The sequence below is a fragment of the Thalia democratica genome, chromosome 9, assembly GCF_965202585.1.
Source record: "Thalia democratica chromosome 9, ktThaDemo2.hap1.1, whole genome shotgun sequence".
NCBI classification, from domain to species: domain Eukaryota; kingdom Metazoa; phylum Chordata; class Thaliacea; order Salpida; family Salpidae; genus Thalia; species Thalia democratica.
In genome coordinates this window covers 1848867-1993045 of record NC_139173.1, presented here as the reverse complement: position 1 = coordinate 1993045, position 144179 = coordinate 1848867, and the positions used below count along the sequence as shown (strand labels likewise).

At 24.2% G+C, this 144179-nt stretch overlaps 3 protein-coding genes and 7 non-coding genes across 10 annotated transcripts in view; 8 read left to right on the top strand and 2 right to left on the bottom strand.

Moving 5' to 3' along the window:
* LOC145844296 (neurocalcin-delta B-like) overlaps positions 1 to 8339 on the bottom strand; it is an 8749-nt gene extending 410 nt beyond the window's left edge. The window contains exons 1-4 of the mRNA XM_082951686.1: positions 8220 to 8339; positions 3715 to 3838; positions 2321 to 2473; positions 1 to 58 (exon numbers count right to left, since the gene is read on the bottom strand). The exon at positions 1 to 58 is cut by the window's left edge and continues 29 nt beyond it. Of these exons, the coding sequence (XP_082807812.1) occupies positions 1 to 58; positions 2321 to 2473; positions 3715 to 3838; positions 8220 to 8339 (455 nt within the window). The remainder of the gene's footprint in view (positions 59 to 2320; positions 2474 to 3714; positions 3839 to 8219) is intronic.
* A 9774-nt stretch (positions 8340 to 18113) lies between these two features.
* On the top strand, positions 18114 to 18185 carry Trnap-agg (transfer RNA proline (anticodon AGG)). The gene has a single exon. It is a non-coding gene; the product is annotated as a tRNA-Pro (tRNA).
* Positions 18186 to 40957: 22772 nt separating this feature from the next.
* LOC145844133 (neurocalcin-like) lies at positions 40958 to 54892 on the top strand. The gene is made up of 5 exons (XM_082951494.1): positions 40958 to 41110; positions 44954 to 45077; positions 46286 to 46431; positions 53826 to 53913; positions 54318 to 54892. The coding sequence occupies exons 1-5, from the start codon at positions 40991 to 40993 to the stop codon at positions 54416 to 54418; spliced, it is 579 nt and encodes a 192-aa protein (XP_082807620.1). The 5' UTR covers positions 40958 to 40990; the 3' UTR covers positions 54419 to 54892.
* Positions 54893 to 60273: 5381 nt separating this feature from the next.
* Positions 60274 to 60346, top strand: Trnam-cau (transfer RNA methionine (anticodon CAU)). Its single transcript has one exon. It is a non-coding gene; the product is annotated as a tRNA-Met (tRNA).
* Positions 60347 to 71555: 11209 nt separating this feature from the next.
* On the top strand, positions 71556 to 71674 carry LOC145845291 (5S ribosomal RNA). Its single transcript, XR_014370335.1, has one exon. It is a non-coding gene; the product is annotated as a 5S ribosomal RNA (ribosomal RNA).
* Positions 71675 to 79002: 7328 nt separating this feature from the next.
* On the top strand, positions 79003 to 79075 carry Trnam-cau (transfer RNA methionine (anticodon CAU)). The gene has a single exon. It is a non-coding gene; the product is annotated as a tRNA-Met (tRNA).
* An 8477-nt stretch (positions 79076 to 87552) lies between these two features.
* On the top strand, positions 87553 to 87625 carry Trnam-cau (transfer RNA methionine (anticodon CAU)). Its single transcript has one exon. It is a non-coding gene; the product is annotated as a tRNA-Met (tRNA).
* A 14154-nt stretch (positions 87626 to 101779) lies between these two features.
* Trnam-cau (transfer RNA methionine (anticodon CAU)) lies at positions 101780 to 101852 on the top strand. The gene has a single exon. It is a non-coding gene; the product is annotated as a tRNA-Met (tRNA).
* Positions 101853 to 112587: 10735 nt separating this feature from the next.
* Positions 112588 to 112660, bottom strand: Trnam-cau (transfer RNA methionine (anticodon CAU)). The gene has a single exon. It is a non-coding gene; the product is annotated as a tRNA-Met (tRNA).
* Positions 112661 to 118777: 6117 nt separating this feature from the next.
* On the top strand, positions 118778 to 137779 carry LOC145844294 (uncharacterized). The gene is made up of 20 exons (XM_082951685.1): positions 118778 to 118844; positions 119418 to 119452; positions 119702 to 119747; positions 120461 to 120588; positions 122448 to 122503; positions 122943 to 123005; positions 123807 to 123977; positions 124382 to 124571; positions 126491 to 126640; positions 127329 to 127809; positions 129234 to 129277; positions 132613 to 132786; positions 133498 to 133570; positions 134046 to 134099; positions 134267 to 134324; positions 134556 to 134628; positions 135729 to 135796; positions 136236 to 136281; positions 136823 to 136907; positions 137654 to 137779. The coding sequence occupies exons 1-20, from the start codon at positions 118808 to 118810 to the stop codon at positions 137737 to 137739; spliced, it is 2118 nt and encodes a 705-aa protein (XP_082807811.1). The 5' UTR covers positions 118778 to 118807; the 3' UTR covers positions 137740 to 137779.
* The last annotated feature ends 6400 nt before the right edge of the window (positions 137780 to 144179 follow it).

Sequence of the window (144179 nt, the reverse complement as noted above, 5' to 3'; positions counted from 1 at the left end):
GCTTCAACTCCGCATTTCAATTGTTCCGGTTCACTGACTCCATTCATACTGTATACCGCTTGATTCAGAATAAATAAGTTAATTGTTATTATTTGTAATAATTAATAAAAGTGGTAGTAGTTATACAAGTGTTATAACTTTAATCTTAATATTAGCTGTCGTGGTTCACTGACTCCATTCATACTGTGTACCGCTTGATTCAGAATAAATAGGTTAATTGCTATTGTTTGTAATAATTAATAAAAGTGGTATTTTGAAAAAGTGGTATAGTATTTGGATTATATAATTATAAATAAATGTTACAAATTTTTAAACGTATAATCAAACTTTACAGGTTATTGAAAACTTTGTCAGCTATAAAGTGATCGTAGTAACAATACTCACGTAAAATTCTGAACAATTTTTCAGTTTATAAATTTAACTATTTTGAAAAATAAATTTACATATATCCAAATAGCTTTTAATCAGTTTATTAATACTTGAATTAACCTTAAAGTCTTAGACAATTTTTTGAACAAAAAGAGCATACAAAACTAAAATCAACATTTCAATATATTTTCCCATGTTTTTTATCTACAAGAAAGTTAGATTTAAAAATAACCATTAAACTTAGGTTAACCAATGGTAGTTTGTTTGTTTTTATATTTTGTTGTTTACTGTCTGTAAAAAATATTAAAATTAATTAGTCTTTTAAAGGTTTGTCGGAATGTAATTAAAAAAAAAAACAAATATTTATAGTAACATTAAACATCGCTTAGCGTGTAAAGATAGACATGTTTTCAAATAACGCAAATCTAACTTTTTTTCTTTTGTTATTCTTTTATAAGCAAGGTTGTATAAGTTTTCGAAGTTTAAATATAATAAAAATGCGGTTTTTTTTTTACAAATTATCTTTCAGAACTTTTAAATTTTGATGTGCCTAAGAGAGTTTAATTTTAATTGTTTTAGGTTTTTAGAAATTCTGGACAGTTAAAGTTCAGACAGTTTACCCGTATAAATGGGAAAAAACCGAATTTTCGATTTACTAGTAGAATTTAAAAGTGAAGTTTAAAAAAACGTAAATTACAAATAATCTGAAATGTAATCCATTATTTTTTTTTATCTGATGCAAAAGGTTTTAAATGGTGAATCGTGAACTGTTTAACGCAAACAAATAAATTTTTTTTTGTTTTTAGTCTTAAAAAATCAGATAAGTTGAAAACTCAAGGTTCTTGTTGTTAGTTTTTAAACACTTAACTAACTTGTCAAATAAGGAAGTTTAAATTTAATCATAATATATAACATTAAAAAAATAAAACTAAAGATTTTTGTCAACTATTCATATTTCTTTGTTTTGTTAAACTAAAAATAAAAACTTTAGTTTTGTTTAGTAATTGTTATTAGTATAAATAAAAAAGCTTCGATCCCGTCTGCACTTTTATTAAGATTATTTTATTATTACTAAGGTTTTTTTTTCAACTAATTTTTTTTTCATGGTTTTTTAGACTTTAAGTTTGATACTTAAAACAGCTGCCAAAAATTGTATTAAAAACTTGTTTAAAATACATAACAAAGTATATCATAAAGACAAGATTATTTTTTTTTTGATTACTATTTCAATTGCTAACGTTTTTATCAAAAACATACGCTTATTGTTGTAATTTTTAATAAGTTAGTGCTCCTTGTAAGAAAATAATTAAGTTAGTAATGTAAAAACAAATACTAGTCTAAATAACAGCTTGTACAAGCTTAAATAATCTTTATAGTTTCTTACTTCATGTTAAATAAGACATAAAATATTAAATTAAATTGAAAATGAAATGTTCATGATTTAATTTAAACATGTTTATTAAGATTTTAGTATTTTTGAAACAAGTAGTTTAAAACTCATAATAAGTTGTTTTAAGTACAAGATGTTGATAGCCTTCATAGCTAATACTATCTTATCAAGAGAATACAATCCGTCTTTTTTTTGATCATATATAATAAAACAGCCAAATAGTTGTGTACATTTTACTCCAGAGATTGCAATAAAAGTTATCGACTTAATAATAAGGAGAATAATATTTTTAGATTTCCAAATATCATTTTGTTTGAAAATGTAATTCATAAATTTAAAATAAAAAAACAGTTAATGAACTATCAATATTAATTACCTTCATAGACTCCTTCATTTCATCCAGTGTAATTAACCCATCTTTATTTTGATCATACATGTTAAATAATAAAATAATTAAATAAATACTAATTACCTTCATAGACTCCTTCATTTCATCCAGTGTAATTAACCCATCTTTATTTTGATCATACATGTTAAATAATAAAATAATTAAATAAATACTAATAACCTTCATAGACTCCTTCATTTCATCCAGTGTAATTAATCCATCTTTATTCTGATCATACATGTTAAACGCCCAGGTCAATTTCTCGTCTAAGCTTCCTCGCATCGACATGGACAATCCACAAATGAACTCTCTGAAGTTGACGTATCCTGAAATTTAATAAGTTTACATGTTTATATTTTTATTATTTTATTTTGTATTTACATTGTCTGAAGTTGACGTATCCTGAAGTTTTATATGTTTATATATTTATTCTTTTTTTACACTGACTGAAGTTGACGTATCTAGATAGAAAAATAACTAAGTTTAATTTTATGTTATAATAAATACATATTTTTTTTAGTTTTCACATTTGTAAACGAATCCTATTGTAAAAATTTATTTAAGTTTTTTAGATATTGGCTAATTTTATACAATATTCATTAAAATTAACCAATCTTTAAACGCAAAAATAATTTAAATATATTATTAAAATAAATAAACAATAAAAAGTTTTCATCAAGCTAAATTAAAAAAATTGACTTCACTATAAATTAGATTGAATCCTTGTAAGGTAGTTACCGAAATTCAAAATTTGACAAAAACTATAAAAATAAAATATCAATATTAATTGGCTAACAAAAACAATCAGTTAAATATAAACTATATAACAGTAAAAAACTTAACCATTACAACTAAAAAAAAGTATTACTCTTTGTTACCAATTATTACTTAAAACTTATAAAATTATTTGAGATTTTACTATATTTTTTTGTACACTACTAGCTTTTAGTATTCTTAACATGGTTTATAAATTTAAATCGTTGACTTTTTTTCTTCGAAGAATTTTATAACTAATTTACCAATATTTTATAGCTTATTAATCGTATCTATTACTAACAATTTTAGCAGTTAGGTTATTTAACAAACTAGTAAAGTTTGCAACAGTTCCGAATTTAGATTAATGTTAAAAATTCACCATACGTTATATTTGAATTTAAATATATCCTCGTTTAAAAGTGACTCTATGCAACATAGGTACTATATTAACTGAATATTTTGAACATATGCTGCAGGTAGCCTATCTTTAAATCCCATCTATTGAACGAAAAATGCAAAATTTTGTTTAGCTTAAGCCTCAAAGTATTTTCAACGTTGTTTATTTTAAAATAAAGGTTTTAATACATGTATTGTTTTTTTTCTATGATAAGTTCATACGATTATCTGAAATACTTGTTTGAAGCCAATAATAAAAACATTTGTATACTTTTAAAGTTTGTTTAAATAAGTTATGTTTTACGTTTCAATTAGAGTTTTTAAAATTCATTCAAATCATCATTTTATAAATCTAAAGTAAACTTGTTGGTTATAAACTTGTTAATTTGATTAAGTACTTTAAATTGACCCTAACCATCATTATTGAAGTCAAAACTTCTGAATACGTGTCGAGTATATTCTTTTTCACACTTTTTGTTCATATATTTCCCCAAAAAATCTTCAAAAACATCCTGACCCATCAAGCCGTCTACAGATTGCTGTAAAAGTAAATAAAAGTGTTATTTTTTTTAGTGTTTGTTTATTGTAAAAATGATACTAATTGTTATTAAAAAAAGATTAATGTTAAATCTTGTAGTTAAGATTAAATTTGATAGTCAAAACTTAAAATTTATACTAGTTTGTAAATTGTGTTAAAAAACTATTAAAATTTTTAGTTTTTAAATTAATTGTAGAAAAAATAAACAGAAAAGTAAATTAATACTGTTTTCTATTGAATAAAAAAGGCTGTATTTAAAATAGTGTTTGTATGATAAAAGTTGATTACTAGTAAAAACATATACTCTCACTAAGTGTTTCTGTTTTTTAATAGTTTCATTTCTACTTGCAATATTGAAAGTAACAGGGTTAAGAATAAATGAGACAAAAACTTTCAATTTGACTTTTAAACTGCAGTTTTGTAAATTTTACGGTTTTTTGGTTAACGCTTACGGTAAACTTAAACAAAAGCTAACTAATGAACATACGTTACTTGTTAGTTTAAATAAAATAGTTAATTTTGGTATAAAAATAGTTTTTACTTAAGAAAAAAAATTCTAAAGAGTTTTATTTGTTTCAAGATTGCAAAAATTAAAGTTATATTTAAGTTTTAATCTACTTCTGCTTTTGATTTTATTTTTAAAGTTAACTTTTATAAAAAAGCAACCATCTGGTTTAGATAATAAAAGAAGTACTAAACACTAGCTAGAAGCTAAAACTATTAAAAAACACTAAAACTGTCATAATATTGATATTGTAAATTGTTTAACTATATAAAACAATTTAATTACCTGCTATAAAAACACTAGAGTTATAACTTAAGTAATAAATCAGGACATTAGATTTTCTTCTTTAGTTTTTAGTTTTAAAAATTTTGCAATTTAGAATAAAATTTTATTAAAATGCAAGCTAAAACTAGGTACACAAACATAAAATTAACACTTCAGATAGCTTAAAGTGTATTTTGTCGGCATAAAATCTTCTAAATACTAGTAGTGCGTAAAATTGCGGACATAATACAAAGCGTAAAAAATAATTTTTTATTTAATTTAATGTGTATTAAAACTTTAAAATCACTTTTCAGCCAATAATACTTTGTCAAAGTTTTCTATCACTTTTGAAGTAATTTAAAGTAAATTACAATGTTTAAAACTTTAATTGAAAAAAGTTTGTGTTTTTTGTAAAGTGAGTTACTTAATTAAAAAAACATCCTTTGAAGCTTTTAAATTTTATGAACCTATATTCTATAAAGTACACTAAGTAAAACTTATATATACTATTTAATGTGTCATTAATTAGGCTAAGTCTCTAAAAACAAGCCATGTTATTTTATTAGCTGCATTTTGAACTTAGTCAACTCTGTGTAAAACGATCTTTAAAGTCTGTTTAAATAAAAAATCACTTTATCCTTAATAAATATTGATAGACGTTTTAATTTAAGATTTATTTGTAACAACCAGTATAAAATGTATAGTTATTTTTCAAGTTAAATTAAATTAATTGTGTTTGTGAAAAACTTGAACAGTCAAGTAAAAAAAATATAATTAATCCATTTTAGCTACTTAGTTATTAAATAAATAAAATAAAACTAGTGTGAGTATTTATGATTTAAAAGTTAAGTGTGTTTTTGTGTCTATGTATGCTTTTATTTAGCTGTGGTTTTTTTGTTAAATATTTTGATAATAAAAACATTAATTTTTTTTTCATTTAATTTTTAAAATGTTATAGAAGTATATTTAAAGTATTTAAAATGTAGTTTTTGTAGAGACGGATAACTTTTTCAACTTTAATGTATTTTTAAGCTTTTTAAACACTTACTACAGTGAGTTTTTACATTTCAACTCGTTATTTTGGTTCATTTTCGATTTAAGCAAACTAAACTTTATTAAAGTAATAAAAATTATACTCAAACTAAAAATAACAGTTTAGCTCGTACAAATTTGTTAAAAGTGTAATTCAATGCAATGAATAATAATTTTTTTTTGGAAACAAACAATACTTTAGCGAAAAATCTATTTAGAAACAAAGAAATTTACAATTAAAACAGTTTATAGAAAACATATGTTTCTCTAAACATGATCTAAACATCTTAAAGCTGTACTTTTTAAAATATTACCACATGGTTTAATTATAGAAAAGCACGAGTGTATAAATCTAGATTAATCTATTTTGGTTTTAAACAATAATTTAACCTCTTATGTTTTCTGATTTAATTAAAGTCAGCTGAAACGCTATTAACTTAATGATTAATTTTTTAAATTAAGAGTGCTCATAAATGAAACCAACTGAAAACATTTTTACTTTCATCTTTTATAACATTAATCAAACTAAACGTATATTACAGTAAAATATTTTTTAGAAAACTATTTAACATATATATTTAATATACGTTAAAACATAATTGAATATTTAATTTAAAGTTGATCTTTTAGTTTTTGAAATCATAGAGTGCAATTTATTTTATTTGAATACATAAAACATTTAACATTTAAATTTTCACCGCAACAAGCCTTGTGTATAAGTTAATTGGAAGTTGCTACATATTAAGTGCGGTTGTAAATGAACTTTAAATAAATAATTCTGGTATTTTGGTATTTAATTAAAAACTCGCAACTTTTATAAAAAACATAAAGCTCAAATTTCCAAGATTGTTCAAACTACTCAGTCTTAAATACGAGAAGCTTTAAAAATAATTAATTTAAATGATAATCTTAAAAGTAAAACTAATTTTAAACTAAACAAGTCAGTTATTTTTACTAAAAGATTTATCACAAAAAGGTGAGTGTAACTTAGAAAGTGCATTCAGTTTTTAGCAAGTCTTGTAGTTGGTTTAATTATAGTTCGCTTTTATTACTGTTTAGTATGAACCTAACAGACAGCCATCTTTCAATTTGCATAAAATAAACTTGCTTTGCTTTTCAAATGTGTTTGTATTATTATCTTAAGTTTTGTAGTTAAGTGAGCTTTCAATTTCAAAACTTTACTAATCAGTTGTAGATGGCTTATTAAGTTAAGAAACAACCAAGTTTTATGGTTTGCATTGGTTTTATTGTTAATTTTTTTTTAAACAGGTAAATTTATAACTAAAATTCCGAACAGATGTATAACTATCTATAAAATTTAACTTTGTAATATGATCATAAAGTGTGATTTTAAAAAAATTCAAAATTTAAGTATAGAAAAAAATAGTTTGCAGGTTTAAACTATAGACCTTTCTAATAATAAATTTTATTTCTAGTCAGTTACCTTAGACCAGTGGTCGTCAAGCTGATTAATGCACCCTAAATTGCAAATAATATATACGGTGCACCCCTAGACTTAAGTAAGTGCGCCAGAGTAGTGTTTAAAAACATGTAAACATTTTAAACTGTTTTTACTAGGCCTTAACATAAATCTCTGTGCCTTTAGTTGATTAAAAATATTTTATTTTACATTAAAATACTCTATAAACTAAACTGAGAATATATACTTAAACTAAACAGTCGAACTTATCTCCATTATATACATTTTTTGTTAAATTAAGCATATTTTAACAACAGCATTTTACCGCTCAGATCTTATAAACTTGTTTTTATTTCCGCAACCCCCATTAAAAATTAGCACTCCTAATATACAATGTTAATAATAAATGTTTAGTTAAGTTAACTTTATCAACTTTTATTCAGTGATTACTTTTTAAAATGAGCTATTAGGGCTGTTATTAGCTTTACTAATAAACTTTATCGCTTAAAAATAATAAATCATACAATTTTTTTATTTACGTGACCTGAAAATTTCATGCACCCTAAAATACGTTTCGTGTTTCCCATATTTTCGTGCACCCAAAATAAATTTCGTGTACAACAGTGTGCACCAGTGTACATCTTGACGACCACTGCCTTAGATTAAAAACACCAGTTGAAACCTAAACAAAAACTGTTTTAACATTTCAACATCTAAAAGTTATCGTAGTTTTTGGAGGTAACTCTAACTAAATCATATTTGAATCTAATATTTAGTATTAAACCATGAATAGCTAGAATAATATCTTGAAAAAAAATAATTGCACGAACCTTAAGTTAAAGTGAGGTTTGACTTGTTTTTAAGTAAAACAAATATTAACTTAACCTTAAAACAATAATTAAAAAAAAATAAAAGTTCAGGACTACATCAAACCTTGAATATTTTCAAATACTGAATTTGCTATTACACAGCAGAGAAATAAAAAAAGAATTTTTGAGAAAAATAACAGTTTTAAAAACTAATAAATTAGTAGTTTTTTATATAATGTTTTTCAAGAACAGTTTTTTACAACTAATATGTTTTTTAACATGCGAAACATGATAATATTTCTTCAACTGAAAAATTTGTCAGTATATTCATTAAGAAAAATAATAATCTAACCTTAGCAAAATCTTCATAACAAGATAGTATTTCTTCAATTGAGAAATTTGTCAGTATTTTAATTTGGTGGGCTTCTTTATCAGTAAGAGGTCCTACATGGTTAGATACATTTCCTCCCATTGTTTATTATTATTAAATTAATTATTGTGTTTATTCTGTATATTTAGGTAATTTTTACTGTCTGTTACATTTGTTTTGTTCATATTAAATTAACAAAATTAAACTGATGCTAAACTGAAAACTTTATAATTTATCAAAAATTAAGTATTAACTATTGCATTGTTTTTTAATTGTTTGTTCGTTATAAATATGTCTACTCTAACTGTTCAAAATATAGTTTTAATTGTTTGCTAACAAAAGATCCTAGTGAAGTAACTTCACTGAAATATAAATAAAAACAAATTATAAAGGAAGAATAAAGGAAAATTACTGTAAAATATGTTTTTATTTATGTGTACTCTATAAATTTACAAAAATTAAATATAGCTAAATTTAACATATAATCTGGTAGAGTGTTTTACATAGTTATCAAACGTTAAACTGTTGGGTTTTTCGTAAGCTGTAAAAAATAGTTTATTATATTAATATAACTATGTATATTCTGTAAGTTAAAATTAAAATAAAACTAAATTTAGGATAATATCTGGTACAGTATTTATCAAGTTGAACACTAAATTTTTAATCTTTTTATGATCTGTAAAAATTAGTTAATTTCTTGTTTACTAAAACTTACGTTTAACTGAATATTATGTAATTTATCAACAATGAAGTTCTAGATGTATAATTTTTTTCGCAGAAATGTTAAATAGAAATTTTTTTTAGCTAGTTTTCAAGTATTTTACAAGCTGTTAAACTTATTAAATAAATAATATAATACTTGAATCCAATTTTATTAATCCAGCAATAACCTTATAATTTAATCTCGTATAACTGAAAACATAATATAAAAATTATTCTTTAGCTAAGAAATTGTACAAAAGATATACTTTTTAAAAGGTTTAAAACATACATTCATTTTTTTATTTTGACTAAACACTACCTATTAGTTTAAAAAACTTTTAAATTTCAATAGGAGGAAACAACTCATGTAATTATTTATAATAAAAACTTCACTTATTTCACATCAGACAACATACTAAATAAAAGTTTTTTGTCAACTTAAACAAAACAAAACTAAATTTTGAAACTGTTTCTTATATACTACTACACAGAAGTCATACTGAGAGCATTCCAAAACTTCATATAACTTCCGTATAGCATATAGTCCTCATAACACTTTTGTCTGAACTTTTTATGCTGTTTTCAATAACCGCAGACAGCAAAAAGTTTAGTTGTTTTTATGTAAGTGTGAAACTGTTTAAAAATACTTTACTGTAGTGTTCACCTAGTATTAGTTTTATTTAAACTTCAACCCTTCTGTAAATATATCTTGCTACTCAAAGATGTCTAAAAATACTCAAACAGTACAGTAGCTTATAGATGATTTTCATTCCAAACTTTTGTAAAACTTAAACATTGACCTAAATATTTAAGTCAGTAATTTGTTTTAGCTTCACCTTTTCAAAACTAAACACTTATACTTTGTTATTTATCAGCAGATGCGCTATAGAATTAATTTTAAGCCGTCTCGCCGCAATCTACTTCGATTGAAACTTGAGTGAACTTTGCACTTGAAGTTGAAAGCTGTTGAAAGCCGTGGCAGAGTTCAATTGATTTACCAGGTTAAACAAATTAAACTTGAGAAATACATCAAACCTGTAAATAGTAGCAGAAAGTGTAAACAAAGGTCAGATAATTTATACACATTTACATAATCTACGTATTAAACAAAAACTGTGTACAAAGTGCATCAGGTGTTTTCGCTAAGCTTAATTATTTGTAGCAAGTCTATCTGCAATTAATGAAACAATTATTTTACAATGTTAAGTATGTGGTTACTTTCTATTGGGAAGCTAAGTTAATCTAAGTATAGATTATTTAACTTTTTAAGTATTGCCTATGCATTTCTGTTTAGACTTTTAGGAAGTCAAAAATTTCAGATATACTTACAATGTTTTTACATTATAATATGTTTTTAAAATATTTATCAACTTTAATTGTAATTATATTTGTTAAAGCATCTAAACAAACAAAAGTTATGATTGTTTATTTTTAATCTTTAAGTAAATCTTAAAAACGCATTAAAAAATATAAAGAATAAAGACTTGTTTTAAATAAACGACATCTATTTTAGTAATATTATTTTATTAAATAAAAAATTATGCATTTTAATTAATTAGATAAAAACAAATTACCTTTGAAACTTAAAAATCTTCTCAAAGTTAGAACAACTAAAACACAAAGAAAGAGTTGTTACAAAATATTTTCTTACAGCATTTAATTTAATGAACTTTTTTTTCAAAGAATACACTAGCGTGTCTGATCAAATCAACAGTCTTTTAGAAATGTTAAAACTTTATTAATACGCTGTAAATAATGTAGAATTAAACTTAATGTACTGAAAACAACCTGTAAAAATATTAACACATATATAAAAGACCTTAATTTAAATATTAAAAGTTTCTGTATTATGCATTAATCAAAACTTAAAACAATAACGCTTTTAATGATGGTTTCATTATTTATTCGAAATCAATTACAAGAACATAAAATCTGCTTTTTCAATTAATCTTTTGTTATATGCTTACGTAAAGTTCAACGTATTTTTTATTAAAAGTTAAAAACAGACTGATATTTGTTTATACGACGGTTTTTGATTGTTTTGAAGAAAACAAACTTACATCAACATACGGTTATTGTGACGTAGTAAGTTAATTTTGTACTTCATCAAACGTAAATGACTTTTTGAAGATTTATTTATATATTTTTATCTTCTAAGGTAAATACAATACCAAAAGTTAAAAAGAAATTTGTATTTAACTATGTTTTAAAATCCTAAGTCATTATTAACATTGTGAAATATGTTTAATTAGAAACTCTTGCAGTATAAGATTTTTTATAAATATAATTTACTTATTTCAACAAAAAGAAAAATCTTTGACAACTTTGATACTTTATAACAAAAGTTCAACTCTAGAGATTTGCTTATACAAGACTGTTTTTATATAAATATTTTATTAATAAAAGTTTTATTTTACTACACACAAATAAAATATTCAGTTATACTTTTCTATCAAAACAAAGTTGTTCAAAAACAAAACATTTGTTTACTTGTTTGAATTTTTAGTGGTCTAAATGTTTTTCAATATTTTAACTAATTCTTGAAGCTTAAACTGAAACAGATAACAAAACATAAAGTTTACAAATACTTTTCAAATTTTTTATTGCAAGGTTTTATGGCTAGTAGTAATTGTTATAACTTTTTAAATTTTTTTTATGTGTTATATGTTTGAGTAATAAATAAAATGATTAATTTAAATACAAAAAAACTACATTTATTAAAAATATCATTAATACGATGCTAACAAGCACTACTTTTTACAACTGAAATAATGATTTTTTTTTAAACAAAATAAAACATTTCCTTTTATAGAGTATTTTACATTCAAAAAAATATCTATATATTTTCTTTATTTAAAAAAAAATAATTCTGTTATTAAATATTTATATGTTACAAAACTGTTTTAACTAAAATATTACATTAAAAACTCGAAATAAAACTTCAGAATTTACCAAAGCTAAAGCTAAATCTTAATACATTAATATTAAATTTTAATGTATTTAACCTAGAGCATGTTTATGTGCAATGCATTATAAGTGATTGCTCAGAATAGATTTAGAATAAATGAAAGCATTGTTTAAAAGCATACCACTAAGTGAAAACTACGATTTCAACTTAATGCAGAAAATCTTAATATTTTAAAAGGTTGCTTGGAGCAAGGTAATGACAGATTTTCAATATTTTTTGACATAACTTATATATATTCTTAAATACATAAAGTTTTTTCTAGCTATAAATTACTTTTTATTTATCAATAGCTTTGCTTATCTAAGTTCTTTCTTTTTGCATAAAAATTAATACTTTTAATACAATTAACTAACCGAAGACTTTAAAGTTCTAAGAATAAAACTTATTCAGCGACTACAATCTTTTTTGTGGCTAAAGTTTTAATAATTTTTATTGCATGTTTAATAAAACAATGTTAAAACAACAAAACTATTAAAACAAACTACAACAGAACTCAAACTAAATACATACATTAGCTTCTAACAAACAAACTAAAAGTTTTAGAAATTTCTTTATAGTTTTAACGCATACAAATTATACTTTTCTAACGCAAAATTTTTATATCGTGCTAAAAACAACAACTCAAAAGATCTACTTCATAATATTGCAAGTAAATAGTTTATATGCACTTTAAAAATGTAAGTATTAATTATGGACTTAAAATGAGACAAAAAAAAGTCTTAAAAAAAGTAATAAAAATTGAATATGTCAAAAATTTTCAAGATGTCATTGAATTTGATATTTAAAAATAAAAATTGTTTGTAATTATAAAACTATACTTTAGAAACAAAGCATGTAAACTTTTAAAATTATAAAATATTTGTGTTTAAATATTAACAAAACTTATGAACATTTTTACAGTAAAATTAATAATATTTTAAAGTTGATTACAAGTTTTAGGACTTGTTTTAAGTAAACTTATCACAGTTAAAAGCTACACGTTTTGCAATACACGTGTTTTTTTTCAGCTTTGAAATTTTACATCTTTAACGATCAAAAATTACTAAGTCATTGATACCATACTTAGAATAAAAAATTAAATTGAGAAAATTTCAAACCAGTTAAAGTTGTTATGTACAATCAAGCAAATATTGACTGTTTCTAAAATTTTATAAATATCCTTTAGTTTTAAGTATCTAATAAACATTAGATATGTAATGTAATCTAAAAGGTTAACATAAACTTGAAACTAGAAGAAACAAAGTAAATTCAAAGTAATCGAAACTACTCAAACTTCTACTATTACGCTACTGGTAACGTTTCTGCTAAACAGTGAAACTTTACAACAACTTTTACGCATTTTATATTGAGAAAATAGGTTCTCTTTACTGCTACACAGCGATTGTATGAAAATAGTTTCAAGAAATTACCAAAATATCTTACAACACTATTGATAAGTAAGATATTTAAGCGCTAAAATATTACATAAAAACCAAAGTTTCGATTACAAAATTCAACTTGTTTTTTAAGTTATTGTAAACGCATACAAATCTATGAAAATATTGTTTGAAGTTTCTTACAAACTATTTTTAGTTTTACAGACTGTATATTTTCAGTATAGACCAGACTTATTTATCCTTAAAATATTAAAGACCTTCTTTCTATTATCTACAACTGTGATTAAATCATGTGCTCTAAAATTAGTTTCAACTTGTCTGTAAATAGTTTAAAAGTTAATTTTTCACGCACTAACAATTTTCAAAAATTCTTCTATTTAAAACATACGTTTTTAACGCAAATACTATAGCCTCGAAAGTTTGACATTTTAAGCTGTGGTGCATTGAACTTTTGTATAGCTTACAAACTTATTAACCGTGAAATCTATGGAAAACATTTCAATTATTGTATTGTGTTTTTTACCGCGTTTTTGAATAATAAGTAGAACATTAGTTTACTTAAAATAGTTTTTGAACGACAACTTTTTAGTTTAAAAGTTTTCTGAAGCATTTAATAGACTGTATTGTGTATTGTATACTTATACTTGTCTAAAATAAATTTAAGTTAATCATGTTTTATATATTTTTGTAACGTCCATTTATTGTGTTTTATACAAATTAATATAGTGTAAAAAACTATATAAGAAGTAACTTTTAAATTTTTGTATTTTTCTTTAAAATGTTTGTTTAACTAAAATAAAATATTAACATCAAATTTTTAAAAATGTATTTTAGAAATGCTGGATCTTTCTAAAAAAATTTAGCGTTATCTTGAAATCTATTTTCAAAACCTTTTATATTAAGTTATTATTTGTACATTTTGGCACTACTGTATAACATGTAAAATTAACAAGCGTGAAAATTTAAAACATTTCTAGTGTAAACCTTTTTTAAACGTATTTTTTTTTCACCATATAATAAATTTATTTGTAGACTTTTATAATTTTGTATATTAAGATAAATAGATATTTTTAATTAATGTTTGTTTGTACTAACTAAATAACACCTAATTATTGACTGTATTTATTTTCACGTTTAACTAAACTGTGTTTTTTAGTTTTTGCTATTTTATGCGAACCGCTTACCTTGTATTTTTTTGTTTTTACTAGAGTATTTATAATAGTTTAAAGAATTTTTTATTAAAATTTTAACGTAACATATTTGAAAAGTAAAAACTAGTTTAGACAAAAAGTTCTAAATTACTATATATTTTTTAAGCCTAAATCACAATTGAGTCTGACTGCTTTAAAATTAAATTATTACTAAACAAATAAAAAAAATACTTACGTTACAAAATTATAGACTGCCTACTTTTGAAAAATATTAATCTTATAACTGTTTTAACTATTTAGAATTGATAACCATTTTTTAGAAATAATTAGTATTTTTTAAAAAAGTAAATTAAGTCCGCTTTGTTAGATTTAACATTTTGAAATTTTTAGTGACTTTTTATAAAAAACAGTCTAAACTATTTTACAGTTTTTCAATCAAGCTTTAATGGAAATAAAAACTACGATACTTAAGTATTTACTGAAGTTTATATAAAAAACTGAACAAAATGTTAAAAAAATGTTGTTGAATTTCTAAACTAAAATGCCAGTATTCACATATTTTTTGTACATCAAAAAAGTATACTACAAGCGGCATACTATTACATACTGTACACTTCTAATAGTGCTTTAAAATACTTTCTACAGCCTGACATACAATAAATTCTATCTTACATTAATTCTGTACTAAAATTAAAGTACCAGGTTAGTGAAGTTTTTATATAAACAAAAAAAAAACTGTGAACAAAGCTTATATAAACTTATAAAATAAAACGTGTTTTGTTTACCTTCGATAATAATATTATTACGATAATAAAACGTTTTTTGCGTCAAAAACTGTTAATTTATTAATTAAAATTTCTCTATAATTGATAACTATTTTTCTGGCTTTGAAGTTATAAAATCAAGCTTTAAACTAGTTGATCTACAACAGATAAAAATAGTTTTGAAATAACAATTATATTTTATTTCAGATGCTAGAACCTTTCAGCTTAATTAGTTCATATTGAAAACATTAAAAAATCAATTAAAATTATAGTTAAATGTCTTTTAAGGTAAATTAAATGTCAAGTTAAGCATGCGTAAGTTTAAATTACATTTTCAACAATTCAAAACACTAATTTAATTCACAATTTTTTTTTAAACTTATATAATGTTCTTTAAAAATTCATCAAAATATAAAGTTAGTCTTTGAAGCATCTTATACTTGTCACAATGTTAATTTAGAAATGTTTACAACATCAAATTAAAACATTTGTTTGAATATTTTGATGTTGTTCACAAATCTATCAACTGATTTTCATTGTTTTTCTATATTCTGACAATTTAAACTTTTACTTTTTTTTTTAATTAAAATAAGTATTGTATATTTACAAACTTTTTTAAATAAATCTGAAGAACACTATAGACAATTTAAACAAATACTTTAAGTTGTTTAAAAAGCCACTTGTTTATTAAACAAGTTAAGTCAACTTAAAGTTTAAAAAAACTATTTAACCATATGAAATACAAATTAATATTCAAAACCTACTACTTTTTACGTTTTAAAATAACGTGCGTATAACATCTATAAAAAACACGTGTTTCAACAAATATTTGAGTTTTAACCTTTACAGAAATCTAATTTAAATACCTACTGAATGTCAGTTAACCATAGAAGTTAATTAGTGTTACTTAATATTGTGTTCGAAACACTATAACTTACAGATTCCTACATATTACAGTTTTTAATATTTAAAAACTTTATGATAGATCTTGTACTTATAAGAAGTTCTAAAAAAGATTAGAAAAATAAAACTTGTACAAACTTTTAAGAATTTGATGTAAACATTTTTTTGATTTTATTATGAGTTTTATAACACTAGTAAAGAAATTTTAGTTTAAAAAATATTTTTTTATTAATTTAAATTTTGTCCAAATAAACTAGCTTAGTAAATCTAAATAAAAAACTTAAAATATCCACGACAACTTTTGATTATAAATTTTTGTCATTAACTTAAAACTTTTACATTTTATTTAAATTAGCATAAATTACAAAATGCTTGTTTAGTCAAATAACTGTCTTTTGATTTTTTATCATTTGTCAATTACTTGCTACTTGTTTATTTAATTTTATTTAGTTTAATTTATTTAAATTTTTTGACTCATTGGTTTATATTTGACAATTTTATTTAAATAACTAAGTTTATGGTCGTAAGTTGAAAAACTTTATTGGTAGAGGTTTGAACTGTAGAAAAAAATTATTTCAATTAAAACTAAGTTCTAATTGCAATTTTTTTTAAAGAAATTAATGAAATTTTTGAGGGCTGTATCAAACTACCAAAAAAGCTGAATTACTAATGTTTTTATTAACATTTTAGTTTATAATCATTTAAATAAAGCTCTAATTAGATTATGTTAAATAATTATATTTTATTAAAACTTAAACTTTAGTTTAACGTTAAGCTTTTAATCAAACTTTATACTTTAAAAAAGTCGAAGTTTTTTTCATTTTTATTTAAAAAACTGTTTAATGCACAAGTGTTTTTGTGTGTTGAATAGTATGTATTTTTCAAGTCTAATTTTCTTGTATTTTAAATTAAATAATGGTTAAAATAATAAACTTTTAAAACTGTTTGAGGTTTTTAATAACTAAATAAATTATTGAATAATATACTTTTTATAAAATAATGAACTATAGTAAAACTATAAGCAAAAGTTACGAAGTTTACTTCAATATTTTTTTTACTTTTTACAAACTTTTTATAAAAGTTTTGAAACGAAAATTTTCAAGATTTTAACAAAATTCTATAGTGGTTAAATGTTAACAACACAAGTGTTTACTTTTTTTTATCTAGAACTCAGAAATTTCACTGATTAATTTAGGTCTTCAAGAAAGAGTTAACGTAAAATGTTGTAAAAATTTGTATACATATTCAAAAGTTAAAAGCATAAATAACAAAAAGTCTTGAAAACAATTTCTAAGTATTAAGACACATTTTTTTATAATTAACCATTTACAACTAAACATAAATATAGAAAATTCATAAATCTGTAAAAATATACAAAATACAAACACAAGGTAACTAACAAAACTAAGTTAAAAAACAGGATAATTAAAATGAGGGCATAAGGCAGTTAATAGTATAATGAAGACAAACGTAGGTGAACACCGTTTGTGTTTGAGATTTAGAAATTTTTATCTAGAGACTTTATTGTCTAATCAAAGTTTGCTTATTAAGTATATATTTAATTTAAGTTAACACAATTTTCTACAACATTATAATACCACTAAAATTTCTTTACTTTAAAAGAGCAATACTTAATATCAAAACTAGAGTACTAAAGTAATTTTAATAGTTTTTAGCTACCTACTAGAACATATTTTAAAACAAACTAAGCACACCTTTGTTATAAATACTAATTCAAACAAATTTTAATTTATCTTTAATATTTTATTGTATTTAAATAAAAATAAATGCATAAAAACGCAGTTTAACAATGTTTCTAATAAAAATTATTATATTCGACAGAATTATTCTAAATATGGGTATTTTTTTTATTTAAGATTTTAATTAAGTTTTAAGAATATTTTATGACTTTTATATAAACTAACGCTAAGAAACAACGTTTTATAAATGCTTAATGAATTAATCACTACATATTAAGATATATATAGCGTTTTATTTCGCTGTTAACAAGTGGCCCGTTGGTCTAGGGGTATGATTTCCGCTTAGGGTGCGGGAGGTCCCGGGTTCAAATCCCGGACGAGCCCTCAATTTTTAGCTTTTTACTAAAGTTATATATTAATTATCAATAATAATTAAACAATTTGGTTTTAGTACTGGTTTAAACTAAAAAGTTTAAACATAAGTCACTAATTTAAAAAAGGTTTATTAATTAATTTCGTTTAGCTCTTTTTCAGAATAAACTTGCTAAAAACTGATACTAATATAGTGCAAATTTAGTTATTATATAAGAAAAATTCCCAAAAACTGAATCTTTAATCATAAAAACAAAAAATGCTTATTTAAAGTACATATATTGGAAGTATGAAGTACTTATTTGACATTATGTATTTGTATGAAATACTTATTTATGTATGTATGTAAATTTATGTTTATATTCAACCCAAAAAGTTTTTTATACATCAGGTTTTTCGTTGTACCTTTAAAATTTACATAGTACATATATAATAAAACGAATGTTTATGCACTGCCTTGGTTTATTACCTGGTTTCGGTGAGCGTTAGCCGACCTTGTCAAATAAATTCAAAACAGTAAATAACATTTAGACATTGGCAGTAATGTGAATCTGGACTCATTGATGCGTAAAAACATAAACATTAGGTATTCAAATTTTAAAGAAAAATGCATAATTAGGTGAGCTTAATATTGGTATTAATCAATGAAAAAGTTAAAAAAAAAAAACTAAATGCAATATGAACGGAGACACATAGTACATATAAAAAATTACTAATTTTAAATAAGTAAACATTTATAAAAACATTAATTATGGTTTTATTAAATTGTGTTTATCAAAAAAGCTAGTTTAGGATTATAAACGTTAACTCCTGCTTACTTATTATTTAGAAATTTTTCGTTTTTAGTTCATTGTCTTGGAAAAAAATACAACAGTTTCGAACAAATTTGTGTATTACTCTTAGGTGGAAATGATGTGGTGCTCATACTAGTCTGTAGTTGTTATAGTGAAAATTGGCAGTAGTCGATTTAAGAAAGAGTGCTTAGCTTACCATTCTTATTAACTTTTTAATTTTAATTTCTACTTAACTTGTTTATACGTAAAGTGATAGTTACCACAATCTCTGGTCACTTAGGCTAACCAGGATAATTCTGGCTAGATCGAATTTTTTGAAAAACACAGGTCACTTAATTTTATTTTTATATATTTTTAGATATTATACTTTTATATTGCTACTTTTAGGTTTTTAGATATAAAACAATACTTAAAAACAGTGTTTTTTTGCTAAAAGTGCGTACTATACTGGCAGTTCGTACCTAATTGGCAAGTTACTTCAATAAAGATATTGAAAACATACTGTAAAGCTACTTTAAATGGGTAGTCGTCAAAATTGCATGAGCGTACAAAACTGCATGAGGGGACGAAATTGCACGAGGGCACAAAACTGCACGAATACACTTTTGCACGAGGAGATTAAATTGCGCGAAGATAAAACTGCACGAAGACACTTTTACACGAAGGGTAAATTTTGCACGAGCAGACAATTTTGCACGGATTGAATTAATTTTTTTAATTTTTTTTACTATCACCGTTACCCCCAGGCCCCAACCCTTTCCCTTTGTCGGTAACTTTTTCTTTTGTTTATTTATTTATTTATTTTTTCATTTTCTTTATATATTTTTCTTTTTTTTTTACATTTGTGCAAAATTAACCCTCAGTGCAAGTTTGTCTTCGTGCAAAAGTATCTTTGTGCATTTTTGTACCCTCGTGCAATTTTGACCCGTTCCCACTTTAAATATGTATAACAGCAAAAAAATTATAAAGGTTTACAAAAAATAATACGTGAATATTAGATTTTTTTACCTAATCCAAATTTTATAAGTTAATATGTAAAAATTGTTTAAAATTTTAGGTGTTTTAATGATTTATGCTCAAAATTTCAGGATTTTAAATATTTTTCCAAACTTCCTCAAATTCTAGGTATTTTAAGGTTTTTCAAGAACTCAAAGTTTTTTGGCAACCCTGTTTGAAAGAGCACTATACTTTCATCAAGTCTAAAAAACATTAGTATAATCATTTAACAAGAGCTAATTATAAAAAAAAATAATCAAATATGTTTTTAGGTTCCCGTTTTTAAGATAAGTTATTTTTATCTTTAATCTTTTTAACAATTTACTTTGATTGTGTGTTGTTAGGCTAGTATTGTTTTTTTCTACTAATTTTATAGCAAATCATATTAAAGCTAAATATATAAATGGTAAAAAACATTAGGCATAGTGAAAAATGTAATTACTAATTTCTTTTAATGAAAGAAACTGTAATTTATTTTAGTTTTAACTGTGCCAAAAAAAAACTCAAGTTGAGTTTTGCTTATTAAACAGTCTAAATACGTCTCTCTTATATTTAAAATAACCAACTTGAGCTATGTTGAGAAACAATAACTCTTAAAATTATCTTTATTTTCAAACTATGGTTAGAAAATCAAGTGTTAGTTTTAAAATGGTGTGCTGTCTAGTATGAATTTGTAGTAGGAAAAAAAAATTGCCACAAAAAAGTCTTACAGATTTTATGTACTTACTATTCATTAACTCAGACCACATTTGTATAAATTTTTTTTTAATTGTAAACTTTAAACGATAAGATTTTTCGTCTAAATATAAAAGCAACAAAAAGTGTTTGATTAAAAAGCTACCATAAGGTTGAATTTGTAAATGGTTGTGATAATAGTAGTTTAAAAGTATAGGACCTTTTAAAATTAATTATTTCAATAGTGACTAAAGTAAAAAGTATTAAAACATACTTTTCATTCAAATTTGTAAGTCTAATAAATCTGTATATGTAATGAAAAATTAAATAGTTAAGTATTTTTTTTTATTCTTTGTTTAATTATTTTTCCTTAAGTATATTTTATTAAACTTTTAGTTTTCTCAGGCAAGTATGGTTTAGCTTTAGAGTTAGCCTAAAACAGTTTTATATTTTTAGATATGATTGGGAAATATTTACAACAAAAAATAAAATAATAAAAGTTTAATGAATATCTCTTAGTTTTAAAAAATTTCTACATTATAAACTTCTTTTATTAATAATCAAGATTTCCTTAAGTTTTATTGTTATTTAACTTAAATGAAGCATTTAATAAAAGTTTAGCTTTAAGAAATATAAAAAACCATTTACATTATAAACTTATTCCATTATGTGAAAAATTCAAGTTTAGTCAATTTGTTGTTTTGTTTGAGTTATTGTATAAAGCTAATGTATAACAGTTATTTTTGTATGTTTTTAAATTTAATTTACTTCACGATACAAATAATTTAACTTTCTAAAGATTTATACAAACCTAAACAAATTAAAATTTTTCAAATAATGAAAAAAAAACTCTATCTACTTCTTTTTATGCAATTTGTTCCACTAATATATACTTAAATTAATAGAATTACTACACAATGACAGAATCCAAATAGTATTTCTACAAAATAGTATTTCTATATCAAAGTCTAATAACCTTAAAATAATTATTTAGTAAGCTATAAAATTTACAAACATATGACCAATCCAGTAAAAAATCATTCAAGTATAATTTAATTTTTTAATAGCTAAAATAAAAAGTATAATCACAACTTTTACTTAAAACTACAAGAATTGTTTAAATATAAATTTACTATGTCAATTTTAATCATGTGGTTTGGTCATTATATTGTGAAAAAATATTATAAACATTAAATTCTAAACTTTAGTTTACTTTATTGTCTTGCAAGTATATTTTTTTGGAATGTTTTATGCATTGTTTTTATATTAGTATAAAAATCTTATTATTTTTCTATAAATAATTTCCATACTTGAAAATTTTTGTTTTACTTTTTTGATGTGAGAATTTTATTAAACATCTTTGTTTTCAGTTTTATTTCATACATAAACTAAAAGTGGTAAGATTAGAACAAGACTAATTTATAGTATATTATACTTGTTCATGACATTTAAATTAGAATAGTTTACAAAATTTAAGTAATAAAGTTTGTTGAATATTTTGAATATTTGAACCTAATTTTGGTTGGCTTTAGTAGTGTTTATAGTTTTTAGTGAAATGTTATTTAGTTTATTTTTTAATTATTTGTTTTATATGAAGATAAAACTAAATTAGCATTGAAAAAATAGTTTAAAAGTAGTATAAGCTCGTTATCTTATTAAAGTTTTTGAATTATATATGACTAATAAGTCTAAAAAATTATAATTATAGTTTATACTAATAAAAGTATGGTTAGTTTGTAAGTTTTAAAACAAGTCTGCTCTGTTCAATTTTTTATTTGTTTAAATATTTTTTATCTATTTACAAGTTTAGTTTTGGTAATTTTTAATTAAATTGATTATTAAGTAAACAATAAATTTTTTAAGTTAAGATGTAAAAAAAGTAAGTACTTGTCAAAGCTTGATGTAATTCAAAATAAATAAAACAGCTTAATAGTCATATATAACATTTTTTCCATGTTTTTTTAAAACACTTATAAAACAGAGTAAAATCAAAAATCTAAAAAGTTGTTAAAAAAAGTTGAAACATCAAAAGTAGTATAAACTTTTAGCTAGTATTAAAAAAAAGTTTTCCTTAACTAGAACTTTAGACTAAGAATAATCTATAAAATTTTGACTGTAGTTTTATGTGTTTTGATAGTTTTTAAAAATCATAGTTTGGACCGTTTTTGCATTAAAACTGTTTTCAAAATTTTTTACTTCACTTCCTAAATGATCCAATACTTCTAAAAACCATTGTTTTGTTTAAATAATTTTAATGCTATCAAAAGTATCTAGTTACAATGCGAAAGTGAAACGTTACACTTCTGTTTAGCTTATAGACAGTTCTTAATTAATATAAGCTTAAACAGTTGAAAGAAGAAGATATATTGAAAAAATCTTGTTTAATTATTAAAATTACTTTTACTACTACTAAATTGCTTCATATATATTTTCCTAATAACTAATTTACACATATTAAAAGAAGTGAAAACTATTTTAGTCTTTAAGAAATTCTCAATTAGTTTAAAGTGAACGTTTGTTTAATTTTTTCTAATGCAATGTAAAGTATTTAAATATTTTAAATCAATAACTAAAATTTGATAGTAAGCTAAAATAAATTTTATTTAGAAGCTGAACGAGTCTGATTAATTTGTTAATTAAGAAATGAAAACTTTCTTTTTGCTATATTTACTGAAATAGTGATGTTTTATATACTTAACAATTAACATTAATTAAATTTTTTTGATTAGATCAAGGTTTGACACACAGTATCAAATACTTTTATTTTGTTTTTTTTTTCAGTTTGTCTAAAAAATTATGTCCATAATATTATTTTTTGCTCAAATTGTATATATTAAAAAATTAAAAAATCACTAGTTAAAAAAGCTAAAAACAAACTTAAAGCTAGTACAAAATGTAACATTAATCTGTTTATTTAAAGCTTTTAATAACGTACAACAATTTAAGCTTATAAAATTTAATTACCAAGAAAGTTGTTCTAGCTAACAGATATAAATTATATTTGACTGATAAATACTGGTTTGAACTTAATGAAATAAAATAAAAGTTTTAACAAAAAAAAAAGTTGTTAGTTTTTATCTTTAGTTCAGCTTTAATTAAAAAAAAACTAAATTACTTAAGTTACACTAATATCTAACAAATTATAAGCAACCAAAACAGTACAACAAAAATAATTTGTTTGACTAAAGTTGTAAAACATTAATTTATTGTTTATTAAATGTTTATCTTATTTTTACAAGAAAATATTTTTTTGCAAATAAAAATGCTTTGAATTTTTAATTTCTGTTTTACACTTATTTCTTTGGTAGACTTATTATTTTTTTTGTGTATTAAATGTTTTTTAGATGACTGCAACTTAAATAATTTTGTTTTGGAGTTACTTATAAAAGACAAATTGAAGCTACTTAGTAAAATTGTTTGTAATTGATCTTGAATCAAAGCTTTTTAAAACATTATATGAACACAATGGCTAATTATTGTTGTTAACTATTTGTAGTTTTATATACTACTTAAAAGATTATGAATAATGAATTCTTTAAGCAAAAAGGAAACTTAAGTAATTATTAAGCTAAAAGGAATAGTTATGTTCATTTTTTCCAGGGTTGGCAACATACCTGGAATTCTGGAAAAAATCTGGAGTTTGACAATTTAGGCCAAAATAACATGGAAAAGTTTGGAACTTTGAAAAAAAATTACTAAAAACCTGGAATTTTAAGCAATTTTTAGGTGTAAAATAATGAAGTTTTACCTAGACATAAAAAATCTATCATACTAAATACTTTTTATTAAAAAAACTTCAAAGTAGCATAATATAATCTTTTTAGTCTTTTTATACTATTTACGACAGTTTTTAACCTTAAATTTAATTTTGTGATACAAGTAGACAAAAAAAGGATTACATTCAAGAACCTGATAAAAATCAAAAAAACCTGTTTTTTTATAAAAATTCTTTGGCGACTCTGTTTTTTTATTTATTATAATTTAGATAGCTTTTTTATATTGTAAAGTATTTATCAAACTACATAATTGTGTTAAACAAAATAGTTTAGAATAATTTTTTTTAGTTACACCTTAGTTGAAAAAGTGTTTCGTAAACAACTGCTTTTAGTTTTTTACTTTATAAATTTATTAATAAAACAACAATATACTTAAAAGCATACATTTTTACTATTAGTGACGATATTTTTTTTTAAGCTTTGCCCATCAGTTTTTTCAACATGCAACTATCGAAAAATTCTATACTGTACAGACTGTTAATAAATATGTCTTCCGACTATAACCATGGGTCGTCAGGATTTTATGGTTCTTCTACTTACACTAGTCCAGGAGTAACAGCTAGTGACATTGACACAAATTCTTCCAGGACCCTCAGACCTGAAGATTTTAATGACACCGGATCCATTAGTTCAGGAGTTTCCAGTAGCTATCCAGATTTTAACCAAACTTATATGGGCTCTGATCCTTTACTCAAATCTCTCGATAAACAGCTCTCAAAAATTACAGAAAATATGAAAAGACAGAAAAGATTTGAGGAATTGTGGTTGGAAGAGGAACAATTTCAGAAAGAGAAAATAATTTCTGAGGAGAAACAACTGGAAGCAGAGAAGATGATGAATGAAAGGATGGTTTATAACGATCCGTACCTCGATAGATTGAGTAATCATCTGTATGAGGAGAGACAAGAGAAAGTGAGGAAATTCAAGCTAGATTTCAAGCAGTTTAAAAACTTCTACGACCACGATATTTCAGGTAGACTAGAAATTCTTGGCGAGAATAATGATATGCGCAATAAAGTTAGAGTCCCTCCAGTTTTTGCTCTCAAAAATGATAACAACATTGAAACGACTGCATCTCACGAAAATCTCTTGCAGGAATTTAGCGATAGGCTGTGGAAGGAAAGACAAGAAAAGATGAGGCAATCAAAACAAGATTCTGAGCATTTCAGAGACTATTATGATCAAGATATTTCGGATAGACTAAAAATCCTTGCCGAAAATAAAAAAATGAATAGTAAAACAAGAGTTCCTCAACTTGAGTCTTTTAAAGAAGACATGATCAGCAAAATAAGCATCTATCAAGATAGATGTTTTGTGAAAGATACCGACAGTAAAGTCAGAGTCTCCCAGGATAGTTCTCTACAGCACTATAACAACGAGCTCATGAAGGAGAGGCAAGAACAAATTAGGGAGAAAAGTATAAAAAAATTAATACATGAAGAAAATATTTTTGAGCAACAAAAGAAACATGCCGATAAGTTGAGATTTTCCGCAGAAAAAATGATGAACGGCAGACCAAATATTGTTAAAAATGATCAAAATGAACAACTATATCACCAAACTCACCAACAGTTAAGTAGCCATGTTTATCAGCAAGTGCAACAACATACAAGACTTTCAAATCAGTTGATAGACAACTCAGTGTATAAAGTTAATCCTCAGCAAATGATAGGGAGACAGAACATGCAGCAAGCTAACTCAACAACACAACAAGTATTTGTGCCAAATATGAGGTCAAACAAGCAAGTATTGCAAAAACCAGCAAACAGCTCCAAACCAGCAATTAGCTCTAAACAAGCAAATATTGACTTCAAATCAGCAAATATTGACTACAAATCAGCAAATACCTCCAAACAAACAAATATTGACTTTAAATCAGCAAATATTGACTCCAAGCCAGCAAATAGTTTTAAACCAGCAAGTATTTCAAAACCAGCAAACAGCTCCAAACCAACGAATGTTAGTTCCAAGCCAGAAAATGTTGCAAGTCCGTGCCCAAAAAAGTAATATGGGATTGAACAACACAAATTACCACCAAAAAATGCCAATTCATCACGAGATGCATCCTGGAAAAGCAACGGGATTAAACAATCCTATGCACCACATCCGTCAAACGCAGATGGAAGTTCCGACTGAGTGTATGAGTTACAACAACACAGGCAGAAGAGTTGATCATCCAAGTTGCTCAGTTGACAGGTATTTGGATTTATTAGGCAGTCAAGTAAAACAGACAGTGAAGCAAGAGATGGGGTCTTACCAAGAATTTCAAGCAAATCAAAGGAGAATTGAAACACAAACTGAGCACAATCGAGAATTTTATCCGAATTACTCAAATACAGTTGACAAGTCATTAGAGCTTTTAGGAGGTACATTAAAACAGATAGTACGAAATGAAGGGATGCAAGTGGGATCTAACCAGGACTTTCGAGTATATCAAAATAGAACAGAGTGGAGCAATATTAACAGGTTCTTTTATAAATATTTAGGTAGTTAATAGATCTTAGTTTAATTTATATGTCTTTTACTGTAATGGCTAATTAGAATCTAATTACTTTTTAACATTGTGGGTTTAAAGAAAATTTGAAGTTTCTTTAAAAAAACCTATTGGTTTTTTATGAAATTTGGGCAACAAACTTTTTATTATGAGTGAAAATATCTAGCCCTTATGATGTTAAAACTCTTATTTTTAAAGAAACCGAAAATAAGTTTTTTATAAGTATTATTAGTTTTATAAGTATAAAGTATTCAAACAAAATCAAACTAGTTGATTTTTTTAAAAAATAAACTTCAAATATTTTTATCCAATCAAACTGAAATATATTGTAAGAAAATATGAGATGAAAAAAATACTTTTTTTTCCTAGGGAAGTTCCTCCTGTTTCGATGGAGCAGCTGGGTCAACAGTTGAAACAGATCCTTTTTGGTTGATGAGAAGAAGAAGAAGACTTGGAGATTAAAATGTATCATCAAAAATAAATGTTATATTTTATATTAGCCTAGTAATTGTCAAGTTGTGTCCAGATTATTCTTAAAACATTTAGATTGTAATAATTGTAGAACCTTGATTACTTTCAATCTTTGAGTACTTAATGTTGGTTATTTAGATTTTTAGCTGTATTCTATGTTTAAATGTTTCAAAAGGTTGTTTTCACAAAAGTTTGTTGTACAACTTTTCTTCTATATTGTTTGAGTTAACTCTTTTTTTGCCTTCCAAGATCTTAGAATCCGTACATGTTCTTTTTAAGATTATTTTTGAAAACTCTTCTAGTCAATATACCATAAAGCACCTATTCGATTTAAATTTTTATACTTTTTTGAGTTGAGGGTAATTTATATTGGTTGTAGAATTCAGTGTTCGAGCTCATTTTTGGAAATAAAAAATTTGTACAGAAATCATAACAAAATAGTTAACGTTTTAAATTTTTGATAGTCTTAAAAAATTTTGGTTATACGATTATATAGGGTTATAATTTCTTTAAAGTACATATGCTATTAAAATTGTATCATATTAAGAAAAACAATGAAAACATAATTTGAAAAGTATATTATAAGTTTTTTAGAATTTATTTGATAATAAAGAAGAGATACCAGAAACAGAAAAAACTAAGAAATATAAAAATTACGTTTAGTTAGTTACTCTGATATATAAAATACGTATTTAAATGTTGATATGTTTGTATCTATATGTTTAGTTTTTATTATTTCCAACTTTTGCACTGGGTTTTGCATTCTTGATATAAAATAATTTTTAAGGTTAAAATAAAATCGCACGACCATCAACAACAATACATGTGACGTTCTGCGACCTGGTTACGTTTTATTAGTAATTATCAGGCAGGCTTACTGTGTTTTAAAATGAATAGAAACGATAAAATCGGTTTTGCAACTTTTTAGTACAGCGTTTTAGAATATTATAATTAAACTATTAGCAAGTTATAAAGCTGTTTACATTAAATCATCGTCAAGAAATTTCCGTACATAATTAGGATTAAACTTTTAAGAATATTTGTTTTTGTAAAGCATATACTTGTGTATTAGTTTTCTTCATTTATTTCTCTAGTGTAAAGTTTTACTTAGGAAAACTTTTATATTTAAACTCTAAAAAATATAAGACATATTATCATCACATTAACTTTATGTTGATCAATTATGAATAGCTTAATAAAGTAGTTTCTTTCTAAAGGTACACATACTTATAACGTATCTAAAATTTTAATGTTTTTCAACTTTAAGTTTATGGATATTAATACTTAATTTTTATTATTTCTTTCATACTGTGTAAATTTTAAAACTTTACGCTAACCTATAAGCGGGCAACTATATAAGTGTTAAATGTCGGTGGGCCTGAATTATCGGAAAACTTTAGTGTTAAAATATCTATAAGAAAGTTGTACAAAGGATTTAGAAAAACTTTTGAAAATCCAAATTACTACGATATAAGTAATGAACTTCAGTGTACTAAAAATATTATCAAGATGGCAACTCAATATTTTTTAACTTTGTTTGGAGAGAATGTTTTCAAACATAACATCGCAGGTTGTACGATGCTTTTTTATATAACCTTCTTATTTTTAACATAACTCAGGCTATGTATGTATGAAACTACTTATGTTCATAAAGTGATTTTCTAACTATGTAAAAGCTTTAAGTCTAGGGCTTCTGAGATTTATTAAACTTACTCTTGAAAAATTAATATAAAATTTGTAAGTTTTAGAGCGTGAGTTTTAATACTTCTGAATTTATAACAGCTCTTCCTTTTAAATATAACAATTGGCTTCAAAATTGTAAATTTGCAATAAATATACAAACACATATTGTTCTAAAGTTTTCGTACTAATAAGTTACAGATAATTTAGACTTATTTTGATTAATATATTCTAAATTTACCTTTTTTTTTCTTAAGTAATATTTTTGTTTACTATTGTTAAACTTAAATTAAAAAAGACTACTTAACACGAACTTTTATACTGAATTAAAGTACATAAGTTTATGGTTGATTTTAGTTTAAAAATTTGCATTAGTGTTACAAAAAATTATTTTAGAGTAAATTAATTTTTCATAGTCTTTTCCATTAAGAAAACAAACCTAAATGCTTTAATAATTATTGTAGAATATTTTTTATATTTAAAGATTAAAAATAAGATGACAAAGCACTTTTTAAACTTCGTAAATTTCAAGACTTTTAAGTTAGCTACTTTTTCATGTCAACAAATTAATAAAATTACTTTGAAAATTTGAGTTTGTTATGTTTAAAAAATTTAAGCATGTTTTGTACTAGTTTTTATAACTTTAAAACTACTTACTACTTAATCGTTTCTAATCCAACCTGCTAAGTGACTCTAAGCTAATTTAAATTAATTATTGCCAAAGAACTGTTGTTAAATGTTGGAGAAACTTAACTGTATAAGATAATTATTTTAAACTTAAAAAATGGGGTATATAAGAGAAAAACTAAAAGCAAATATAATGTTTTTTGTAGCAACAATTGAAACAAAAGAAATGAAAATGACAAGAGTAACATTTTTTTCAAATCTATTACATATTTTGTTTGTTCAAAAAATTCTATTAAAAATAATTTATAGCGACATCACACATACATAAACAAATATAAAAGTCACATTAGTAAAACTAATGCAGTTTGTTATAAGACTTAAATGCTTTACCTCGTGAGTACTAAGAAAACAGTGTAAATTTACGAGTACAAAATTATAAAAAAAACATTGAAAAAAAAAAATTGCATGCAAATATTGACAATTTCAAAAATGAAAAAATCCCAAAAAATTAAAAAAAAAGTAAATGTTTAGTAAAAAAGACAATTATTTGAAATAAGAACATTTACGAATTAGTTTAGTCAAATCAGATTCATACCAATTATTGAAAGCAATTTTAAGTATGTACTTCACTATACATAAAAAGGTGCAACAGTAAAAATTTTTCACTTTTTTTTTTCAACTATTCTGCTAAGACTTTCTTTATTAGAAATCTCTAATTTGATAGGTAATTTAAAAGAAATAAAAAGCTTAATTTAAACAGAGTTCAACTTCTACTATTAAAACTAGACACTGCTTACTTCTAAAATCTTTTCGAAAACTGTCGTCGTATAAATTTTTTAATATCTAATTTAAAAATATTTCAAGGAACGCTTAAATTTAAATATTTAATTCAATATTTCTTTAGTATATAGAACATATTTATTCTAAAAAGTTAAATTGTAGTGTATATCACCAAATTTCTTATATTTTTTTTCACAAAATTAAAATATGTATATTTATAAAATACTAAGTACATGTTTTAAATTTTCATAATAATAAACTTAAGGTACTCCAAAACGAGATTATATCTTTTCCAGCTAGTATATTTTTTTTCAAGACACCAAGTTAACCCCTTTTTTACTAAAACTTACAAAGGATAGAAGACTAACTACTAAATCAGGCCATTCTAATTCAAAAGAAAAATTCTTTTACTAGAAGCTATTTAAAAAAATATACTTTTATACTTTGTTCTAACCTAACTTTTGATAGTAAAAATTGTAAGAATTTAAGTAATCTGAAATAACTAATTTTTTACTACCAAAAAAATATTTATCAACAAGGGTGTGGCTGAGACCATAGTTGCCAGAATTTGTGTGAGGAAATTTCCACAAAACACTAAATATATTTTACTTACCCAAGAAAGTAAATGCTTGTTATGATTGCAAGAAAAGTTTTGGCAACTCTGGCTGAGACAATACTGCAACGATACAAATATATTCTAAAGTAAATTTTACACATTTTACAAAAATTTTACACAGCATTTTACCAAGCTATTTACCCTTTTAATAATGTATACATATATAATAATAACAGAAATAAGTTGATTAACTTAATAAATTAAATCTTTCACACGGAGCCCACCTCAGGAGTTTTTTTTTTAATAAAAAGGATTATTTCAAGATGTAAAAATTAAAGAACTCGAGTTTCGTGTTTATGCACTCATCAACTTCAAAACAAGTTCAAAATAAAGCACAAAACAAAACACACAAATGAAAGTTAAATAGATTAATCGGTTTTAGTCACATTTAGCAGCTTATATGACCTGGCCTATTTAAAGTGTTTTTTAGTTTAGATTCTAAAACTATTGTTTAATAAAATCCTTATGCCCTATTATTATTTCTATCGTTATTTATAAATTAATTTAAATAGAGTAACAATTTTGTTTTTTCATAACCACCTAACTCTTTAAAATGAAATAAGCAATCTACCAGACGTTTTGTGTTTGAAAAATATCTACACGTTACACAACAATAAAAGATCAACTAAATCACAGTGATGCAATAAAACAATTAATAAAATTGATATCCATTTCCGCTTGTAGTTTAGTTTCATAAAGTGTTGTTTTTTTTCTCTTCTCCCAGTATTTTGCATTTGTAGATAGCCATTTCACGTAGTCATTTGTAAGCAACTTTCACTAACATCTGTAAAAAACTAAGCTCAAAAAACAGATGTGCATTACTTCGTACACATTTTTAGTAATCAACTTCTATTTATTTAGTTATTATTTTATTTTAAGTTGTTTGAAATAATATTTTTATATTCAATACAACTCTTTAAGTATGCACAGCACATACTTAAAGTTTCAGTTATTTTGTTAACCTAACTAAAATTTTAACAATACATATAGTTCAATTTTCATTTTAAACAGCGCAAGCTTTTCTATTAAAACCTTGAATACTTTAATGTTCTGTTTAGAGTTTTCTTGGATTTAACTTTTTGAAACAAAAAAGTTACAATCAGTAACATCAAACCAGTCAGTGTTTTTAAAAGTTAAAAAGATGTAAAAACGCCAAGATTGAAAAACTTTGCCATTTAAACAAACTGATTTACAAATTGAAAAAGATATTTTAGTTTTAGTTAATAAATTTTGATTTCGTTAAAATGTTTCTTTGCAAATTTCAGTATAGTGATAAAACAATTATAAAAGGAACATTCTTATAACAAAATGTCAAACCAAAGACCTGAATTATAAAAAATTGACATGTTAGTGAAACACCGTAATGTTTGCACAGTGTTTATACTAAATAAAACTACTTATTGCATTGTCAACTTACTGAATCTAGGAAACTTTCCAATCCAAGTACGTAAGCTTTTGTAACACTCCAAGATGTTGTTAACACTCAAAGAAAAGCAAAATCTAAACTTAAAGAAAAACTGCTATAACTACTATCTGTCTTTTGTCACATATTTAAGCTTGAGCAGTGAAGATAACAAATGTTTTTTTTTTAATGATATCCAGAAATTAAAAACAAAACTAATAAAAACACGGTTTTTTTTTCGAAAAAGTCAATTTAAAGTATAGTTTTGCTTAGCGGACCACATTTACATGCTCGCGGGCCGCAGCTATTTCTTTCGCGGGCCGCATTCAATTTTAATAAAATAAATGCTCACAGGCCGCAGATTTACACTTCGAGGGCCGCAGTTTGCCGACCCCTAATCTCGAGGTATGATTGCCAATTTTTTAGGAATTTTTTGTAAGTAAAAGATTAACTAACAAGTTTTTAAACATTAAAAGTTATGATATTAGGAAAGCTGTGTGTTGTTTTGAATAAAGCTGTTTAAAGTAACACTAATTAACACCTATGGTTAAATGACAATAAGCAATTATTTAAATTAAATTTATGTAAAGGTTGAAATCAAATATTTGTGATGAATTTATTTGCGGAATCATTTGTTTTTTAGACTTTATACCCACGCATGTTTTTTTAAATTAAAGAGTAATAGATTTTTAATATAAATTTATACTTAATTTGGTTAAATAGATTTTTTAAAACTTAAAGTCGATAAAACGAAACTTGCTTAATTAATAACTAGCTTTTTAAATAAGTCATAATATTTATTTCAATATTTTATAATTTTTTTGAAATTCAAATAAAAAAAGGTTGTAGTTTTGCAATACTTAACTTTATTAAAGACAAAGTAAAAGTTTAAATTGTACGAAAATAAAAAAGTAAAGAAAATCAGTTGGTAGCAAAATATTCAAACGAATGTTTTAATTTGATGCTGTAAAATTTCCAAATCAACATTGTGAAAAGTATAAGATGTTTCAATACATTAATGATTTAATTTTAAGTATAAGATGTTTTAGATGTAATTTTATATTTTGATGAAAGTTTAAAGAGCATTATATAAGTATTAAAAAGATTTGATGAGTTCAATCAGTGTTTTGAATTATTGAAAATATAAACTTGAACTTATGCATATGCTTAACTTGACATTTAATTTACATTAAAATACAATTAACTTTAATTGTAATTGATTTTTTAGTGTTTTCAATCTAAACTAATTACGCTGTAATGTTCTAGCATCTGAAATAAAATACAACTGTTTTTTCGAAACGTTTATTTTTTGTTTATTGTAGATCAACTATTGTAAAGTTTAATTTTATAAAAAATACTTATCAATAATAGATAAACTTTAAGTAATAATTTAACTGTTTTTGAAACAAGAAACTTTTTATCATTGTAATAATATCATTATTGAAGGTAATTTTCAAATCTTATAAACTTTTTCACAGCTTTTTTTTGTTTATTTAAAAACTTCACTAACCTGGAATTTCAATTTTAGTAGAGAATTAATGCAAGATAGCAGTATATGAATCAATTAAATGAACAAGGTTTTGAAAGTATTTTAAAGCACTATTAGAAGTGTATAGTATGTAATAGTATGTCGCTTGTAGTAAATATATGTCATGTACAAAGAATATGTGAAAACTAAGCCTTTTGATTAAAAGTTCTAAAATGTATTTAAAATAATTTTGTTCAATATTTTATCAAAAATTAAGTTAAACACGTTTGCTTTGTTTATTTGCTTAAAACTTGCTGGAAAAGCATTTTAGTAAAAAAGTTTAGAATGTGTTTTATAAAAACCTACTATAAGTTTCAAAATGTTAAAGTTAACAAAGCAGAACTAATCTACTTTTAGTTTAAGATACCCACCATTTTTAAGCCTGGGTAATAAATCATAAGCTTTCAAAAAAGTTATAGAAATAATATTTTTCAAGAGTAAGCAGTTTATAATTTTGTTGAGTATAGATGTTTTGATAAATTTAATTTTAATTTACTTTAAAACAATCATACTCAACTGTTTTTTATTTGGTAAATTAGTAACTCACAAATTTTTGTTCAAACTACTTTTTTTTATATAAGTTAAAGAAAATTTTAAATAAAAAGTTCTTTAAACTAGAAGATATACTTTAATAAAAACAAATACTGTAAACGGTTCGTATGAAATAGCAAAAAACTGAAAACATTAAATTTATTACAATTGATATTTAGGTGTTATATAGTACGAACTAAAATATTAATTTAACTAAATTCTATATATAATCGAAGTTTACTAAATAACAAAAATCTGCAAATAGTTTTTTTTATATTGGGGAAATAATTTGCGTTAAAAAGAAATGCTTAATATTTTTACGGTTGTTAAATTCGTATGATATACAAAAGACTTAGATTGCCAAAATGTTTAAACTATAGCTTAATCTACTAAGATTTTTAGAAGACATTTCAAGATAAAACTAATCTTGTTTTTGGAAAATCCAACATTTCAAAGCTAATTGTCCAAACAGAACATTTTGGGTTATTGTTGATTTAATATTTTAATTAAAAAAAATTATAAATTAAAAGATCAAAACAAAAACTTAAAAAGTATTTTTTAATATAGATTTTACGCTAAATAAATTTGTATGTAACACGATAGATCGGCATTGCCAAATTATACAAAACTAAATTAACTTATATTTTAGACAAGTATAATTATACAATACACAATATAGTCTGTTTAATGATTGTGAAAAAGTTTAAACTAAAAAGCTGCCGTTCAAAAACTGTTTTAAGTAAATTTATGTTCTATTTATTACCTAAAAACGCGGTAAAAATACATTCAATTGATAATTGAAATATTTTCCAAGGATTTCACGGTGTATGAACTTATACAAAAGTTCAATGCACCACAGTTTAAAATGTCAAACTTTTGTGGCAATAGTATTTGCGTTAAAAACGTATGTTTTAAATAGAACCACGTTTGAAAAATTGCTAGTGCGTAAAAAATTAACTTTTAAACTGTTTGTAGACAAGTTGAAGATATTTTTAGAGAGCTTAATTTAATTATAGTGGCAGATAAAGCAAATAGAAAGAAATTAAAAAAACCTTGTTTTTACTGAAAGACGGCATAAAAAAAAAGTTACAGATTTACACTATATAAAACTAGAAAGTATTTGATTTTTATAAAAAAAAAATCCAAACAATCATGTTATAGATTTGTATGCGTTTACAATTACTTAAAAACAAGTTGAATTTTGTAATCGAAACTTTGGTTTTTATGCAACATTTCAGCGCTTAAATATCTTACTTATCAATAGTGTTGTAAGATATTTTGGTAATTCTTGAAACTATTTTCAAACAATCGCTGTGTAGCAGTAAAGAGAACCTACTTTCTCAATATAAAATGCGTTCACGCTGTTGTAAAGTTTCACTGTTTAGCAGAAACGTTACCAGTAGCGTAGTAGTAGAAGTTTGAGTAGTTTCGATTACTTTGAATTTACTTTGTTTTTGTTTTGTTTTAGATGATTTAAAGTTTATATAGAACTTTTTAATTCAATTACAAACTTAATGTTTATTAGAAACTGAAAACTAAAGGATATTTGAAAATTTTAGATACATTTAGTATTTGCTTGATTGTACATAACAACTTTAACTGGTTTGAAGTTTTTATAAATCAAATTTTTAATCTAAGTATAGTACCAATGACCTGTTAAGATTTAATAGTTCAAGACGTAAAGTATAAAGTTGAAATAAAAAACACGTATATTTCAAAATTTTAAATGATGTTAAATTTACTTAAAGCAAATATTAAAATTTGTAATCAACTTTAGATTATTAGTGTTTTTTAACTGTAAAAATTTTTACGAGTTTCTTTAATATTTAAACACAAATACTTTATAATTTTAAAATTTTACAGGCGTAATTTCTAAAGTTTAGTTTTATATATACAAACAAGTTTTTGATGTATTAGTTTTTCATTTTAAATAGCTACTTTGATGCGATCTTGGAAAATTTTGATGTATTTTTTTTATTACTTTTTTCAAAAGATTAAGTTGTTCCATTTAAAGTCCATTATTAATGCTTATACTTTAAAGTGCATATAATTTAGGTACTTCGAATATTATGAGGTAGATACTTTGAGTTGCTATTTTCGGCACTATATAAAATTTTGCTTTAAAAAAAATACAGTTTTTAAGTGTTAATACTATAAACTAATTTGAAAAAGTTTACGTTATCTTTTAGAAGCTTATATTATTTTTGTACTAGTTAGAATTTTTTGTTTATTTAGTTTTTTAATTTAAAAAACAAAAACTAGTTTAAAAGTTCAATTCTTCAATTACAAAGTTCAATTTAAGCTGAAGCATTTTTTTAGAAAGAAACTAGACCAATTTTTTTTTGTAAGAAATTGAATCTGAATGCGTTAAAACTTTTTGTTTTATTTTTGTTAAAATTATTCACGATTTTACGTAGTGTTATAATTAGTCATCAAGCAACTTTCAATTCATTGAAAAAAATAACTTTGAATAATTTCAATCATGAATACTACAATGTAATTAAGTATGGTGAAACTTAAACAAGTTTGTATTTTTTTTGTAAAAAAAAAATTATAGCAGTTAAAAGATAAAAAAAAATCATTAGAAAATTGTTTTAATATTCTTTTTTTAAACATGCAATAAAAATAGTTAAACTTTTATTCTCAAAGATAGTGTATGAGTAAGTTTTTATTCTTTGCACACTAAACTATTCGGTAATTATTTAGAATTAACAAACTATGTTTGATGCAAAAAAAAAAAAAAATTTTGATAAACAGAGCTATAGATAAAACATACAATTTTAAATTTGTGACTAGAAAATATTTTATCTAGTTAAAAAAATATAAGTTATGTCGCAAATATATTAAAACTCTGTGTTAGTCATTACATTACGTTACTTCAAGCAACCTTTTTCAATATAAATGTTTTCTACTAAAAGTTGAAATCGCAGTTTTACCTAATATAAAATTAATATTAATTAATTAGTAAATAAAAATAATATAAAATATTTCCAAACAATAATTTCATTTATTCTGAGCAATCACAAGGAATGTATTGCACATAATCTGGCTCCAGGCTATACACATTAAAATTTAATATTAATGTATTAAGACTTACCTACGTGTTTTTTGTAAGTATTCAACTTTCACTTTCCAATTTTTAATAAAATGTTTTACTTTTGTAATAAATTACATGTTTTATTATAGAGTTGTTTATTTTAAAGTAGGAGAATTTCTAGGTAGCATTTTGAATCTATTAGACTTTATAAAAGGCAGTTTTCAATTTTGCTTAAACAAATTAAAAATTTCAACTGAAAAAACCATTCTTGTAAGTATCGTAGTAAAAATATTGTTAGAAAACGTAGAAATTATTTTCTTTTATTCAAATTAATCTTCCTGCTTATTACTCAAACATTTGATGCATGAAAAAACTAAATTAAATAAAATTTTAATAGAAATAGTTTGCTATAAAAAGTTATAAAAGTGTTTGTAAACTGTACGTTGTTTTAAGCTTTTTCAGTTTAAGCTTCAAGGATTAGTTAAAATATTAAAAAAATTTAGTTTAAAAAACAGACAAACAAATAAACTATTGTTTTGTCTTTGCATAACTTTGTTTTGATAGAAAATTATAACTGAATAATTTATTTGTGTGCAGTGAAATAAAATCTTTAATAATAAAATATTTATACAAGAATACTCTTGTATAAGCAAATCTCCAGAGTTGAAACTTTGTTACAAAATATAAGAATTTTTAAAGATGTTTTTTTACGTGAAAGAAACATTAATAGTTATATTTAAAAACTAATATACTACAAGAATTTCTATTTTAAATTTTTTCAACAAACTAAAATAAAACTTTGTTTTTATTGATTGCTTTTAAACTGTGTTTGAAAAGAGAGTTAACTACAAGTATTGTTTTAATCTTTTGGTATTGTGTTTATATTTGAAAAAAAATATTAAAATCAATCTGCAAAAAGTCATTTACGTTTGATGAAGTGCAAAATTAATTTATTACGTCACAATAACCGTATGTTGATGTATGTTTGTTATCTGCAAAACAATCAAAAAACGTCGTAATAACAAATATCAGTCTATTTTTGACTTTTATTAGAAAAATACGTTGTTATTTTCATAAACATAAAACAAAAGATCAATTGACAACGCAGGTTTTATGTTCTTGTAATTTATTTCGAATAAATTAACGAACCATCAATAAAAGAACTTTTGTTTTAAGTTTTGATTAATGCATGATACAGAAACTTTTAATATTTCAATTAAGGTTGTTTACATATGTTTTAATATTTTTACAGGTTGTTTTCAGTACATTAAGTTTAATTCTACATTATTTACAGCATATTAATAAAGTTTTAACATTCTTAAAAAACTGTTGATTTGATCAGACAGGCTAGTGTATTTTTTGAAAAAAAGTTAATTAAATTAAATGCTGTAAGAAAATGTTTTGTAACAACTCTTTCTTTGTGTTTTAATTGTTCTAACTTTGAGAAGATTTTTAAGTTTCAAAGGTTATTTAATTTTATCTAATTAATTAAAAAGTATACTGTGTTAGTAAAATAAAACATACTAAAATAAACATTGTTTACTGAAAATAATTCTTTTATTTTAATTTATTCTTTATGTTTTTTAATTTATTTTTCAAATTTTTTAAATATTAAAAATAGACTGTCATAATTTTCATTTGTTTCGTTGTTTTATTTAATAAATTACAATAAATTTGATAAATTTTAAAAAATGTATTATAATGTTGAAACATTGTAAATTTATTTAAACTTTTTGACTTCTTTGAAATCAAAACAGAAATACATAGACAATACTTAAAAAAACTTAAATAATTAAAACTTAGATGAAGTTAGTTTCTAAATAGTGAGTAAGAAAATACTAAACAGAGTAATATAATTGTTTCATTAATTGCAGATAGATTTACTACAATTAACTAAACTTAGCAAAAACACCTGATGCACTTTGTACACAGTTTTTGGATACTACGTAGATTATGTAAATAGCTATAAACTATAATGACCTTTGTTTACACTTTCTTTTACTTCACATGTGTTTCTCAAGTTTAATTTATTTAACCTGGTTACAAATCAATTGAACTCTACCACGGCTTTCAACAGCTTTCAACTTCGAGTGCAAAGTTCACTCAAGTATCAATCGAAGTAGATTGCGGCGAGACGGCTTAAAATTAATTCTATAGCGCGTCTGCTGGCAAGTAAGAAAGTATAAGTTTTTTGTTTTGTGAAGTTAAAAAATTTTTTGACTGAAATATTTAGGTCAATGTTTGAGTTTTACAAAAGTTTGAAATGAAAGTCATCTATAAGCTACTGCGCTGTTTGAGTATTTTTAAATTTATGTATTTAGACATCTTTGAGTAGCAAGTTACGTTTTACAAAAGGGTTGAAGTTTAAATAAAACTAATACTAGGTGAACGTTACAGTAAATTATTTTGAGACAGTTATACACTTACATAAAAACAGGTAAACTTTTTACTGTCTGCGGTCACTGAAAACTGCATAAAAAGTTCAGACAAAGTTTCAAAAGAATTATGTGCTAGCTATATTGTAGTTTTGAAGTTTTAGAAAACTGCCACTATGACTTCTGTTTATTAGTATAAAAGAAGTAGCTTCAAAATGTTATAAGTTTAGTTATGTTTGAATTTTTGAGTTGACAGAAATTTTTCTGATGTTAAATTTTCCTTGAATAATTACAAAATTTAATTCCTCGTTTAGAAAAGTTTTTATTAAAACTAGTAGGTAGTGTTTAGTCAAAATGAAAAATAGATATATGTCTATATCTTAAAAAAGTATATATTTTGTATAGTTGATGAAAATTTTTTTTAGATGTTTTTAATTGTATGAGCTTAAATTTTAAGGTTATTGCTGGATTTAAACTAAAAAGTTTTGAAATAAAGTCTATTTAATAACTACATCTCACAGCTTATAAAAGACTTGAAATCTATCTAAAAACATTTTTTGTTTAATATTTCTGCGAAAAAAGTTTTAATCTGAATATATTTCATTCTTAATAAATTATATAATTTTCAGTTCAACACAAGTTTTAGTGAACAAATAACGAACTATTTTTAATAGATTAAAAAAAGGTTAAAAACTTAGTGGTTAACTTGAGAAACACTGTACCAGATAATATGTTAAACTTAGTTATATTTTATTTTTTTAAACTTATAGAATAAACATATTTATATAAACAAACAGTTAATAAACAATGTATTAGCTAATTCTTCATTATTGATAAATTATAAAGTCTAAAAATATTATTAACTAAATATAAATAAATACTGACATGTCTTATAAATGTCTATTAATGTCTAAATGTCTAAATGTACATTAATGTCCAAATGACAGTCTATAAATGCAATAATCTATAAACTATATTGTCATGTTATTAACTTATAGAATATAAATATTTATAACAATTAACACATAATAAGAAATGGGTGGTAATGTATCTAATCAAGTAGGACCTCTATCCGATGAAGAAGCTCACCAAATTAAAATCCTGACAAACTTCTCAATTGATGAAATATTATCTTGTTATGAAGATTTTGTTAAGGTTAGGAAATTCGAATATTTTATGTGTTATGTACTTAATTATTTTGAATTCACAATTTTCAAAGTTGATAAGATACCTTCTTGTTATGTGGATTTTATAGAAGTTAAGTTGTTAAAGTACTGACAAATTTCTAATTAAATAAAAACGTTCTGAAAAGTTTTTAAAGTTTTGTTTTGAATGTTGAAAAACATACTATTTTTAAAACTACTATTATTAAAAAAGGTTAAATTAAAATAAAACTAATTGCTTACTATTTAAAACCATTAGCTTTCTCAAAAGTCCTTTTTTTTATTCTTTATAATGTGATAACATATTTGATATTTTTAAATTATTAAGGTTGAATGCAGTCCTGAGTTTTAAATCTTTTTAAATTATTATTTCAAGGTTAAATTATTATTCGTTTTGTAAAACGAAAAAAATAAATCGAACCTCACACTAAATCAAGGTTAATGCAATTATGTTACGTTTTTTTTTACTTTAAAACTTTTGTATAAGCTTCTCACATGAAAATTGAACAAATCTCAATTGCTAAGATATTATTCTGGCTTTTCAAAGTTATATAATAAATATTAAAATATGATTTATTTAGAGTAACCTCCAGAAATCACGATGATTTTAAATATTCAATAACTAAAATTTTTTTGTTTTGGTTTTAACTGGTGTTTTTAGTCTGAAGTAACCGACTAGAAACAAAATCTATTATTAGCTTTAAAAGGTCAGTTAGTTCAAAACTATGAATTATTTTTGTATAAAACTTATTAGTTTTTAAAGCATACATTTTATGTTTATATTACAAAGTTAAAACTTTATATAAGTTTTTACACTTTTACACTTTTTAAAACTTTTTCGCTAAAGTATTGTTTGTTTCCTGAATATGTACACTTATAGTTAATTTCATGACATATGTTTAAAAAATATTTGTACAGAAATTAAATAAAAAATTTACGTGTTTAAAAAAATAACAAAACAAAAACAATACACAGCGTTAAGCCAACTATATCTGCTTAGTAAAAATGTGAAAGTTTTGTAAATGTAAAACAAACATTTTTGAAAAGCATCATAAGATTAAATGCAAATTGAAAGATGGCTGTCTGTAAAGTTCATACTAAACAGAAGTAGTGAACTTGAATTATATCAATTACAAGACTTGCTAAAAATTAAATGCATTTTCTAAGTTACACTAAACTTTTTGTGATAAAACTTTTATTGAAAGTAACTTACTTGTTTAGTTTACAGTTAGTTTTAATTCCAAACTTATTAGTTAAATTAATTATTTACAGAGCTTCTCGTATTCAAAACTGAGTGGTTTAAGTAAACTAGGAAAATTGAACTTTATGTTTTTTATAAAAGCTATAAGCTTTAGTTAAATACCAAAAGATCAAATTAGTCTTTTAAAGTTTATCTATAACCGAGCTTAATGTGTAGCAACTTTTAATTAAGTCATACACAAGGCTTGCCGCGGTAAAAAAATAAATGTTAGATGGTTTATGTATTCAAATATAACAAATTGCACTCTTCCGTTTCAAAAGCTAAAAGATCAGCTTTAAATTAAAAAATTCAATTATATTTTAGTGTATATTAAATTTCTACATTAAGAAACTTTTTCTAAAAAATATTTTACTGTAATAAACATTTAGTTTGATAAATGTTATAGAAAATAAAAGTAAAAACATTTTTCTTTGGTTTAATTTTATGAGCATTCTTAATTAAAAAACTAATCACTAGATCAAAAGCTTTTCAGCTAGCTTTATCTGAATCAAAAATCATAGAAAAGTAATTAGTTTTTTGAAAATAAAATAACTCAACACTACTACACTCGAATTTTTATATAGTTAAAATATGTGGTTTCAAGTTTGGTTTTTTATAAAAGCAATGTAAGTACAGTAACTGTTTTGTGTAAACTATTGTAATTCAAAACTTTTTTACTTTTTGAATTTTTAAATTTTGAATTTCATTTGTTAAAGTATTGTTTGTTTCCTAAAGATATAATATACTTAGCTTTTATGACAAATGTTTTAAAAAAACTTATATTACCTAGACTATTTTTTTAAGTTTGTGTATAGTTATCATTTCTTTGATAGTAGTTTAGTGTAGCTAAACCAAAATAACGAGACTATGGTAATAGTTGAAAAAACTTGAAAATATTTAAAAATTAAGAAAGTTATTTGTCTCCACAAAAATTGTATTTCTAAATGTTTTAGAACACTTTTATTAATTGTTTTGAGTCAAACGAAAACTTTTTATTGGTTGCATTTATTTACAAAAATATTTTTAATAAACCAATGTTAAAATTAAGCGCATTTAGACACAAAAAATATTTACTTTTTCATCATTTAAAGTTACACTATAATTTTTACATTTTTAAAACAATAAAGTAAATAAAACGTGTTACTAATACTTTTCTACTCAACTGTTTAAGTTGGAAAACAATTAATTTAATTAAAATTAAATTCAAAGATATATTTACTTTTTGAAAATTGAACTAATATAGTGGCTAATTTGTTTTTAAAGACTTAGCCTAATTAATGACACATAAAAAACAATATACATTAACTCAGAGTACTTAATAGAGTCAAAGTTCATTAAATTTAAAAGTTTTGAAGGGTATCGTTTAAATTAAATAGCTCAACTACAAAGTAACACAAACTTTCAATTTAACTTTTAAACACAGTAGTTTACTTTAAAACGTTTTAAAAGTGGTAGAAAATTTTAACAGAGTATTACATGCTGAGAAACTGTTTTTAAACCTTAATCTGTTACAAATTAAATAAAAAAATATTAAATTTAAAACTTTGTGTTTTAACTTCAATGCGTAATTTCACGCACTAATAAATTAAAAAGTACTATTTACCGTCAAAACACATTATATTTTTTCTAAAAAGGATAATTTAACAATGTCCGTATACCAAGTATTAGCTTGAATTCTAGTAAAAATTTAAATTTAAGATTACAAGTTTTACAAAAACTTAAAACTTATTAACGTAAATAAACATCAAAAACATTTTTGTAAGCTATAATTCTAATAATTTTAATGTTTTTAATTTTAGTAACTTTTACCGATAATAAAATTTACAACATTAATATTATGACCGTTTAAATTTTTTTATAGTTTTAGCTTTAAGTGTTTAGTAGCTTTTTTATCTGTTAAACCAAATCGTTGATTTTGCATCAAAATTTACATTAAAAATAAACCCAAAAAAGTTAATTAGAAATAAAGTACACCTTTTGCAATATTGAAACAAATGAAACTCTTTAGAATTTTTTTTTATAAGTAAAAACTATTTTTATACCAAAACTAACTGTTTTATTTAAACTAACAAGTAACATATGTTCATTAGTTAGCTTTTGTTTAAGTTTAGTTACCGTAAACGTTAACCAAAAAACCGTAAAATTTACAAAAATGCAGTGTTAAAGTCAAATTGTAGTTGTTTTTGTGACACAGACTTATTTAATTCTAATCCTGTTATTTTCTATATTTCAAGTAGAAGAAAAAAAGAGCGCATTTTTTGGTGTTAGTAGTAATTAACTTTTATTATACTGAAAATATTTCCAAATCAACTTTTTGTTCTAGTAGAAAACAGTATAAATTTATTTAATAAATAAAAGTTTGAAAATTTCAGCTTTTTAATTCTTTACACCGTTTAAAATTAATGTATTCATGATATTATGAATGGTTTTGTTAAAACAAATTTCTGAAATAGTACATAATTAATATTTACTGTTTTAATCAAAATATTTATTTATAGCCGCAAATCTTATCAATAACTTACTTTTTTCCTAATAATAACTAGTATTAATTTTGTAGTAAACACAAATTTAAACAATTAATATTACTTTTTATAGCAATCCGTAGACGGCTTGATGGATCAGGATAAGTTTGAAGTATTTTGGGGCCAGTACATGAATAAAAATTGTGAAAAAGAATATACTCATCACGTTTTTAGAAGTTTCGACTTCAATAATGACGGTTAGAATTAATTCTAAATACTTAATTAACTCCATAAGTCTATATCCAACACATTTTTAGAATTTTACACATGTAATATAATGGTAAGGTCGAACTTAAAAACCAATATTAAAATGTTTAACTTAATAATTAACAACTTGTTTAGTTTTACTGTTTAAACTTTTTTGCTGTTCGAAAATGAATTTTACACAAACATACTAATTAATCTTATTAAAACAAACAATACATTTAAACATTTTATCTTAAAATAAACAACGTTGAAAATACTTCGAAGCTTAAACTAAATAAAATTTTGCATTTTGCGTTCAATAGATGGGATTTAAAGATAGGCTACCTGCAACATATGTTCAAAATATTCAGTTAATATAATAGCTATGTTGCATATGAGTCACTTTTAAACGAGTTTATATTTAAATTCAAATGTAACGTATTGTGAGTTTTTAACACTAATCTAAATTCGGAACTGTTGCAAACTTTACTAGTTTGTTAAATAACCTAACTGCTAAATTTGTTAGTAATAGATACGATTAATAAGCTATAAAATATTGGTAAGTTAGTTATAAAATTCTTCAAAGAAAAAACAAATTAAAGCTTTAAATCTTTAAACCATATAAAAAATGTTAAAAGCTAACAGTATATAAAAAAAGCATATTAAACTCTCAAATTTTGATAAGTTCAAAGTAATAATTTGTAACAATAAGTAATGCTTTTTTTTTATTGTAATGATTAAATTTTTTAATATTTTATAGTTTTTATTTAATCGAAATTTTTATGTTCAGCTCATTAATATTAATCGTTTTTATAGTTTGTAGTTTTCTTCAAGTTTTGAATTTCAATAACTTACTTACAGGGATACAATATAACTTATAGTTTTGTTAATTTTATTGATGCGTGATTAGAGAGCGAGATGAAAACTTTACATTCTTTATTTATATTAAAACTACAACTATTTTTTTTTGCTTTTTGGCAGATTTTATACAATATTCATTAAAATTAACGTATCTTTGAAATAAAATTAACGAATCTGAAAACGTATATTAATTTTTATATTAGGATTCGTTAAAAACCATGAAAAATAAAATATATTATGTAATTATTGTGACAAAAACAATTAAACTTAGTTATTTATTTTGATACGTAAACTCCAGTCAATGTAAATACAAAATAAAATAATATAAATATAAATATGTAAACATATTAACTTTTAGGATACGTCAACTTCAGAGAGTTCATTTGTGGATTGTCCATGTCAATGCGAGGAAGCTTAGACGAGAAACTGACGTGGGCGTTCAACATGTATGATCAGAATAAAGATGGGTTAATTACACTGGATGAAATGAAGGAATCTATGAAGGTAATTAGTATTTATTTAATTATTTTATTATTTAACATGTATGATCAAAATAAAGATGGGTTAATTACACTGGATGAAATGAAGGAATCTATGAAGGTTATTAGTATTTATTTAATTATTTCATTATTTAACATGTATTATCAAAATAAAAATGGGTTAATTACACTGGATGAAATGAAGGAGTCTATCAAGGTAATTAGTATTTATGTAATTATTTTATTATTTAACATGTATGATCAAAATAAAGATGGGTTAATTACACTGGATGAAATGAAGGAGTCTATGAAGGTAATTAGTATTGATAATTCATTAACTGCTGTATTATTTTTAAATTAAAAATTTAATTGTCAAACAAAATTGTATTTAAAAGTATAAGTAATTATTCGCCTTATATTGTTTATTGGACGACAAAAAATACGCTCAAAAGGTTTGGTCCAAGGACCTGGTGTACAAAAAACCTTTCGGTTATCGAGTCATACACCAGAACAGTTTAACGTCATGCCCAGGACAAATAAGTTAGCTCTAAAGACCTGGTGTAAAAAGGAGCCTTTTGGTTATTGAGTCTTACACCACATGCTTATAAAAATTTTTACGGGCTATTACGCATAATTTTTTTATCACCTAAATATTTAAATATTTAGTAATAAACAATCAATTAAACGAAATGAAAGAAAAAAAAATAATATAATTTTAAAACTATTATTGAGTAGATAACTTTTATTGTAATCTTTAAAGTAAAATGTACACAATCGTTCAGCTATTTTAATATGTGTGATCTAAAAAAAGACGGATTGTATTTACTTGATAGCAGTGGCGTCGCGTGGTATTTTTTTTAGGTGGTGCAGAATTTAAAAAAATATCAATTATTTTGATAAAAATATGTTTTACTGTCAAGTTTGAAAACAACTGAACTTTTGCTACACCTGAAGATAAGCTTTGCTTTTAAGGGCATAGGGGGGATGAAACAATTTGATCTTATTTTATGTAGTTTTTACTAAGCTACAAGATGCTTTTTACAGATTTTAAAAAATCAGTATATGTTTTAAGATACAGCCGGTCAAAGTCAAAGGCAACAAAAGGTTCATAATGGGAGGCACAAACTAAAACAGTGTTTTAAAAAAATGTTTTACCCCCCCCCCCTTTATGCCCTTAACATCTACTTTAGAATTATTTTACTGAAATTACTTCATACAGTTTTAATTTAACTACAAGTCATCTTTTATCAATATAAATTTTTTTTTAAATTTTTGAGATATTGTAATTCATAGTCAGAGGTACAAATGAATCCTTCTTTTTATAATATAAACTCAAACAACAAATAAATCAAATCACTAAAATCATATCTTTTTTTTATAAGTTGGCCTCAAAATCTTTAGATGTTTCTTTTATAAAACAAAAAAAAATTGCTAAATTAGATATTTAAAACACCAAGAAAAAAAAAAGTTATAACAAAAGTTTTTTTTTTGTATATATAAAAATATATATTGATACTTAAAAATTGAAAACTTCTCTTCAACAAAAGTATAAAGTTTTGAAAAAATTAGGATGAAAAAGTTTAATTAAAAATTGTTTTAAAAATGATGGAGAATATAGGTTTCAGTAAAATTGTATTTTTTGCTGTTTTGGTTTGCTCCTTGTATAATAACCCATTGTACTCTCTGGCTTTGACTGGTTGTAACTAAAAGTTTAATTGGAAATTTCAAGTTTATTAAAGAGTAACTATTAGCTTTCTGAAAAAGTTAAAATAAGAACAACATGTAAAAAAGTGCCTATACACCCTCCCCCCTTACTCCTCACTTATTTGCACATTTTTTTTTTACAAACATTAACATTTTTATTAACTTTTTTCTAATTTTAATGTTTTTTGTTGGAGGTTTAAAATTCAATAGTTTTTTAAGGGTATTTTTTCTTTATTTAATATTTATTTGTTTTTCATTTTGATGGCAGAATTTTTCTCAGGAGCTCAACTTTTTAAAGTTTAGTTGTGAGGCTGTTGAACTTTTCAAGAATTTTAAAGATAATTTATAAATATGTAACCATTATAGAAGTAAAAGTTTGGTTAGTTAGTTTTCATGTGGCCATAGGGGTAAAACACTTATTTTTTTATTTTAAATACCTTCTTATTTTCAGAGTAAAAATTAAAACTGCTTTAGTCAGCCTGAATATTTTTCTAATTTGGTCTGTTTTAATTTATCTTGGGTCATCTTGAGTTTTTAACATTTCTAAGTTATCCTGATTATGAGGCAAGGCAACCATGTTTCAACAATTTTATCTAAAATTTTTGCTTTGTTTATGAAAAAATTAAACCAAAAGTTATATAAAGTAGAGGTAGACTAAATTTTCCTAAAATGTTAAACTACTCTAAGTAATCAAAGTTTCTAAATTAAGGCTATTTACTTTATTTAAATATGTGATTGTTTCAATAATACTAATTTTTATTTAATATAAATCTAAAATATTTTTCTGTAAGAGTGAACTAGAAGTTTATAATAAACTTCTTAATTCTTTTTTTCAGAACTTGAATTTTATTATTTATTTTATTAACTTTATGATAACAATAATCAGTTATAGTTAAGTTTATGTATGCAGATTAATATAAAAAATCAAATTTTTAAGACTTTGGTGATTTAGGGTTTTTATCTTTTTTTTCAAAATATTCAATTTATGACAAATCTTTTAATAGAAGAGATCTGTTAAATTTAAAAAATCATGTGGGTACATAAACTCAAGTTTAATCCTTTGCAGTAGCTTGCTTTGTTTTTATTTTTAATTACAATAGCTTGTAGATGATACTTAAGCAAGTCCTGTTTTAGGGAATTTTCAACTTAGCTTACTTACCGCAAGATATTGATTTTGCGGTAGTTCTTGAAGAAATTTTGCTTTTTTGAGTTCATTTGCGGCAGTCAGCTAAGAGTTTGCGGCCGTGAAGTGGGCAAAATGGTCGTTTTCAAAATTGAAGTTTTAAAAGAGATTTCGTTCAAAAAAATAACGAAAACGTTATAGATACTTATTTTTTTTCTTAGAAAATTTCAAGGTGGTGCAGTTGCGGCAGTGCAACACCCCACGCGACGCCCCTGCTTGATAGGATGGTATAAACTATAAAAGTTATCAACATTTATTAAGTTTAAATTACTTATTATGAGTTATAAACTAGTTTTTTCAAAAATACTAAAAACTTCATAAGCATATTAAAACCAAGTCATGAATAATTTATACTCAATTTAATTAATTATTTTAAGTATTATTTTATATGAAGTAAGAAACTATGAAGTTATTTATGCTTGTTCAAATTAGTATTTAGAATACTATTTGTTCTTATTGTTTATATATTACAAACTTAATTATTTTAGTACGAGGAATACTAAATTAGGTATTTAAAAAGTACAAAAGTAAGCGTATGTTTTTGGTAAAAACGTTAGCAATTGAAATAGTAATCAAAATAAAATATTCTTGGATATAAGATATACCTTGATAGGTATTTAAATAAGTTTTTAATACAAACTTAGGCAGCTAGTTAAAATATCAAATTTAAAGTTCAAAAATCCATGAAAAGAAAAAAATAAAAATAAAAAACCTTAGTAATAATAAAATAATTGTAATAAAAGTGCAGACGGGATCGAAGCTATCTTATTTATATTAATAACAATTACTAAACAAAACTAGAGTTCTTATTTTTAGTTTAACAAAACGAAGAAATGTGAAAAGTTGACAAAAAATCTTTAGTTGTGTTTTTGTAACGTTATATATTATAATGAAATTTAAACTTCCTTACTTGAATTTATTTCTATAAACAACACGTTAGGTATTTAAAAGCTAACAACAAGAAACTTCAGTTTTTAACTTATCTGATCTTGTAAGACTAAAAAAGATGAGTTTTTTTTTTGTGTACGCTAAATAATTCACGATTCACCATTTAAAACCTTTTGCACCAAATAAAAAGAAATAATGGATTACATTTCAGATTACTTTGTAATTTACGCTTTTTTAAGCTTCACTTTTAAGTTCTAAATATTTGTAAATCGAAACTTTGGTTTTTCCCATTTATACGGGTAAACTGTCTGAACTTTGAATTTGTAGAGTTTTGAGATGCTTTTGTTGTGACGTCATAATATAACTATTTTTGTTAAGTTTAAAACTAAGATTGATTTTTTAGTTAGTTTATCAGAAAGACTGTACTTTTTCATATGGTTTTGTTTAAGATCAAAATATTAAACTATATTTTTGAATGATTTGTCTTGTATAGAAAGTAATCTAGAATAAACCTTAAACTTCAGTTAGTTCAGTTATTTTTAGAAGATATTTACGTTTTAACCAAAACTGTATTTATAAAAACTCTTAATTATATTTTACAGGATTTTTTTATGTAGTTAATAGTTTATAATTTTCAAAAAATCTAAAAAGAGTAAAATTAGATTTTTGAAAATACACAAAAATGTAGAATTTTTTTAACTAATTTGTAGAAAAACTGCAAACTGAATTTATAAAGTTTAAATTAAAAAACTTATCTCACTATGCTTATAATAAAAAAAACAAAAAACAAATTAGATTTCAATGTTTCAAAAACACGTCTATTTTTACACGCGAACCGATGTTAAGTGTTACTATAAATATTTGTTTTTTGACTACATGCCGATAAAGCCGTCAAAAAACAAATTTTAATATTTTTATTAGAAAGTAACTAACAAAATATAACTATATATAGCATAAAAACAAACAAACTGCCATCGGTCAACCTCAGTTTAATGGTTATTTTTAAAAATTATCTAGCTTGGTAATAAGAAAACACGGGACAGTATTTTAAAATATTGATTTTAGTTCTGTATGCACATTTTGTTCAAAATTTTTGTCTATGACTTGAAGGTTCATTTAAATACTAATAAACTGATTAATATTTATGTGGATATACCTAAATTGGTTTTTCAAAAATAGATAAGTACAATTACTTTACACGTGAAAATTTAAGTATGTTTTATATAACATAATTGTATACACTTTCCTTTAGTTCAGAACGTCATAAACTAAAAAGCTGATAAAAATTTTATGTTAGAATTGTTACTAAGAACATTTTATATCTGACGAAGTTTCCAATAACCTTGAAAGTTTGATTATAGATATAAAAAATATGTAAAAATCAAACAATATTGACTTTTGAATTCTAAACTTTTATTTTATCAACTCGGTCAGACGGCTATTTCTAAGTGACGAAATTTATTTATTGATTTTTAACATTGCAGTTTGTTGTTTCAGATATATAAAAGTGCCGATATAAACTTTTCAAAAGTTGAAATCAATACTTGATAAATCAATACTTGAGTCTGCTTAGAAGTAAAACAAGATATTTGCTTTTATCGTTTGCAACTTAATGCTAGGCGCCTTTTTGACTGAAACTTTATTAAGTTGTTTAGTCAATATTGAAAACATGGAACCACAAATCGGTCTTTTATGTTTTTTTTTGTTGGTAGTATAGTTTTGTTTTTAATATAATTAGTCTATGGATTAACAATTCTCAGTTTTAAGATTAGTTTTTATTAGAGTATAATATATTTGTTAACAATCATGGAACTTATTTACATAATGTTTTTGTTAATAGTCAAAAATTTTTTTTGTTACTGGTGATAAACTTTGTAAACCAACTCAGGTTTAAAATATGTAATTAAAAAATATACTTTAACACAAAACATTGTTGTTTTTGTAAAGTTTTGTAATATTTTGCATGTTAATACATTTGTACGGCGAAAACAAACATTGTTTGCAGAGTTAAACAATAATTTATTGTACAGAATTTTTCTTTTTTTAATACTTAAAATTAAAAAACCTTGTTAACATTAACAATGTAACAATAGCTTAAGCAAATAGATTTTAGCTATATACTTTGATAACTTTTTTAATATTCAATTATTTGTTTAAAACAAAATGAATAAAAAAAAACACAACTAAACATTAAAAAAATAAAGAGATGTTTTCATAAAAATATAATCTAAAAAATGTTTAGCCTTGAAGTGTTGTTAGTAAAAAGAACAAATTATGTTTAAAAAAATGTTTATCAAAATACTAAGATAGTTACTGAATTAGCTGTGTTGCACTCATGAACTGTATAAAAATTTAAATAAAAATAATTTTTATGAATCTTCATCTTAACTAATTCCTGTTTTGCCCACATGTATAATCCAATTATGTTTTCTCTGATTTATGTCATTAGTTTATTATATAAAAAATATTTAATGTTTTAAACAAATTTAACTTAAAAAAGTTTAGACTTCAAATGCCCTTGACCGCGAAATAAAAAAGTTGGAAACACTTATGCTCTTCCAATATTCAAAACTTAATCGGCTTTTTTCAAAAATACTATTTTGCGTAGAAAGTATTTTGCTTAAATCTCTACAAACTCAATGCCAAGTTCAAGTCTATACAAAGTAAAAAGAAAAAAAGGATTTTATAAGTTTTAAGGGAAAAAATTGTTTACGTTTTAAATAAAAACTATTGTTAATAAACACTAACGAACTCTACTCTCTACTATTTTTGTTTGAAATTTTTTATTTTAAGTTTACTATTTGAATATATTCAAAGTATTAACGTAAAGTTTTTAACTGCTAACTATTACGTGGCTTAACTTATTTTAAAGTCGCACAGTTAATTGTTTCATCAACTGCTGTTCTAAACTAAGGGGTTTTCTAAATTCATTTTAATAATCGCCCCGTCCGCTGAGAGTTGAAAAATAATCGCTTCCCCCCCCCCCTTTACTATTACAAACCCCAGAACACCTAGTGTAAGTTAGTTTTATTTAAAATTCTACAACTGACTAAAATTTTAAAATATCCCCATTTTTGTCCCTCACTAGTTATTTCCTCCGACTTAATAAATTGCCAAGAAAAGGACGATATTGGTCCTTTGGAAAACAATGTTCTAAGCTTTTTATGACGCCTCACGTTATGACACCACAATAATTACGTCACATAGACTGTGTAAATAATAAAAGGAGAAAACGAACCAGTTCAACTAAATTTAACATTAAAATTATGACAACTTTTACAATTATTTCGCTAAACAATTTAACCATAACTTATGACCCTACAGTAATACTTTTATAATCTATAATAATATATACTACAATAATTTTTATTTTAAACCAGGCTGTATACTCCATGAAACAAAACAACATTAAAGTTGTACAATTTTCAAAAAAATCATAACATTTGTTTATTTATTGCTACTTTTATAGTATATATTAATAATAAATCAACTTATTTGTTCTCAATAAAATTATGACAACTTTTACTGTTATTTCGCTAAATAATTCATTCAATTACTTATAACCTTACAGTACATCATTTTTTATATATTAATATTAACATTGATAATATTAATATATATTTAATGTATTTATTCTGAATTAGGCGGTATACAGTATGAATGGAGTCAGTGAACCGGAACAATTGAAATGCGGAGTTGAAGCTTTTCATGGAATCGACAAGGACATGGATGGTCGTTATTTCTTATATTATATTACTATACATAAAATATTATTAAATAATGTTATGCATTAATAATATTAATTAGAATAATATATATTACTAGTTTTATACTTTTAAATAGTTGAAAAAGGGGCTTCTGTATTATATATATAAATTTCATCTTTATTCACCTTTTAGAATGCCCCTCATATATTTACTTGTTTGATGATACGGAAATGAGTTAATTAAAACATACACAAAAACTTTGTTTGTTTTAATATGTGCGCACAGTTGTTATAAAGTTACAACGTAATAGTTTTCAGTAACTTGCAAAAAAACTTCCAATAGATTAAACCAGTTTACACCTAACAACATGAGGATTATTAATTGTATGTTTACTCTAACTAGTTGTGACGTCATAATAACTACATACAGGTAGAATCACGGTGGCGGAGTTCATCAAAGGGGTGAAAAAAGATCAAAGGCTGATAAAGTTAATCGAGCAACCGCTAGCTATGATGTCATCAGACCATTAAGTGTGACGTAATTTCGCTTTCATTACGTCACTAACTGATGTCATTTTATGATTCAATACACGACTTGTGCGATCTGGGTCAACTATAACCTATTTTATGTTTTAAGTTTATTTAAACTTGACTTTTGTTTATACTTAATACAAACATTGTGCATTTTTATATTTACATGTTTTTTATTGTAAATTGAATTGTAATTTCAAGTTTGTAAACATTTAAATGCAAAAAAGAATTAGTATTTCATTGCAGCTTTTCTTTTTAATTTAACTTAAAATACTTTTAAACGGGTACAACTATTTCTTTGTTTGTTCAATCATTTGTTTAGATATTGAAAAAAAAAGTATAATACTTAAAAAAAGTTTTACTCAATTTTAAACTATTTTTCAAAAGTCTTTTAACTTATAAAATTAAACTAAAAAAAGCATTAGTCAATGAAAAATAAATTGTCAAAAAAATAATGTTACTGTCTAAGGTTGTTTTACTGGTGTTTTAATATTAAGTTTATTTCAATACAGAAAATAAAATTTGTCTGTTCTATATGTCTAAGTTATAAAAGTTATTGTTTTACGCCCAAAGTTTATTTTTAAGTATGATTCAAATTTAAAGACACGTCATAATACATTTTCTATGCATTTATTAACTGTTTTTATCAATATAAAGTACTATAAAGATTTTTTAATTTTAAATTCTTTAATATATTCTAATATTAGTGTATACATTTTAAGAAAAAAAAAAACCGTAACTATCGAATGTTCATTATTATTATTTTTTGACTCTAAAACTAACTTTTTTTCTTTAAACGTGTTTGTTTGCTAGCATGCTTTAAATAATTTTCATATGACTTAATATACTCGTAATAAACTTATAAAAAGGCGTTATTTTACAATGTAAGAAAAAAGTAAAAATTATTTCGTTCAAAAACAAAATTATTAAAATAAGTTTAAAGAGAAACAAGCTTAAGTTTGTATTTTAATAAACACTTTACTTATATTTTAATGAATAAACTTTACTGAATGTTATTTCAAGTTTATTATAAAAATTTTTTGAAAAAAAAGCGACAAAAAGTTTGTGCTGTTGATACAAAATAAATTGCTACATGTTTGTAAGTAAAATAAGAATGATGTCGTAATGAAATGTTTTAAACCAACTAACTCTGGTCGTTGGGGTGTATGCATTGTAAAAACTATTTGATAAATAACAAGAAATAAACTATGTGTTCAAATGTTTTTAGACCAAGTAATATTGTATTTAAATACTTAAATTAATTTAAACAACTTAATTCTTAATGACAAAGTTTAAGTAAAGCATGAAAAAAAGCTTGAACACAGAAAAAGTTTTGTACTAATTAGTAAAAATTTAAACAGTTTTACATATAAGTTTTACTATTAGCAATTTTTTTTACTTGAGGAAAGCAAGTAATTAAACAAATTATCTTTTTATTATATTATATGTTTTGGTTTTAAGAAAACAAATAGGGAGATCTCAACTGCTGGAGGAGAAATAATAGATTTATTCTTTCAAAAATATATTTTACAAACTAATTTTCGGTCAAAGACCTCGTCAGTGCTTAAATAAATCTTATTCAAATAGAATTTATTGTATTTAAAACTATTTCTACTTTAAGCTATTTAAGACAAACATATTCTGTTACCTGTAAGAAATGGTTTCAACTTTCTTTCTACATATTTATTTATTGTTAGTAACATAGAACTTGAAATTATAATACAGAAGTAGCTGGTGGAAAAGTTTAAAGCTGAGACAGCTTTTCTAGCTTTATACAGAAAAATTGTAACTCTTAAAGTTTAAGTTTGTTCTAGTTATTTTGAAAATTTTTTGTAACTACAGTTATAGTTTATAAAAGTATTAGGTATGTATGTAAAATGCATACATATCAAAAGCTTTAAGCAAGTTTAAATAAATAATTAAACTTTTGTTGTACTAAAAAAGACAATGTGATTAAAATTGAATAACCTTTTATTCACAATGACAAACTTTTTTACAAAGATTCTAAAAGTCAAAAAGAGATAATAAAATTGATTTTATGCGACTAAAACTGTAGATTAAACTTTCAAAAATTTAAAACCATTAAAATGTTTCTTTAAGTTTAGTATATCTTTTAAAAACTTTAGAAATTCTAATATAAGTAATTGAATGACCTTAGTTTTATATTAATGTCTAGTTTAGAAATTTAATTTTTATTGATATCTAATTTCAAAGAACTCAATTTGCTTTAAGTTAAGTAATTCTACTTGGTTTTAAAAGTTCAATTTATACTGGTAGTAAATATATCTCCTACCGGTAGCTTTAATTGACAGTAAAAGTTTTTTAATTCATTAATTATGTATATGTTTATTTTGTACACTATAATAAAAACTGTTTCAAAAACAACGTTTAAAAAAAAACAATACTAATTTAATATTTTTATTAGTAAAACTTTTGGTTCTTCAACCCAACGTTGATAAAAACTTTTAGTTGACAAAAAACTTTCAATCCTTACCGGTAGTTCTAATTGACATGAGATTTTACATAAAAGCTTTTTAATCATTAATTATGTATTTGCTTGGCGTGAAGCCTAACAAATTCTAGTCGAAAATCTCTAATTTTGTTTTTGTTTTCAAAGACTTGTTTACCTTCAAAAGATTTTGAGGTTAAATTTCTTTCGTTTAAGTCAAAAAATACATTAAAATTTTAAAAATCAAAGATGTTTTTTGATACACCTTGAAAAAAACTTCCTAAAATTGTTTTCTAATTTTTTATTGTTGCTCGATGCTTATTTCTGAATAGACTCAGAAGTTAAGAAAAAACCTAATATTTTTTTCTTGGTTAATTAAATATATTGAAATTTTGTGAAGTAATAAAAAAAGTTTAAATTTCAATAGAAAATATGTATAGAGATTAACCTTTGATTCTATTGTTAAAAGAAACTTTGCCTACTACTTGATATGATCCATTATATAAAATATTTTTAAATTTAACATTATATTCTTACTTAAACTACAAAACAATAAGCATAATAGTACTTGAAGTTTAAAATTTATTTCTAATTTTAGACGCTTACAAGATTTAACACAAACCTACTATAAAATAAAAGTATCTATTTGCCGAAATTAACTTATTAAAGAATAAATTTTATCCTTTAATAAATAACAGACGGTTTAACTTTAGTCTAAATGAGTCTGTATCTATTGACAAAAAAAAAACAATATAAATTACAAAAAAACAAAAAACAATTAAAGTGATTAATGTGCTGTTTAAGCTAGAACAAAATTAATATCCAAGAAAATTATTTAAAATACAGTTGTGATTAGAATTTAATATTCATACTAACAATTTATTATTTCAAGCTAGACTAAGACGAATAGAAAAATAAATTTACATTTATTTATAAAAGATTTTTTTTAATATCATGCGCTGCTTTAATAGTTATACAACTTTACGTTTAATAAGTAGAAAACAAACCAAAAATATCTGTATTGTAAATAAATAAAAATGCAAAGAAAAGTATGGTACTGTAAGTTATTAGAATTAATTAAATTTTTGAACTAAAATAACAAATATATTATAATTTTTGAATTTTTTATTAAATTTTCAGCACTAATAAATCTTTGTATTTTACTTGTACTTAACAACATAATATTGTTTTTAAAGTTTTTAAGAAAAAGTATATCGTGAATTATAAAACTGATTGTTTTTGAAACAACTGCGGTAGCAAAAGTAGAAAATTAAAAACAACATTTATGTTGTACAGCTTATTATATTCGAAATAATATTACTTTAAACTATCTAGAGTTTTCATAGAGTTTTTAAAACTGTGCACCATTTAAACTCTATAACTTTAATCAAAAATACTACTTTATATATTAATTTATGTATTAAACTTTATAAAATAGTTTTTTTTTTTCTGGTCGATAGCGCTCAACAAGTTAAATTGGAGCTAAATATTTTATAGATTATATAATAAACAAATATATTTAGACGACCGTTTCTTATATGAGATATAACATCCCATATACTCCTCAGTTAAGATAAAGTTTATTAAAAAAGATTAATAGAAATTAAGAATTTGAAAATTTTATAATTATTGTGATGCAGTAATAATGAAGGGTTTTGTACAGCAAGTTAAGTTTGTTTTTAGTTATGTTGTTGGTATAAGAATTTTTGTATTTTGAAAAGTTTGTAAAGCTTGTATTAGAAAAACGTTTTAAACTGTTCGTGTTTGCGGCTTAATTTTAATTTAATTTAATACTTAGTTGGCTTTAATTTTGCTAAAAAAGTATTTTTGGTAGTTAATGCCTATATTTTGTATTTCGCTTTTCTTGTTCACTGTTATGTGCTTGGCTGATTTATCAAATTCAATTTTTCTAAGTTGCAAAGTCTGCAACCGAGTTTAGTATTAAATTGTGATATTTTTCTGTTTAGTATTTCCCATTTTATTTTATAGTCTGTGTTATTATCTTTTAAATTCCGAAAGTTCTGTCCTAATGTATTTTGTTAGTGTTGCTTAATGAAGATTTGTAAACTATACCTTTGTTTGAAACTATTTCTTGTAAATCCAAAGTTTTGTTTGGTTACTTATTGAATGTTACTGTTGCTCTACAGACCTTGTTAGAAACAAGGCATTGATTGTAAGTAAGGGTAAAGTTCTTTGCGGCAATTGCAAAGTTTATCTTTTGAGTTACTTTTATCGTTTATATTGTATTTGTTTAAGATTTTATTGTTGTATGCTATTATTTTTCTTCTAAAATTGCTTGCACAACTATATGATATTTTAATCGTGTTGCGGTTGAATATTTTTCATGGTTTATTTAATATTTTATACAAAAAAGAAAAGAAAAGGAAATATAATATTTTTGAACCCACCGTTTAGTCTAAATGTAAGTTCTAAAATAGGCAAATAGTTTATTTTAATTACCACATCCTTTGATGAAAACCACTCATATAAAGTTTAATTTTCAAATATTTTTTTTATTCATATAAGAAATATTTATTTTAGTCAACTAATAACCAAATTATAAATTGCTTTAGTGTGAATAATATTTTGAAGTTTACAATGTTTTCCATATGTAGATATATATAATTAATTGAAATGACGATTTTAAAAATACTGGAACATATACAATACTTTTCCAGTATTTTTAAAATCGTCATTTCAATAAATTTTTTAAAAGCCCTTCAAGTGGGCTCAGTAGAAGGTGTTCAAGTTTGAATATTAACCTTATTATATATATATATCTATTTCAGAGCTTCAGAATAAATCTGTTTTTAATAGCTTTGTAGTTCAAAATCTGCAAAACAAATCTTAGAAATGTTAATGTAGTTTTTAAAAGAAACAAAAAATTAACAAAAAAATCTTTTTGAAATTTCTTTACTGGCTTTTTAATATAAAAATAAAAACATAAACCGACATTAATTGAATTAAAAAAATTGTTTAGTAAATTTGTAAAAACGTAATAATTTTAATTTATTTTATAGAATGGATTTAAATTAAACGTTATTTATGTTATGTATATGTATTTTACGTTTTTATTTAAACTGTAACTTCAGTATTAAACTAGCAAATAAATTTAAAAAAAAATTAAATTACAAATTTTTTTTGTAAGCGTTTGAAAAAAGTAATAGCCTAACCTTATAAAACAAAGAATTTCAGAAAATATTGATTTGTATAATGTTTTGGTCGTTTATTATAAAATCCACATTTATTAAGTATACCAAATCATAGAAAAAAAATTGCGGTGTTTTTTTTAGTTTTAAACTTCAAGTACTTTTTCACATAAAATATATTTTTAAAATCATTTTAAATAACATTTAAATTTTCTGTAAACAGATTTATATACTTTTTTTAAGAATTATTTGCCGCAGCCTCCTTGGCGCAGTAGGCAGCGCGTCAGTCTCATAATCTGAAGGTCGTGAGTTCGATCCTCACAGGGGGCATTTTTTCTTAATCTATGTGTAAAAATAAGTTTCTAAAGGTGTAAAAATGGCTAATAAGTTGGGTAAATTGAATAATCTGCATCTAATTTGCAAAAAGTTGTCCCTGCTCGTGTTGCCCTTGTTCAAACTGTCCCCGCTTGAGCTCTCCATGAACTTTTTTAAGTTGGTCCCTGCTCCTATACACTTGTCTTATTGCGCTGTAGAGAGTTTTTACCAACAAAAGATCATGACTTTTAATTCACAATCCACAAATTTAAAATCTTTAGCTGTAAAAAGATTTTCTTACATTGCTTTTTGATAAAGAGAATCTGAGCTGAGTTTAATGTATATAATTTAAATTTATTTAATTGGTTCATTTTTTAGACACTAAAAGTGCTACAAATAATTTATATTTTCAAATTATGTATCAGGAGGCATTAAATTAAGTATTAAAAGAAAGTAGGGTCTTTTTAGGCTAAGAAATTGAAACAAAAGGCGAGTTTTTTTTTTTGGCAACACTATACTATATATTCGAAGATGATGATTTCTGTGGACATCTGTATGACGTATGTGATTACAGTTCCGGGGTCTCTGATTCGATACTTTAATTGTTTAAGACAACCTGAGGCCATTTCTTTTTCGTAAAAATTCCCGAAATTTTTGTATTTAAGAGGCGGGGCGCCCACTATCGACAAAATTGTGCCGAAACCCACAAACGTTGTGTTACGCGCGCTGACATAAACACAAGCCTGATCGCTGAAAATAAACATAAGTTTAAAAAAACTAAAGTAGATAGACTGCGATTGAAATATATTTATTTTAATAACAACACTATAAATAACATGCTTGTCTAACATAATGGCTATACAAATGCTAATCTAACATAATAAACATAAAACAAAAACATGATTTCATAAAGGTTAGTCCTTATAAACTTAAATACAATAAACATAAATATATATGATCAATAATGCTCTTATTTGTGTGTGGTAGGATAGGTCGAGGCATTACTATGCTGACTGCCACTCTCGCAGAACAAGCAATCGAGGGTTCGAATCCCAAGATCGTCAAGATCCACAAAGCGAAACCAGATCTGAAATATTTAGATAATATAAGGCGATGCTTGTTCATTTTTTTGATAAATTGAAAATGTTGTGGTGTTTAACAAAACAGAACGTGAAGTATTTCATTACTCTGAGGTAATTTAAAATTTCAGGAATTATTCAAATAAATATAAATCTATTTGAAAGTTATAATAATAAAAAAAAAATATTTAATTGGTAAAATTTGTATGTTTTAATATGCATTGAAATATCAATATTAGAGTTATTAAATGCTTGTATAGAAACTTTTATTTTAATATATTAAATATAAATATTTAGTTGCTAATAATAAACTAAAACACCAATTTTGTAGTTATTACAAAAAAAAAACTTATTTTACTTGAAGTTCACTGTAATTGAAATGTTATACAAAAGCTTAACAATTATAAGCTTTGAATAACTTTCTTTCATAACTATGTTCATGTTTGCATATTTAATTTATAAAAAGTTAGTGTGTATTGGCTTTATTACTATTTTATTTATGTAACTGTTAGTTTTATTCTTTTGAAACCAGAGGAGGTTGGCATGCCAACTTCCAAGGGTTTGTTTAGGAGGGTAGGAGGGTCAATGGTGGACTAATGGCTAAGAGGTCTTTGGCTCTGAATGCGAGCACTCTTAGCCCGAGTTTGAATTCTAGTGTCTGGAAGACACTCTGGGTTTGGACTGACCCGTGACATAGTTTAATTTTACTTTAATAAAAATTATTTAATAATATAAAATACAAAATAGTTGGGATAAATTTATATACTAAAAACTTAATAGTAAACCAATTTGTAACAAAATATAAAAAACTTAAAATGAACAAAGTAGTTAAAATTAGACAAAAATTACAATAAAAACTCAGGTATGAAAAAAATCAATAAAATTTTATAAACTGTTATAAAATTTTATACAATGTTAACAAAATTCAAGAAAATACTTAAATTTGTCTAAAAACAATTTAAGTATCTTGCTTATAAAAAAGTCAATAAAATTAGTCACTAGCACTCAGGAAAAGGTGATTCTGCTGGAAGACAATAAACTTCACTCCAATTCTTTCCTCAGAACTCAGACTCCTCACTCTAACAATGTCCAAGCTTACAATACTCCTTTACTTGACTGAAGACTATTGTTATAGCAACAATTTCAAATTTAGCTTTCCGAACAACAAAGTGTTTCCAATTAAAAAATAGAAAATTGGAATAAAATAACGTATCGTTACATTACTTTTCCTCTCTTTTTTTTTTTTTTTTTTTTAACATGCACCTATCTAATGAAGTATTGTTCTCAAAACAGTAAAACATATAAAAACACGCTAGTAAAGATGTGCAGTAACATCCCGCTTTCCTTCCTCACTCTCTTTAAGGAAAGAAAAGAATACATAGGTAACAAAAAACAAAATATGTATAAATAACGTCATACTAAGATTATCGACAAAATAAATAAACCAAAATAACTATCATGGCGACAAAACCCATAAAATCAAATACAGTTACACATAACATTACGGTCATGTAAAATGTCAAACTTCTGAACATAAATCAATAAATTCCATAGAACAGCAATTAATAAAGTTTTCATTTTTTTTGTTGTGTTTTAGGGAATTTTTTCAATGTTTACAGTTGTTGTTAAATTTGCTTGGTTACTGTAAGTTACACAAGCAAGATTTCATTATTTATTTAAACTTCCCAACACAATAAAAGCAAACAAAAAATTAGTTTTTTTATAAAATAAAATGTTAGAATAAATCTCTATTTTTGATATGTTTTTTTTTTTTGTGTGTTAATAAAATAATCTTAAAGCCAAAATTTAAGATTTTGTTTCAAAAATTGTCATAAATTTAACAAGCAATAATTGTATTTAATAGATCAACTTAGATACAAAAAAGTAAGAATAAATAAAATAAAAGTAAAAAAATCTTATTATCTTGTTATAAGTTAGTTTATATTTAGATAAACAAATCAACTCAAAAACAAAGCACATTTAAAACACAGAAATTTTTTATCCCAAATTACGTATAACTTGTTTAAAATTTTTTTAAATAATTATACGGATAAAATAGCTCAACAAGAAATATTAATAATTTTGGACAAAAAAAAAAAAAAAATTGTTACAGTCCAAACCCAAAATAATCCACCATACCATTGACCATGTCCTACTCCTCTGAACTATGGGTCTCTGCATAATTAACTGGCCCATGTGGTCTTAAATTATAACTATTAATACCTTCCAATTCATCAGTAAGATTTAACGGACCAACATAAGCTTTAGTATTTCCAATTGATACTTTCACAACTTGAGAATTTTTTATTATGTACAAAGAATGTTCTGTTGATTTATTTCTTACCACTTTGTATGGTCCTTCATACAACTTATCTAATTTCTTTCTGCTATTCTTTTTCAACCAAACATATCTACAATTAAAAAGGCCTGGCTGATAAAAAGGTGCATCATTTTTAGTTTTTCTGAACTTGCGGCTGATATCTGCCATGGAATTTACAAAGACCGCACATTCAATAGGAGATGGTCTGGTGATTTGATGAATTTCATCAACTTCATCAAAAAGAAGTCGGCCACTTAAATTTAAAGAGCATCCAAATGCATACTGGGCCGGGGTGTAAGGGGAACCTTCAATAAGTGAGTTGTTAATGGTGCAAGTAATTAATGGGAGGTGAAGAGCCCAATTTGTTTTGTCTTCAAGTGAACGAAAAGCCACATTGATTGTTCTATTCTGTCTTTCAACATAACCATTTGTCTGAGGCGTTCTTGAAGAGGTAAACCTTTGCTCAATTCCTAATTGTTTACACGCCTCTTGCAATAAAAATTTTTTAAATTCTTTACCGTTATCTGAAAGAACAACCTGAGGTACTCCATAATGCCCTACCCAGTTTTGTATAAAGGCATCCCTAACAGTTATTGCTGTTTTATCTGGTATGGGAGCTGTTACCAATAACCCAGTTGCTCTATCTTTTATCATTAGAACATATTGATAGTCAACTGACTTATCCAATGGGCCTATAAGGTCTAAATGTAAAAATTGGAAACGTTGCGTGTTATTGGGAAAAAAACCTATGTTTGGCCTGTTATGTCTAGAAACTTTTGTCTGCTGACACGTGGCGCAGTTATTAACCCAGTGACTGTATCATTCCTTAATTTAGGCCACCAGAAAGTTCTTGCTATGGCTTCTATGGACTTCTCAATACCCATGTGAAGCCTGTTATGGGCTGCGTTGTACGCAGTCAGACGCAACGACTCAGGCAATATGACACGTTTAATTCCATCTTCTATAAAGAAAGCCATGTTTTCGTTTGTTGTGAACTGGACTTCTTTCTTTAAGAGGCGTGCTTGGTCAATAAGGCCTGGCTCCCTCCTTTGGAAAATTGCAATTGCCTCCCTATCCAAAGTTTTAGGGCTAACAGATTCTACATCTGAGCTTGAAATATCCAAATCATAAACTTCTGGAGTTATTAATTGCTCACTGTTATCAAAATCATCTATGTCCAGCTCACTGTCACTAGTATCAGACTCCGAACTACACAAGTAATCCGGATCCTCTTGGTGTGCTCTAACATGCATGGCTGTAATCTGAGGCGGCCTGCTTAGAGCATCTGCAACTGTGTTGTTGGATCCGGCTATGTGTGCTACTTCTGGATCAAACTCTTTTATCAGCATGATGTACCGTTGTTCCATAGGTGACTGATCTTTTAGATTATTGTTAATGGCCCCAACCAATGCCTTGTTATCTGTCCTTATCAACAACCTCCTGCCAAGAATTCTATATTGAAAGTGTTTCAAGCTTAAATAAAGGGCACGAAGTTCCTTATAAAAAGTTGACCTAACAGTCTTAAGTGGTGGCAATTTCTTTGAAAAAAATGCCAAAGGACGCATCTCCCCATTCTTGCCTTCCTGCTCGAGGACTGCGCCAACATGGGTATCAGATGCATCTGAAAATAGCATTAGTGGTTTGTTATGATCTTCATAAGACAAGGTAGTCGTATGTGCTAAAATAGCCTTTGTGTTTTTAAAGGCTTGAATATGCCTATCTTTAAGGTTAATTTTAGCACGATTAGTAGATTTTGGACCTCCAGATAACTCATTGAGAGGTGCAGTTATTTCAGCAATCTTTGGAACAAAACGATGATAGTAATTCGCAAGACCTAAAAAACGTTTTAGGTCTCTTCGTGTGGTGGGAATAGGGTATTCCCGAATAGCCTCAACCTTTGAGTCTAAGACATTAAGTCCTTCAATGCTAACAGAATGACCTAAAAAATCTAGTTTTGTTTTAGCAAGATTGCATTTGTTTGTATTTAGATATAATCCATTGTCAGACAATATCTTAAAAACTGTCTTCAAATGAGAGATATGATCTTCCTCAGTTTTGGAAAAAATCAATATGTCATCCAGATAAATAAATGTAAAAGTTTGACAAGAAATAAAAATACTTTCCATCATCTGCTGAAATCTGGTAGGGGCATTTTTCAAGCCAAACGTGCAACGTTTTGGAATGAAAACTCCTTTATGCGTGATTATTGCAGCATACTTTTGAGAACTTATTTCTATTGGCAAGCTGTAATAAGCTTCTTTTAGATCCAGGGTAGAGAAAACACATGTACCTCCTGGAATGATTTCAGACAGTTCGTCTATACGAGGTAGCGGATAAGATAAAGGACGTGTATGTGAATTTAGAATAGTGTAGTCAATGCAGACACGATAAGTCTTATCTTTCTTGGGTACACAAGTAACTGGAGAAGCACATGTATCCCCACTACCCCGGACTACAGCACCTCTCTCTAATAGATCAAAGAAATGATCTTTAATTACTTCTCTTGTACCACCGCATCTCCTGGCCTTGGTCATTTTAGGACAATAATTATCGACTATTATCTCTAGGGAATGATTGTGCTTTAGTGGTACAGTATAGTCAGGTTTCTTAGTAATTTCTGGAAATTTAGCAAGTAAGGCCTTACATCTTTCTTCTAAAGAATTTTTGCCTGAGTTTATCAGTTCGACACTGTTGATTGATGCAACTACAGGGCTGGGAAAGTCTGAAGCCACAAGGAGTTTTGTCTTCCGGCCTGAAATTGCTGAGCGTAATTGTGTCTTGGCTGGCAGTATTTCTAATTCATTCGCTTTTAGAAAATCAAGTCCAATGATACCATAACCCCTTGACTCTGGAGTTATCCAAAAGGTATGTGTGAAATTACCTAGTTCACTAACATTAACTTCTATATCTGCACTCCCAACTGGGTGAATTACTGAGTCGCCTATTCCTTGGATACTTTTGCTATTAGGGAGAAAATATTTGTTAATACCATTAGTTAAAGATTTCGGTAAAAGTGATATCTCACTTCCAGAATCGATTAAAAATAACACATTTGTATTCAAATCTGAAACAAACTGAAGATTTTGTGGCAAATTATTAGGGTCAACAAAAGAGTTTTTGACCAATTTGAAAGTCCAGCGCAATGGACGTTCGGGAGACTGTTTAACAGTCTCTGTAAGAGGACTTTTAATCCCGCCATCTGATCCTCTCACTGCGACGAAGACGGGAAGTCGTTTTTTGTTGGACGTTGAGTTCTGATACCTGCCATTTCACACGTCCCCGGGGCAGCGCATTCATAGGCGTTATTCCCAAACTTTCTATGTCTGTGACAGAGAGTACTTGAAGTCCCGTTGTTGCCTGTATTGTTGTGATTGCTATTATTTTGTCTGCCTTGATACCCATTGACAACAGGGGTATTGTTTTGGTGTGTCCGACCCTGGAAATTATCTCTAGGGTGGCCAATGACTCTAGTATCAGGAATAAAATTACAATCTTGATCGCCAAAATAGTTGTTTGCATTATTTTGGTAGCCAGAGTTTCGGTCTATATGTCTATAGCTATTCATGTGATAGTTAGATTTACTCTTTCTTTGACTTGGTCTATTAACATTGTAATTAATATTCCTTGAAGCCTCTATACTACGTTGGTGATTGGCATCACAAATATCCCTGCAACGACGCTTAAAATTTTCTATATCTAAGCTTAAGACTTCTCTCATTTTACCTTTTAAGTGTTCAGGAGCTAGGTGAATGTATAAAAACTTTCTTAAAGTGTTAGAGTCTTTCATTTCTGCCTCCCACTTCATGACTTCTAGTTCCAAAGCTTGGCCGTTTAGATTGTTGAAATCAGGTCTAGGCAGAAGAACTCTACCAAGCTGACCATCCCTATTTGACAAGTAATCAATAAGACTCTTGTAACAACGTCTCCCATACTCGACAGTAGTGTAGAAATTTCTTATATCTTTATGTGGCCAGACTGAAGTCAAAATTTGGTAGCGCAATTGAGAGTCAAAAATTTCAAGACTTCGGCACATATCTTCAAAATAGCTTATTTCATCTCTAGGGTTAGCGGTAATATCTATCTTAATAATAGATTTAAGTTCAGAGATCCTATTGCTTAAATTGAATCCCCTATAACCACCCCCTGGCAAGTTAAAGTCAACAATGTTATTGAAATTTGAGTCAGGCTTGGAAGTTGTCCTCATTGAGTTATTATCAATATGATTATATTCACCCCTGGCATTCACTAACCCATTGATTATTTTAGTTCTACTAGGACAGGTCTGCTGTAGAGGATCTCTGCAACTGGCTTGCATGTCAAGCTCAAGGTCATGTGCTTCTTTGTTTATTGACAACAAAGTTTTTTTTCTTTTTTGTAACTTTAACTCTTTGAGACGTTTAGCTTGACGCTCAATTTCTAACTCAACCATCTGTAATTCTTGCTCAGTTGTTGCAGATGCTAAGTTGTCTGAGTTTATGGCTTGACTAATGTCTCGTACCTCACTGGACACTTGGTAGGGTAAACAGACCTTAGTACCTAAGTGGGTAGAATTAGTAGTGTTGTGATACCCACCTATATTATGTATGCTTGAATTAACCTTGATGTCAGGCTGAAACTGGCCCACTATGGCTTGTTGACTGTAATTTTGATTGTGATTTATTTTAGTATTACTATTAATGGTATATGGTATATAATCATTATGGGTATCATGCATAAAGCTAGCCATGGTATGATCTGTGTGAAAATGTTGAGGGTCTTTACAACTTGTGTTAGGGTTTGGTAGGTTGTCTTTTAGTGTCAGATGTGACTTACTTTCCCCTACTATTGTTTGTACATTGTTAATATAATTTTTAGTAAATAACAAATTGTTCTGAGTTGTGATGGCCAAATCTGAATTTGGTGAAAAACATGGATCAATTTGACTGGTATGGTAAGACCCACTTAAACTTATGTTAGGTTGATGTGTATGACTGACCGAAAGGTCGTTATTCTTGTTCTCGAGGACGCCAATGAAACCAGAGGAGGTTGGCATGCCAACTTCCAAGGGTTTGTTTAGGAGGGTAGGAGGGTCAATGGTGGACTCATGGCTAAGAGGTCTTTGGCTCTGAATGCGAGCACTCTTAGCCCGAGTTTGAATCCTAGTGTCTGGAAGACACTCTGGGTTTGGACTGACCCGTGACATAGTTTAATTTTACTTTAATAAAAATTATTTAATAATATAAAATACAAAATAGTTGGGATAAATTTATATACTAAAAACTTAATAGTAAACCAATTTGTAACAAAATATAAAAAACTTAAAATGAACAAAGTAGTTAAAATTAGACAAAAATTACAATAAAAACTCAGGTATGAAAAAAATCAATAAAATTTTATAAACTGTTATAAAATTTTATACAATGTTAACAAAATTCAAGAAAATACTTAAATTTGTCTAAAAACAATTTAAGTATCTTGCTTATAAAAAAGTCAATAAAATTAGTCACTAGCACTCAGGAAAAGGTGATTCTGCTGGAAGACAATAAACTTCACTCCAATTCTTTCCTCAGAACTCAGACTCCTCACTCTAACAATGTCCAAGCTTACAATACTCCTTTACTTGACTGAAGACTATTGTTATAGCAACAATTTCAAATTTAGCTTTCCGAACAACAAAGTGTTTCCAATTAAAAAATAGAAAATTGGAATAAAATAACGTATCGTTACACTTTAATAAAAGAAATATGGTTAACAAGTAAGTTAAAAAAGAAAGAAGCACGTTAAAAAAACACATTAATTAATTGCTTAGTTTATTTAATAGTTTGATTATTTAACTATATAGTTATGTTATATAGTTTAATCGTATTGTATAACAAATACAGAGGTTTAAAGTAAGTTTAAATAAAAATAAAACATATAAAATAAGCATTAGTTAAAATACATTGTTTTTTTTTATTTGTTTAATTCTTGGTTAGTTATATTAATCGCGATGAGCTTAAAACAATGAAACAAATTTGGGAGGACCGCTTGGGAATACCACGTGCCGTAGGCTTTTGCTTTTTGAATTCATCTTTATTGTATTATTTTTCTTTCTGACTTGTTTACACTTATTTTTCATTTATTGACATTTCTTTAAAGCTTAAAAGAAAAGAAAATTCTAGTTATTAGCAAATAAAAACCTAAGCCAATTAGATAATGGTGTTTAAACCAATTAAAGCGCTAAAAAAGTGGTTTGACCAGTTTGAGATATCGAAAAATAATTGCACCATTTTGTAGAGTTCAATTTTCTGAGTTAAATTTAATACAGTTAGTCTTTTATACTAAAACTTAAAAGTCTTTTGTCCACAAACAAATAAAAGCGTTTCTACTTGAAAAATCAAATAAAAAATAAAGTTTGCACTTTTGTATCGTGAGTCATAATAAGTTATTTACTGTTACCAACAGATACTAGCAAAGGTTCTATGTTAATTAAATGTATTCGTAATTTGTATACTATTTTGTATACTAATTTGTATACTATATTTAAAGCTATTCTTGATAGAGAATATGCAATTATCATTATAAGTTTATAAGTTCACTTTAATTTAATGTATTTTGTAAATTAGTTTTATTTAATAGATAGTAGTGAATAACTTTATTTAATTTACTTTAGTATGTGTTGTATAAATTTATTTAAACCAGAAGCAAAAAGGGATTATACTTTCAATAAACTACACAATTTACAAACCAGTTGTGTACTAAATTTAAAGCTATTCTGAATAGTGAATATGCAATTATCATTGTAACTTTATAAGTTCACAGTTTACAAAGGCTTTACAATTTAGATATTATTTTGTTCATATTTGCATATCTAATTTATGAAAAGTTAGTGTTATGTGTATTGGCTATTTTAAAGAAACATGTTTAAATAAGTATGTTTAACAAGTAACTTAAAAATGGAAGAAATATATTCTATATATTGAACTATTGATATTTATTCTAGCTATTTGCTTCGTGTTTTTATTAGTTAGTATTTATTATTTATTTTGTTGATTGTTTTATAGTTTAATCGTATTGTGTTTAAATATATATAACAAATACAGAGGTTTAAAAGTAAGTTTAAATGAAAATAAAATAACACATATAGTTGAAATATAAGTTTAATTTTATTTCTATTTGATTGTTTTTATTTCTATGTTTGATTGTTTGTTTATTATACTTATCGCAATGTGCTTAAAAATAAAAGTAAGTTTAAATAAAAATAAAATGAAACATATAAAATAAGCTTATGTTATTTATTTATTTATTATTATTATTATTATTATTAATTTTCTTCAATTGTTTGTTTATTATACTTATCGCAATGTGCTTAAAAGAATGAAACAACTATAAAGGTTTAAAAAGTACGCTTAAATAAAAAATAATACAAATAAAGTTTATTTATAATAAATATATATATTTAAAACATTAAAAAAAGTATAATAATATAAAAACATGTATGCAATATTTGTAATTGTAATGCAATAACATATATGCATAGATCAATGAACTTAACATATTGTATTATTTTATTTTACCAACTTTATTTATTTTATTTAATAATTTTATAAACTTTACTTCTACTAGCCTGGTCTTAGGTAATTTATAGATAACAATTATTTAAACAAACACTTTTGTACAGTTACAATACAGTTTTAGTACATTTTGGGAGTAATTGTTAATAAAAAAAAACAAAAAAAAAAAGGTTAATTCAGGTTAAAATTTTATAAGGAATAATTTTAAAATATCAAATCGATTGTAAATCAAGTGCAAATAGGTTTTTTAAACAAACCGAAGGGTTTATAAAGGCTTGTAAACATTTTCAAACGCTTACGACCATACCACACTGAGCACACCCCATCTCGTCCGATCTGGGAAGTTAAGCAGTGTCGGGCGTAGTTAGTACTTAGATGGGTGACCGCTTGGGAATACCACGTGCCGTAGGCTTTTGCTTTTTGAATTCATCATTTTTGTATTATTTTTCTTTCTGACTTGTTTAAACTTATTTTTCATTTATTGACATTTCTTTAACGCTTAAAAGAAAAGAAAATTCTAGTTATTAGCAAATAAAAACCTAAGCCAATTAGATAATGGTGTTTAAACCAATTAAAGCGCTAAAAAAGTGGTTTGACCAGTTTGAGATATCGAAAAAATAATGGCACCATCTTGTAGAGTTCAATTTTCTGAGTTAAATTTAATACAGTTAGTCTTTTATACTAAAACTTAAAAGTCTTTTTGTCCACAAACAAATAAAAGCGTTTCTACTTGAAAAATCAAATGAAAAATAAAGTTTGCACTTTTGTATTGTGAGTCAATATAAGTTATTTACTGTTACCAACAGATACTAGCAAAGGCTTTTTAAAGTTCTATGTTAATTAAATGTATTTGAATTAGTTTAAATTAATAGAGTTTATTTGGTTTACTTTATTATGTGTGTTAAATGTGATATAACTAGGCTTAAACTAAAACAAAGCAAACAATTAGAGTACTTGAATAGAACCAACACAATTTACAAAACAATTGCATACTATATTTAAAGCTATTCTTGATATAGAATATGTAATTATTTTTATAAGTTTATAAGTACAAAGTTTACAGTCTACACACAGTTTACAAAAGCTTTACAATTTAGTTGTTATTTGTTTATATTTGCATATCTAATTTATGAAAAGTTAGTGTTATGTGTATTGGATTTTTAATTTCTTTACTTTTAGAACTGTTAGTTTTATATTTTAAACAAACATGTTTAAATAAATATGTTTAACAAGTAACTTAAAAATGGAAGAAATATTTTGTATATTTTGAACTAATTATATTTATTCTAGCTATTTGCTTAGTGTATTTATTAGTGTGATTGTGAACAGGCTGCGTGTTGATCGTTGGAATACGGCTTTGGAAACTGCTCGCAGTCTCTAGAGTTTGTACAAGGCCTTCTTCGCGTTAGCGCTCAGACGCCAGGGGTCTGCGGCTTAAGCTGGCCACGTCTCCGACCCGTCTTGAAACACGGACCAAGGAGTCTAACACGCGCGCGAGGTGTTGGGCAGTACGAAACCCGAAAGCACAGTGAAGGCAAACGAGGCGAGATCCTTTCATTAGGCGCATCGCCGGCCGATCCCATAGGCCGCGTCCTAGGGGTCGAGCAAGATCACTGTTACCCCTAACCCTTAACTTCGGTCGGTAGCTTTTTTTTTCATTTTAATTAATTTATGTTCTTTTATGTATTTTCTTTTATTATAATAATTTTTATTAGTTATTATTTAATTTTAATTTAACAATTATTTTTTGTTTAACTTATTAATTATTTTTTATGGTTTTTTAAATATTTAATTTTTCTGTTTTTTTACTTTCGTGCAAAAATTACCCTCCGGGAAAAATTGTAACTCGTTCAAAATTGACCCTTGGTGCATTTTTGCTTCGTGCAATTTTGACCCGTTTCCATTATTCATAGCACAGTAACATTATTTTTTATAATTGTAAACAGAGACGTAAAACTAAAAACTAAAAGTAACAATTTCTTTATTAAAAAAAAAAAATCTCTGAAATATTTAAAAGTGTAAAAGGCTTTAGAATTTAAGAAAGCTAATTTTTATAAAAATCTTGTATCTAATTTTTTCAATTAAAAACACTGTTTTAGACTTATACTTGATAAAATTCACTTGTTGTTATTTTTAGTTGTTGTAACTGTAATTTTAAGCTGTTAGAATTTTTATCCCAGATTTTTATGGTTTAAAGGATATAAAAGATTTAGCATTTGATTGTAATTAATGTTTTTTGGCAGAGGTATTAAAAAATAAAGACAAGAAGTTATTTTGTTTGCATTAAAATAATTAAAAAAATTGTGCTGAAATTACTATTTAAATAATATATTAAGTTCCGATACAAAAACAGTTTAGTTAAAAAAAATGTAAGAAATGCTGACAAATTATAAAAATTTACAGGTTTTATAAAAACAAATTTCGAAAGTTTTTCAACACAAGATGGATTTTTATAAATTCAATTTTAGTTAAATAATAAGTGATCTGTAAAGTTGTTAGTATTTTGTGAATAGTTTGTTTGAAGTATACAGCATTTTACATTTTTTTTAAGTTTCTATTTTATCAAATGTTTATAATTATTTTGTAACTAGAAATATAAAAAACATTAGTTTCTAAACAAGTCTTTTTAAAGAAAAACGACACTAATTGAAGAATATAAAAGTAGACAAGTATATAGTGAATATAAAAAATTTTTTTTTTATTTTTTTATCTTTACAAATCATTTAAGAAATGTTTTTTATTCATGTTTTTTTTTACTTTGTATTACAGTTCTGTCAAAGTGTTACTTTTGTATACAACTAACATTAAATATGTAGTTATAACATACTTTGACTTTATAAAACTTATTTTGTTAGCTTTCAAAAGAGAGTAATAGCCTGAGTTTACAAAAAGAAAATAAAGAATTTAAGAAAATATTGGTCTGTGTTTTATTTTGGTCGTTAATTATAAAACCAATTTATTAATTACTCCAAAACATAGGAAAAAATTTTCGTGGTGTGATCTTTTCAAGTATAAACTTGTTTTAATTACAAAATAGTTTAACCGCTTACTTATCGTAAATAGCTTTATAAATCGTTACAACTGTCATCATCTGCGAGCCTCCTTGGCGCAGTAGGCAGCGCGTCCGTCTTATAATCTGAAGGTCATAAGTTCGATCCTCACAGAGGGCACCTGTTTTTATGATGAAGTGAGGAAAATAGCTTTTAATATATGCAAATTCTTAACTCATTATTATTATTAAAATTTTAAGTTTTATTTGGTTCGGGACACGCTCAGTTCAAACTCGTACACATTTCCCAACGGATCAAGTAAAGTAATTATAAATAAACAAAATAAAAATTACCGACTAAGGGTAAAAGTTAGGGGTAACAGTGACAGTAGAATGAAAAATAAAAACATAAAGTAAAAAAATTGGGTGAGATTTAGACGGGGTAGAATTGTGAATGTGTGAGTATACCATTTAGTTCGCCATAATAATTTACAGCAAATTAAAAACTTATTACATCGTTTTAGCTCAAAGTAAACTTAAATTACTGATATAAGACTCAGTTTTATGTTAATGCTATTGTTAATTTTAAATATAATTATTATCATTGTAAAATAAACTAGAAAATTTGAATATTATAAAAAAAACTTTTATCATGTTTTATTGTTATGCATTATTTTAAAGGTAATAAAAGTAATTTATAATGTTTTATTTGATATCTGAAAACTTCTTATTTTACATTGCATACTATATAATTTTTTACTTTTTAATATGTTTCAAATCGTAAAGTATGATAAATGTGTTAAATTGTAAATAAAATCAGATAACGAAAATGTCTATGCTTTGAAACGTCTTTTGTTTATAGCAGCTAAAAAATACATTTACATAATCTTATTTATCTAAAAGTACTCAGTTTTTATTTTTGTCTATTTCAAAGATTATTAGACCTTAAGTTTCAGTCGAATATTAAACAAAAATAGATAACTAATCTCCATATGTTTCTATTGAATTTTAAAAGTAAAAGAAAACAAAAACCAAAACTTTTGAATAGTTTCACATTTGTAAAAACCTTTTAAAATTTATGAAATTTAAGAACAAAAGATTCAAACATTTTTACAACTGTTTATCAAAATTTAACTTTTAGAGACAACTGTTTCAGATTTAATCAACATGTCAAGAAAAGGTAATGTTAACTTTTTATAAGCGAAACTGAACTGTTTGTTGAAATAATTTGATTTTGTACACCGGAACACAGTTGTTTAGGAAACCAATTATATCAAAAAAACGTGTTAGCTTGCTGCGGTATATATAGATTATTTTTAAACATAATACTACAAATAAATAGTGACAACAAATTTATAAATTACATAATGATGTATATTCCCTACAGATTATAAATTGAAAATATTTCATGATTGAAAAACACTTGTATTGATTGTTAAACGAAAGTAACTTGTAGAAAAATTTTTTAAGATTAAGCTTTAACTTTCATAGCAAATTTGAATTCGGTTTTATCTTTTATAATTTTAGTTTAAGTACAACTATTTGTTTTTTTTAAGAATTCGTAATATATTATTTTTACAAAATTAAAATGTGCTACTAATTTTCTAGTTAAAAAGTAGAAAGAAGAAAATAATGTTAAACACTTAAGATAATAAATATATCAGATAGTTTTTATACTGCTAAATTAGTTTTAGTAACATATGTGTACGTACAACATTAATCATATTACAAATAATTTTTTACAGTAAATAAGGTGAAATTTTATAATCTTTCTTACATTTCTCTTACCAAAAACATATTGTTTTTATAAAAATAAAATTAATTTTAACAAATTAAACAATATATGTTTCTATTTGATGTTTCTATTTGGTATTATAAACATTAATAAATTTTAAAACAGTCAACAAAAAAGTTTTTGAAGAGATTACTACTAAAACTAGGTTAGTTTTATAAACTCTTAAAAGTGATTTAACAAAAATTTTATGAAAAATAAAAAATGAAAACATTTTTTTTAAAGAAACGTTTTACAAATTACAAAAAAAAAAATCCATAACATTTACTTTTGTTAAAACTAGAACAAAATGTTATACACAGATGTGTTTTTTAGATGCATCTGTTAATTTGCACATACCTAAACATTAGTTTTTATAAAACCACCAACAATCACAAACAAAACGTTATGTATATAATTTCTTTTAACAAACATTTGAAATGTCGAAATGTTGTGGTGTAATATTAAATCGGATAAATTGTTTGAATTTAAATAGAGTAATCCTTACTAGTTTTAATTCAAAACTTACTATGAATGAATAGTAAGTGTTTCATTTATAAACAAAAAATAAACCATAACACTTTTTTCAGGCTTACATAGGCCTTAACTTTTACCACATAGACACGATCAAAATAGAACTTTAGCTTTTTAATATTTATGACTATAAGTTTCAAAATGTCTAATGTGTGATAACGTTTAATTGCCTAAAGGCTTATATTATATTGCAAAATATATAAAAGCGACAGTAAAAAATAATTAGAAACAGTTTTGCATCAAAAGAGTATGAAGTTGCAGTGTCTACTTGTTTTAACTACAATATGTATCATTGAAGGTAATAATTTTAGTGTACTAGTTTATTAATTTCAATACATTAAAAAAATAAAGATATAAAAACATCATAAAAAACTATTATTTACATAAAAATAAGCTATTTAAAGTCTGTAATTTCTAGCTAAAAGTTGAAGATTTATGATAGCTTTATAAGTATTACTTACTTAGTACATTATTTTATATTTATGTTTAGCTTAAAAGTTTTTCTAAATTATTTGCTTATTTTACTTTGTAGCATTAAAGCTTTTAAGTCGTTTTAATAATACTTTTAATTTTTAGCTATTTCGGAAGAATAATTAATTTAATATTTGTGCCTTTATAACTTTAAGATGAGTTATGCTAAAATGTTTCATTTTAGAACTTAAACTTTATGCTTTATGTTTAGCATGTCACAGTGGCCATAAAATAGACTGGTTTAAAAGAGAAACACCACCTACAATAAAAAGCATTCCAAGAGAACTTGCTAAGTTGAGAGTAAACAAAATTGTTATCAATTGCGTCATTAAGAAGGTGGATTATTATGTGTAAAATTAATGTATTTATGATAAACAATTAAACAAATTAAAAACAGTTTGAACTTCAAAGCATTGGTCAGCCTTACGTGTTTAAAACATTTTTTGAAAAACATCATTGCAAAGGGAAATGGTTAAAAATTTGTCAATATACACAAGTACGTTTCATTTATATTTAAGAAATTTCATCTGTAACATATTAAGTTATGAGCAATATTTTTAATCTAAAAGTTTATATTTTTTATATAGCTGTAGTTAGAAATTGTTTTAAAAGTAAGTTTAAAAAGTATTAATTTAGTATGTTGTCAAGGAAAACCTAAAAAAAATTAAATAAAACATTTTTTAAATAAATAGAAGTATAAAAGGTTGCTTAATAAACTTTTGACAATATTTACTTTTAAATATCTTTAAAATTTGCTATGCATTTAGTTTCAATTTTCGGAACCTTAATAAATACTTTGAAGTATTTCTGATGTATAAAAAAATATAAAATTTCTTCTCAGGTTTACACTTAAAAATAATTTGACTTGAAAACATCAAAATAATGACATATTTTCACATTTTATTAACATAATACCTTTATAGTTAATAAACCACCAACATTAATTCAGACGTGCAAAAAGTCATATTTTATGACACTGAAAAGGCCTTCAGCACAGAAAAGATACTTGCGACTTATCAAATCGAAAGAAGCATGGAAACGATTAGCTGATCAAAAATAATAAATTTGTAGAAGTTTTTTATTTGAAAATTATATAAATGTTAAACAAAGTGTGTTTACTTCTTGTATTTACCAATTTGTTTTTTCAAGATTTATCCCAAATGTTTATGACTAGAAGAATATGAACTATGAGACACTTAGTTGGAAATAAATAACGGTTTTATTGTCAAAAATAATATATAAAATATGTTAAAAGTTAGAAAAAGTTATTATTTTTAAAATAAAACCATTTTTACGATACAAATGTAGAAGAAAAAGAAAGCTTATAAATTATAGCAAATAAAAATTTCTTAAAAAATTATTAACAATTGCTTAACTATATAAGGGCAATTAAATCACTATACTAATACCTTACCTGTAAAATAACTCAATTAGCATGAAAAAATTATTTAAAATGTAAAATAAAAGAGTATCTTTTATTTAATTAAACTATAAATTGCGTTATTAGAATTTTTAATTAAACTACTAAATTAATTTAAGCAGCCAAATAGTTAACTTTATATTGAAAAAAAATCTGCATTAAATCATTTATATTATTTTTAAGCTATTAAACTTAAATCTAAACCTACTTTAAGTAAACAAATTATTATTTTTGAATTTGTAAATTTAAAAGAACTGAAAATTATTAATTAAAAATGACTTTAATTCAAAAATTTCTCATTGTGGTTAGTTTCTGTATTTTACAATTCTAATTAAATTGAATTTATGTTTTATTTTAATAAAATAAGAATGGAATAAACATCTTATTAACATTTTTTGTATAATTTTTTATCGTTAATAACAAAATCCACTTAACAAGTACCTTAAATTATAATACAATACAAAAAATATTTAAGTGCTATTTTACGGAATAATAAATGACCGCATAATGTTTGTAAATAACTTTATAATCTCAATAATTATCTGTTGGATGTGAGCCTCCTTGGCGCAGTAGGCAGCGCGTCAGTCTCATAATCTGAAGGTCGTGAGTTCGATCCTCACAGGGGGCACACTTTTGTTTCTTTATTTTATCACAAAATTAACCAAAAAAGAGGTTTGAAAATGTTGAGTGACGAACGCACTTTATTGTATAAATGTCAGTTGTTGATATATAATTAGTTAACATCGGTACTCTAAGTCTAATACATAAGTTGCAACATCGTTTCAAAACTATTTCAAATCACTGTAAATGTGATGAAAGTATTTCAACTAGTAGCTATAATTTGTATAACGTATTAGCTACATTTAACTTATAATATTCTTGGGGGTTTTAGAGTTTTTGGTATTGTTATTTGGTTAGTGTTTATTTTTAGTATTGACGCGACGTTCAAAAGTGTTACTCCTGCAAAAATCATTCACCTGAGCAAAGACGTTCCGTCTTACTTATCGTATTGGGACGGGTCAGTTTTACACGAATTCACATTTCAACAAAGACACTTTTGCACAAAGGATCACTTTTAAACGAAGACAATTTTGCATGTATAAACTTTGCATGGGTGTTACATCCGACGAAGCGTCATTGACTTGTTTAAGTCACCACTACAATCGTCAACTGCCGCTTACCAAGCCAAGAGGAGAACCGCTCAACAATTAGCTAAAACTAAGTTATACCCATGTTAAACTGACACCGTGCAAAAGTGACGCTTCGTGCAAAATAGACCATTCGTGGAAAATGTTGATGCATTTCTAACACCAATCCTAACGTCTTCATGACACAACATGCGCACGATGTGTGAAAGTGACGAAGTAGTTTTTCTGTTCACCTGTTTTCCAGTTTTTCAAAACGTTGTAGTAAAAAGTTAAGCTTTAGCTGTGTCGAACATAAAGTGTAGGTAAAAAAGTTTTAACGAAGTATAGTTATAAGTTCGTAAATTAAAAAATGCAACCTTTTTTAAAAATCTTACTCCACTAAATTTGTTTACAAGAAAATATTTGTATTTGTGAAATGTGGATCATGGTTTTTCGAAAAATTGTTTAAAATTCATGTTATAAATAGAAATCCATCAAACCTAGCTTTAAACTCCTATTTTTTTGTACTTTGCTTATAAAGAATAGGCACAGGACGAATTAAGTTAAGAAATTTTATTATATTTACAGCTGGGTTGTATCCGTACTTATGACAACTTATTCAAAAAATATTACTCTAAATCTCGTGGAACTTGATTAGAAGTATTATCAATGTATTTTGAGTAAATTTTTCATGAATATATTAGAGGAGTTTTTGAACACAAAATAAAACAAAAATAAAAAATGTAAAAACGTTTTTGTAGAATTGTTTAATAACTAAATAAAGTTTGAGTAATTAAAACGTTTATGTTTTTCACAAAACTTTTGTTATCATTTAAACCGTTTTTATATATTTAGCTTCTAGTTTTTAGTACTTCTTTTACTTTTGAAACCAAATGATTGCTTTTTCATCAAAGTTTACTTTGAAAACATTAATAAAAGCAGAAGTTAATAAGAAGTTTATTTTGAAAATAATTGTGAAACAAAAAAAATTTTTAGAATTTTTTTTTTAATAAAAAACAATAAAATACAAAAGTCAAGCAGTTTACATTTAAACTAACAAGTGAATAAATGTTAATTAGTTACATTTTTAAAGTTTAGTTACCGTAAACGCTGACCAAAATACCGTAAAATTTACAAAACTGCATAAAGTTAAGTTGTAAACTTTGGTTTTCACGACACAGACTTATTTAATTTTAATCCTGTTATTTTCAATATCTCAATTTTATTTGCATAAATGTTTTTACTTGAAATGGGTCACTTTTGCACGAGCTTCACTTTTAAACGAGATGACACTTTTGCTCGGCGACTCTTATGCACGAGCGTCACTTTTGCACGCAGGGTCACTTTTGTACGAGTGGAAAATTTTGCATTGCGACTTTTTTGCACGGAGAGTCATTGTTGCACAAGAGAAAAAAAATTAAAAGTCACGAGAAAAAAAATAAAAAAGATTACTGACCACGGTTAGTGGTAACAGTTATAGTAAAAAATGCATCAAAAAAAAATAGAAAAATAAAATATCATAAAATAAATTAATAAAAAATCAAAAAAAAAACCGACCGAAGGGTTAGAGGTAAAAGTCCTAGGAAAAAAAAGTTCCTATTAAAAATTAATAACCAATAAAAATAACAGAAACATTCAAAAAATAAACTATAAAAAAAATTATCAACCGAGAGTAAGGTTTAGGGGTTATAGTGAAAGCCAAAAAAAAAAAAGTTGATAAAAAAAAAGAACTTGTGAAAAAGTGTCCATTTGTGCTAAACTTACGCTCGTGCAAAATAGTCGCCGTGTAAAGTGTACCCTCGTGGAAAAGTGACGCTCGTGCAAAAATGACCCCTCGTGGAAAAGTGTCCTCGTAAAGAAGAATCCCTTCGTGCAAAAGTGACTTCTCATGCAAAAGTGTCTCCTCGTGCAAAAGTTACACCCACTCTTTTTAATAATAAATATTTTTTTTAGTACGGACAGTATTTAATATTGACCTGCTGTTCTAATAGAAAACATTTTCAACTTATGTGATAATTAAAAGTTATTGTTATTTTCCTGTTATTTTCTACAGTTTTAAATTAAAAAACATGAACAGTTTATTTTTACTAAAACTTCCAAATACTATGTAACTAAATTTATGTTTTAACTGGAAAATTGAATCATAACCACAAGCTTTGATTTAACTTTTTTTCCTGATAAAAATTAGTGTCAAGTTTATAATAAAAACTAATTAAAAAACAATTTTATTTATTTTAACGGCAATCCGTAGACTGCTTGATGGACCAGGATGTTTTTTGAAGATTTTTTGGGGAAATATATGAACAAAAAGTGTGAAAAAGAATACACTCAACATGTATTTAGAAGTTTTGACTTCAATAATGTTAGAATCAATTTAAAATACTTCATCAACTTCACAAATTTATGTTCCACACGTTTTTATAACTTTAGGTTTTCAAAATGATGGTTACATCTAACTTAAAAGCCATAAATGAGACGTTAAAAGTAACTTATTAATTATACTGAAAAATGTACTAACTATTTGTTATTCGCTGAGTTTCAAATAAGTTTTTGACATATATATATTAATTAATCATAAAAAATAAACAATACTTATATTTAAAAGTTTTACTTTAAAAATAAACAACATTGAAAATATTTTGAAGCTGAAGCCAAATAAAGATTTTTATTCTAAGAAACGATCGACATATAGGATTTAAAGCTACCTGTAACATGTGTTCAAAATATTCTGTAAACATAATATTACCTTTTTGTTGCATATTAGTCAATTTTTAACTAATATTTATTTAAATTCCAATCTAAAGTATGGTGTTATTTAAGCACTGATCTAAACTCAAAACTGTGGCAAATTTTACCTGTTTAAAAGCATACTGCTAAAATTACGAGTTATTTACACGATTAATAAACTTTAAAACATTAGTAACTTAGTTATAACTCTTATACTAACAAAATAAAATATTGCTTCAAATCTTTAAATCTTATTAAAACTATGAAAAACTAAACGATAACAAAAAGTACAGTAAATTCTAAAATATTTATAAGTTATAAGTATTGTTTTGTAACAAAAAGTAATGCTATTTATAAAACTTGTAATTATTAAAGTTTTTACTATCTTTTATTATTATTACAACTGAACTTGTTTTTGTAAGTTTTATATTAAGGTTAATCGTTTTTTATACTTTACAGGTTTCGTGAATTTTTCCATTTCGTTTATAATCTAATTAAACTAACTAATCTAATCAAGCAATTTTTTAGAATTTGATATTAGATAGACTGACGAGGATTTTTTTTTTAATACATTATCTAAACTACTTGTATTTAAAAAATTCGCTTTTATTCTACTTAAATTGCAGATTAAACTTTCGTAAATTTAAATCGAGCAACATTTTTCATTAAATTTAATATATCTTTTAAAAATTTTGGAAACTCTAATACGATTAACTCATATGTCTTTAGTTTTTTTACTGGTATAAAATTTAAGAACTTAATTTTTGGTGATATCTTATTTCAAAGAACTCAATTTGCTTTAAGTTAGGCAATTTTACTTGGTTTAAAATATTCAATTTATACCGGTAGTTACTATATCTCCTACCGGTAGATTTAATTGACATAGAAGTTTTTAAATTTATTATTTATGCATATGTTTTTTTTTGTACACTGAAATGAATAAAACTAAACTAGTTTTGCATAAAAGCTTTTTAAATTATCAATTATGGATATGTTTATGTCTTAGAAAGATAACGAAAGTATTATAAATACTGTTTGAGAAAAATTGACAAAATTAGAAGACAATTAACTTTAAAAAAACAATACTAACTTAATAATTTTCTATTAGTAAAGTGTTTTGGTTCGTTTAACCTAATGTTGATATGAACTTTTAGACAGAAAAATTTGGTTTTAACCTTTAATTGACATTCTAATTGACATCAGATTACACATAAAAGCTTTTTAATCATTAATTATGTATTTTTCTCGCGGGAAGCCTAGTAAACTTTAGTCGAAAATCTTTAACTTTGTTTACTTTCAAAAATTTTGAGGTCAGACTTTTTTCGTTTAAGTCAAAAAGTACATTAAATTAAAAAAAAAACAAAGTTCAAAAACACCTTAAAAAATAACTTCCTAATTCTATTTTATAATTTTTTATTTGTGCTCAATGCTTATATACTTGTTATTTCTGTAAGGACTCAAAAGTTGACAAAAAAAAATAATTTTAGCAAGTTTTTTTCTGTTAAGAAAATGTATTGAAATTGTGTTAAATAATTAAAAAAGTTTAAATATTAAAAAATTTATGAAAAAAATTCTCTTTTCTTTCTACTGTTTAATTAAATTTTGCCTACTACTTGATATGATCCAATAATATAAAGTATTTACAAATTTAACATTTTATTCTTACTCAAACTACAAACCAATAAGCATAATGGTACTTGAAGCTTAAAATTTGTTTCAAATTTTAGACGCCTACCGGATTTAACACAAACCTACTATAAAATAGAAATATTTTTTAGTCGAAATTAACTTATTAATGAATAAAATTTAATATTTTAATAACTTACAAACGGTTTATTTTGGTCTAAATACGTCCGTGTTTATATCCAAAAAAAAATAGTGAAATATAAAAAACCAATTAAAAAATTAAAGTGATAAAAAGCTTAATGTGCTGTTTAAGCTAAAAATAAATTAACGTTCAAGAAAAATAATTTAAAGTACGGTTGTGGATAGAGTTTAATATTTACATTTACATTTTATTACTTCAAGCTAGACAAATAGAAAAATATAATCTACATTCATTCATAAAAGAAAACTAACTTGTATCATGTTTTAATAATTACACCACTTAACGTTAAATTAGTAGAAAACAAACAGAAAAAAAGTTTGTGGTATATGTAAAAATTTACAAGCAAAAAATTGTACTTAACTGTAGGCTATTAGATTTTTTTAAGCGTAACTCAACAATTATCTTTTAGTATTAGATATTTTGATTAGCCTTTTGGCACAACCTTTTGGCAACTCTGTATTTTACTTATACAAAACAACATAAGAATTCTTTTGTTTTTGAATGGTCGATACTTGATTATAAAACTGTGTTTTTGAAACAACTGCGGTAGCAAAATAAGAAAATTAAAAACAACATTTATTTTGTCTACATAATTTTTAAAATATTTTTTACTTAACACAAACTAAAGTTTTTATACAGTTTTAAAAATGATGTGCATTTAATAATTGGATGAGCTTTTTTTATTTTAACCAAAAATACTACTTAATGTTAGTGCATAAATAATTAAGCATTGTCTGCAGTTAATTGATTTAAAGTATAAATTTATAACACTCAAAAAAAATTTGTCGTAAACTAAAGTATGTCAACATTTTATCATTTTCATAAACTTTAAAATTTTTATTATCATATACTAATATTTGATTCGTATTTCATTAACTGCACACATACACATTAAAAAGTTATAAGTAAGTTGGAATTTCACAAAATAAAATTTTCTTAGAGCCCATAAATGCTTAAGATATTTAAAACTTTATTCAAAACAAAACTAAACATTTATTTAACTTACGTGTTTTATTGTAAGTGGTATTTTTTAAGTAAGCACGACTGATTATAAAACCAACAGTTAGAATTACCAATGTTTGTTTGGACATAGCGGTGTTAGTGATTACTAAAAAAACCGGAAGTATTGCGGGCATCTAACTGATTACTATTTGGAAAGTTTGTCATAAACGTTGAATTTTGTAACGTTATTGTTTAATGTACAGACAAATTTATTTAGTTTATGCTTTGAACTTAGTATGACTATTTTTTAAAAACAAATACTAACTTAAATTTATTTAAAATTTATTTGTATTTTGACTCATAATGCGACTCACACATAAGTTTTTTTAATCAAACATTAGTATTTTTTTTAATTAGCTATCATTATTGTTTTTATTTATACTAATTATTTATAGCACTTGTTTACAGAATTTCAAAACCCTCACAATGGGTTAAGTAGTAAAAAAATAAAATAAAATGCGAAAGTCCTCGCAAGTACGGTATAGACTTCATCAAATGAGTTCTTGAAATAGTATTTATTTTTGTATGTTTATTACTGTTTGTTATATGTACTTCTTTTTTTCTTTTCCAAATATTTTTAAAAATATTCATAAAAGTGATTGTTGAGACAAATTTTTGTTATAATTAAAACAACAGTTTAAACTGCAAAAGAACCGGCAAAAAATTGGAGAAAAAAGTTTAAAATAAAGAACGAAGAAGTTATGGACAACCGCTTAGGCTCAAAATTCACCAATATGTACAAGTTTGCTTTCTATTTCTTATTAGCTTTTAAACTATTTATTAATTTATTCTAATACCTTTTTATTTTATTTATTTTACTAGCTATTTTGTAGTTTTTTTTCTAGTTTTTCTGTTAAGAAAGCTTAGAATAAAAGTAACGCTATATCAAAAAACAAGTAATGTAATTTAGTATAGAATAAAAGTCACTTTTTAATTGAAAAATAATTCAATAACTTAAAGTGTGTGTTGTTTCAACCAATAAAACCAAAACTACAAATAAAATTACTTTAAATAGCAACAAAAAAAAATTAACAACATATTTAATGAAAATATAATGTGTAAAGATAAAAACATTTATCATAACAGTTTATATAAAAGTAGTAAACATTGAGTAATAAGTTTATATACTTACTATAACGAATTTTAAACATTGTTTTCCAAAGTGGTCGATTAAACTGTGCTTAAAGATATTTCTGATTACTATTGTTTAACTATTAACAGATGATTTTATTTTATTATTGTGTTACTACCATTAAAAACAAAAAAGCATTATTTTTTCGGAGTTGTAAAAATATACAGAAAACAGAAAGTAATAGTTTCCTTATTTCAAAATAACAGGTCTTTGATACATTCAAAAGTTCGGAAAGTTTTGAATTAAAAAACTGATTTCAAATGGAAAACTTTTAGTTACATTTTTAATTGAAAATACTTTTAACATCAACACATTATAAAATGTAGTTACTTTTTATAAACTGAAAAAAAAAATTAAAAGTCTTTATCTAAAATGTTTAGGACCATATGGGTACAGTTTATCAGACGTTTAAGCATTAGTTATTAATAATTTGGTTTAAAATTATTAAACATAAGAAGATAATAACACACTAGAAAAAACTTAAAACAAAATATGTAGTTTTTCTACTAAAATCATAACTTTTAATTTATTCTTAAGTTACAATACACAATTAGTTTTCTTAAACGAATAGTCACCAACTATAACAGTTAGAGGTTTTTCATGAATCAACTTTCAAATGTATTTTATTTATTTTTTAGATATTTATATTTTAGTCTACTAATTATTTACATATAAATTCATTATTTTAGTATGGGTAATGTTTTGAAGTATACAATGTTTTATATACATATTTCTAAGCTTCAGATATATGAGTTTGTGTTTAATAACTTTGTTGTTCAAAATCTTCAAAAAAATACGTTTCTAAATTTATTTATAGCTTTTTTTAAACAATAAAAGCATAAACCGACATTAGTACAAGTAAATAAAAATTTAGTTAAGTAAATTTGTAAAAACGTAGTAATTTTAATTTTTTTTAATGGATTTTTATTAAACTTTAATTGTTTAAATTGTATATTTCTGCATTTTACGTTTCTAATTAAACTGTAACTTCAGTATTAAACTAGCAAGAAAAATAAAAACAAATTTCAAAATTACAAAGTTTTAACGTTTAAAAAAAGTATTACCTGAATTTATGAAAATAAAGAATTTCAGAAAAAAAATTATCACGTAATATTTTGGCCGTTAAATACAAAATCCACTTATGAAGTACTCCAAATTATATTATACACAAATTTTGCAGTTTGACTTTTTTTAGTTAAGAATTAATAAACCTCAATGTACGACAATAACTTTACCGAACACGTATTGTAAATAGCTTTATAAATCGTCGTAAACGAAAATTAACGTGAGCCTCCTTGGCGCAGTAGGCAGCGCGTCAGTCTCATAATCTGAAGGTCGTGAGTTCGATCCTCACAGGGGGCACTAGTTTTATTGTCAAAGTAAGGAAAATAGCTTTTAATATATTCAAATTCCTAATTAAGCTCTATCTCGTTCGGGACACGCTCAATTTAAACCTGCACCACACAATCAAGTACATAAAGTAAAAATAAATAAAATAAAAATTACCGTATAAGGGTAAAGGTTAGGGTCAACAATCACAGTAAAAACAAAAAAAAATTGGTGGAATCTGATCGGGGTAGAATTGTGAGTATATCATCTAATTCGGCATAATAATTCACAACAAATTAAAAACTTTTCACAGTGTTTTAGCTCAAAACAAATTTAAATTATTAGTAAAAAACTCAGTTTTATGTTTATTGTATTATTAGTTTTAGGTATAATTATAATCATTGTAAAGTAAACATAGCAATTTTTCCTTGACTATAATATAAAAATGGCTTAACGAATTGGTTAGATTGAAAAATTTGCATAAACTTGCAAATTAATTTGCATATTTGCTAAGTCAGCAAACAAATGTTTTTAGCCTTTTTAAATATTCTTTATATTTATACCCTTATTTCTAACCCACTTTACCGAAACATAAAAAAGAAAAAAAATTAACAATAAAAAAAAAAAATCTTACTTTTTTTTACATACTAATCGAACTAACTTGCAAGTTTAGGTAAATTATTTGCAGATTTTTCAACATATCCGATAAATATGCACTCAGATTTAATACTTTCACAAAATTTAAACAAAGCTTTATTTAATTTTCCAAAATATAAGAGTCTTGATTTTATAAAAATATGAAAATCATTTCATCGTGTTAGCTCATAAAGACTTGAAAAATTGAGTTTTTATCAATTTATCAAAAAAATTTAATTTTAATAATTACCATTGTAAAGTAAACAATAAAATGTAAAAAAAATAAAACATTGTACTTGCAAGAAAATTCCAATTAAAATAAATAATGCTTTTGTCATGTGTTATTTTTATGCATTTAAATAAAATATAATAAAAGTAACTTTTAATGGTTATTTCAATATCTGAATAACTTATATCTATATTGCTGAAAATTTTTGTTTATTTTTATTTTTTTTAATCGTTAAGTATGATAAATGTGTTTAAATTGTTAATAAAAGTATCAGATCATAAACTGGTTTAAAACTTCTTTAATTTGTAGAGCAAAATATAATAAAAAAAAGTTAAAATAATTAAAAGTTTTTAAAAGTTCACTTTCTAAAGTATAAAAGTTTTTTTTATTCTGAGAGTTATTAGATCTTAAGTTTCAGAAAAAAAAAACTTTATAACTTAAGCTGCATACATTTCTAATTAACTTTAAAGTTTAAGGAAAACAAAAAATCAAAAGATTTTAAAGTTTGAATAGTTATACATAAGCCCACTCTTACCTATAAGAATATTTTAAAAGACTTTTTACTAAGTGTTATATTAAAATCAATAATAAAAGATTCCAACTCTTTTACAATAGTTTATCAAAACTAAATTTTTGAGACATCTACAATTTTTTTAGATTTTTCAACTTACCAAGAAAAAAAAATTAAAACTGATTAATTTGAGTTAGGAATAAGATTTATAATAAAATATTTAAATTTCGGAGGTACTTGTAAATTGCTTAAAAATATTAAACCTCAAACTAGTTGTGATAACATAATCAAAAAAAATGTAATGAGTACTCCTTACAGATTATAAATTGGAAAATTTTTCATGATAAAAAACACTTATATTAATTGTTAAACGAAAATAATTCATACAAAAACATTTCAAGATTAATCTTTAATTTTCGTAGCAAATTTAATTTTATTCTTCAACTTTTATTTTTTAGTACAACTTTTTGCTTTTGTTTATAATTTGTGATATTTTATTTTACCAAGATTAAAATATGCTACTGTTATTTTTTTAAAGATTATAAAACATATGGAATTATGTTATATTTTACAAGATTCGATTAACTAAGATAAAAAGTGTATCTGGTTTGTTTTGTATTTTTATTTACTTAACTTTTGTAGCATTCATATGTAAATAGAATTTTAAATCATGACAGAGATAATTTTCTACACAAAATTATTTGAAATTTATTAATTCTTCTATGGTTTTCATTACCAAAAAAAAAAAATTTTCTAAGTTTATTGTTTTTATAAACATAAGACTAATTTAATTTAATTAAACAAGATATATTTTTTTTGATGTTATAACATTAAAAAACTTTAAAATAGTCAATAAAAAGCATTTGAACAGATTACTACTAAAACTAGTTAAGTTACTTTCATAGAACTTTAAAAATAGTTTATTACCCATCAGTAAAAAATAATAAGAAATTTTGTGTACATTTTATCAAACTAAAATTTATATATATATATATATATATACAGCTGCTTAAGATGTTTTTATTTTAAATGTAGAAAAAAAGACAGTGTTAATTAGTATTACAAGTAGAGTTAAGTATCGTAAAGCTTTTTTTTTTGATGTATTTGTTAATATCTTCTAAAAACGATTGTATTTTAGTCATAGTCAGCAACATTTACAAATAAAGCATTTTGTACAAAATGATATACTACCTTAATTTAAATAATAGAGCCCAAAACATTTGTTGCGTAACGTAAAATCGCATAAAAATATGTTCTGATTTGAAAATGCGTACTCTTTACTGATTTTAATTTAAAATACTTATCATGAATGGAGTGTTCCATTTGTAAACCAAAACATGTCAAAAAATAGTTCTAAGGCTTACATAGATATTTTTTTTTCACCACAAAGAACGATTAAATAAAAACTTTAGCATTTTATGAATTTGATATTTTCAGCGATCAATGATAAAAATTTAACTGCCTGAAGGCTTATATTACATTGCAGAATATATGAAAAAACTATAAATAAAAATATCAAAAACATTTTTGCATCACAACAGCATGAAGTTGCAGTGTTTACTTGTTTTATTTACAATGTGTGCTATTGAAGGTGAGAATAAAATTGTGTTCTTCTTTATTAATTACAATATATTTAAAAATATAAATAATTAACCACTATACCAAAATACTGTTTACATAAAATCAAGTCATTTAAAAATTAAAGTTTGCAATTTTCAAGCAAAATTTAAATGCTTTGATTTATGATAGTTTTATAAGTTTAACTAGAGAGTTTAGAACAAATAAATAAGACACAGTAATCTATCCACTAATAGGAGATTGATAATTAATAATTTATTATTTTTGAGAATAAACAATTACTCAGTTTCACCGCAGAGCGGATTTTCAAATTGTAAATCTGTGGTAAAATAATAATATTAAAAATGACAAATATTTGAAAATTGGTTTGAGTTAAGCTGATATAAAAAAATAAAAAATAAATTAAGAATTATATTAATGTAGAACAACCTTTAATTTTAAAACTATCAAATTATAGTCTACAAACAATACAATTAAACCATAGTATACTGTGGGGTATTGATATCTAATGGATTTAAAGAGATTAAAACTTTTACAGAGTTAGAAGTTATGGAGTAGTATATACATATTATTAAGCACACAGTTCTAATAATAAATTAATAATGTAATAATGTTCAAAATAAAACCAGGGAGTAAGCATTAAAAATTTTTATGAAAGCATTGTTGTTGTTATTGTTAACAGAGTTGTATTATGATGACAAAGTATAAAATGGCTTTTTGTGAAAAATTTTAGATAAGCGAAAAATAGAATGAGGGTTAGATTTCAGATGTTAAATTTAAAAAATAAGATAAAAAATTGAATATATTTAGTTGAGAGATAATCAAAGAGAGTATAAACTACTAATAATTCAACTCAAGAAAAAAAATATATGTATACTAATTCTCCAATAATTATGATTTACAACTGGAAATGGGTATATTATAATATATGCACAATTTATCTTATATCTTATTAAAATATATTTAACTAATCAACAGACTTGAAAAAAAAAAAAAAAAAATAAATAAATAAAAAAAATAGTTTTAACAGTTTAAGACTGAGAATGGGAATAATATTATAATATATGCACAAATAATAAAATATTTTAATAAAATTGATACCTGTGTGAGATATAAATTATAAATATTCATTTAAGTAATGTGGGCATTGGGTTATCAGTATTGTAATTGTAGAATAAAAACAAACTGCCCCGTTGATAACAAGTGTTGCCTAAGTAATGTAATATATCAAGCTAAAGTCTCCACATCCGTAAATGACCACAAAATTTATATTGGTTCAACCAAAAGAACATTTAAGTCTAGATATAATGAACACAAAACCTCTTTCCCAAAACCTTTTAAAAGCAAACCCAAAAATTGTACCCAACTTGCAAATCACCTATGGGATCTATACAGTAACCATATAAAATACTCAATTGAATGGAAAATAGTAGAATCAGTAAAATCTAACACAAACCATACTAACATGTGCACTTTATGTAACCTAGAAAGACTCCATATAGCCCTAGCAGACAAAAGAAAAACCTTAAACAAGAGAAATGAACTGATAACCCAATGCCCACATTACTTAAATGAATATTTATAATTTATATCTCACACAGGTATCAATTTTATTAAAATATTTTATTATTTGTGCATATATTATAATATTATTTCCATTCTCAGTCTTAAACTGTTAAAACTATTTTTTTTATTTATTTATTTTTTTTTTTTTTTTTCAAGTCTGTTGATTAGTTAAATATATTTTAATAAGATATAAGATAAATTGTGCATATATTATAATATACCCATTTCCAGTTGTAAATCATAATTATTGGAGAATTAGTATACATATATTTTTTTTCTTGAGTTGAATTATTAGTAGTTTATACTCTCTTTGATTATCTCTCAACTAAATATATTCAATTTTTTATCTTATTTTTTAAATTTAACATCTGAAATCTAACCCTCATTCTATTTTTCGCTTATCTAAAATTTTTCACAAAAAGCCATTTTATACTTTGTCATCATAATACAACTCTGTTAACAATAACAACAACAATGCTTTCATAAAAATTTTTAATGCTTACTCCCTGGTTTTATTTTGAACATTATTACATTATTAATTTATTATTAGAACTGTGTGCTTAATAATATGTATATACTACTCCATAACTTCTAACTCTGTAAAAGTTTTAATCTCTTTAAATCCATTAGATATCAATACCCCACAGTATACTATGGTTTAATTGTATTGTTTGTAGACTATAATTTGATAGTTTTAAAATTAAAGGTTGTTCTACATTAATATAATTCTTAATTTATTTTTTATTTTTTTATATCAGCTTAACTCAAACCAATTTTCAAATATTTGTCATTTTTAATATTATTATTTTACCACAGATTTACAATTTGAAAATCCGCTCTGCGGTGAAACTGAGTAATTGTTTATTCTCAAAAATAATAAATTATTAGTTTTATAAGTTTCACTAACTAAGTACATTATTTCATATTTATGTTTACATTAAAAATTTATAAAATAAATACCAACTATATTTTTTTAGCTCTAACCATTTAAAGCGTTTTAACAACATTTTTGATTTTTAGCTGCTCGAAAGAATCATTAAATTTTATATAAAAGATTAAACTTTTGTATAACTTACACTAAAATTACACGAAATTTATTCTGAAAACTTAACTTTTACGCTTTTTAAACATATTCAGCATGTCATAGTGTCCATAACACTGGTCGGTTTACCGGAGAAATGCCCCTAACAAAAAAAAGCATCAATAGAGAACTTGCCAAGCTGAAAGCAAACAAATATGTTATCAGATGCGTAATTGAAAAGGTAAACCATTATGCGTAATGTGAAAATATGTATGATACAAAGTTAAACAAATTAAAAACAGTTTGAACTGCAAAGCACTGGTCAGCCTTACGAATTTAAAACATTTTTTGAAAAACATCATTGCAAAGGAAAATGGTTAAAGATTTGTCAATATACACAAGTACGTTTCATTTATATATAATGTCTTCATTGTTTTCGAATAAATGTATAATTTCAAAACATTTCAACATAGTAAATTTCATCAGTTATCTAGCAAGTCATTAGCAGAATCTTATACATATGAGTATATACAGATCGATTTTTATACTGAATTCTTGTAATGCACAATTTTACGTCATCGTGTTTTTTGTTTTTTTGTATAACTTTTACTTCTATGTTTAGCAAAGTGCTTTTTATTTTAAATTCAGCTGGCTGAAGATTAAGGCGTCTAGTCTTATGAAACACGTGTACCAGTATTTTTGAAATCTTATTTTTCTAATAAATTATAAGTATATACATATATAGAAGCAGAAAACATATAATCTAGAAGTTTATACTTTTATTATATGGCTGTAGTACAAAATTTTTTCTTAAGTAAGTTAAAAAAATGGGAGCTGATCATTTCTAACCCGCTATCATTTCTAACCCGATCACTTCTACCCCGATCATTTCTAACCCGATCATTTCTAACCCGATCATTTCTAACCCGATCACTTCTAACCCGATCACTTCTAACCCGATCACTTCTAACACGATCACTTCTAAGTTCTAACCCGATCATTTCTAACCCGATCACTTCTAACCCGATCATTTCTAACCCGATCACTTCTAACCCGATCACTTCTAACACGGTCATTTCTAACCCGATCACTTTTAACCCGATCACTTCTAACCCGATCACTTCTAACACGATCATTTCTAACCCGATCACTTCTAACACGATCATTTCTAACCCGATCATTTCTAACCCGATCACTTCTAACCCGATCATTTCTAACAAGATCACTTCTAACCCGATTATTTCTAACCCAGTTTAGCCAGATCATTTCTAACCCGATCATTTTTAACCCGATCACTTCTAACCCGATCACTTCTAACCTGATAACTTCTAGCCCAGGGGTCGGCAGGCAGTTGGTGGTCGCGGGCCAAATTTCAAGTTTACAAAGTCTTCGCGGGCCGCAGTTTTAGTTTTAGTGACATTTGAATAATCTTTTGGTTTTAGTTTTAGTCACACTAGAGAAAAGTTTTACTTTTATTCACCTTATCATTTTAAATAACTAGTTATACATAGAATGACTATTTAAATTAAATTAAATAAAATTAGAACAAAATTTACATTGAATAATATAATTAAGTGTTAATAAACTATGTACTTTCATAAGCACTTACTAAGTTAAATTTAATACTTTTGTAATTTTACATAAATTTTAACTCTCCATAAAAACCAAACTTGAAAGACAATTTATTAGTTACTTTATTGTTTGTTATATTATCAACCCCTTTTTTCATATTTCTAAGAATATTTACTTCAAAAAAAAGTTTTTGCGTGTTAAATAGTTTACATTTATTAAAAAATTTAATAGTTAGTTAATTTAATAAAATTAATACCTGTTTGTATTATAGAAAGCTAGAAAAATTCTTTAACATAATTAATTCTTGAATACTTAAATAAAATATCTTATTAGTAACTAGTCTTTCACATGGTAGTCACTTAAAAAGCAAAAATTTCTGAGTTGTATCCAACCAGCCTAAGTTCATTAAAAGTTTAAAAAGCTAGAAAATCGTTGTAAATCAAGCTTAAGTACCTAGAAAAAATATCATCATCATTAAATAGTACACAAAGTGTAAAAAACAAGAAAAAACTACAATTAGTAAACTACACTACAGTCATAAAAAATATTCTGGGAATTCTAAGATTTATTTAAAGTGTTTGAAATAAAAGTTTCACACACATCTGAGTTTTCAAGCTTTTAAAATAGCCTGTTTGTGTAGCAACCCAGTTAAAACAAAGTTCACAACATAAAGAAATAACGAAACTTATTAACAGTAAACAAATTACATGCCAAAAAAATATATGTCAGCTGGAATGGACAATTAACTTTCTTAAACATTTTTAACAAAAGTATAAAACTTAACTGAGTCATTAGCGAAGAGAAAAACCTCTTTTTTATTAAGCATTAACGCAATTCTTTATCTGCAATAAGAATTAAAAATATCAGTTGTAAAACGAAAGACGAGCAGCAAAAAAAAACGTTAGTTAGGAGTTATTGCGAGAAACGATAAAAAAAACAAATCACCGAAGTCAGTTCCAACAAAGCACATGATTATCTTCAGTAACTACAGAATTATCAGAAAAAAGTTGTTAAGGCAAGTTATAAAGTAGCAAAATTTATTATTAATAATGAGATACCGTTTATAATTAAAAACTTTTTTAAAGAATTTTTCTTGGCAGTGATGAAAAACTTTCGTTTATTTCTTCAATGAAAACAAAAAGTCCTATTTAGGAAATGCATTAAGGTTATAAAGTCGCATAAATCAAATTATGACTTTAATCAATATGTTAAGATGAGAGCACTGATAGAAAAACTATTGCTCATCTTAGAATTTTTATTAGAGATGTTTTTTTAACTTTGACATTTTAGTACAATTTCTTGGTTTAGTTCAAACAGGAAGCACAACAATCGGTGAAATTTTACAAGTAAAGGTGCAATGCACCAAAAGTTTTTAGAAGTACAATTTCTTCTTTTATTTTTAGTATAAAGTTTAATTAAAGTTTAAATGAGTCTTATAAAGTATATCAATATTAAAAAACACTGTTAAGCTACTTTAGTATATTTTTTAATAAAGAAATGTTTATTTGCTAAATTTTTTGTGTCAAATCGAAATTTTACTACTTTACATGTAAAAATTGTTTGAAACTCCAGGCTTTTTCAAAAATTCTCAAATTTAAGTTTTTTTCCAAAATTTTTAAGCATAAAATTTCAAGTTCAAAGCTTGAACTTGATATATTATAACATATATTATAACTGAAACTAACACTTTGGGTTGAGCAAAACTTACATCATAAGTTTAATTTGCCACTCTTTTAAGCAAAAAACCAGCCTGAATCAACAAAAACATTCCTGATATTTTAGTATGCACAAAACAATTCTAGCCAAAAACTTATAAAATGACTTAGTTGGCCTGAGATTTGAAGTCTTCAAATAGTGATAGTCTGAGTGTGTGTCAATGTTTATAAACTATCCCTAAGTCTAGTTTATATTTAAAAGGTAGCTCCAAAAAACAGCAAGTGTGTGTATTGATATGCAAAGCATAAAAGTTAACTTAGTTTGACAAAATCAATGTTTGAAAAATGAAATTGTAAACCTAACAAAAACTATATTAGTTTATGTCATATATATTGTTTTAATTGTGTCTGTACAAATTTAGATATTACATGTAGAAAAAACAAACTTAGAAAATTATGCATAAACTAAACTTAAACTAACTAAAGTATTTTATAAAAAGTGGCTTAAAATATGAGCATATTTTTAAGTTGGTGTGCATATAAATTAGTTCAAGTGCAAAGAAAACTTCAGAAAAAATTAAAATGTTTCAAAACAAAACTTAAATAAACCTTTTTTTCTTATTACTATGTTATTCTAAATGTTTTTACACTAAAACATAACAATTACAAATAAAAAAATATATAAAAGAAACTTAGGTATAAAATATATTGGAAACAATATTTAAGCTATAAAGAAATGACACTTTAGTTAATTACTGTGCATTACTCTTGTACAAAATGGAAAACATTTGCATTTAGTTTATTTGATAAATAGGTATAATATAACTAACTTATTAAATTCAAGCACTCTTTTTTCAGATAATTACTTGCTGTTATAAAATAGAAGTTATTATGAAACTCTGGAAAATATCTTGTTAGAATGCTAATCTGTCTTTTTCACATTTTTAAATTAAAGTAGTAACTTCTTCTAATTATTTTAAAATGTTATACAGAGACTTAAAACCAAACTAAACAAATTAAATCGAATTACCGAAATAAATTTTACTTGAAATAATTTTTTGCTCAGCGGGCCACTTTTACATGCTCGCGGGCCACAAAATTTTCTTTCGCGGGCCGCATTCCATTCAAAAAAATAACGTGCTCGCGGGCCGCAGATTTACCCTTCGCGGGCCGCAATTGGCCCGCGGGCCGCAGTTTGCCGACCCCTGTTCTAGCCTAATCGTTTCTAGTCCGATCGTTTCTAACCTATTTTACTTGTTTATTTACATTTCTTTGTTTTAAGGATTTAATGCAAAAACTAACAAATCTTAATAAAGTAATTAAACCAATAAAAAAATTTCAATTTTTAATTTTTTATAACATAATGATTTAATATGTTACGTAAAAAATAACTTTTGTATAATTTTTTATTTTAGTATTAACTTAACATAATATTAATTTACTTTGTTTACCTCATTTTTTGAGTTGTATAAACGAATCTATTAACTTATATTTATAATTCATACATAATGATCGCTAAATAATATAAAGTTTTTGTGTTTTTGGAAATCTGTAAAATAATAACTTTTAAGACATATCAAAAAAAACATTAAAGAAGTTTTTACTATTAATCGTGTAAAATTAGTTTTGGAATTTTAAATTTCTAGAACTTTTAAATTTTTATTAAAAATGTAAATTTATTTTGCTCTATATACAACATATTTTTAAAGAAATATGAAAAAATCAAAATATTAAGTTTTCGAAACTTAACTTTTATGTTTAAGTGTTTATTCTATAATATTTCTTATTTAATCTTTAGATATAATTTACCATTGGCTAAAAGAAAGAAAATCTAATTTAAGTTCTAGTAAATGACAGTGTCTATTTATATAAAAAAAAACGTTTACCTCTACTTTTTACTTTGTGCTATACAGTATACACTTTCGTTTTAAGAACTTATGATTTAATGATAATAATTTTTAATTAAATTACCATACTAGCTATGATTACTAAATTTTATTAACTGTATTATTTTAAGTTTCATATATACTCATACTAATACTCTTAAAAAATGGTATTTCGTTTAAATTTGCCCTGAATTTGAATGCAACTTGCCAGTCTGGTCTCCATACTTAAAATTTATACTAACCATATAGAATCTCTTCAAGAAAAAGTAAAGAATAGTCTTTAACCACTGCAATGCTCATTGTATTTCTTACATTGACGACTATCAAAACTTAATATTTATTCTAAAGAATTCAGAAGACTTCTACTTTTCCTAATACTTTTAAACTAAAAACTACAGTTAATTTATAATCAGTTTTTGAACTCTATTAAAATAATTAATAACCACGAAAATTACCACAAAATCATAAATATCTTTCAGTTTAAATGTGGACTTAGCTTTTAAACAAAACTAATCTTTACATAAAGTTGAACAAGTTTGATTAAAATAAGATAATTTATATTAGAAACTATCAGTAATTTAACAAATTTTGTACTTATGAACCGTTGATTTAATATGTAGGATTTTGTTCATTCTATAGTTTGATTTTATTGTAATTGCCTTTCCTATGTAAATAATAAATCATTTTCTAATGTTTCCGATAAATGTTTATTTAAACTGTATTATTAATGTGCTTTGGACTTAAGGTTTTAAATTTCGTGGTTAGTCAATGTATTTAAATTGTTCGATTATGCTTTGCCAAAGCTATAAAAAATGATAAAAAAACAATGAAATACCAAACGGTTGCACAAATGAGCAGAACCTAACTCTAAAAGTTAGAATGTGAAAATCTGGTAGATGTATAAACAAGAAGAAGTTTTATTCATAAGTTTTTGTAGTTTGTTTAAATTCTGACACTTTAGTATATTCTAAATGAATTTCATAAAAGTAATAATGAACCTTATTTCAATGTAGAAGTGCTTGATTAAGACTACTTTGCTGATTGCTAAACTAAATTCATAGAATAAATTTACTAAATTGTCTCAATATGTATTGCTGAATTTTGCAGAGAAGGTTGTTTGTTGAAAAGAAATTAAAGTTAATTCTAGAAAGAAAGGTTAAGCAGCTGTGTTTTGTTTTATTGCAATTTACTGATCGTTGAAAGAGTTGATATTTAAGTTGCTTATTATAAAATAAAAACTTAGTTTAAAAAAAAAAAAATTCCTCTAATAATAAGTAACTTAATTAGTCTTATACTAAGTGTTGATTTTTTTTTTGCTGTTAAAAAAAAAACTGTAGTTTTTGGTTTTAAGATATATAAATTTTTGTCTCTTTGTTATGTGCTATTTAGTTTAAGCAGCCCAGATTATTATGTGTGGGTCTAGCGTATGAAAAAATAAACTTCCAATAACAAGAAATATTAAAAATTGAATTTTATTAAAGCTATCTAAACTTTAAGTTTTACTTTAAACAAAATAAACTAAATTTCGATAAAAAAAAAACTTTGTTGAGATTTTTTTGTTCTTAAAACAAATCTTTAATTTACTTCAATAATACATAAACATATTAATACAGATCAAATTAATAATAGTTGGGTTAGAAACGATCAAGTTAGAAATGATCGGGTTAGAAATGATCGGGTTAGAAATAATAGTGTTTAATCGGGTTAGAAGTAATCGGGTTAGAAGTGATCGGGTTAGAAGTGATCGGGTTAGAAATGATCGTGTTAGAAGTGATCGGGTTAGAAATGATCGTGTTAGAAGTGATCAGGTTAGAAGTGATCGGGTTAGAAGTGATCGGGTTAGAAATGATCGGGTTAGAAATGATCGGGTTAGAATTGATCGGGTTAGAAATGATCGGGTTAGAAATGATCGGGTTAGAAATGATCGGGTTAGAAATGATCGGGTTAGAAGTGATCGGGTTAGAAATGATCGGGTTAGAAATGATAGCGAGTTAGAACTTAGAAATGATAGTAAACCTAAAAAAAATACATGTTATTATCATTAAAGGAATAAAACACAAATATATAAGTAAAAAGTTTTTTTAAGTTAATATAATTATAAAAAATGCATTAAAAAACTTTTTGCTTTGTTTTTTTATAAATCTTTTTGAATTTAGTTTGTATTTTTAAAAACTTTGATAAATTTCTTGAAGTGCTTATGATGCTTAACAAAAAACTTAAATGCAACTAAACATAAGTATGTTTGTTATTACTTTATTTCAAAAATAATAATACCAACATTATTTTTCATACTTGCAAAAAGTCATTTTTTATGACATTGAAAACACCTTCAGAATATATGCTGAACGAAACTTTGAAATTTAAAGAAGTATGGAATCAATTAATTTATCTACGTATAAAACATTTATTGCAGCTACTTTCAATTAAATTTAATTTAACATAACTATTTGATAACTATTGTTTATTTGTTTCAAATGTTAAATTTGTGTTTTTTTTTGTCCTAATCCCAGGTACTTATAATTTGAATGATACAAAATATTAAATAATCATTTAAGAATGAATGCTGACTTTGTTGTCAAAAGAAAAGTATGCTTTTAGAATTAAAACACATTATTTATTTTTTCACAATAACTTTTTATTTTAAATCGAATAACAGACTACGATAAAAATTTCAGTTAATTTAAAAATGATTATAATCAGTTGTTTATCTAAATAGAGGAATCACTTTCCTAATAATAATATGCACTTATAATACAAACTATTTATCAGGAATGAAATATTTAAGATGCGAAGTATAAGAGTATCCAAAATTTTCTTTATAATTTGCATTTAACAAAACTATGAATCGTGTAATTAAAACTTTGATAATATTACTCAGTTAATTTTAAACAGCGAACAATTAAGTTTATAATTGTTTTGAAAAAGACGTTAAAAGTTATCCAAGTGGTGTACGACTCGATAACCGAAAGGTTCTTTCTTCACCAGGTCCAATGACCAAATATTTTGAGCACTTTTTTCTCGTTCAATAAACTAATACAGCTAATAAACTAATATAAAAACGAGCATAAAGTTATATAAATTGTTTTTAAAGTATAAAAACTTAAGTTTAAACCTATATTAAGTTAACAGAAAAATGTATCATGATTTGAATTTTTTAAAGTTTAAGAACTTAAAACTTTTTCTTACAAATGACTTTAGTTTAAATAGTTTTAGTTGTGATACGTTCCTGTATTTAACTGTTCTAACTAAACTGTATTTACTAACAATTATAACAAAATAAGAAAGAAATACATACTTTTAAAATATTTTATTCTAGTTTTCAAAAAGTAGTTCTTACATCAAAATATGGAAAAAATTTCATTATAAAAGATTATGTATGTATTTTTTTGATCATTAATTACAAAATCCACTTATCAAGTGCTCTAAGATATAATACAATAAAAATGTGTTTTGAGTGCTAACTTACGGCAAGAATTTACCGCACACTTGTTGTAAATACTTTTATAAATCGTCGTAACTGATATTTAACGTGAGCCTCCTTGGCGCAGTAGGCAGCGCGTCAGTCTCATAATCTGAAGGTCGTGAGTTCGATCCTCACAGGGGGCATTTTTTCAATTTTTATTACTTTTATTAAACATTTAATTCTAAATTAAACATGAAAAACTTTCAGTGACGTAACGCAACTTGTCTTATCAATGTTAGATGTTGTTATTTGTATAGATAAATAGGGGTAGGTCTTTTTATGGGTAGAATTGCTGCAATCAAATACGCCCTTAATATGATGTGATGTCAATTAAGTTATGAGTAGTATTGAGATGTTGCTACAATTAAGTTGCTGCAATTAAATGATTATAAAATACTGTCTAGGCCTCATATAAACATTATAGATAGTTTTTTTATTTCAAAATTTATAAACAAACAAATGAAAAATAACTTGAATACACATAAACCAATAGTTTGATTTATTTGTAAATTCATTTAAGTTTTATTTTGTAAACTAACAGAAGTAGTGGCTATACTTATTCAAAGGTTATGGACAGTTTTTTTATGTAATATTTAAAAAGAGAAAAAAAAACTTGAATACACTTAAACCAATTGTTTGATTTAAAAGTATATTTATGTAATTTATACTTCTTATAGTAATAGAAGTAATGGCTTGGCATAATATAAATATTTTAGATATTTTTTTTTGTTTATGATTTTATAAACAAAATAAAAAAATTAAAATTGAACACACATAAACCAATTGCTTGATTTATAGTTGTATATATGTAATTTATATTTAGTAAACTTATAGAAGTAGTGGTTTTGCCTTATGTGTAGTATTTTATTGGCACTATTTTATGTGTAGAATTGCTTCAATCAAATATGCCCGTAATTTGATGTGATTTCATTTAATTTATGGGTAGTATTTAGATGTTGCTGCAATTAAATTGCTTCAACTAAATGAAAAATAAAATACTGTTAAGGACTTACATAAATATTATGGATAGTTTTAAATTCATAAATAAACAAATAAATATAACTTGAATACACATAGACAAATAGTTTGATTTATTTGTACATTTGTTTAAATTATATTTTGTAAACTAACAGAAGTATTGGCTAGAACAAGTTATGGGCATAATTGATTGAAGCAATTCTACACATAAAATAGTGCCCATAAAATAGTACACATGAGGCCAAACCACTACTTCTATAAGTTTACTAAAAATAAATCGAGCAATTTGTTTATGTTTGTTGGATTTTTCCTTTTTTTTTTGTTTATATAATCTTATATAGAAAAAAAAATCCAAAATATATATAATATGCCAAGCCATTACTTCTGTTAGTATAAAAAACATAAATTACATAAATATACTTTTAAATCAAACAATTGGTTTAAGTGTATTCAAGTTTTTTTTTTCTTTTTAAATATTACATAAAAAAAACTGTCCATAACCTTTATATAGCCACTACTTTTATTAATTTACAAAATATAACTTAAATAAATTTACAAATAAATCAAACTATTGGTTTTTTGTGTATTCAAGTTATTTCATATTTGTTTGTTTATAAATTTTAAAATAAAAAAACTCTCCATAATATTTATATAAGGCCTAGGCAGTATTTTATTTTTCATTTAATTGCAGCAACTTAATTGCAGCAACATCTAAAAACTACCCATAATTTTAATGACATCACATCAAATTATGGGCATAATTGATTGCAGCAATTCTACCCATAAAATAGTGCCCATAAAATACTACCCATAAAAAGACTTACCGGATATATAGTCAGCTATCATCACAAATCGAGTACATCAGAATGTTACGACATTGCTTCAAAACCATTTTAAATGATTATTAACAATTGTAATGATTATTACTTGTGTCTAAAATATGTACAGCTTTTAGCTATATTTAGAAGCTAATATCCTTGAGGCAGAGATGCCATAATTCGAGTACTATAAGCTCGTCATGCTTGAAGAAAGCAAAAATTGCTAGAGTAAATTGAGTAAGGAGAAAGTAGTCAAATAGAGCTTAAATAAAATACTAGAATAGAAGTTCTATCTACATTTAAATTACTGATTTTAGGAAACAAAAAAAAAATTATAAAACAGTTTTGACGTGTTAAGCAGTGATTTAATAAAAAGAAAGCTAAAATTGTTTAATTCATTCCATTACATGACATATTTAACTTTAAAATAAAGTAAAATATAAAAAACTTATTGCAAATAAAGTGATTAATTTTTATTATTTTAGTAAACGATTTGTTAAACATGTTTATTAACAATTTAAAAAATATGTATATTTTTGAGTATTTTTTTTTGAACACAACACAAATAGACACGTAGAAATTTCTACTTAAAGGAAACAGTTTTACGAGGTTTTATAGCATAATTTTAATATCAAAAATATCAAATTAAGCTCAAAAGTCTTAGCAAAATAATTAAAACTTATTGCTTAGCTTAATTAAAAACTACAAATTTAAGATGCAGATGAAATCATTTAGAATTATTCTAGTTAATTAAGTGAAATTTGATATGAAATATTTAGGATGTAAAAAATGACAATAATTTAAAAAAATTGTTTTAAGCCTAAATAATTTTTGTTCAAGTATTACAAATATGTCAAATAGTTTGAAACAATGTTATAAAAAGAAAGAAGCTTAGTAAACACAGAGATAAAGAATGTTGTAGATGTTTGTATTAACAGAAAAAAAAAATAAACAGTTCAACATTTGAAAAATTCAGTTTTTAAAAAAACTTATACAGACTATTATTTAGATAGCCAAAAAAAAACCTAATAAAAGCAGAATTTTAATTTTTTGCCAAGTTTTGTAATGTGTTTTGTTTATCATATAAATGAAAAACATGTACATTACAGCTTTTAAAATTTTATGCTTTTTTTTCATACTTCTAAATAAAATTTAAACTATAGAACAACTTTTTTAAGGTACAAAATTTAAAAAGCTTCATTAAACAAACAAGTTTAAAAAATCAAAAATTGTTAAACTGTAATTTTATTATCAAACTTAATCAAAGTAAGTAAAAAAGAATTTAAAGTTGTTATTGGTGAAAAAATTTGTTGGGTATAAACTAATGAAGTGCAAAATTAAAATACAGCTTGATTTTCAAATGAAAAAAAATTAAACATAAAACAGGATACTTATGAAAAAAAAACAGTTTATATCTAATTCTCTCAGTTTGAAAACAACTGTTTCGTTCTATTAAAAACAATGGCGACGCGTGTCTTTTTGTATGGGATTGGCATGGTAAAGTAAAAAATATCCTAGTTTAAAACATTAAGATGAAACTCATAAGAGTTTTATAAAGAAAAAGCCAATAAAGAAATAAACAATTTTTAGCTTTTAAACAAAAAATGTCTTGAACATACTAAATTGAATACATTTTACATGAAACATAAACAAAAAAATACATTGAAAAAGTTTTTCATGACTTTATATACAATTTTTAAATGATAAACTAAATTTATTTAAAAGTATTCCAATACACATAAGATTAATAAATGTATTCAAATGAAGCAAATTTGTTATCAGCTACTAAACATTGTTATGATCATACAGCTTGTAAAATTAAAACATATCATAAATTAAGAAAAAAATTGTAGGAATAAACATAACTTAAACTCAAGATCAAAATAAGTATGATTGTACAAAAATTAAGACTATAATACTTTTTTACAAACAAACTAAAATGAGTACATGTTTCTAAAACCCAAAAAAAATTCAGTTTACTACACAACATTTTTGTTCATATAGTATGTTTAAATTCTTTTTTTTTTTAGTATTTTTTCTGAGGTAGAAAAAATAAAACTACATGTTGTAAACAATTTACTATCATCCAGCTTTAGAAAAAAATAAAAACTAAGCTTTTATTTTAAAAGAATTTTTTAATTATAAATTAGTTGGAAATTTTTTTGTTCTACATAATTATGAAAATCAATCAAAGTTGAGCATTTAGAAGTCAATGAACTTTAAAATAAACAAAATTTAAGCAGCTGTAGTTTGGCAAAATTAAAAAGAAAAATAAACATCAATAATAACTTTTTGTAGATATCAAAGTTGACTTAAAATGTAAAGATACTTTTAAAGCAATTAAAAAAAACTGCTTTAAACAGTAACTTTTATTATAAGACACTAAATTAGTTTTCAGAAGTAACAAACAACATCCAAAATTAATAAAAATAACACAAGAAGGAATTTTTGATTGAGACTTTCACCCCCTCAACATAAAAATCTTTAAAAGTTAATAATACAGTAGAACTTTTTTATATGTTTGATCTTTTTATAAACATGACCATAAAAAAAACACCAAAAATCTACTTCTTTGTTAAAAAATAAAATAAATTTAACAAAGACGACCTAATAAAACAAAAAATAAAGTTCTTACTAATACATTTAAACTTAAAAACAAAAATAGTTATATATTTTTTAAATTATTTGATAAAATATAACTCTTAAAACGAGATAAAAAAGAACAACATTTTCTTAACATTTTAAACACTATAAAATATCTTTAAAAATTATTTTATTTAAATGAATAAGTTGTTACAAAAACAATTATTTGATAAAAATATAAATATGTGCTAAACTATATAAGTACAAAAATGATTTTATAATTACTCTTTTTCTAAAAAGTTATCTGAAAAAACATTAAGAAAAAATGACTTTAGTACTTCAAGTATACTCTGGCTTAGAAGAATGTTCTTTTACAATTAACACTATAATTAAAATCACATTCATTTTAGAAAATATAATAACTTGGGTAAAACAATTATTTTTATAAGCAACAAGACATGCGTAAAACCTTGAAATTTTTCGTCTAAATAAAACTTTTAGCTTAAGCATATAAAATATTATTTCAAATTAAAAAATTGCAAACCTCTTGCTTTACACCTTTCTGTAATTGTAAAATCTAGTGTGATTCAAATTTTTTGAACTTGAACTTTTCAACAGTTGTGTAAGTAAAATTTTTCTGAAAACTTGAATGTGATTACTTGAAAAATGAAGATGGTAAGTTTTTTTCAGTTGGTCACTTTTTATTTCCTCTCTCTTAAAAAAATTATTGTATTCTCCATCTTTTACCATCTATCTGTCAAAATTTAGTTTATAGAACAGTTAAAAAACAACTTATTGTTTATTTAAAAGTCTACAAAGTAAGGTTAAACTTAAAAAGTTTATTTTATTGATTTCTTTATATAAATTTCTACTTCAATTAACCCATTCATTAAGTAAAACAAAAGTTCTTAAATTTTTTTTTTTCAGTATTATCAATCTCCACTAATTTTTAGTATTTTTTTTAAGTAATCAACTCGAATTTAAAATTTATATATAAAACTTAAAATTTTTGATCAATATTGATTTAGTGGTTATACTAAAAAATCAAACCATTTTAAGCTATAGTTCAATTCTTTGAAACTTTTAAAACTTTATTTTAGTGTTCTTAGTAAAAAACCTGGAACAAAATTAAGTAAACATTATTTTCACTTTAAAAAAATTATTACAATCAGTGTTATCAGTACATTTCTGAAAATTGGAGAAAAAAACAATTTTTTTAGTTGTAAAAAAAACATCGTTTTAATTTTTAGAAAAATATTTATTGTTTTAAATTTTAATAGGTTCATTTTTCATTGAGTTTTTCGTTTTAGAGTTTAGATTTTGACTGTAAAGTTTTTTTTTTAGTTTGTAGCTTATTATAATTTTGATTAAGATGGGTATGCAACTCGCTGACTGAGAGGTATTTTTGTGTATCCAAGTCCTTGAACCAAAAAAAATTTGAACAATTTTTTGTTTTTGTTTAATAAACCATTATATTAGCTAAATCAAATATATTAAAAGTTTTACAATGCTGACAAGTATTATTATTTTATTAGATATCAATTACTAACTTTCTGTAAGGTGGTAATACTTGTAACTGAATTCGAGAATCAACATCCCATATTTGTATTGTTTGAAAAAAAAACTCATAGAAGGGTTGCCAATTTTTTTTGAGATATTTCTTCTAGGTTTTCTGAATTTCTTAAAGTTTTTTAAAAGTACACATTTTTGGGTCTATTTTTACTGTACAGCTGAGATTATAATTGAAAACTGTGTTGCGTTGTATAACAACATTGAAAAGATACTGAAAAGCTACTTTTAGTCTATTTTATAATAAAAAACTTTTTGATGATGACAAAATATTTTTATCAATATGGTAGATTTTGTGTCAAATTAAGGGCATAGGGGTTCAGACATTTACTTTTACTAAAAATAACACTAGACTTTATATGAAAGCTTTAAGTACAAACTACAAGCCAGTTTTTATAGAACTGTAAAATCTTAATTTATTACTGAGCTATTGTAGTTTTATAAATATTTTGCACTACAAACGTATAGACCGCATATTTTTTGGGGTCAATTTTCTCCAAAGTTTAAAAAATCATTAAAAATCTCCCTTCTCCTTCATTATTTGAGCTAGAGACCTCAAACTTTCAGGAAAAATTCCTTTTATAGTTTGAAAGACTTTGGATTTTGGAATTATAAAAATATAAAAAATCAAAAATTTTAGATAAAAAACAAAAAAAATAAATATTTTTTTATTTTTTTTTTTCAATTTTAAAAATTTCTGCATTCAATCTTTTCAAAATTTATCAATATACTTTCTGAGTGAATTTGAAGAAGATTGCAAAAATGAAGGAGGAGATAGATTTCTAGTGAAATGGTCCTTTTCCACTTTTACTTCATATACTACATTATTTGTATTACAGTTTTAGGTATTTAGTTAAACTGTATTAAGCAAAGTTATTAATAACCATGGAATTTGCAATAATGATTTATTATTTTTTCATGATAGTGCATACACCCAGCTGTAAAACTTAAAAATTTTTTTCAAAAAATATAATACTATATTTTTAGTTACAAAATACTTCTTAAAAATACAAAAAGCACATTACAAATGTTCTGTAAAATAAAAATAACTTTTAAACTAACCAGAAAAAGTTAAAACTTACCATAATACTCTATTTTTTGTCATTTTTTCCAGGTGTTCCTTTTTCCTGCAGCTTTTAAGCTATTGTACAAAAAGAGGCAGTGACTTTGTTTTATATTTAATGCTTTTAAAAATATAAAGATATAAATCTAGAAATATAAAGGTGCACAAATATTACTAACTAGGTAGCTAGTTTGTTAATGGGAAGTAGTAGATTATAAATTTACAAAAAGTGAAAAATTATTTGAAAACAATTTATACTATTTTTTAAAGTTGTATGGGAAAGTTGAGATAAAAATTAAGGTCTAGAAGCAAGGTGATTATTTCAGAAAAAATAAGACTGTAATTTAGAAAGCAAAAGTCAAAACTTTTGTTGTTTTAGGTTTGTTTTAGGCAGATGTCAGCAAATTAGTACCTGTCAAATAAATAGTTAGAGGTTTTTAAAGTGTTTTATTCACTTGTATTTCAAAATTACTTTGAATTTTTAAAACAGTAAAGAGTAGCTTATTTGTGAGTGTAAAAAATGTTACTAACTTTTGAAAAAATTATTACTCAATAACACTCTAAGAATTCAATAAGTAAATTTATAACTAATGTTTATTTATTTAAGCTAAAATAAAGAAGAAAATAAAGTCAGATTTACTAAAAAAAGGTTTGTAGGAAATCTTTTGTCATTGAAATAATACTATTTCATTAATAGTATTGAAATATTTGTAGAAAAGTAAAAAAAAAAATACTATTGACCTTTTCTAAATATCAGTCTTTTTTTTTTTGTTTTTTTTTACCCTAATGTATTTTATTTGAGTAGTTTTAGAATTTTACTTTTAAGAAAATATTAAACTTTATAACTAAGGTTGCTTAACATTTGAGGTAGATAATTTTAAGAAAACATTTAAAATTATGAGAATATTTAAAGAAATAAAAGTTTGTTTCATGTACTTGTACATGCATATATATAATATATCAAAACTCAAAAGTTAATTTAATATTTAGTGGTTTATGAAAATTTACTAATACTTTTTATTTAGGTTTTATATAAGATCTTATGTTGAGGTGACAAAAAAAAGGGGTTCAATACTCTTTTGTAAGAAAAATAAAATTAACTCTTAAAAGAAAACTCAAATTATATACTATAAAATGTTTTTGATTGAACACTTGAGTTGTACTTAGGCATAACTTTGAGGTTTAGTTCAGTAAAAAGTTTTTGATACAAGCTTACAATGAAGAAGTTTTTTATCTCCAATTTTCAAATATTTTAATCACATTTAGTTTAGATCAAATAGATGTAATAAAATGTATTTCTTTTCTTATTTATTAAGAAAATTTTTCTTTCATTATAGCAAAAGTTAAATTATAAAAACTAAAAAACATTTAAGATATAAAAATGTTATAACCAACAAGTTAAAAGTATTCATATGGTTTTTTTAATTAATTTACTCATTTTTTTAAAGCTTTTTATTGATAAGTCAAGTTAGACTGAGAATGTTTAAGAATGATTGCTTATAAACTTTGTGAGGAAAAATATTTTCAATGAATTAGTCTACTTTAGTTATTTTAATATTAAAAAGAACTGAATGATCTCTCTGACTTTGTTCCCTTAAATGATAAAAACTAATTTATGCACAAATTAACTGTAAAAACTAACTTGTAGCCAAACTAAAAACTTTAAAATCAAACAACTTTTTTTAATATCTTACCCCTCTTTGGCCTTAACTATTGTGTAAAATAGTTTCATATTACCTTAATTGTTTTTTATGAAACTTGTTAAAAATTTAACTATATCTTTATAATGTTTAATCTGCTTTTTTGTTTTGATTAATTTTCTTAAATATAAAATATAACTTAAAATAAAAGTAAGTTTTTTTAATTAAAACATCATTACCGTGTTCTTACTTCAATAAATGCTTAAGATTGTTTTTTCATTGGACAAAATTAGATGGCATAAATCTAAACACTGCTACAACACAAACAATTATTTTTAAAATCTTTTAAAATTTTTGGGATATGTTGTTATACTTACAGTCAAGATTTCATTTGTTTTTAATTTCTCTTAATAATGTATAGAAATTTTACAACTTTTAAAACTTCAACTTAAAAATAGTACACCTATTTGTGTTTACAAAGTATAGGTCATTACTAAAAGCACTTTTATACATACATTTCTTCAAAATAAAAAGTTTATATTTTCAGACATGTTGATAAATGAAGAGTTATGAAGCCATAGTTTTTTTTTGTTCAACTAATGTATTAAAAATATTATGACTACCTGAACTTTACCTTAAGAAAAACCTATTCTTGTCCGGATTTATTTCTAAAACAAAACTATGTAAAAAAAACCTTAACAAAATAGTTGAACTATACTTGTAAAAAAACAGTGAAAAAAAATCTTTTAATGATAATTTTCTTCTGTTTTATATAATTATTGCTAACTTATTTAATAAGATTCACTGCTTATGTGCTCCTGGAGTAAATGTGGTAAAGTTGAAAATCCTAAACTTAAATTTTAACATTAATAATGGTATTTCTTAAAATGTTTTTTTTTACTTTTATAAGTTTTTGGCAACATAATTTTGAAAAAAATAAATATTTTAATACAAACCTATCTTATCTGATTCTAAGTTGTTTATTGTATAACATTTTTATACAAGTCTATTGAAATTTGTGATGTTTCTGATAATTAAGCAGTTATATTAGTTAAAATAAAATTTTGTTACTAAAACAATAAAAACTATTTAGGAAGCTCTTACACACAACTTTAGTCAGTTAAAAATAATTCTAAGGTAACTTAAGAAAAAAAAAATCATATACAAAAGTTTAAAACATACATTTAATTTTTATAATCAAATTGGAAAAAAAAAACAAGGTTTATTCTTAACTCATGTTTTAGTAAAATTTTACTGTTAAATCAAGATACATCAATATAAGCTTTAAAAATCTAGTTATTGATGAATAACTTACATATTTTTTTTACTTCAGCTGAACTCTTTTTCAATACAAAGTGTGATTTTATAGGATTCTGTATATAAAAGTGTACTGTATTTAAATATTTGAAGTCATGTGCATTTTGAAGACAGATTTTTAATTCCTTTGGTAAATCCCCTTTTTCATTGATCTTAGTTTTGGCCTTGAATCTAAAGTCGGATCCCATCTATGCCTTGAGGGATTTGGAGTTTTCAATGTTGTCATTTTTGCAATGGTGAAAAAATGACAAACACTAAAAGTTGTTACCCTTACAAAAATTACGAAACGCTAAAAAGCTTTACCCTTACAAAAATAACGACATGCTAAAAATCTGTTATCCTTAAAAAAATGACGACACGCTTAAAAGTGTTACCCTTTTTGAGCTATTGAGCGTGTCGTCATTTTTGTAAGAATAACAGTTTTTAGCGTGTCGTCATTTTGTAAGGGTAACACTTTCAAGCATGTCGTCATTTTTGTAAGGGTAACACTGTGTCGTAATTTTTGAAAGGATAACAACTTTTAGCGTTTAGTCAATTTTGTAAGGGTAACAGGTTTTTAGCGTTTAGTCAATTTTGTAAGGATAAGTGTTTTGTCATTTTTTCACCATTGCAAAAATGACAACATTGAAAACTCTAAATCCCTCAAGGATATTAGCTACTAAATATAGCTAAAAGCTGTACATATTTTAGACACAAGTAATAATCTTTGCATCACATCAACAGTGATTTTAAAACGGTTTTGAAGCAATATCGTAACACTTTAATGTACTCGATTTATGATTTTAGCTGACTATATATGTATACAAATAACAACATCTAACATGATAAGACAAGTTGCTTTACGTCACTGAAAGCTTTTCATGATTAATTTAGAATTAAATGTTTAATAAAAGTAATAAAAATTGAAAAATGCCCCCTGTGAGGATCGAACTCACGACCTTCAGATTATGAGACTGACGCGCTGCCTACTGCGCCAAGGAGGCTCACGTTTAAATTTGGTTACGACGATTTATAAAAGTATTTACAATAAGTGTGCGGTAAATTTTTGCCGTAGGTTAGCATTCAAAATACATTTTTATTGTATTATATCTTAGAGCACTTGATAAGTGGATTTTGTAATTAATGATCAAAAAAATACATACATAATCTTTTATAATGAAATTTTTTTCATATTTTGATGTAAGAACTACTTTTTGAAAACTAGAATAAAATATTTTAAAAGTATGTATTTCTTTCTTATTTTGTTATAATTGTTAGTAAATACAGTTTAGTTAGAACAGTTAAATACAGGAACATAACACAACTAAAAATTTTTAAACTAAAGTCATTTGTACAAAAAATAATTAAGTTCTTAAACTTCCACAAGTTAAAAACATGATATTTTTTTTAATTAACTTAATGTAGGTTTAAACTTCAGTTTTTATACTTTAAAAACAATTTATATAACTTTATGATCGTTTTATATTAGTTTATAAGCTGTATTAGTTTATTGAACGAGAAAAAACATGCTCAAAATATTTGGTCCTTGGACCCGGTGATAAAAGAACCTTTCGGTTATCGAGTCGTACACCACTTGGATAACTTTTAACGTCTTTTTCAAAACAACTTTAAACTTAATTATTGGCTGTTTAAAATTAACTGAGTAATATTATTAAAGTTTTAATTACACGATTCATAGTTTTGTCAAATGCAAATTATAAAGAAAAGTTTGGATACTCTTTTACTTCGCATCTTAAATATTTCATTCCTGGTGAATAGTTTCTATTATAAGTTTATATTATTATTAGGAAAGTGATTCCTCTATTTAGATAAACAACTAATTATTATCATTTTTAAATTAACTGAAATTTTTATCGTAGCCTGTTATTTGATTTAAAATAAAAAGTTATTGTAAAAAAATAAATAATGTGTTTTAATTCTAAAAGCATATTTTTCTTTTGACAACAAAGTCAGTATTTATTCTTAAATGACTATTTAATCCTTTGTATCACTTAAATTATAAGTATCTTGGATTAGGACAAAAAAACACAAATTTAACATTTGAAACATGTAAACAATAGTTATCAAATAGTTAAGTTAAATTAAATTTAATTGAAAGTAGCTGCAATAAATGTTTTATCCGTTGATAAATTAATTGACTCTATCCTCCTTTAAATTTTAAAAATTCGTTCAGCAAATGTTCTGATGATCTTTTTGATGTCAAAAAAATGACTTTTTGCAAGTCTGAAAAATAATGTTGGTATACTAATTATAACGGTATTGTTTTTATAAAATTAAGTAATTCAAACATACTTATGTTTAGTTACTTCAAACATTTTTGCAAGGCATCATAATAACTTCAAGAAATTTATCAAAGTTTTTAAAAATACAAACTAAAACAAAAAGGTTTGTTAAAACAAATTAAGCCAAAAGTTTTGAAATTGATTTTTATAATTGTATTTACTTTAAAAATATTTACTTATATTTTACTGCTTTATCCTTTAATGATAATAAGATGTATTTTCTAACTTACTTGAAAAATAATTTTGTACTACAGCTATATAAAAAAGTTAAAGTTAAATTAAATTAAAGCAACCGCCGTCAAAAAATACATATATATTTTTACTAGTTTTCCTTGGAATATTTTTCAGTGAAATAATTTTAAAAGTCAGTATTTTAGTTTTTAAATAAACTTTATGTTTATTGGGATGTTGGCAAGTTTTGGTTTTATCAATTTCTGTTTTTATTTAGGGTCTTCTTAATTAGTCAAAAAAACTAAGAAAACCGAATATCACTGACGAATAACGGTATTATGTTAAAAATTGAAAAAAAATTCTAAACGTAACTTTTTTTAACATTACGGAAACTAAAAAAATATTTACAGACCCTTTTGTGGTTCATAGTTTTCGTAGCATTAAATATATATAGTTCTACATTTTTATCTTAAACACTGATATTTTTTTGTCACTTAATTTATATTAAGATAAAAGTTACTAAGCAAGAAAACCCAAACTTATCCTTTTTTTTAAATGATTGTCGTGGAGTAAATCTTTTATAAGAAAAAAAAAATCGATTTAAGCAGATTGATATAAAAAAGTTATAATAAGGAAAATATATTGAAATTAAACTACTATCAAAAGTATATTCTAAGTAAAACAAAATAAACACTAAGTTTTGTTCAAAACAAAACCTTTAACTTCAATAAAAAATATTTTTGTAAAGTTTAGTTTGATTGAAAAATAAATTCTGATTAAAGAAATCTAAAAAAAAAAATACTGATTGAATGATCAGGTCATAAATGATCGGGTTAGATCTGATCGAGGTAGAAGTTATCGGGTTAGAAATGACGTGGTTAGAAACGATTGAGTTAGAAATAATTGGGTTAGAAGCGATCAGGTTAAAAATGATCGGGTTAAAATGATCGGGTTAGAAGTTATTGTACTAGAAGTGATCGGGTTAGAAGTTATCGGGTTAGAAATAATCGCGGGTTAGAAATGATCGGCTCCCGTTAAAACGACGAAACAGCTCTTCTGCTGACCTTTTTAAAAATGTTTTAGTAAAGTTTAAGTTAAACTTTTCTTAAGCTTTGTCATACTTACAGTTTAGGTAAAAAATTATGTACAGAAAACTGATATAAGTTCATTAAAAAATATATACACACAAAATACTTTTTATCAAACTTGATTAATGTTATAAATATAGATTTAAACTTTTATAGTTTTGCTTTTACTTTGTTAAGAAAATGCACAAGACGAGTTAAGTTTAAGAATTCAAAGCATTTACAATAGCTAGATTGATGCTGTGGTTAAATTATGACAACAAACTTACTAAATATATTAATTATTTCATTAAATTAATTGTTACTTTAAAACTAACTTAATTAATAGTATAATCTATAAATTTTAAATAAAAGTTTCAACAACTTATAAGTATAATTTTCAAATACAAAAATTTTAAACTTTAATTTAATAGTTAAATAGTTAAACTTATTTGTGGATTTTTTTAATAACTAAAATAGGTTTGAGTAAAACTATATTTAAAAAAAGTTTGTTACCATTTAAATACTTTCTTTAGTGAAGTTTATTACCATACAACTTATTGATTTTAGTTTTTTGTCAAACCTTCACTAGTTTTTTCTTTTAAATCTAACCTTTTAAGTATTGAAATTGTTTTTTTTAGCTCAAGGTAGCTAGTGTAAGCGTGTGGTTTGTCACTCGATGACCAATAGGGATAGGTCTTTTTATACACTTAGGTCATTAGGCCACCTTTTAAAGTTTTACTTATTCGTATACAACAAACTTGTTTTTTATGTTTTACAAACGTCAGTCTAAATTTTTATAACAATTTACGAAAACAAAAATGTCTAGACCTTTAAAAATGCTTTAGAGTAACTCTTGTTTGATACCATTGAAAGTTGTTTGTATTTTAACTGCTTATCTAAACAGCTATGATTTTTAATAATTATCGTTTTACTTAAGTGTATTAAAAATGTACATACTTAAATTTAGCGTGACAAAAATTTTTATGAAATCTTCTTTAGTTAAATAAACTTCGTTTAGAATTTTTAGTAAGTATTTATTTGTTTTGAGACACGCTTGTTTTACTAATAAAATTTTGTATATTTTACTAATTCTATTCAAAACAGATATTAGTTTTTATGACAGTGAAATACTATAAACAAAAAGAAACATAATTTAAATGTCTTACTTACTCTATATTTTGTTAAAAGAGCAAAAAATACTTTATTTTTAATTTATTAATAACAAAATAAAATAACACTTAAGATTTGCAAAAAGTTTGTTTGTAGAATTAAATGTTAAACTTTTACACTATTTATAATTGCAAAAAGCAAACTTACATAAGTTACAACCTTCGTAGTTGTTATTTAAAAATTAGTATACACAAAATATTGTTGTAAGTAAGAAAAGTAGAATAACCAATTATAGTTTTAGTGAGTTTTTTCATGAATACAAAATTTGAACTTTTAAAAAAGTCATTTTATCTTTGGTTGTTATTAAAGCTTAAATTCTGCAAAACTAAGAATTGCAGACCTCAGATTTGAAAATCAAAATTGTGATAGTTGTTATAATGTAGTTTAATTACTTCTAATCAAAATATGTCAAATTTAAAGTCTTTGATTTACTTATTATTGTTTTTTTAAATTTTAATAATAATATGTTTTGTGCAAGTGCAACTTTATTTAATTTTAATTAGTGTTAATTAAAAAAAAAGTCTGCACATTAAGTTTAAACAAAATTGTTCTTGAAAAAGACATTAAACTGTATTGGTGGTGTATGAATTTGAAAACTAAATGGTTATTGTTCCTTGTTTCTTGGACCAAGTAAATTTGAATGCTTATTTATATTTTGTTTTTCTCTAAACAATAATATTAATCTTTAAAGTATAAAAGTGAAATTTGTAATCTTTGTTAAAATGCAAAGTTAATTAAAAAATATATGAATAAAAAAGTTTGGTAATAAAAATATTGGTATAATATAGTTTGCATCGAGAGAAAAGAAGTCCTTTAAAAAAGTTGCATACAGTTTTACATTAGTATTATGACAAAAAAGTTTATAATTCATGTTTTGACATTATTAAATAATTTATCATTTTAAAGAATTAATTAAAAATACTATAAGTAAATGAACTTCTAAAGTACTACTCAAAAGGTACATAAAAACACAAAACTTATAATCAAAATATTATACTATATAAAATATTAGAAATGTTTAACAATGTTTCTAGTACAGAAGTGAGCAAACTGTTTTTGTTTTAGTTAGGATTAAAAGTTTATCAAAGGTAAATCAAAGTTGGCTAGCAAAAGAATGTTTTAAACTTATACTTGATATTTCAGGTTGGTTATGAAGAGTAAATACCTCTTTTCTAGTAGTTCAAACAACACAAGTTTTAAACTTCTGCTTCTGAGCAAGTATTAACATCTGTTTCTTTCTATAATTGTAGTTTTACCAAAAATAAGTTGAAAAGTTTACTTTACCATGCATAGTTGCTATTTTATATATATAAAAAGCAAGCATGTTAAGTAGACTTCTTATCAGAGGACAGTTCTGGTTGAAAACCATAACCTTATTTGTAGAAAACTACTGTACTGTACATGGGTAGGTGTCAAAAATGCACAGAGGGTCACTTTTGATGAAGTTTTGCACAAAGACACTTTTGCATTGGTTGTAATTTTTTTAATTTTTAATTTTTTATTTTAAATTTATAATCACATTACCTCTAACCCTTACCCTTGGTTGGTAACTTTTTTTTTAACAATACTTTTTTATTATTGAATTAATATTTTTCTCTATTTTTGACTATCACTGTTTCCCCTACCCCTTACACTTAGTTGATTTTTTTTGATTCAATTTTTAATTATCCTTGTAGCCCCTAACTTTTGCCCTTGACCTGTTTTTTTTCTACTTATTATATTTTTTGTTTTATTATATTTATTTTTTTTATCCTTGTTACCTCTAATCTTTACCCTTGGTTGATATATTTTTTTAATTACTTTTTATTTTATTTTTATTTGTTTATATTTTCTAAATCTCCTACAAAATTCTCACTTGTTCAAAAAAAGTGTCTTTGTGCATATTTGACCTGTCCCCATTATACAATAGGTATGCAAACTTGTATACATACTTTAAAAGACCATTCTGTAACAATCACATCATAACATAAAAATAACAAATTTGATAGATTAATACTTTTATATATTTTATTGGATTAATTTGGAACTTAAACTATATAACATTAACATAAAAACCTTTAAAATATACAAACTTTCATACCTATATGTACAATTACCTTGCTAATAGTAAAGTTTTATCATGAAATAATAGTTACTAAAGTGTGTTGATTTTAAATTAAAATGACATTATACTTTGACTTTCAAAATAATGTATTCAAATTTTCATATCCTTATGCGCAGTAACTAACACAATAAGGTTCTTAAACTCAAGTATTCCATATTAGAGTGATAACTTAAAAAAAGTTTTATTATTTTTTTTTAATTGAATCCATAGAACATTAGTTTTTCTACAAGAACTTTGATAAAAGTACAACTTGTAAAAGCTATTTTCATGTATTAAATTGTATATTTTTTTCAGGTTTAAATAAAAAAAGCATTGTTGCCACAAAAAAAAAAAAAAATGAACAAATATGAAAATCTAGGAGTTATTGGAGAAGGTTTGTTTTGGTTTGTATTTTTTGTTTTTTAGTTCAAAAGTTTTTATTGATTAAAAACCTTAATGATTATAGGATATAAAAGACTTTTAAATTTTAATTAAAAACTATTATCATTTTTGCTTATATTAATTTTTGGAGCATTTTTGTTCTACATGTTTTACTTATTTAATGTTAAAGGACTTTATTTTTAATATCATGCTAAAGTTTTTATGTGTTATAAACTTAGATATTCAATTAATCTAACATTTAGTTAAAAGAAATAAAAACATAAGTTATTTTGTAGATTAGTAATTTATATCAAATTTTGTACAACTTTTTTTGTTTTGTTTTAAGAAATTAAAATAATTTTTTTTTTATTATATGCAAAAGTTTTTTCTTAAGTTTTAAGTAAGTTATTGAAACAAATTTTTGAAAAAAAAAAGTTTAAACAAATTGAGATAAAATATAGTTAAACACATCAAATTCTATTTTACATTGTACTACAGTTGATTTTTTTAAAACTAATGTGGTATTTAGTTTTATTAGTATACTTTGTTTAGTGTTAGTTAAATATACTATTTTAATTTTTTGTAGGTGCATATGGAGTTGTGTTGAAATGCAGAAACAAAGTTAGTTTTTAAGAAATGTAAAACAAATTTATTAAAATAAAAGTTGAACTATTTCCCTAATAAAGTATTACTTTATAGTTTAAAAATATTCACTCATAAATGAAATGAAAAATTGAATAAATAGTATGAACTTAGATATAAAGAAAACTAAAAAAAAAAAGATTTATAAATAGAAACTGTATTTTTATTATTTAGAGAAAAAGTTTTTGCTAAAAATCTTATTTTTAGGTATAACTTTTTTTTTTGTAGGAAACAAAAGAAATAGTTGCAATTAAACGGCTAAAAGACAAAGAAGGTTATTTGCTTGTTTTAAAGTTTTAGAAATTTGTAACTTAAAATTGTTTAAAATTTAAAAAGTTCCTATTAAGTGTATGTATTAATGTTAGATTGTAAGCAATTTTAGTAAAATAAAAAAATACCAAGTTTACCCTTCAATAACACAAACATGCCATTGTTTTTTAAAACTTTTTTAGAATTCGTGGACTGTTTGGTTTTACAAGGTTTTTAAATTTAGTTTATAATTATTAAAAATATATTTTGTATTCAGAATTTATTAAGCAATTTTTTGAGTTGTATTTTGTAGAAGTTATAGAACCTCTATGTTCTAAAAAAAAAGTTATATCAATTTGTTTTTTACATTGTATTTTAATTAATACTGAAAAATAAAGAAGAGTTGTATGGTAATTTTTTAGTAGGACCAGATATTAAAAGACAATTTCTCTGCCTTTTTTTTGTTATAATTAAGAAAGTAATGAAAATTTTGATTCTGAAGTTAAAGCGTAAAATAGCTAAATTTAATTAAATTTATAAGAAACTATTTATTTAATATAATCAAAAATATTTTTAAAATAAAATGTTTACATTAAATTAAACTTGTCGAATTAATTGATTAAAAGTTGACTGATTTATAATATATGTAAGACAGTGACTACTTTTCCAACAAAACATTAAAATTATACGTAAATTTGCAACGAAAATTTTTCTACTAAACTACTAAAAACTTCACAGACAAAAGCGAAACACAGAGAAGGGAATTAAAGATGCTGAAGGTTTTGAAACAGGAAAACATTGTGAGATTGAAGGAAGCATTCAGAAGGAAAAGCAAACTGCATCTTGTGTTTGAGTATATGGAGAAGGTTTGTTATAAATGATAGAATTTTGTTAAATCTTGTTTACAAGTTAGAAGTTGTATTGTAAGTAAAATGTAAGTTTATAAATTTCATCTTGTTTTTATATGTATGTGAAAAGTGTGTTGTTTATAAAAGTAAAAGTTGTTTTTAAATATATGTTAAAAATTGGCAAAGAACAAAAAGTTAAATTCATACTTGTACGTTGATTTTAACAAAACGACAGAGACTTCAATAACATCATCTTGTTTTTATATATAAATGTCAAAAGTTGGAAAAGTAAAAAAAAAAGTTAAATTTATATTTATTTGTCAACTTTTAAGAAAACAGCTTAAATTTTTGTCATAAATTTAAATTAAAATGAAATATGTCAATTCAAAATCGTAAAACTTGGTATTGTGCCTGACTTATTGAAAAAAAATATAGACCAAAATATAATATATTTTAATAAAATCTGGTATAATAATTTGAAAGCAGTAGAATTAAGAACTTTATAAGTTTTATAAAAATTTAATATTATAGGGAAATGAAAGTTGCTTTTCAAAGTTCTTTTTTACAAAAACAGATAAAGCAATAGTGTAGCTTCTAGTTGTGTTAAACATTTTATACATTTGTTGTAATAGTTGAAATAAAATATATTTTTATACTAAATTAAAAAACCATCAGATTGGCATTCTGATGGTAATGATAAAATGTTTATTTTTATGCAAATGTATTTTTAATCTAGTTTGGTGTGTATCAAGGGAAATGTATGATGATGTTATAGGGGGTCAATCAAAAGTGGAACTGTCAAAATTGCACATAGAGACACTTTTGCACGAGAGGTCACTTTTGCACAAAGGGTCATTTTTGCACTAAAGTAAAAAAAAATGTTACTCACGGAGGGTAAGGGTTAGGAGTAACAGTGATAGAAAAAAAATCTAATAAAAGATATTTAAAACTAACTAGCAAAAAAAATAAATAAACTATAGAAAAACAAAAAAGAAGAAAAAGGGTTACTGTCAAGGGTAAGGGTTAGGGGTAATAGTGATAGTAAAAAGAACTAATTAATCAAAGTTAATAAAAAAGTTAAGATTTTTTCAATTCGTGCAAAATTGACCCATGGTGCATTTTAGACTCCTACCCATCAAAAATACCTCAAGTTTTATTGAAACTAGTACTAAAACATGAAATAGTATTAAAAAAAATAAATAAAACAGAACATGCACAAGTATGAGTATTTTAGTCTATTTCCGTCCCCCAGTACCTCACTACTGGTATTGTACTAAAAAAAAAACCATTTGTTAAACGTTGTTATTGACATATGTTTATTTTCAAATATTTAATGATTACTAACTTAAACTAAAAAAAGACATGATACTTTAGTAATGTTGAACATTAATTTACAATTAAAGCAAACTTTTGTTTTTAATATTGTATAGCAACTTTACTACTGAAAATAAATGAATGTATTCGGAAAAAGTATATAGGTAGTTTGTTACTAGAAAAGAATTAAATTGTTGTTACCAAGATTTTTCTTGATTAAGTTTACTTTGAAAATAGAACTGAAAGTACAGCAATTTAGTACTTTCAGTTTAAAAATTCTGCTACAAGTATAGAAATACTCAAGAAAGTAAAATATTTAAAAGTATGTAAAGTATGTTTTAACAAATATTATAGAAATAGTTTAAAAGTTTTATAACACTAAGTCAAAAGTCAAACAAACATGTTTTATGATCAATAAATATAATTAAACTTTTTAATGATGTACTTAAATTTAAAATATTTCACCAAATGAGCTGGTTTAATTGTTTTTCTATTGTAATATGCTTTTTGTTATTTTTACAAGTTATATTTTTTATGATACTAAATTACTTTCAATATTTCAGAATATTCTGGAGCTTTTGGAAGACAGTCCTAACGGTCTTAAGCCAGAACAAGTCAGGTAAAATTTTAATATATTTCAAAAAATAAAAGAAGTCTTATAACTTTTTGTAAAAAAATCATAAAAAACTATAAGGCTTACTACTAGTTTGTATTCAAAATATAAACATTTAAACTTAAACTTGGTTCAAAACTTGATGTTTTTATGATTTTAAATCAGAAAGTTATTAAAAATTTTTAAATCTTCTTATTTCAAAAAAAAAAACTATTAACAAAATATTTATAATGTTAATAAGTTAAAATAAGATATATATAATTCAAAATAAAAAGTACATTAAAAAAATTATAATTAAATAATTTTATAAAGTTAACATCTAAAAATTTAAAAAATAATAATTTAAATAAGTTCTAATGGCTAAAAATTTTTTTATTGCGTAACTTTAATTTTATAAAAGTTATATACAAAATTTAAATATTTAAACAAATGTATAAATTAACAGAACTTACACTTATCAGTTGTTGAAAGCAGTGCATTGGTGCCACTCTCATAATATCATACACAGGTATAAAAATTTTTGATAGTTAATTGTTTTTTGATAATTTTCCTTGTTTATAAAAGTTTCACTTACATAAATATATTTTAATTTTTGATGTATTAGATTTCAACAACTTAAAAAATATCCATTTAAAATATTTACACAGGTATAAAATTTGATTAGTAAATTGAGTTTATTATTAATTTTACCAAAGTATACATCGACCCTTGCTACAAATATTATTTTTGACTTTTGACTTAAAAACTAGGATTTTTTAAACTTTTGAGATATTTGATATATTTTGTACTTTTGTGAAATTTATCATTAAAAATGTATTTGTATGGAGAAATTTCATTCTAGTTATTTAAGGTTATTAGAAATATATGTCCTCTCGGTAGGGAACTAAAATCTTTAAAGGAATGTTCCTTGCATGAATTATAATAATTTTTTTGTAAAAAATTGTCAAATAAAATCTTATGAGAAAAAATAAGTCTGGTTGAAATATAAAAGATATAAAACTTAGTTTTGGTAGGATACTTGAAAAGTTTAATATTTGTTAATTAAAGCAAAATTGTATCAGATATTATTACATGAAATTTAAATTATTAAAATAGTATCTTATACTTTAGAACAATAAGTTATGAGATAAATAACAGTGATCTTAAACTAAAATATTTTTTTTACCTAATCATAGTTATAAATTAAATACAAACAAAATAATATTTTAAAGTTAGTTTAGCAGATATGTTTAACCAGACTAGTATATTTCATAACTCATAGTTATATATATCAAAACATAAAATTGACAACATTAATTTTTAATAACAGAGATATTAAACCAGAAAACCTGTTATTAGACGCGACCTTGACCAAACTGAAGCTGTGCGATTTTGGCTTCGCGCGTTCGATTAGCGCCAATTTTTCCCGCCATAAAGACGAGTACATTTACACTGACTATGTGGCTACCAGATGGTACAGATCTCCTGAGCTGCTTTTAGCGTGAGTTTGTTGAACTTTTAGTTTAATTAGCTCCTAATAAGTTAGGAAAAAGTTTCTAGACCGGAGGAGGTGATCTGTTTGAATATCTGTCTTCTTTTGGTTTTTGTCGATTATCTGTCTTCTTTTAAGCCAAACAATGAGTAATTCAAGGATGTATTACATTTGTTTTTTCATAGTTTACTGCAAAACCGGGTTTAGCCTAAAGCAATTATCGGTTACTAAACAGTTTTTATTCATAAAAAAACAATTTTCTACAGTTATTAATCGACCAAATCAATTTCATTTTATTATTTGGTACGTGTTATATTTACAAAAACAACAGTTTCTAAGTATAAAATATATTTAAATAACTGTTAGTAGTATTACTCTGTTAAGTTTAAATAATTTTTTTAATTTTTAATCAGAATGAAATACGGCCCTGGTGTTGACATATGGTCGATAGGTTGCATAATAGGGGAAATTAGTGACGGACAACCGCTTTTCCCGGGAAACAGCGAAATAGACCAGCTGTACATAATCCAGAGAATGCTGGGTAACTTGCCTGATTATCAGAAAGAAACACTGAACAATGACACCAGATTCAAGGGATTAAAAGTTAGTTAAATTAGTTTTTATTATTTATTCACTTTATTATTCTAATATACTTGACAAGGTCGTAATTTTTTTTTGCCACCAAACCCGGTAGTGAATAAAAAATTTAATTGTATTATTATTTAAATAAGCTGTTTACATTACAGTAAATCAAAACTTTTTAGTTTAGACAAATAAGTGTATTAAGTATTTTAGATAAAATGTTGATAGAATAAAGTAGTTTGTAACTATTTTTCTTTACTATTGTTTAACTTTAACAAAAACTAAAGTACATTCATAGAAAAAAAGTTTTAATTAAAAAAAATATATCTTTTCCAAGTAGCATGTAAAACTGCTGATTGAAAAAAAAGGTATTTAACCAAATCACTGAACATTTAAATCAGATAAAATGAATAAAAAGTTTGTTGCTATTAGTTAAAGTTTTAAAGAGCACTGTAGAGTATTTCTAAACATGAAAATTGTTTTAAATACTATTTTTAAAATTTATAGAAATTGGAATATTTTTAAGTGTTGAAAATCTGTAAATCTATGCCAAAAAATATATCTCTATAATAAAAAAATTTTAAAAATGAACAATGACTCGAGGTTCAAGGGATTAAAAGTTTGTTAAATTAATATTTTCATATTAAAGCTTTTTCTTTAAAAAAAAATTAAAACCATTGTTTATTTCAAACTTTAGTAAACCATTACCTTAAATTTTTATTATAGTAGACATTTTAGATTTTATAACATCTTTGTTTTAATTAATGCCTTGTAATAACTCTCTTACACCTTAATATAGATAAAAAATATAAATAAAAGAATAAAAAGAAAGATACATTGTCTACGTGCGTTAAAAATAAAATAAAATAAACAAATCATAAAAGTGTTAAATATTTGTTCAGTGCGTAAAATTTCTTTCCACTTTTAGTTTATTAAATTTTATTTGCTATTTAAATATTTTTGCACTCGAAAAAGTTTTGATTGTTTAAAGTGTTGTGCAAATATTTATTCATTTCAAGCTTATTCTTGATTTAATTTTAAAGAAAACTTTTTAAGTGTTTTTGCTTTCGTTTAATTCCTTAAAGAATGAAAAGTTCTCACAATTTTTTTTTTGTTTTATTTTAATGTTTTTATTTATTTCGCAAACTGAAACTTTGAAATATTGTTGCAATATAAAAAAATTAAAAAAAAGTTTGCATTTTATAGTTATAAGCTGGTTTTGTTCTTTTTAAAATAAATGTTTTACGTTTAAGACTGCATTAAATAATATTTGTAACTTGTAAAATTTTAAGTTGAAAAACTATTTGTATTTTTTTTTTCTAGAATACTAATATACATTTAAAATTTTTACCATATTCTGATATATGTTACATTATATGAGCAACATTTAACTTTGATAAAACTAATTTGAAGCATTTTTTTCTTAACACTCAACTGAAATCACAGAGTTGATTTAAATTAAGCAACATTTCAAGTTTTTTCAATAAAATTTTTAAAATATTTGCATAATTCTTCACAATTTCAACATTAATATATTGTTATAAATTTAGTCTTCTTAATATTTTTCACATTATAACCAAAGTTGATATTTTGTTTTATTTATTCGCATTATTTTTTATAAATGTCGTTTTTATTTATTTTACTATAACATTATTGTAAATTATATAATTTATATAACTTACAACAACCATCAAACGTGAAATATTTTGTTATAACATAAATTATGTTTCAAAATTGTTGTAAATGTATTTATCAATGAGAGAAAATAAAAATAAAACAATATTATTTTAAAGTAAAGTGTATTTTTTAGGTATAGATTATTTTAAAATTGCAGAAATTACATTTATTTGAACATAGATAAAATAAAATAACTGATATCTTTATCTGTTGTGTACAGTTAGGCAAAAGTTTATTTAGTTCAAAATTTAGTTCAATTACAGCTACCATCAAACGTGAAACCCCACACATTAAAGTCGAGGTATTGTGGAATTTTGGACGATTTAACATTGGACTTGGTCACCAAATTACTGGTCATGGACCCACAATCGAGACTGGACTCGTACCAGTGCCTCAATCACAAACTATTCCTGGTTATCATTTAATTTTACATCTTTGTTTTAAAACTTTTTTATATGTAAATATTTTTTTCTAATACTATAAGATGTGTGAACAGTTGATCATAAATTACTGAAATCAAATAATTACTTCTCTTGGGTTAAAAACTTGGTTTAAATTCTTAAAGTTTATTGTTTATTACTAAAAGTATTTTAAATATGTAAACCGTTGCTTAAAATTTAATGTAGTTGCCAAAAATTTAAAGCTGTTTAAATAAAGTATCAAGTGAGTCTATTGTGTTAAGAAACACTCATTGCTCATCTCCAATATTTTCAACACTTCACCTGTTTCAACAAACATTTCTTTTGTATTTCTTCTTCCCGAAAATTTTTGATTTTTTATCGAACGAAAATTAAATGATGACTTAAAAAATAAGGACAAAAACAGTTTTTGTCCTTAGTCATGTATTTAAATAATAATTCATTTTTTACAGTATTTCTGTTTTTCTAGTTAGTTTTGGTCCACACACACATTTTAATGTCAACAGCATCAGTAACGTTTGCAACAGTAGCGTTTGAAGTTTTAAATTTTTTTTAACATGTTTTAAAAACTCATAAAGCACAGTAGTATAGTATTTAGCTATTCGTACGTACCCTGTACGTAATTATGATAAACTTCATTTGTCATATTTTCTAACGTTATGACGTCATATTACAATCACAGGCGCACAGATACACGGACGGTGACAATTTCGACCGGCTCATGCGGAAGACGAAAAACCACCCAAGCGTGAAAAATAAAATTCCCCATAACCAAAACTCCGACGAAGACGTTTTACCCCGCAAGAAGTCTCAAGAAGAATCCCAGAAAAATCAGCAATTTTTAAGGAAAAGTCAGGAATTTCTGACGAGCGAAGAGTCTCTCCAAATGAGCCAATCAGAATATGTCAAGAGAAATTCCGTGCAATCAGAAACCAGCAAGACTTTTTTTGACCAACCAGAATTTATTAAGTCAAGTTTGAGCCAATTGGAAGCTAACGACTCGTATTTCGACCAATCGGAGTTCATAAAACCGAACATCAGCCAACCAGACGTCGTCAAATCGAATATGAGCCAATCAGAAATAAGCAGAGCTGGTTTGAGCCAATCGGATTTAAGCAAGGCGATTCAGTCTACTTTGTTCATACCTGCTATGATAAATACCCGTTAGTTTATTTTTTTACTAATGTACTATAAAAAGAAAGACTGAAAATAGTTTTAGTATAGGCTGTTAAAAATATTCAAAGAGTTTAGTTTAGTTGTCACTATTTTATAATTTAATTGTTAAGCTAATGTTCAACTGATTTAAATATTATAACATTATGACTATTGATCTACTTAGTCCTACCTTTTTGCTAAGAAACAAATCAGGAATCATAATTTCATAATTAGATCCGGATCTGTTAATTTTTTTACTAATAAAAACGTTTAAAAAAAGTTATACTAAAAGCATTTAGTTTCTAACAAACCATCAAGCCAAAAAAGTCCACAGTATACTGTAACAAGTTGTAGTTGACAAACATTTTAAAGATTTACAACAGTTTATAAATCTTCTATGGCTGCTATTGAAGTTATAAAAACATTTAAATAAAAATTACAATAATAAAGTTATTACTTGCGTTTTTTATTGGCATATATTTACCTTAATAATAATAATAATAATAATAATAATAATAATAATAATAATAATAATAATAATAATGAAAGTATGTCGATTGTAACATATGGTAACTTAGCTTTCTACTTTTTATGAGGCATCAATATTTATTTTTTTGCACTGTTTTAAATCTTTTTGTACTTTTGTACTGTATAACAAAGTTGATTGAATTGAAAATTGATAAACCATAAATAATTTATCCATCTGTTAGCTAGAACTTTTTATCGATAATCAAATAAGCAGTTTGTTAAGCAAGTTAATAAATTATTTCTTAAATGTAAATATTGTTAAAAGCTAATTAAATGTAAACATATTAATTGTAAATTTTCAAATTTGAAATACCAAGTCGATAAAGTGTCACAGAAAATAGAGTGTAAAAAAATGAGAAAATTATAAAACGAACGTAGTTTAGTCCATCTGGGAAAGTTTGAACGGATCTGACCGAATCCTGATTTGTAGGTCCGGTAGATCACCCTTACAAAGATAAATATTAGTATAAAGTATAATCTTTACAAGGATAAAATATAGTTATTTAAATTAGTCTAAATAAAAAAACATATAGAAATGTTAAAGTTATTTAAGTTTCTTTTAGAGCATACTTTACTAAACAATTTTTTTTTCTGTCTTTTACTATAATAAAATATAGTATTTTTATTCTAGTTATTTTTTAAGCATGCAAAATAAATATTGACACTTTATTCTCTTGATTAAATTTTTAATGTTTTTTCTTTAGTAGTTGAGAAATTTATTAAAAAGTTGTCATTTTAAAACTTTTTTACTTAAGATACGTGGTTATTATGAGAATTAAACATAAAATTACCGACAGCACTTTTCCCTTTGTAAAATTTCAATTAATTTAACTTCTTATAAATAATTTATAGTTTAAAATAGAAGTTTTATAATATAATAAATAATTAATTTTATGAATTACAGCTGCTTCATTCAAATCTACACAGAATACCCCGACATTTCAAAAAGTTTGTTTTTATTTTTAATGTTTATTTTATAATTACAGAATTTACTAAAGTGTTCAAGTTTTAAGTTACACTTTATCTCTTAAAAAATTTCAGATCATAAATAAAAGTAAATTTTGCTTAATATAATTTTAAAGCAAGTTTAGTAAAAAAATATAATAAATAATATGAAATACAGTAATATATAATATAGTATAACAAATATTTAGTTTTACCTTTCTATTTTTTTACAAAGTATATCGAATAATATAATATTTAATATTAAACAAACTATTTGTTTACTTGTAATATTCTTAGTTGTAGAGGTATATTTAAGAAATATCCTATACATGGTTTTAACCCGTATCTAAAAATATTATATTAACACTTTTTATTAGGTGTTTTGTACAACCACATATAGTTTTAAGTTAAGTTTCTATAATTTTATTTTATAACAATTTAAAAATAGCAACTTTGAGATTTGAAACACAAATTTATACGTTACAAGTTTTTATTTAACAAAGGGGTGTGTAAAAGTTTTTAATTCGTCACATAAAGTACAGTAACCTCTCGCTTACTTACGCACATTGTGTCCACAGAAAAAGTGCGTTAAGGTACGAGAGATCGTAAAGATACGAGAGGTACCATATATACTTACTAAAATGGCAATTTTTTGATATTGCTTATAGTTAAAAGCAGACTGGGGACTTTCCCACTTTTAACAATTTGTTTACTTTAACACTAAGTATGAAAACAAAAGATAAAACTATACATATATTAAAAAAATAAGGACTTTAGTTTATATAAAATAATAATAGTTGTAAAAAATTTCAATGCTTGCTGTGCAATGCAAGTGTTACAGAAGAAAAACTTAAACTAAAAAATATGTTTCCTGAAAAAAACAATTCGGTTTGTGGTAAGTGTAAGCTCAATTTTTATTAAGTATAACAGCTACTTTTTGCTAAGAAGTTTCATTAGATTTCTTTTTAAGATATTTATTCATATATAGGGCATTATTAGTGTGGTGTATTATTTATTTGTGTTTCAAACTCTCATTATTTCATTATACTTTCATTTTTAAACACAGCCATGTTATTGTTAACAAAGTTTCTATAACACTGAGGTATAACTAAATGCTTATCATTTAGTCAAGGAACATAAGTTTACAAAGTCTAAAGATATAGAGAGGTGAGTTAGCATTTAAAAACATATTTTAAATAAAAAATATACAATAAACCTAATTTGTGCTATATTGACGAAAATAATTTTTTGATTTTTTTATTCTAAAATGCGTAAGTAAACGAGAGTGCGTAACGTCACGAGTGCGTAAAGATGCGAGAGGTTACTGTATTGTTTAGTTAATGTATACTGTGTAGTAAGTTTTCTTGTAAATATTAAAAACTAAAAAAAAAAATAAAATTTAGAGTTTTTAAGAATATTTTTAGTTTTAATTTTCAAAGACTTTCTAAAAACTAGATTGAAGAAAACCTTATAAATTAAAAGTTGACTTAATTTGCATAAATTTTGTTAAAAGTACCTAATAGTTAAATGTATATGCGTTTATTAAAATTGAAATTGTTTTAAAAGTCCTACTACAAAGTTAATTAAAAATTAAGATATTATAACAAGTTGGTTATAGATTACAAAACTTAGATTATTGTTTTCAATTGTACTATTTCTATTACTTTAAAGATTGTAGTTATTAATTATATTACCGAAACTTCATTTATTTTATTAATCAAAACTACATTTAAAACTTAAAGATTTGTAAAAAGATGAGAAAATAACAAAAAGCTTACATAAAAGTCCTTATACAATAACTATTAAATCCTGTCAATTTAAAAAGTACAACTAATTTTAAAAGAAAAATAAATCTGTAAATCTTTTTGTGTACTAATGCATTGTTGTTGTTATTGTTAAAAGCTTTTGGTTTTTATGTATACTAAATCTTTCTTTTGAACTGTTGCTTAATGTAATTGGATTTTGTAAAGTAAGTTTTTTTAACGTTACTGGTTTTTGGACGTTTTTATTTAGTTAAAAAAGTTGAAATGTGCGTTTTTGTTTCGTAGTAAATTTTATGAATAGTTTATAATTTAAGTTGTATACATTTGTGACAAAATTACAACTACATATTTAAGTGCTAATTTCAAATTCAAAAGTTTCTTATGCATTTTCCTAGTAACTTTTCCTGAATTCCATTTTCATAAGATTTTAAACGTTTTAAATTACTCTAGTAGTAGAAATAATATTCCTAATAGTTGTTATTAAATATCAATTTTAAATAATATTAAATAAATTTTTTTTTTAAATTTGCACCTTTTTGAAAACAACAATATTTAAAAGCAAAAAAGAACAAGTTTTAAAATTTTTACTGTATTAAAAACATTCTTTTAGTAGTGTATAAAGTTTGTCCACAATATAATTTTTACTGTTTTTATGAAGTGACTATATTTAAATTCAAAGGATACTGTACTATTTGAATTTAATTTGCTATTTATTAACGATGCAGTTTATTTGTACTTTGTTGACTTTAAAACTTTTTATGAACTTTTAAAACTATTATTTTTTGCATAAATCTTAGTATTTTGATTGATAATATGTTAATACATGTATATCTCAAGGTTATAACTTAAAACAATTTCAAAAAACTAAACATTATATTTAAAATGTAAATTAGTATAAAATACAATCAACAAAATACAATCAACAAGGACGAAACCGGTCTCAGTCTACCGAAACTTGTGGTCTGATAATCGAATTGGCATGATCAACCCTTTAGTATAAAATACATACTATAAAAAAACTTTACAATTATGTTTCTTTTAAAGTATTAAAAACCAGGATAAATTTTTTTTTGAATAAAATCAAACTATTGATAAAAAGCTTAAATGACTTTATGTGAACTATAATAAGTTTTAAACTTATGGCCCTATTTCATAATTAATTAAGTTTAAACTGCTTAAAAGAAATTAATGTATTAGATTTGAAAAACAGTTTTATAAAACAGAAAGTTAAGTTTTAAAACGCTTAAATTAAATAGAATTCAGTGTAAAAAGTCAATTGACAAGGTTCTTAGAAAAAGCCAATGTAAGGTTATATAGTTTAATTATGTAGTTTCAAATGTAAAAATAGCTGAAATCACTGATAACTTTTAAGCAATATCGATATATACTTTTTGCAGTATAGTAAGCGATATTTTGTTAATACTCGTCTAAAAATAAGTATTAAATTATAAAGTAAAAAGAATTGAAAAAAGTATTAAAGTATTAGTCTTTCACAAGATTATCGCCTTGAGTATGCTTTTTTTATATTAAAATTAAAACTTTATTGAATTAAAAACAATTAATAATTATTTTCAGTCCCCGGAGAAACCTGACAGCGGTGGGGGCGACTTCGACACTTCGCTGTTACGTCATAACACCCAATTGTTACGTAGCAACTCCTCACTATTACGTAACAATAACTCTGTTCTGGATAATCTTGTGCACAGTGTCAAAAATTTGATGACAAATCTTCCCGGAAATAGTATCAATGTTTGTTTACATAAGTTACAGTATATAAGTAATTTAATGTTAAATTACTGTGCTAGTTATTTAAGATCGTATTTGTTAAATTAGAATAAAAATGTATTATGAAATAGTAAATAAATTAAAATTTTAATTGTGAAGTTTTATTAGCAACAAAAAAGTTATTCAAACTTCGCGGATAAAATATTTTATTATTTTGCTGACCTTTGATTTAAATAACAAAAAAATTAACACTTAGTTTAACTGTTTTGTTTACTTTTGTATCAATAACATTTCTTGATAATATGATAGTTAGTAAATCATAAAAGTTTGTAAACAATATTCGTCTATAATGTTTGTAATAACAAGAACATTAGAATTTAACACTAGTAAACTAAATGTTATTTGATAAGATTTTGACTGCATATATCATTATGGTTTAACTTAATAATTAAATAGTAAGATAAGAATTATAAAAAAAAATGTTAACAAAAAAGTTAGTCTGTTTATAACTTTAATATCCTTAAAGTTTCTTAACAATGTTCGTCTATAATGTATGTAATCAATTAGTGAACATAAAATTTTAACATTGCACTAGTAAACTAAATGTTATTTGATAAGATTTTGAGTACATATACAATTTCGATTTAACTTAACAATTAAGCAGTATGATAACATTTATAAAAAAAAAACAGTTAGAAAAACTACTAGTGTTAAATTGTTGTTTTAATTTTATAGAAAGTCATCGATTTGGAAACAAATAATAAGCAATCAAAGTTTAGTTCAAAAAAACCAAAGTCCAAATTTTCAGGTAATCGTATATTAGAATATATTAATAATAGTTTTGTCGTGTTTTTTGAATGATTTACTTACGTGTTAAGTTTGAACAGTCTAAATGCTTAAAAATAAAACTTTAGTTTGTTTGATAGTAAAATCATATTTAAAAAGACATTTATTATTTTCTTTTTATTAATCAATTGAAAGTTTAAACTATTAGTTATAACCCTACTTTTTATGTATGTTCACATTTTTACCAATTAAACACTTAACACAAAATTTCTGCAGTAGAAATTGAAAACTGCTATTTTTGAAAATATTTAAAGTTAATAACTTTTCTTTTGATAATAATTTGCTTTATTTTTATTGTTTATAGCAAAAAATATTGTAAACCTCTATAGCACAACTTTAAAATAATCATGCTGTTTTCAATAATTACTTACTTTTTTACAGAATTATTAAACTTACTTTAATTTAATTTTGTTTTTTAAATTTGTTTTATTTATTAGATAACACCAGAGAAGCTACCTCTGATTTTTGCATGGTAAAAGATTTCCAAAAAGGTAAAAAAATAAGTTTTACTCTAATTTTTAAACATAATATGCAAAATTTCTGGTTAAGTGTAAAAAGTTTATAAAATGAAGATTTAAATTAGGACGTGTAAGTTTTTTTTTTGTAACTAGTCTTGATATGTTTACTTTGCAATAAAAATATTATACTAATTTTTAAGGACTTAATAAGAACAATGACCATGTAAAATACCAAAGAAGTTTTAACGAAGATACTAAGTAAGTTAATTCTTTTTTTATTAAAAATAAAAATTTTTGAAATTTTTATTGTATTCTACTAATTTATTTATTTTTATACTTAGTTATTTTTACAAATATACTGATAAAACTAAGACTGAAGTAGCTTCAACTACTTATTTATATTTTGATTAAATAAGTAGTTGAAGCTACTTATTTAACGATTAAAGTTTAGTTTTTGATAAAGAATTGTTTTATCTTTGAAACTTTAAGCAGTAAGTCGAAGTTTGAAATAAAAGAAAGAAAACCATTTATATTCAAAAGAAAACGCAATCGAAAAAATAAGGTAAGTTAAATTTAATTAAATTCAATGTTTCTTATGTAAAGTTAGTCAAACGAAGGTTTTATTAAAAGTTATTAAACAGTTTTTGAACCTTATTTCAAGAATAACAATTAAAGTTCTCTTGAATCCAAGGAAAAAAAATATTTAATTTTTGTGAACTTAAAATTTTTCAATCTACCCTTTTCAAAAGTTCTTGTAGATAACTAAATAGATTTTTATAAAATAGTAAACTTAATAAAATTGTAAGATTATGCGTTATGTTAGGTAAATAAAATTATATGTACTATGCGATGCTATTATAAAGTTGTTTAACAAAATTTAAAGTATTAAGCTTAAGTACTATAAATTGAAAGCATTAATAGCAATTTCAATAAGAGGAAACCGACTTATTTAAACAAATTAGAACTATGAATAAACAAATTTTTGTTTGCATAAACTTGGCTTATTAGGTTTTATAAATATAGACTCTAAAACACTTAAATGATACATGTTACGTCCTTTACAAACAATTGAAAACATATTATCGTTATAGTTTTTTGCGCATTCTAAATTATTTAACAAATGTTCACCTATTGCCGATTGACTTTTTATTGGCTTGTTTGTCCCACAGATCATCCAGTTTCAAAAGGCGTTGGTCACATGTTGGTCCCTTCTTATTAGTTAATTTATTTTAAAACAGTGTTTCACTTATAAATAAGATATGGGATCTTCAGTACAACAAAATCATGTTTTTTAATCTCATTTACTTTAGAAGTCTTTAAAAACAGAAAAGAAAAGCTTATCATAATAAAATGATCAGTGCAGCACATACTTTTTTGTAAAACATTAATAATTTATTTGTTTTTTTAAACATAGCATTAAAAACTCTGTAACTTGTAATTAATTAAATTTAGTAAATAAACATAATAAAATTTATTCTAAAAATACTTAAGTTTTTGCTATTCATAGTTAAGTGTATATTACGTGTTAAGTGCCTTTTGTCAAATACCACAAACTTAATAATGCCATCAAAATTTGGTAAAAAATCCATAAGTATTATTATGGCAATTAATAGTTTGACCGCTTTTTATTGTAATTAAAATATTTGCTGTCATTTATTCCAGATAGGAAGTATACCGGAAAAGAACACAAAAATTAGAATAAATGAAAACGTTTATAACAGCACTTTTAAGTAAGCTATTTTATTAATTACTTCCTATAACATAAACTAGTTGACAAAATATTTTTGAATTTTAATTTTTAATATTTTGTTTTTCAATTTCTTTTATATTTGTTCGTTTTTAAAGTTTTATAGGAAAATAGATAGTAAAATTAATTTTAATTTGCCTTTAAATTTTTATGTAATACTCAATTGTTATAATAAAAACTAAATAGCTTTTGTTATAGATTTAATATACTTTTTCTTTATATTAATACTTTTAGGTTGTTTTTTGTTCACTTCTATTTCTTTTAGATTACTTTTTTTTTTCAAAATTGTGTTTAAAAAAAATGAATAAATTGTTTGGTATTCTTTAATACAACACTTAATAAAGCTGTGTTAATTTATTTTTGTAATAAACAAAAACTGATTCTATTAATTATTTATTATTACCAATATTTTGTTTTCGAAGATCCTACAAAGATGATGCAAAACATTTTCCATCAATAAAAAGACAGGTAATTTTATTATTATTATATTTATTATTATTATTATTATTATTATTATTATTATTATTATTATTATTATTATTATTATTATTATTATTATTGTTATTATTATTATTATTATTATTATTATTATTATTATTATTATTATTATTTTAACATCGAATAAAATTGTTTAAAAATTTATATATACAAATAGGTTTAAAAAACATAACTACATTTTTACAATTTTAAAAAAGTGTTGAACATTTTATATTTTTTCTTACTTTTTATACTTTTACTTAGTCTATATCGTACAATTTGTATATTTATTTTAGTTAACTTATTCTAAATGTGTTACTTTAAAAAATTGTTAATAAATAAATAAACAACTATGCCAAAAAGTAAAGCTTTATTTTTACAACTTTAAAATACTTGGCCAAAAAATTTCTCTAAAACACAAAATTTTACTTAAAAGTTTAGATTAAGTTATAAGTTAGTAAGTTTTATCTATTGTTTTAAAATAATTTTATTTCTTTTTATTTTGTAAAAATTTAATGTTTACTTTTTACAGCAATCAGTTAGAGATAACTCCTTGTTTTACAAAAAATCTTTTCATAATGTTAAGCTGTCTAACCAACAACAAAACACCAATAAAAGTTTGTTATTTATTACATAGTAAAACTTAAAATGATTTTATTTAAAAATGTTTAAACTCATAATAACTTTATTACTCTTAAATTAAGTTTTTATTGCTATTGTTATTTTTTATTTTTAGCGATGTTTGTTTATTACAATATTTGAAAAATTCCTTGAAAAGTTCAAATTTCTATGAAGCTTTAATTATATATTTTTAACTTTTGAGTGTAAAAATAAATTCATAATAGTTTATTATTGTAAAAAATAATTACTTTTATGTTTTATGGTTCACATTAAGTTTAATTTATGAAAGTTTTAAATAATTATATTAAGTTAAATACTTTATAAGAAAGTAGTATTATTGAAAAGAAAGCATATTTTTTTCCACTAAAAATGTTAGACAGTTTAAATTTGCGAATAATTTGCAAAAGTATAATTTTTGAAATTTTTTTTAATGAATTTATTCTTTCAAGAATTTATTTTACAAACTAAGTTTCGGACAAAGACCTCGTCAGTGCTTAAATAGATCTAAAAAAGATATGTGACAGTCATGGAAAATAGCATTTAAACAATCAAATTAAAATAAAACCAAATTTTTACTCAAAATTACTCTTTTTTATATTTATTTAAGCACTGACGAGGTCTTTGACCGAAACTTAGTTTGTAAAATAAATTCTTGAAAGAATAAATTCATTATTTCTCCTCCAGTAGTTGAGATCTCTCTGTTTGTTTTCTTAAAACCAAAAAATATAAATTTTTTTTATAGAAAACACAGTCAACTTCAATGAAAAATATTCAAAGTTAAATAGAATTCCAAGATTAAATAAAGATTATATGTCCAAAAATAAATAGATTTATGGTAAAACTTTTTACTTTCTCTATAAAAGAAAAATGACATTTGAGAATTTTTTTTATTTATTTATCCCTACTGCAATGTTCATTATAAAAAAAATATGTAGTAGAGTTACACTGTCTTTTTTTTACTAAATGTTATGAAAATACTTTTATTGAAATATATATTTTTTGTTGTGTTAAAAGATAAAAAGTTATTTTTTTTAGTGTTGAATTAACTGTAAAATGATATTTCACAAAAAGGTTTTTGAAACTGAAATAACTGCCTGACTTTATATTTTTACTGTGAAGTTTTTATTGCCAACACTACCAATTTATTTATAAAACACAAATTTCAGTATATTTTTAAAATTTTGTGTCTAAAAATTGTTACTGTGAATTTGTTTTTTATTTTTTCTATGTATTTGAAGCACTTTGATTTATACAACAACTTTTTTTTTCCTTTTTTTTATATATACTATTTTCTTAATGTAGTAGTTTTACTTTACATTTTTTTTCCTTTTTTAGAAAAATCACATTGAAAATTTGAACAAGCATAAAAAATAAGATTAAACTCGTTTTTTTTTTAAACTAAATACAATATGAGCCTCTAGTTTTTATCTAACTTTTCAGTTTTAGTTTATTTAAAACGTAGAGCCTGCGTAAGTTGTACATGAAATTTTTAAGGATATTCATCACAAATAAAACAAATAAAGAAGCCATTTATAAGAGCTTAGTTGCTATTTATAAATAAAGCTACATTATTCTATGCTTTTACTTTTTAAATATTTTAAAGTGAAATAGAATTTTTTTAATCTTAAAATTACCATTAAGCCATTACAGGGTTGTCCTGGAATTTGAAAATTTAGACAAAAAAAAACCTAGATTTTTAAACAATTTTAACATGTAAAATAACAAAGTTTTGCTAGGTACATAAATTTATCATATACAATAAATTACTTTTATACTATTTAGAACATATTATTATTACAAAACACATTTAAAAGTAGCGTTACAGTATTTTTTCAATATTTTTACGCTAACTGAAGCCTTAAATTTAATATATGCTAGAAATGGACTAAAAAACTTGTAATTTTACAAAACTTGGAAGAAATTTAGAAAACCTAGAAAATGTTTTTCAAAAGCCTTTAGTAGCCATTAGTAGCTAAACAAAAATAGTTAACTCCATAAATGCAATAAAGTATCTAAAGCTTAATAATGAAAAACACTATGCTAAACTAATTTAAAGTTTTCTGTTAGCATTTTTTTCTTTAAATATAATTTTTTATGAAATTACTCATGTTTAAAAAGTTATAAATTTTTTAAAATAAATTGGCTATATATGGCTTTGTACAAAAAAGATATTTATACACTACAAATATAAAATTTATTTGTCAAAATTAATTTACTAAAAGTACATTTTAATGCTGATGTCTTTTAATCGCCATTCTTTGGTTTAATGAAGAAGTAAATGTCTTTATAAATAGGTTATACTATTGTAATTGTACAGATTTTGTTGCAACAAACTTTGTTGCTGTTAATTTTACAATGATGTTTTTAGCAGTAATAAATTAGTTTTTGAACTCAAAATTTGGTTTTTTTCAAGTTTATAAGATACGAATCTATTTAATCTTGTTTAAGGCGAATTAAGTACCATGAGAATTATATATTTTTTGTTATATTTTTGCTAAATGCAAGTTTGTTTTTAATTCAGAGCTTGTACATAGATAAAGAGTCTCCAATTATGGTGGTTGTCAAACTTGTAAATTTCAAACTAAACTCATGACGACCTAAATGTAAAACCAATAACAATTAAAACCATAATTGATATACAGTTTTTACATGTCTTCTTAAACTAATTTTTTAATAATATTTTTAAGGGGTCTCAAAGTAGATTAAAACCGAACGTCAAATAAAATAAAAAAACTATTTAGCGACTTATCAGATAACATTTTTTTTAATTATATGTTTGACTGTCACGTTGTATTTAAATAAAAAAGTTAGCTAATGTTTACTACAAAGAAAAATTAACACTTCGTTTAAAATATTTTATTTTCAAAAAACTCTGTTGTAAAAAAAAGGTTTGCAATTACTTCCTTTAATTTTAAACAGCTAAAACACTTAAACCTTTTAGATTGTTAAATCTAAATTAGTATTAGACTTGAAAAAATAAAAGCTTACTTTAAAATAAACAAATTATTACGTAAAAATTAAAATCAAATTCTAAAAAAGTTGATAGGGTTATTAGTATCTGTGTTCAATGATAAAACATATTACTTTAACGAACCTATTGACGCTTTATTTCATGAATATTAAACACAGAGTTTTTATTGCAAGTTTATATTTACTTGTAATTTTAGCAAAGCATTTTTGAAATTTTACAAACAGCAGCTTTGTAAGTATACATTGCTACTTAGTTAACGAAGTGTCTGAATACTGAATTTTTTTTGTATTTTATACGTGTAAAATAAACAACAACAAAAAAAAACTAAAGATACTTGCAAATAATTTTACTATATAAATAAGGTATAAAATATCTTAATACTTTATTCATGCAAAAACGTTAAATCTTGTTTCTGAACTTTTTTCTTTATTAAAGAAATAAAACCAGTGTTACTAACGAGAAACTAGTTCTACGTTTAATTTTCTGCTTAAGTGTTTGTAAACCTAGTGCTGAAGTATAGAAAAGTCATTTTCATTCTTAACTGCAAAAAGCACTAATGTTGACAGTTTACTATATTCTCATCACCTTTACTTTCTTTAGCTATTTGTTTTTTTTTTCTTTTTAGGCTGGTGTTTGTTTTTGGATTCAATTAATTAGTTTTAACTTATATCGTTACAGTAATTATTCTGTTTAAGATGAAATAGTCAATGGTAAATAGTCATGTGTCTCACATGCAATATTGTTTTGCAGAGTGAAATCCAAATAAATTAGAAATTTCAATATAACACTAAATACAAAATTTACTTTAATGCCTACGTTTTTAAAAAATCAGAGTATAATAAACATTTTGCAGATTGTATGATTTGTTAATAAGTTCAAATTTCATTTTTGGTGTATTCGTAGTTGTAATTTTTAATTCGTGTTAAGTATTAGACATGACAATCATTCAAAAACTGTTCCAGAAAATCATTCAACTCAAACTTTTACACACTAAGTAAGTTTATAAACATTTTAAAATTTAAATATAGCAGATATTAACTACTATTTTAAAGTGTTATAAACAATATGCTGTAGCATAAAAACAAGTTTTTGAGATTAATAAAAGATGTTTTTTTCTCTTATTTTTAAAATATTTCTTTTTTTACACTTTTTAGCGTTTATAAACAATTATTTACCTAATTAGTTAGTAACTTTAGAATGTTTTAATTGTTCCGTACTTTTGCTACAATAGAAAGTAACAACTTTAGGCATCACTAAATTAGTTTTTATATAAAGAAACTTTCAAAAGTTTTACAATCTTTAAAAAAAAATAAAAACGTTACAAGTTCTCTAAAAACGCTTTAAAGTAATTACAGTAACCTCTCGCTTATCTACGCACATTGTGTCTACAGAAAAAGTGCGTAAAGATATGAGAGATCGTAAAGATACGAGAGGTACCAAACATACTTACTATAATGGCTGTTTTTTGATATTGCTTCTAATTATAATTAGACTTGAGACTTTTCCACTTTTAAAAATTTGTTTACTTTATTTATAAATATGAAAATAAAAGATAAAACTATACATATACTAAAAAAAAGAATTTAAATTTATATAAAATAATAATACTTGTAAATTTTTTTTACTAATTTTAATAATAATAATAAACAACTGAGATTTGTGTTAATTGTAAGCTCTATATTCATAAGTATCACTGCTATCTTTTGCTAAGATGTTTCATCAGATTTTTTTTAGGCATTTATTCATATATAGGGCAAAAGTGCTGTATTATTTTTTTGTTTTTTAAACTCTCATTATTTCGTTATACTTTCATTATTTAACAAAGTCATATTTTTTCAAAAATTTTAATTTAATTTCTTGTTGATAACAAAATTTCTAATATACTGAGGTATTATAAATGTTTATTAGTTAGTCAAGGAACATAATTTTACAAAGTCTAAAGATATAGAGAGGTAAGTTAGCATTTAAAAACATATTTTAAGTTAAAAATATACAACAAACCAAATTTTTGCATTTTTAAAGCAAATTAAATTTTACTTCTAGATTTTTTTTAGAATTCTAAAATGCGTAACTAAACGAGAGTGCGTAACTTCATGAGTGCGTAAAGATGTGAGAGGTTACTGTACTACATAGAACACTGAACAAATTTTTAGATAAGCTAATGTTATGTCCACAAGTTTAAATTATTTTTTTATCAGACAATCAATGTTCACTGTGCAGTATATATTTTTAATATTTATTTAATTATCTTATATTTAAACCTAAAAACTGCATAACAGCCACACACTTACATCTAAATTCCTTATTGCAATATTGTGTGCTGCTACCGACTGTAAACTACTTACAGAAGATATTTAACTTTTACTTGAAACCAACAAATATTAAAGAAACGAGTTTGTAAAGTTATTTTTTATTCAGTTTACATAAAGCTTTTTCTATTGACCAATGAAATAATTCAATTGTTTTGCTTAATACATTTTTAACTATTTATAAATTTAAATAAAGTAAAAACTACTAAGCTTTAGAAGCAAAAGTAAGCTATATTGTTTATTGAACGATAAAAAAAAACGCTCAAACTATTTCTTCCTTGATTATTTTTACACAAAGAACATTTTGATTGTTGAATCGCACACATGTTGGATACTTTTTAACTTCTTGTCAAGTACTAGATGTTTGATTTTAAATATTAAAATAGAGCTTTCAAATATTTTGTCTGAACTAATGAACTATTAAGCAACACGTGATTAAGTTTTAATTTCAATATTTTTTTTTTGCTAAACTTTTTACATATAAACATCTACATAATGATATACCAGCTTTAAATATAAAAATAAATTACAAACTAAAAAAGTACTAAAAAACTGAAATTGCTAGATTAAAAAAAAAATTGGAGTTTTTATAGATTTTACAAATCAATTAGAACTTTGTAGTGTTTGACTTTTAGTTTTTTTTTATTGTATAATAAAACTTATTTTGTTAGTATGTGTAGCAGAGGTTATTTTATGCATGAAAGTTATAACATAATTTTGTTAATTTTGCATTTTTTTCATTATAGCAGCTATACTTAAAAGTTCAGCCCAAAATAGCTATCTACCAAAAATTCAACATAATTTATCAGTGTTAGGTGCAAAGTGAAATTTAAGTTGGTTGAAAATATGCTTAGAAATTTGTTTAAATACTCGGTTTTACGCATCATCATAATTAATATCACTTTAGGTTTAGCAAGTCTTTAATGAGTTAGTTGTAATCTAGACCTAAATCAGAAATAATATAGTTGTTTAAAAACGAATTATTATTTTTTTTAATTAGTAAAGTCTAAATATATAATAAATCATATTAAAGTAAACTTAGTACTTAAAACTTAGTACTTAAAAAAACCATAGAAACTATCACAATTAAAAAACCGCAGATTTCAATAAGAGCAAAAACTCTACTATTCATATTTGTAAGTTGATCTTTTTTTAACAAATAGTTTGCTGCTGAGTCTTTTCAACTTATTAGCAATTACAATAAATGTATAAACTAGGTAGCTTTTGTACAATTGAAAGATAAATTTTTTTAAGAAAAATCGTTACCAAACTTCATTGAACTACAATAACTCATATGTATTTTGATGCTGTTTAACTTGGTTTAAATTACTAAATTTTCCGAATAATTTTTACATTTATGATTAAACACTATATGCTTTGTATCTATTATAATTTTTTATTTATACTTGATTATTATTTTTTGCAACTTTAGTGTTTCATTTTTAATGTGACTTAGTTATGAGAAATTTTTACTAACAGTTTTTTGATACGAACCACTTATTTAATTGTAATTGTTCAACAAAATAATACTTTATTCTTACTATAATAAGAACAAAACTTAAAGTCCTGGACAATACGTTAAAAGGTATCCGTAGTGTGCGAATCAGTAACCGAAAGGTTCTTTGTGCACCAGGTCTTAGGAATAAATATTTTAAGCGCATTTTTGTCGTCATTACAATAAATAATGATGTTAGTATTTGATCATTATTTACAATTGGGATTTTTAAATGTCATTTTATGATTTTATAAAGATATGTCTGAAAAGTAAGTATATTTATGCAATACATTTTGTGTCTGAAAGTTGTGAGTATCTTAAATATTGAACAAGAAAATTAACAACTAACCTAAAAGCTAGTTGAAAAATTAAAAGAGCTTGATAATTTCTAATACAAAACAAATTTTTTTTTTCAATAAAGTAGTGTACTTTAAACTTTTGATGGTCTTTAAACAAATTTATAAAACATTTTGTTCTTTAAGCTTTAAAAACG

Excerpts from the sequence above, each read along its gene's own strand:
- LOC145844133 (XM_082951494.1), top strand. The coding sequence starts at position 40,991 with ATGGGTGGTAATGTATCTAATCAAGTAGGACCTCTATCCGATGAAGAA. Across the intron at positions 45,078-46,285 it reads TTTCGACTTCAATAATGACG|GATACGTCAACTTCAGAGAG; the intron begins GTTAGAATTAAT and ends ATTAACTTTTAG. Across the intron at positions 53,914-54,317 it reads AATCGACAAGGACATGGATG|GTAGAATCACGGTGGCGGAG; the intron begins GTCGTTATTTCT and ends AACTACATACAG.
- LOC145844294 (XM_082951685.1), top strand. The coding sequence starts at position 118,808 with ATGAACAAATATGAAAATCTAGGAGTTATTGGAGAAG. Across the intron at positions 124,572-126,490 it reads CCAGATTCAAGGGATTAAAA|CTACCATCAAACGTGAAACC; the intron begins GTTAGTTAAATT and ends GTTCAATTACAG. Across the intron at positions 134,629-135,728 it reads AACGCAATCGAAAAAATAAG|ATAGGAAGTATACCGGAAAA; the intron begins GTAAGTTAAATT and ends CATTTATTCCAG.